Source organism: Hemiscyllium ocellatum, chromosome 29, assembly GCF_020745735.1.
Source record: "Hemiscyllium ocellatum isolate sHemOce1 chromosome 29, sHemOce1.pat.X.cur, whole genome shotgun sequence".
In the NCBI taxonomy this organism is placed as follows: Eukaryota; Metazoa; Chordata; class Chondrichthyes; order Orectolobiformes; family Hemiscylliidae; genus Hemiscyllium; species Hemiscyllium ocellatum.
Genome location: NC_083429.1, coordinates 17,584,148 through 17,728,326, shown reverse-complemented (window position 1 = coordinate 17,728,326; position 144,179 = coordinate 17,584,148). Strand labels below are relative to the sequence as shown.

At 43.3% G+C, this 144,179-nt stretch overlaps 1 long non-coding RNA gene across 1 annotated transcript; it reads left to right on the top strand.

Moving 5' to 3' along the window:
* Positions 1-77,106: 77,106 nt before the first annotated feature.
* LOC132829700 (uncharacterized) lies at positions 77,107-140,473 on the top strand. The gene is made up of 3 exons (XR_009646260.1): positions 77,107-77,249; positions 107,386-107,473; positions 140,029-140,473. It is a non-coding gene; the product is annotated as an uncharacterized LOC132829700 (long non-coding RNA).
* Positions 140,474-144,179: the final 3,706 nt, after the last annotated feature.

Here is a 144,179-nt window from a genome sequence, read left to right as displayed (position 1 = left end):
TCACTCTCCCCCTCCACTGGGCTCACTGTCCCCCTGCACTGGGCTCACTGTCCCCCCGCACTGGGCTCTCGCTTCCTCACACTGGGCTCACTTTCCCCGTGCACTGGGCTTACTGTCCCCCCATACTGGTCTCACTCTCCCCTCCAAACTGGGCTCACTCTCCCCATACAATGGGCTCACTCTCCCCTGCACTTGGCTTACTCTCCCTCCACACTGGGCTCACTCTCCCCCACACAGGGCTCACTCTCCCTCACATTGGGCTTGCTGTCCCCCGCACTGGGCTCATTGTCCCCCCAACACTGGCCTCACTCTCCCCTGCTCTGGGCTCACTCTCCCCCACACTGGGCTCACTGCCCCCCTGCTCTGGGCTCACTCTCCCCCACACAGGGCTCACTGTCCCCCTGCACTGGGCTCACTCTCCCCCGCACTGGGCTCATGACCACCCACACTGGGCTCCCTCTCCCATCCACACTGGGCTCCCTCTCCCCCACAGTGGGCTCACTGACCCCCGCACTTGGCTCACTCTCCCCCCCACAGTGGGCTCACTTTGCACCCGCATTGGGCTCACTCTCCCCCCACAGTGAGCTCACTCTCACCCCACACTGGGCTCACTGTTCCTCCACAGTGGGTTCACTGTCCCCCTGCACTGGGCTCACTCTCCCCTGCACTGGGCTTACTCTCCCCTCCACACTGGGCTAACTCTTCCCCACAGTGGGCTCAGTCTCCCCCTGCACTGGGCTCACTCCGCACTGGGCTCACTGTCCCCCCACACTGGGCTCACTGACCCCCCGCACTGGGCTCACTGTCCCTCTGCAGTAGGCTCACTCTCCCCCTCCACTGGGCTCACTGTCCCCCCACACTGGACTCACTCTCCCCTCCACACTGGGCTCACTCTCCCCCATGCTGGGCTCACTCACCCCCTGCACTGGGCTCACTCTCCCCCGCACTGGGCTCTCGCTCCCTCCACACTGGACTCACTTTCCCCGTGCACTGGGCTTACTGTCCCCCCATACTGGTCTCACTCTCCCCTCCAATCTGGGCTCGCTTTCCCCATGCAATGGGCTCACTCTCCCCTGCACTTGGCTTACTCTCCCTCCACACTGGGATCACTCTCCCCCTGCACTGGGCTCACTGTCCCCCCGCACTGGGCTCACTCTCCCCCCACACAGGGCTTACTCTCCCTCACATTGGGCTTGCTGTCCCCCGCACTGGGCTCACTGTCCCCTCGCACTGGTCTCACTCTCGCCCTGCATTGGGCTCATTGACCCCACACTGGGCTCACTCTCCCCCCGCACAAGGCTCACTGTCCCCCAGCACTGGGCTCACTCTTCCCTCCACACTGGGCTCACTTTCCCCCACACTGAGCTCACTCTTTCCCACACTGTGCTCACTGCCCCCTGCACTGGGCTCACTGTCCCCCAAACACTGGCCTCACTCTCCCCCCGCACTGGGCTCACTGTCCCCCCAACACTGGCCTCACTCTCCCCTGCACTGGGCTCACTGTCCCTCCAAAAGGCGGCACGGTGGCACAGTGGTTAGCACTGCTGCCTCACAGCGCCTGTAGACCCGGGTTCAATTCCCGACTCAGGCGACTGACTGTGTGGAGTTTGCACGTTCTCCCCGTGTCTGCGTGGGTTTCCTCCGGGTGCTCCGGTTTCCTCCCACAGTCACAAAGATGTGCGGGTCAGGTGAATTGGCCATGCTAAATTGCCCATAGTGTTAGGTAAGGGGTAAATGTAGGGGTATGGGTGGGTTGCGCTTCGGTGGGTCGGTGTGGACTTGTTGGGCCGAAGGGCCTGTTTCCACACTGTAAGTCTAATCTAATCTAATCTAAACACTGGGCTCACTGCCCCTGCATTGGGCTCACTGTCCTCCCAACACTGGGCTCACTGTCACATCGCACTGGGGCCCACATCCCCTGCGCTGGGATCACTAACTCCCCACAGTGGGCTCACTGTCCCTCCGCACTAGGCTCGCTCTATCCCCGCACTGGGCTCACTGTCCCCCCACACTGGGCTCACTGTCCCCCCACATTGGGCTCACTCTACCCCACACTGTGCTCACTCTCACGCCGCACTGGGCTCACTGCCCCCTGCACTGGGCTCACTTTCCCCTCTGCGGGGCCTACTCTCCCACACACTGGGCTCACTCTCCCCCTCACCGGGCTCACTGTCGCCCCTCACTGGGCTCACTGTCCCCTGCTCCGGGCTCACTGTCCCCCACATTGGGCTCACTCTGCCCCACACTGTGCTCACTCTCACGCCGCACTGGGCTCACTGCCCCCCCACACTCGGCTCACTTTCCCCTATGCTGGGCTCACTCTCCCACGCACTGGGCTCACTCTCCCCTCCACATTGGTCTCACCTTCCCCCACAGTGGGATCACTGTCCCCCCGCACTGGGCTCACTCTCCCCCCACACTGGGCTCACTGTCCCCCCACACTGGGCTCACTCTCCCCCAGCACTGAACTCACTGCCCGCCACACTGGGCTCACTTTCCCCTATGCTAGGCTCACTCTCCCCCTGCACTGAGTTCACTCTCCCCTCCACACTAGGTTCACTCTCCCCTCCACACTGGACCCACTCTCCCCCGGCACGGATCTCACTCTCCCCTGCATTGGGCTCACTCTCCCTCCACAGTGGGCTCACTCTCTCCCTGCACTGGGCTCACCCCCCCCCCCAACCCCGCACTGTGCTCACTGTCCCCCCACACTGGGCTCACTCTCCCCCTACACTAGGCTCACTCTCCCCCCAGACTGGGCTCACCCCCCCCCCCCCCCACCCCGCACTGTGCTCACTGTCCCCCAGCACTGGGCTCACTCTCCCCAACATTGGGCCCACCCCCCCCTCCCACACTGGGCCCACTCTCTCCCGCAGTGGGCCTACTCTCCCCTGCACTGGGTCCACTCTCCCCCACACTGGACCCACTCTCCCCTGCACTGGGCCCACTCTCCCCTGCATTGGGCTCACTCTCCCCCACACTGGGCCCACTCTCCCCTGCACTGGGCCCACTCTCCCCTGCATTGGACCCACTCTCCGCCACACTGGACTCACTGTCACCCCGCACTGGGCTCACTCTCCCCCGCACTGGGGTCACTCTCTCTCCCCACACTGGGCTCACTGGTCCCCCGCATTGGGCTCACTCTCCCCTCACACTGGGCTCACTGTCCCCCCACACTGCGCTCACTTTCCCCTGCACTGGGCTCACTGTCCCCCGCACTGGGCTAACTCTCCCCACGCACTGAACTCACTCTCCCCCCGCATTGGGCTCATTCTTCCCCTGCACTGGGCTCACTGTCCCCCCTCACTGGCTCACTCTCCCCCCACACTGGGCCCACTCTCCCCCATGCTGGGCTCACTCTCTTCCACACTGGGCCCACTCTCCCCCATGCTGGGCTCACTCTCTTCCACACTGGGCCCACTCTCCCCCACACTGGGCCCACTATCCCCTGCACTGGGCTCACTCTCCCCTGTATTGGACACTGGGCTAAGTCCCGCCTGGGTTCACCAGACAATACGCCTCACCGCTGACTGCGATCAGGGTTTGTGGTGGGCTCCAGTTGCTGCTGCACCCCGTTGCCGCTGTCGCCTCCATGGCCAAGCCCTCTCCAGAGGTAATTTTTTTTTAAAACACAACAACCAAAAAAAGAGGTTAAAAGAAGAAGAAAGAGAAAAAAAAAATGAGCAAAATAAGATAAAGAAGGAAAGCAGCTGGTGTGGCCTCCTCTACATTGGGGAGACAGGCCGCCTACTTGCGGAACGTTTCAGAGAACACCTCTGGGACACCCGGACCAACCAACCCAACCACCCCGTGGCTCAACACTTCAACTTCCCCCTCCCACTCCACCAAGGACATGCAGGTCCTTGGACTCCTCCATCGCCAGACCATAGCAACACGACGGCTGGAGGTAGAGCACCTCATTTTCCACCGAGGAACCCTCCAACCACAAGGGATGAACTCAGATTTCTCCAGTTTCTTCATTTCCCCTCCCCCACCTTGTCTCAGTCCCAACCCTTGAACTCAGCACCACCTTCCTAACCTGCAATCTTCTTCCTGACCTCTCCGCCCCCACCCTCACTCCAGCCCATCACCCTCACCTTAACCTCCTTCCACTTATCGCATTTCCAACGCCCCTCCCCAAAGTCCCTCCTCCCTACCTTTCGTCTTAGTCTGCTGGGCACACTTTCCTCATTCCTGAAGAAGGGCTCATGCCCGAAACGTCGATTCTCCTGCTCTTTGGATGCTGCCTGACCTGCTGCGCTTTTCCAGCAACACATTTCAGCTGGTGTGGATGAGACTGGGACTCCAGAACGTCGAAGCTGTACCAGCCAGACCAAAAGACAGCAGTACAAAAACTTGTACAGTTTACTGAGGAGCCAATGACGTCTCAGGCCATTCTGCAAGATTTCTGCCAGCACCTGGAATAGGAGAAATATGAATAATGGGAATTTGTAGAAATGGGGTGAATGAAAGTATAGATAAGTCTCTGAAGTCTGCTGTGGTGCAACTTCAACCGCAGTCGTCATGCAACAGGATTTTGCCAGACAAGATTTTGGAGTGAGTGTTGCTTCCTTATCGACATATGCTTAATGTGAATAAACACTGTTTAAAAGAAACGTATTAGTCTGGCCTCAGCTTGAATCAAAAACCATAGAATCCATATGAAAATAATAGTGAAAACTACACGCAAAATATCATTCACAAACAGCTATCAGCAGAGGTATACTCCCTGACAGAGTGACACTCAGTGTAATAGCTGTCAGTTCCTACTGCACAGAGTTCTGTCAATCACTCTGTAGTGGTTTAACTCCCCTCCTGGCTAACATCAAGTTCAACTTAACAGCTATATATTAATTATAAAGACATTATAGCAGGACATGCAGAATCGTAATCAGGCCGAGTCATCATGGTGATGTGGCCAGAATGTTAACTTTCCTGCTCCTCTGATGCTGTCTGACTTGCTGGGCTTCTCCAACTCCACATTTAGAGTCAACGTGGTACTGTGATAGGACAACAAGTCTAACTAATTTATTGTATTTCTTTGAGGAAGTGACAGGTACTGCAGTTAAAGGGGGACTCATGGAGCCATTGTAGTTCATTATCCATGAGGTGCCACATCAAAAGTTGTTGTGGAAAGTAATAGCTCATGATGTAGGTGGTAACAGATTGAAACAAATAGAAGATTGGCTAGCTAACAGGAAACAGAAACTAGTCACAAGTATTTTCTGTTTGGTAAAATATGATGAGTGGTAAGAGACAGGAATCACAATCTCACCTGGAGTACAGTATTTATGTGGAGGTACCAGTATTGGACTGGGTGGACAAAGTCAGAAGTCACACGACATCAGGTTGTAGTCCAATAGCTTTATTTGAAATCACAAGCTTTCGGAGCACTGCTCCTTCATCAGGTGAACCAAGAATGAGACTGATTCTGAAGAGTGATCCATAGTAAGTCTAATGGTGGGTTGTTGGCATCATTGTGTAGCCTTTTCAGTGATTCCTCGCCATGAGTACAAAGGAAGAAAATGTCATTGATGCATCTGATGTACAGCATTGGCTGGAGGTTCTGTGCAACAAAGACGTCTTGCTCGAACTTGTGCATGAAACTGTTGGCATAATGGGGTGCAAATTTATTGCCCACGGCTGTTCCATGGGTCTGAATGAAGAACTAGTTGTTAAATGGGAAAATGGTGTGGTCAAGGATGAAGCTAATGAGTTGTACATTGGTGTTTGGTGATTGGTAGTTATTGGTGTTGGGTACTGAGGCTTTTGTGGCGATGCTGTTGTTGTGGGGGATGCTGGTGTAGAGTGCCAGAATGTCTATTATGATGAAGAATGTTCCTGGTTCAAATGGTCGGAGGTGCTGACTTTTTGTAAGAAATCCATGGCGTCATGATAGAAAATTCTACAATGGGTTTCAAGATGTCTTCGACATAGCCAGAAATGTTCTCACACAGGGTCCCATTGTCTGCATGATGGGATGTCTGGGTGTGTTGGATTTGTGTGCCTTCAGAAGGCAGTAGATGTCTCTTATTTGAGAAGTATGCAGGGTGAGAGTGTATAGGATACCCTGAAGGTCTGGATCAGCAGGTAGTTGTCTGTAGTGTCCCTGGTTAGTCAGTTGTAGGTGCACTTCTTTGCAGTTGTCCATTCTATTCGGTATGACAATGGTTTCTTCTTTGTCTGCTGGTTTGATGATGATATTGTAATTGGTGTTGAGATCATAGATGGCTTTGTGTTCTGCTTAGGTGACATTCCGCACCAAACTGAGTGTGGTTGATTAATCTGGCATTGACACATCTCCTGATGACCTGAGCCTCGGGTCCAATTTGACTCTTTCTTGTTTGATTGCTGCACTGCAGATGTCTCTGCTGACTGTTCCAGTTTGTTCATTGTCTCACTGAGCTTGCTGCTGACATCTTGGAGTTTATGAAAGAATTCCTGGAGTCTCATTTGCCTGATGAATTCCTCTGTGTCTGCTGCGAGATCAGTGGGTCCATTTTGGTAGTGGGACAGAAATGGAGCCCTCAGCCGAGAACTTTGATTTCAACTGGTTGAAGGGTGTGGTGAGACAATCTGACAATGAACTTCCCTGTGGTGGTGCCGGTTTCAACCATGGTACCGGGAGACATTTGGTTACTGCTAGCGATTATGCCGAGTTCCTCAAGTTTCCTGTTCTTGATGTGCATGTAGATGGCATAGTTCCATAGCCTCATCTGCTTAGTAGTATCTCGTAGCTGGTCCATAGTGTCCTGAGTGCAAGCTGAGAATATACACTCTACCTCAATTTCAAGCTTGCAGTCTCTGCTGTGGAGCTGGTGTACAAGATGATTGAGGAGTGTGCGAGAGGTGTGATGGCAGATTCTCTGAGCATTGTCTGTGTTGTAGGTCAACTTTAGTGGGTTCGGGATCTATAGTCCTTTTGGGATCTTCTCTGCTTTCTTTCACCTCTGTAGAAACTTGATGTCTGTGTTGATACGCGCAATTTTCTTGGAGATCCTCTTCATTTTAAGCCAACAGTTTAGGGTGTCAATGGTCGCCATGATGTCGAGGTGCTGGTGTTGGACTGGGGTGGACAAAAGTCAAAAGTCACATGACAGCAAGTTATAGTCCAACAGGTTTATTTTAAATCACAAGTTTTCGGAGCGCTGCTCCTTCATCAGGTGGAGTGGCCTGAGCTTGAATGAAGAAACTTCACCTGACAAAGGAGCAGTGCTCTGAAAGCTTGTGATTTTGGACTATAACCTAATGTTGTCTGACAGAGTATATAGTATTAATCTCCTTTTTCAAGGAAGGAAGGAAATGGGCTGGAAACTGTTCAGAGAAGGTTTACTACACTGCTACATGGAATTAATGACTATCTAATGAGAAATGTTGAACAGTTTAGGGTTTGTATCCATTAGAATATGACACCACTAATTAAATTTAAGATCCCAATGAATGTTGACAGAATGGAAAAGATAAAAGGAGAATCTAGGACTAGGAATCACTTTTGAAATAATGGGTCATCCATTCTGAAACAGAGATAGAGCAAAAATATTTGCCTCAGAGGGTCATGAGTCTTTGAAACTCTCTCCCTCCAAAGGTTGCAGAGGCATAATCTCTGAAATAGATTCCAGGGAAAGAAAGGATGAAAGATTACTGAGTAAGGTGAGACTGTGGCGTAATCGGATCAACTCGAATGGCAGAGTAGACTCAAGGGAATGAGTGGCCGATTTCTATGACTAATTGATATATTTATGTGGATCACTTCCAATAGTCATTCCTTCCTTTTCACAGTAGTTTGCATTTTCCACAATCCTGAAGAAACTGCAGATCCCGATTTGAGAACCACAACATTAGCTGTATGATTTGTAAATCTGGAAACTGTGTCTGATTATTTAAAAAGAATTCCTCATGGAATGTGGACATTATTGCTAGGCCTGCATTTATTGCTTATGCCTATTTACCCTTGTGAAAGCTGTAGTTCAGATTGGTTCAGATCTTACTAGAATAGCATGACCTGTTTTTTCTGTATTCATTCGTGATACATGGGTATCGTTCGCTGGGCCAGTATTTATTTCCAATCCCTATTTGCCCTAGAGAAATGGTTATGAGCTGTCTTCTTGAACCGCTGCAATCCACTTTGCCATCAGAAAGGGAATTCCGGGATTTTGACCAAGCAACACGACATAAAACTGCAAGTCAGGATAGTGAGCAGCTCGGAGGGGAACTTAAAGGTGGTGGTGAGCCCATGTATCTGCTGCACTGTTCTTCTAGATGGAGGTGGTTGTGGGTTTGGAAGGTGCTTTCTCAGAATGTTTGGTGAATTTTTGCAGTGCATCTTGTAGTTGTTACACACCCTGCTGCTACTGATCATTGGTGGTGGAGGGAGCGGTTGCTTGTGAATGTAATACCAAAGAAGCAAACTGCTTTGTTCCAGATGATGTCAAGCTTCTTGAGTGTTGTTGAAGCTGAATCCATCACACTCCTGATTTGTGCCTTGCAGATGGTGGACAGACTATGGACAGTCAGGAGGTTTGTTACTTGTCACTGTATTATTAACTTCTTGTAGCCATTGTATTTCTTTGGTTAGTCTAGTTCAATTTTGGTCAATGGTAACCCCCAGAATGTTGGTAATGAGGGAGTCAGTGATGGAAATGCTGTTGAATATCAATGTGGTTAGATTGTCTCTTACTGGAAATGGTGATGGCCTGACATTTGTGAGGTGTGAATGTCACTTGCCACTTGTCAGCCCAAGTCTAACCTTCTTGCATTTGAATATGGACTCCAACAGTGTCTGAGGAGCCGTGAATGGTGTTGAACATTGTGCAATTATCAGTGAACATCCCACTTTTGACCTTATGATGAAGGAAGATCATTGATGAAGCACCTGAAGATAGTTGGGCATTGGGCACTACCCTGAGGAACTCACACAGAGATGTCCTGGAGCTGAAATGGCTGACATCCAATAACCACAGCCATCTTCCTATGTGCTAGGTATGATTCCAACCAGCAGAGTGTTTGTCCCAAATCCCACTAATTGCAGTTTTGTCAGGGCTCCTTGATGCCATACTCAGTCAAATGCAACCTTGATATCAAAGGACTGTTATTCTCATCTCACCTCTGGAACTCAGCTCTTTTGCCCATATTTGAACCAAGGCTGTAATGAGGTCAGGGGCTGAGTGGTCCTGGCAGTACCCAGCTGGGCATCATTGAGCAGGTTATTGCTGAGCAAGTGCTGTTTGATACCACTGTCGATAACACCTTTCATCACTTTAGTGGTGATCAGGAGTAGATGGTTGGGTGGTAATTGGCAGGGATGGATTTGTCCTGCTTTTTGTGTACAAGACATACCTGGACAAGTTTTCATATTGTTGGGTAGATGACAATGTTGTAACTATACTGGAGGATCTTGGCTTGGTGCATTCTGGAGCACAGATTTTAATGCTATTGCCAGAATATTGTCAGGGCCCATCGCCTTTGCAGTATCCAATATCTCCGACCATTTCTTGATATCATCTGGAGTGAATGGAATTGGCTGAAAACCTGTGATGTTGGGGACAACTGGAGGAGGCTGAATTGGATCACCCACTCAGCACTTCTGGCTGGAAATTTCTGGGAATGCTTCAGCCTTACTTTTTGCACTGATGCACTGGGCTTTTCTATCATTGATGATGGGGATATTTATAGATTGGCTTCCTCCGGTGAGTTGTTTAATTCTCTACCAACATTCATGAGTAGATGTGGCAGGACAGCTAAGTTGGATGGGCGGCACATGGTTAGCACTGCAGCCTCACAGCGCCAGGGACCCAGGCTCGATTCGTGCCTCGGGTGGCTGTCTGTATGGACTTTGTACATTCTCCCTGTGTCTGTGTGGGTTTGCTCTGGTTTCCTCCCACAATTCAAAGATGTGCAGGTTAGGTGAATTGGCCATGCTAAATTGCCCATAATGTTAGGTGCTTTAGTAAATATAGGGTAGGGGAATGGGTCTGGATGGGTTACTCTTCAGATGATTGGTATGGACTTGTTGGGTCGAAGGGCCTGTTTCCATATTGTTGGAAATCTGATCTGTTGGTTGTGGGATTGCTTAACCATGTCTATTACTTACTATTTGGCATGCAAGTAGTCCTGTTTGGTAGCTTCACCAGGTTGACACCTTATTTTCAGGTATGCCTGGTGCTGCAACTGGCATTGGTAAGGCCACATTTCGATTACTATGTGCAGTTCTGGTTACCCCAGTATAGAAAGGATATTATTAAAACGGAAAAGAGTGTTGAAAAGATTTACTAGGATGCTACTTGGACTGGAAGGTTTGAGTGATAAGGAGAGGCTGGATAGACTGGGATATTTTTCCCCAGAGCATAGGAGACTGAGGTGTGATCTTATAGAAGTCTATAAAATAATGACAGGCATTGATAAGTTAGAGAGCCAAGAGCTTTTTCCCCTGGTAGGGGAGTCTAAAACTAGAGGGCATAGGTTTAAGATGACGGGGGAGAGATACTGAGGGTGGTGAGTGTCTGGAATTGTTTGCCAGTGAAAATGAGTATAATTTTAACATTTAAGACACATTTGGTCTGGTACATGGATGGGATAGGAATGGGGGGAATATGGATCAAAAGCATGTGAATGGGAATAGATTAATTGTGAAAACTGGGGAGCATGAACAGGCTTGTTTCCATGGTGTAAGCTTCTCCGATGTCCTCCTGCACTCTCCATTGAACCTCGGTTGATTCCCTGGCTTTATGGTAATGGTAGAGTAGAGGATATGCTGGGCTATGAGGTTACAGATTGTGCTGGAGTACAGTTCTGCTGCTTTTCTTGGCCAGTGCCTAATGGATGCCCAGTCTTGAGTTGCTAGATCTGTTCAAAGTCTGTCCTATTTAGCGCGGTGGTAGTGCCACATAACACAATGGAGGGTATTGTCAATGTGAAGGTGGGACTTTGTCTCCACAAGAACTGTGTGGCAGTCACTCTTATTGATATTGTCATGGACAGATACACCTGCAACTTGCAGATTGGTGAGGATGAGGTCAAACGTGTTTTTCCCTCTTATTCCCAGTCTAGCATCCAAGTCCTTTAGGACCCAACTAGCTCAATTAATAGTGTTGCTGCTGAGCCACTCATGGTGCTGGAAAGATTACATTTTGCACCATGTTTTGCCACCTCCAAGTGTGGCACAACATCAGTCAGGCAGAATGCTTGATAATCAGCAGAAGTCTTCCTTGCCCATGTTTAACCCAAAGCCTTGATAATTCATGAAACCTGGAGTCAATGTTAAGGACTCCCAGAGTAACTCCCTCCTGAATATCTGTCACTGTGCTGCCACTTCTGCTGGGTCTGTTCTGCCAGTGAGACAAGGCATCTCCAAGGATGATGATGGTGGTATTTGGAATATTGTCCGTAAGGTATGATTCCATGTGTGACTATGTCAGGTTGTTGCTTGACTAGTCTATAAGACAGCTCTCCCAATTTTGGCACTAGCGCCTAGATGTAACATCCCAAACTTTCAAGAGAGTCGGGAGGCAGAGGTGAGTATGGTGGTCAACACCAAAAAGAAAGTGCTAGAAAAAACTGAATGGCTTGAAGCTGGATAAATGACCTGGGCCACATGGACTACACCCCAGAGTTCCGAAGGAGATAGCTGAAGAGATGGTGGAAGCATTAGTTTGATCTTTTGGAGATCACTGGAGTCAGGGAGGGTCCCAGAGGACTGAAAAATCACTAATGTAACCCCCATTTAAGAAGGGAGCAAGACAGCAGATGAGAAGTTACAGGTTAAATAGCCTGATCTCAGTCATTCATAAGAGTTCGGAGTCAATTGTGAAGGATTGGATTTCTGAATACTTGGAAATGCATGGTAAAATAGGGCAAAGTCAACATGGTTTCATCAAAAGAAGGTCAAGACTGACAAATCTGTTATAATTCTTTGAGGAGGTAATGAGCAGGTTAGATTAAGGAGAGCCAATGAAGTTATCTACTGGGACTTTCAGAAGGCCTTTGAAAGGTGCTGCACAGTAAGTTGCTGAGTAAGGGAAGGGCATGGTGTTAGAGGCAAGGTGCTAGTGTTGATAGAAGCTTGGCTGTTTGACAGAAGGCAGAGAGTGGGGATAAAAGGATCCTTCTCAGAATGGAAGACGATGACTAGTGGCATTCCACAAGGGTCAGTGTTGGGACCACAACTTTTCAAGTTTAGACATTAATGATCTAAATGAAGGAGCTGAGGGCATTCTGGCTAAATTTTCAGATGAAACAAAGATAGGTGGAGGGGCAGGTAATATTGAGGAGGCGGGGAGGCTGCAGAAGCATTTAGACAGTTGAGGAAAGTCGGCAAGGAAATGGCAGATCAAATAAAACATGGGAAAGGGTGAGGTCATGCACTTTGGTAGGAAGAATAGAGGCATGCACTATTTTCTAAATGGGGAGAAAATTCAGAAATCAGAAGTGCAAAGGGACTTGGGAGTGCTAGTCCAGGATTGTCTTAAGGTAAACCTGCAGGTTGAGTCAGTAGTTAAGAAGGCAAATACAATGTTGGCATTTATTTTGAGAGGGCTAGAATATAAAAGCAGAAATGTACTTCTGAGACTTTATAAGGTTCTGACCAGACCACATTTCGAGTATTGTGAGCAATTTTGGGCCCCATATCTCAGGAAGCATGTACTGACCCTGCAGCACGTCCATGGGACGTTCACAAGAATGATCCTAGGAATAAAATAAGGAATGTTTGAGGATTCTGGGTCTATACTCAATGAAGTTGAGAAGGATGAGGGGGGAATCTAATTGAAACTTACAGAACACTGAATGGCTTGGACAGAGTGGACATTGGGAAGATGTTTCCATTGGTAGGAGAGTCTAGGACCTGAGGGCACAACCTGAGAGTAAAGGGGAAACCTTTTAAAATGGAGATAAGGAGAAACTTCTCCAGCCAGAGGTTGGTGAATCTATGGAATTCATTGCTACAGAAGGCTGTGGAGGCCAGGTCACTGGGTGTATTTGAGACTGAGATTGATAGGCTTTTGATTGTCAGGGGGATCAAGGATTACTGGGAGAAAGTGGGAGAATGGGGTTGAAAAACCTAACAGAATAAGGACAAAGAACAAAGAAAATTACAGTACAGAAACAGGCCCTTTGGCCCTCAACCCTGTGCCAATCAGATCCTTTATTAAATCTATCACCTATTTATTAAGGATCTGTATCACTCTGCTCCCTTCCCATTCATGTATCAATCTAGGTACATCTTAAATGACATTGTCGGCCCATGTCTACCATCTCTGATGGCAATGCATTCCAGGCACCCACCACCTGCTGCGTAAAGAACTTTCCAAGCTTATCTCCCTTAAACATTTCTCCTTGAACTTGTGACGCCTCATAATTGAATCCCTCACTCTGGGAAAAAGCTTCTTGCTATCTACCCTATCTGTACCTCACATGAGTTTGTAGATCTCAATCAGGTCCCCCCTCAACCTCTGTCTTTCTAATGAAAATAATCCTAATCTACTCAACCACTCTTCATAGCTAGCACCCTCTATACCAGGCAACATCCTGGTGAACCTCCTCTGCACTCTTTCCAATGCACCCACAGCCAAATGGTAATGTGATGGAGCAGATTCAATAGGCCAAATAGCCTAATTTCTGCTCCTATATCTTATGGTCTTATATTAATAAGGAGGACTTTGCAGGATCGACAGCCCCCTTCTACTGTTGCCATTTCTGGAGACTACATTGATGCCAGGTAGCCCATCCAGTTTCATTTCTTTGTAGTGACTTCGTTGTGATTGATACAACGGAGTAGCAGGCTAGACTCTGGATTCACGTGTTCACTAGATCAGGTGTAGATAGCAAATTCATTAGTGAATCAAATAGGCTTTTCCCACCTATTGGCAATGGTTTTATGGGCATCATCAGACAATTAATGTCACATATTTTTATTTGATTTCAAGTCTACCAGTTGGCTCAGTAGATAACACTGCTGCCTCACAAATCCAAGGACCTGGGTTCAATCCCAGGTCACTGTCTGTGTCGAGTTTGCACATTCTCCCTGTGTCTGCATGGGTTTCCTCTGGGTGCTCTAGTTGCCTTCCACAGTCCAAAGTTGTGTGGGTACATGGATTGGCTATACTAAATTGCCCATAGTGTGCAACAAAGGTGGATTAGCCATGGGAAATGCAGGGTTACAGGGATGGGATAGATCTGGGTGGGATGCTCTTTGAAGGGTTAGTATGGACTCCTTGGGCTGAATGGCCTGGTTTCACGCTGTACGGATTCTATGATCTGCTGATTTGAACCCAGGTCTCCAAACCATTGGTTAAGTTTCTGGATCCATAGTCTAGCAATATTGCCACAAGGCCATCACCTCCCTGTACATTCCTTTTCTCTCAATCTTCAACTTGTAAAACATGTAGTAACTTGCAGGAGGTTTGAGGTGGTAGAGTGAAGATCTGAGAGTAGCATTTGGGACATTGGTGAAGGACATTTGCTGAACCAATGGAACTTTAGGACTGTGAAAGGAACAGGACTGAGTAGGGAATAAAGTGAATTGGATAGGGAATTAAACACACACAGAGAAATAATTAATTAAAAGAGAGAGAGAGAAAAAGACAAAAAGTAGAAGTAAGAGAAAAACATAAAATTGAAGGGAAAATTGAGTTTTGGAACAGTTTGGTACTGTCAGCACTGAGGCTCCATAGTTTCAATTGTAACTCTGGGAGAGAGAGAGAGATTGCCTTCTCAGTGAAAAGTATTTACATTATAAAGTATTATTATTGATACCGTGCAGGGAATATCATGATTAAAGCAGCAAATGTGTATCAATCATGAGGGGATTGAGAGCGAGGAGGCATTTTTCACCAGACTTGCCACTCCAGGCTGCCGAATGGTTAACTCATGAATATCAGTGACAGTATGAAACTCACCATCACTTTGTAAACAAATTCTGGTCTTTTGTCAGACATTAAACCTGATCATGGCCATGCAGATAGACACACTAAGGAAGAGAAGGACAGTCAGGGCATTGAGTCCATGACAGATCACTCCAGAATAAGTCAAACAGCCTTGTTCCTATGCTTCAATGCCAAAAGACTAGGAAGCTTCTTTTGCTCCAGTTCCCATCCAGCATTCTTTCAAAATTATTCTTTGTTGCTGACTCCACTATCCTTGGGAGTAGAAAATTCCAGGAAATTAGTAAATTAAAAAGGTCTCAAATGTGCAGCAATTTCAAAACTTTCCAGTCAATTTCCTGAATCCTTGTATGTATGAGTAATTATTTATCAGTTTACTTTATCTGAACCTGTCACAATCTTGTACACCTGTGTCATTGTGCATCAGAGAGTCCAGGATACGCCTGGCTCACTGTGGTTTAGACAGACTGTGCTCCCCTTGGATTACTGTGAATCAGACAGTGCAGGATCTCATGATGCATTGTGGATCATTCCTTTCAGGGTTTCCCTCTCTTACTGTGGGTCAGATGGTGGGGGATCTTCCTGTGTAACTGTATGCCAGAGAGTGTGGGATCTCCCTGTGTAACTGTGTGTCAGAGAATGTGGGAGCTCCCTGTATTATTGTGGGTCAGACAGTGTGGGATCTCCCTGTGCTACTGTGGGTCAGACAGCGTGTGGTTCCCCCTGTGTTACTGTGGGTCAGACAGTGTGGGATCTCCCTGTGTAACTGTGTGTCAGAGAATGTGGGAGCTCCCTGTATTATTGTGGGTCAGACAGTGTGGGAACTCCCTGTGCTACTGTGGGTCAGACAGTGTGGGATCTCCCTGTGCTACTGTGGGTCAGACAACGTGTGGTTTCCCCTGTGTTACTGTGGGTCAGACAGTATGGGATCCCCCTGTGTTAGTGTTCATCAGACTATGTGGGAGCTTTCTCTGCACTTTGAGTCTGGCAGTGTGGGATGTCCCTATGCTAACGTGAGCCAGACGGTGTTTAATTTCCCTGTGCACAATGGGTCAGTCTACTTGTGATGTTTCTGCATGACTAGAGTCAGACAATGTGGGCTCTCCCTGTGCAGTGTGGTTCAGACAACACTGCATCTCCTTGTCTCACTGTGGATTGGATGGCGTGGGATCTCCCTGCATTATTGTCGGTTAGACTGTGTGGCTGTCAAAGTAACATTACAACATTGGTAATATCATCACACCAAGGCTTGGTTTATTGGTAGGATCTACTTTTAACTTGATGGGAACATGACGTATAAGCAATTTGAAAAGGAATTGTGCTGCTAACAGTCAATAAAAATGATGTGATGAGCTGATAACGCAGCAGAAACAAATCCAATCATCGAGTATGACTCAAATGCAGAATGATGTCAAAAAGTCAAAGTTAAGTGCACTTTAGCTGAATTGTATGCACCATTCACAGCAAGATAGATTATCTAAAGGTTTAAATGAAGATACAGCCTGATGAAGTATGATCTAATTTTTTTTTACCTAATCCCTGTAATCCTGAATTTCCCATGGCTAACCCACCAAGCCTGCACATCTCTGGACACGATGGGCTATTTAACATGGTCAATCCAACATGGTCAATCCATCTAACCCCCACATGTCTGGACCAGGGGAGGAAACTGGGACTCCTGAAGGAAACCAATGCAGACGTAATGAAATAACTGCATCAAGCCAGTATCCCATCACCAAGTCACCGTTTATTTACTTGTGCACAAAGCCAGCCAGCTCAGAGTTAGTCCCCTCAACTGAGGAGATTCTCAATCTCCTGGTTATATATTTATTTTAGTACACTGGCCAGGGCCAGCCAGCTCAGAGTCAGTCCTCCACTGACGAGATACTGATATATATATATATTGGAAATCCCCTACACTACTGCCAAACAGCAGTAGTACTTATTTATTCCCCTGCAACCATATCGTGTGCGTGTAAGTGTAGGACACAGTGAATGAACGAGTGCAGAAAACCTTATTCACATTCCACCACCAAGAAGAAAAAATACCTCAGTGGCCCGTAACAAGTACAGTCCTTCCCATCACAGGGTAATGCCTACATGATTGAAAACGTGAAGGGGGTGGTAGGGATTAAATCAAAATAAAATCAGAGGGGGAAATAAGACACTTCACATCCTGTGGTTCCCACTTCTGCCTGAAAACCTCAAGGGTATTACAAGACACCGTCTGCTCCTTCTCCAGGGACATCACCTGGTTATATCTTACTTAAACAAAACCACAAAGAGGGAAGGTAATGTCTCCTAGTCACGAGGACTTTGGCTGACAGTAACACTGAACTGAGGAGATTCAAAATCCCATGTTTTTATATTTTTCCATTAAACCCCCACACTACCACCAAACAGCAGTAGTACTTATTTATTCCCCAGTACCCATGTCATGTGTGTGTAGGTGTAGGACACAGTGAAAAACAACGAGTGTAGAAAGTTTTATTCATAAACCAGGAAGAAAAGACACACCCAAGTGGCCAGTGACAAGCAGGGCCCTTCACATCACAGGGCAATGCCATCTCCTGGTTTTGTTTTATTTTACTAGACAGTACAAAATGCAGAAAACAATAAACAAAAACAGCAGTTCACAAAATGACTATTTACAGGGGAAGGGGACAGCAAAGCCAAATCCCAAACCCCACCTTTCAATTAGTTTTCAGGGAAATGTAGACAAATCTCAAATCCCACATTTATCACAAACGTAACAATGAAAAATACAGACAGGACAGTCCAATCAAATGAGAAACAATGCATACAACACAGATCCGCCCCCCCAAAACCAGCAACCCAGGAAGCTTCCCGTACCTCCCACTGTCCTGCTATCTCAAAGGCAGCCCACCCCCTATGTCCCTTCCGGCTCTCGGTCCACCTCTACCCACCTTCCAGCTTCTTGGTCCACCCCTAAGTACCATCGGGCTCTTGCCCATCCCGATGCACCATCCAGCCTGTGGATCACCATGAGACGCCTTCCAGCAACCTCTAGGACAGCCTGTCCCCTCCCTGGGACAACAGAGTACAGGGCAGACCCACCCCTTCCGATCTCCACCTGCTGCTACACACACGCCATCTGGCTCTCAGCCACCCTGACACACTTTCCGGCCATCTCTAAGACAGCCCATCCCATCCTTTCTTCGAGACATCAGTGCTTAGAATGGCCTACCCACACTCCGGCTCTCGGGGAAGCCTACCCACCTACCGGTTCACAGGACGGCGTACCCACCCTCCGGCTTTTGGGGTGACAGCTTTCAGGATGACGTATGAGTCTCCCAGCTCACAGTAAGGCCTGCCAGACCCTGGACACAAGGCAGTGCAGGTGATAAACCCAACAAGTAACATGACAGAGTCGATTACCAACAAATAGAGTCCCTTCTGGTACACAGAGTCCATTACCATAAACAGCTCTCTTCAGAATGCAGAGTCAGGAACAGAGACCACTCCAGTATGCTAAAAATATTGTCAGAAATAGAGTCCACTCCTGTATGCCGAGCCCACTCTTAAAGGCAGCAAATGCACACCCCACAGCACACACACAAGTGTTCAGGCTCCATGGAGGCTGGTCTATCCACAGAGGAACAGGCCCACTCGCAGGAATACAGTTAATTATAAAAGGTGCATTTAACTCACGTCCACAGAGGACCAGGCCCACTCGTCCACTCCAACAGGCAGCAAATGCTCACCTCCCAGCACACACATGGCGTTCAGTCTTTCCAGAGGCCTAGTCCACCCACAGAAGGCCAGGCCCACCCTCAGATGAATAGTTCATCTGGAAAGGTGCATTTTTTCACAGGTGCTCAGTCTAAACACCAAAAAAAGTGAAAACACATGCAAAACGGAAAGAACACCAGAGTGCAAGGACTAAGCCCTCCCACCAAATCAACATAGGCCTTTTCTCAAAGTAAAAGGGAAGAGTAACACACAGGCTGTAACCAACCAGTGAAACAACTGTTCCCTCCTGAGAACTGAAATACACCTGTCACACATTGACTGTGAACACCAGCCAGTTTGGAAGTCAGTCCTCAATAAAAAGAAATATAAGTAAACAAAATGGATACATAGATCAGCCAATTCAGGAATCAAGTTCTCCAAAAACAAAAACCAATTGCAGTACACACTGGCTGTGGCCAGACAGCTAGGAATCAGTCCCCTGAACTGAGGAGATTCTAAATCCCATGCTTTTATATTATTTTTCCATTGAACTCCCACACTACCGCCAAACAGCAGCAGTGCTTATTTATTCCCCAGCACCCAGTTTGGGTAGTGTGCAGGTGTAGGACTCAGTGAAGAACAACGGGTGCAGAAAACTTTATTCATATTCCACCACCAGGAAGAAAAAATCACATCTGGGTGACCAGTGATAAGCAGAGCCCTTCTCATCACAGGGCAATGCCATCTCCTCATTATTTTTAAAATTTTGTTAGACAGTACAAAAGACAATTAGCAATAAACAAAATACATGACAACCTTGACAGGTCCACACCCCCTCAACAACCACTCTCCCTTCCTGGCACCTTCCCCTGTCACCGCAGGAATTGCAAAACCTGCACCCACACCTCCTTCCTCACCTCCATCCAAGGCCCCAAAGGAGCCTTCCACATCCATCAAGGTTTTACCTGCACATCCACCAATGTCATTTATTGTGTCCGTTGCTCCCGATGCTGTCTCCTCTTCATTGGGAAGACTGGACGCCTCCTAGCAGAGTGCTTTAGGGAACACCTCCGGGACACCCGCACCAATCAACCCTACTGCCCGGTGGGCCAAGATTTGAACTCCCCCTCCCACTCTGCCGAGGACACACAGGTCCTGGGCCTCCTCCACTGCCGCTCCGTCACCACCCGACGCCTGGAGGAAGAACGCCTCATCTTCCACCACAGAACACTTTAACCCCAGGGCATCAATATGGATTTTACCAATTTCCTCATTTCCTCTTCCCCCACCTCACCCCAGCTCCAGCCTTCCAGCTCAGTACCACCCTCATGATCTGTCCTACCTGCCTATCTTCCTTTCCACCTATCCACTCCACCTTCCTCTCTGACCTATCACCTCCATTCCCACTCCCATTCACCTATTGTATTCTATGCTACTTTCTCCCCACCCCCACCCCCCTCTCACTTATCTCTCCAATCTGCAGGCATTCTGCCTCTATTCCTGATTAAGGGCTTTTGCTCGAAATATCGATTTTCCTGCTCCTCGGATGCTGTCTGACCTGCTGTGCTTTTCTAGCACCACTCTAAAATAACCAAAAAGCAGCAGTTCACAAAAACCATTACTTACAGGGGAAGGGGAAATGCCATCTCCTGGTAACATTGTTTTTCCCGTTATCCCTGCATTACTGCCTAACTGCGGTAGTGCTTATATTTTCGTCAACACTCATGTTGTGTGTGTGCAGCTGTGAGTCACAGTGAAAGACAAGAGGTGTACAAATCTTTATTCATTTTCCACCACCAGGAAGAAAGGAAACATTCGAGTGACCAGTGACAAGCAGTATCCTTCTCCTCAAAGAGCAATGCTGCATGTTCAAAAAGGGGAGGGGAGGGGAGGGCAGGGATTAAATCAAAATAGAGTTGGAGGGGGAAATAAAGCACTCCACTCCCTGTGGTGCCCACCTCTCCCTGAACAGCTCGAGGGTGTTGGTGAACACTGTGTCCTCCCTCTCCAGGGACACCTGGGCATCGAAGTAACCACGGAAGAGGGGCAGGCAAACGGCCATATTGTCCCTCTCCACGGCCCACTGCCTGGACCTGTTTGTGGCCAGTTTGGCCAGGCCCAGGAGCAGACCCACAAGGAGGATTTTTTTTTTTTCTTTTTTTATGTATCATACCCCCGCACTACCATCTAACTACGGTAGTGCATATTTTTCCCCAGGTGGAGGACACAGTGAAGAACAACAGATATTTAATCCTTTATTTATATTCCACCACTAGGAAGAAAGGAAACACCCGAGTGGCCAGTGACAAGCCCACTCAGAGGGTAATGCTGCATGATCAAACAGTGAAGGGGATGGCAGGGATTAACTCAAAAATAGAGTCACAGGGGGAAATAAAACACTCCACTCCCTCTGGTGCCCACCTCTCCCTGAACAGCTCAAGGCTGTAGATAGACACCACATGCTCCTTTTCCAGAGACACCCTGGCTCGGACGTAGCTGTGGAAGAGGGGCAGGCAATCGGTCATAATGACCCCCTTCACGGCCCGCTGCCTGTGACCAGTGACAAGCAGTATCCTTCTCCTCAAAGGGCAATGCTGCATGTTCAAAAAGGGGAGGGGAGGGGAGGGGAGGGCAGGGATTAAATCAAAATAGAGTTTATGGACAGTTTGGCCAGGCCCAGGAGCAGACCATGAGGAGGATCTCCTGGTTAAATTGGTCAGCCAGGGTTTCCTGACTGGTCCAGTTCACAACTCCAATCAAGTATCTCATAGACAACAAGGTCCAACTGGTTCCAAATACTATGGACAGGGGGAATGTGCAAACTCCACACAGACAGTAGCTCAAGGCTGGATAGAACCTAACTGGTGACACAGTGGCTCAGTAGTTAACATTGTTGGGTTTGATTCCACTCTTGGGCAACTAAGTGAAGTTTGCACATTCTCCCATGTCTGCAACGGTTTCCTAAAGGTGCTCCAGAGTCCATGATGTGCACATTAGGTGGAATTGCCATGCTAAATTGTCCACGCATGTGCAGGCTAGGTGGATTTACTATGGAAAATGCAGGGTTAGAGGAAATGGGGAGTGGGGTAAGTCTGAGTGGGATGCTCTTTGGAGGGTTGGTGTGGATTAAAGGGCTGAATGGTCAGTTTCCATACTGTTGGGATTCTGTTATTATAATTGCCTTTACAGAAACATAGCATCAGAGAATCATAGAGATGTACAGCACATACACAGACCCTTCAGCATGATGGATTGGGAACTGAATTTTAAAGAGTGTTCAACATTTCGCAAGAACAGGCAGACAGGAACGAAGGTAGACTCTCATTGATAATATGTAATGGGATCTTGACATTGACAAGGAGAATCGCTGAACCAATGGATAATGTTCAGAATCTGTTTACCTTAACAGAAACATAAAAGAAACAAGAAACATAAAAGAGCAGCAGACATTGGTTGGAGTTACTTGTAAGTCACCAAATAGTAGTGGTAGTGTGGCGCATGGTATTGATGAAGAGACGGGCAACATATGTGTCCTGGGTGACTTCAATCTGCATATAAACTAGGTAAACCAAATGAGATCTAAAGCTGTGGAGGGCTTGAGGATGGTTTTCCAGAGCAGAATGTTGAAGACCCAACTAGACAACAGGCTATTTTGAATCATGTATTCTACCATGAAAAGGATTGATTCATAACCTTGTTGTGAAAGAACCCTCAGACATGAGTGACTGCAATATGGTAAAATTATGTTTGAGATAGTTTAATCTAAAACAAGAGTGTTAATTTGAATAATGGAAATGATGAAAACATGAGACACAACTTGGGTGAAGTAGATTAAGGAAATACATTAAAAGGTGTGAATGTACAGAGGTAATAGTTTTTAAAGAACTATTACATATATATTCTTCCAAGATTAAAAATCCAAAGAGGGTCAATTAACTGGTTACCTGAGAAAGTTAAAGATTGTGTAGGAGTAAAAGAAGAAGTTTATAAAGTGGTCAGAAATAGTAATAAACCTGAGGATTGGTGAGTTTGCTTAGAATACAGCAAAGGAGACAAAGAAACTTTTAAGGAGAGGAAGAATGGAATATAAATCAATATTTGCAGCTATGATGCTGTGGCCATTACAAAGACTTGGATATCTCAGAGGCAGGATTGGTTGTTGGATGTTCCGGGGTTTAGATGTTTCAAAAGGAACAGGGAGGGAGGTAAAAGTGGGTGGGGGTGTGGCTAATCAGGGATAGAATCACAGCTGCAGAAAAAGTGGTCGTCAAGGAGCGTTTGTCAACTGAGTCAGTATGGGCAGAAGTCAGAAACAGGAAGCGAGCAGTCACTTTATTGGGAGTTTCCTACAGACCGTTTCCCACCCATCCCCCTCCCCGGCGGCCCCACCCTGCCAATAGCAACAGTGACACAAACAAGTGTTGGGATCCATTATTAAGGTTAGGTAGTGTAAGAAACTTTATTGTTAGGTAGTGCTCACGTAAGGTAGTATTAGCAAGTCTGGAACTTGTTAGCTTCACTAGACAACAGTAAGCCATTATATTACACTAAGAACAGACTGAAAAGCTGATGGCATAGCCTGAAGAGGCCCCAGGGAGGGTGAGAGATAACAGGACATTGGAGCCGTGTCTAAATGCACGTAGCTCAAACTGAGGTAATAGAATGTTATCAGATGAGAACCAATGACATACTAAAATTCTGCATTTTACCAAATAAGGATGTAACTCTGGAATGTGAGAGAACAAAAGGATAGACAAATTTAAAAAATAGTCAGAACGCGCCTTCTCCAATGAGCTAGACACCTCACTGTACTGTGTACGATTCTCTCTCATTAAACCTGTTTATACTTTTAATCAGACCCGGTGTCTCTCTCCTCCAAACGAACACGGGGACAGAACTCAAGCAAACTGGGAGGCAGGGTTTGGAAAGGTGCAGAAGTAACAGGGTTGTTGTCATGGGTGATTTCAACTTCCTTAAGGTTGATGGGAAACTCCTTAGTGCAAATAGTTTGGATTGAGCAGATTTGGTGTGTCCAGGAAAGATTCCTGACTCAACTACTGGGGAGGCCATACTGGATTTGGTGCTTGGCAATGAACCAGATCAGATATCAGATCTCTTAGTGGGAAAGCATTTCAGTGATAGTTTTCACAACTTCCTGACCTATACAATAGTCATGGAGCTGGTTAGGAACAGATGGTATGGGAAGGTATTTAATTGAGGAGAGGCGATTATAATGCTATTAAGCAGGAACTGTAGACAATAAATTAGGAGCAGATATTCTCAGGGAAATGTATGACAGAAATGTGGAGATTGTTTTGGAAGCATTCCTGTGACTACTAAACAGATTTGTCCCACTGAGGTAAGGAAGGAATGGGAGGGTGAAGGAACCTTGGGTGACAAGAGATGTGGAACATCGAGCCAACAGGAAGAAGGATGCTTATTTAAGGTTGAGGAGGCAAGGATCAGATAGGGCTCTAAATGTTTACAAGGTAACCAGGGGGGAACTGAAGAATAGACTCAGGAGAGCAAGAAGGGGGCATGAAAAAGCTTTAGTGGGTAGGATTAAGGAAAAGCCTAATATGTTCTACACTTATGTAAGTAACAAGAGAATGTCCAGAGTTAGGCTTGGGCTGATCAGGATTAGTGGAGACAACTTGAGTCGGAGGAGGTAATGGAGGTTCTTAATGAATTCTTTGTTTCAGAAGTAATTTGTTATTAGTAAGGACAGCATGAAACAGGCTGATACATTCAAACAGGTTGATGTTAAGAAGGAAGATGGCTGAAAATTTTGAAAAACATGAGTTTAGATAAGTCCCCTGGGCCAGACGGGATATATCCAAGGTGCTGCAGGTAGCAAGGCAAGAGATTGATGCACCTTTGATGATGAATGATGATGACAAATGTTATTCCCTTTCTCAAGACTGAATAGAGATAGCTACAAGGCCCCTTTCCACATCATGTTCCACATCTTATATTAGAAAGCTGCCTACAGTTCAGTCATAGCAACTTTAAAACAAAAAAAAATCATGTGGTCAGATCCTAACATTCAGGTAAAAAATGCAAAAACTTTATTTCCTTGAACCTTAATTATACAGAAATAACTGTGAAATACATAAATGATTTGAAGGAAGGTGTAGGTTGCCTCTTTAGCAAGTTTGCCGATGATGCTAAGATTGGTGGATTAGCAGATAGTGAAGGAGACTGTCGGAGAATACAGCAGAAGAGAGGTAGATTGGAGAGTTGGGCAGACAAAGGGCAGATGGAGTTCAATCCAGGAAAATGCAAGGTGATGCATTTTGGAAGATGCAATTCAAGAGCGAACTATACAGTAAATGGAAAGGTCCTGGGGAAAATTGATATATAGAGAGATATGGATGTTCAGGTCCATTGTTCCCTGAAGGTGACAACACAGAGTGGTCAAGAACGCAAACAGCATGCTTTCCTTCATCAGACGGGGTATTGAGTACAAGGGTTGGCAGGTCATGTTACAGTTGTATAAGTTTTTGGTTCGGCCACATTACCAAAAGAATGTGGATGTTTTGGAGAGGATGCAGAGGAGGTTCATTAGGATGTTGCCTGGTATGGAGGGTGCTAGCAATGAAGAAAGGTTGAGTAGATTAGGATTATTTTTATTAGAAACACATGATTCAGGTCTACAAAATCATGAGAGGTGTAGACAGAGTGGATAGCAAGAACCTTCTTTCCAGAATAGAGGACTCAATTCCTCGGGGTCATGAGTTCAAAGAGAGAAGCGAAAAGTTTAGGGGAGATATGCATGGAAAGTTCTTCACACAGAGGGGGTGGGTGCCTGGAAAGCGTTGCCAGCGGAGGTGGTAGGGGAGGCAACAATAGAGTCATTTAAAATGTATCTAGGCAGATACATGAATGGGCAGGGAGCAAAGGGATACAAATACTTAAAAAGTAGGTGGCAGGTTCAGATAGGGGACCTAGATCGGCGCAGGTTTGGAGAGCCGTAGAGCTTTTTCCTGTGCTATAATTTTCTTTATTCCTTGTTCTATGTGCCAGATCCATGACAGTGTAATGCTGGACCAACAGAATATTTTTAACTGGTTAATTGAAAAAATAATCTCACAAATTTGGGCGGCACGGTGGCACAGTGGTTAGCACTGCTGCCTCACAGCGCCTGTCGACCTGGGTTCAATTCCCGACTCAGGTGACTGACTGTGTGGAGTTTGCATGTTCTCCCCGTGTCTGCGTGGGTTTCCTCCGGGTGCTCCGGTTTCCTCCCACAGTCACAAAGATGTGCGGGTCAGGTGAATTGGTCAAGCTAAATTGCCCGTAGTGTTAGGTAAGGGGTAAATGTGGGGGTATGGGTGGGTTGCGCTTCGGCGGGTCGGTGTGGGCTTGTTGGGCCGAAGGGCCTGTTTCCACACTGTAAGTCTAATCTAATCTAAAAAAAAAATTTAAGAATATTTCATGACCTTTTCAGTGACTGTTTAGGGTAATAATGTAGGCTGGTTTAAGCGCATACGGTTCAGTTTTACAATAACCATGTTAAAACAATTGGTTGAAGTAATAGAATTTCAGATGAGGTAGAGCTAGCAGCATTTATAATTAACCAAGTCAGCCTTCGTCTTTCCAATTAAAACAATCCTTTCAAAGTCAGCTTATAAATATGTTCTTCATCAATTTTCGCTTTGAGGCAGATACAATATAAAATATTGATTTCCTGGATTTGGTTCAGTTTCATTGTTCTCTCGACTGTATGAATGCACATTGTTTAGTTTCAAAGCAAATTTGCAACTTCAATCTCCCACCAGGAGTCACTTATGTATGCACTGAGATAAAAGGATTTGGGAGTTTAATCTGATAACTCTATAACTCCAATGCTGTTTGGAAACAAAGAATGATTGTATCCTATATCCAGAAACTCAGTGTAAGTTGCAGATTTCAAGGACTGAAAGAATTTTCAAAGCAGTGAAACCCCCTAGTGGCTCATAGAGTGGTCAAGAAGGCATGTAGTATGCTTGCCTTCATTGGGCAGGGTATTGAGTATAAGAGCTGGCAAGTCATGTTAAAATTGTACAAGACATTGGTTCAGCCACAATCAGAATACTGTGTACAGCTCTGGTCGCCATTACCAAAAGGATGTGGACGCTTTGGAGAGGGTGCAGAGAAGTTTACGAGGATGTTGCCTGGTATGGAAGGTGCTAGCTATGAAGAAAGGTTGAGTAGGTTAGGTTTATTTTCATTAGAAAAAAGGAGATTGAGAGGGGACCTGATTGAAGTGTACAAAATCATGAAAGGTGTAGACAGGGTGGATAAAGTCAAGCTTTTTCCCAGGGTGAAGGATTCAATAACCAGAGGTCATGCTCTCAATGTGAGAGGTGGAAAGTTTAAGGGAGAGACACATGGTAAGTACTTCACACAGAGGGTGGTAGGAATTTGGAACACATTGCCAGCAGAGGTAGCAGAGGCAGGCATGGTAGATTCATTTAGGATGTGTCTGGACAAATGCACAAGTAGGTAGGGAGCAGAGGGATACAGATGCTTAGGAAATGGGTGACAGGTTTAGGCAGTAGATTTGGATTGACTCAGGCTTGGAGGGACGAAGGGCCTGTTCCTGGGCTGTAATTTTCTTTGTTCTTTGTTCATTCCTAAACGATTGTGCTAGCTAGCCATTACAGGAATGTGTTTTTACCTTTAAATTCTCTTCCTCCAAATGACAAAAGAATTTTGTCTTGGAAAACAACCTACAGAGTTCCTTATATACTTCATTGACCCAATATGAAATGTCAGAAGTTATAATATTTGGATGAACTCTATCATCAAGTAGTCCCAGACACTGAGTGACACTCACTTGGCCCATTTGTAGTTCTTCATATTTCACTCCTTGAAAGTACTGACTCCCAGAATCAGTCCCATACTGCTGATGGATCTGTCATAACATTGTGAATGCTTATATGTAACCCCAAAACTCATCAATTTATTGAGTTGAATTTCCTACTGTTGATGTGTTGCTGAAAATGCCACCAAGTGAATTGACAGTTAAGCAACTCTGTTTCTTCCCTGGTCCCTTATTTTATCTCATAAAACTCAGAGACTAATTGGTCAGGTCCTAGACAGGCCATTACATTGGGATTCAATAACTGAGGCCCAGGGCTCTAACAAACCTATTGTGCTTTCTTCAGGAGCAGAGCTGGGAGCCAGAGCCAGGAACAGTGCCAGGTGTCGGACTTTTGTCCTTGCCTTTGCTATTTGCTGCTTGATAGGGCTTAGCCAATGTATCCATCATGTTCTGCATTAAAGCTGCACTGAGCCATACTGAACTCGAACCATTCACTCTGTTTCTCTCACCACAGATACTGCCAGACTTGCTAGGTTTTTTTTCTCTCTCATTCTCTGTGTTTATTTCAGATTTCAAGCTTCCACAGTACTTTGCTTTCAGCGCACCGAAGACTGAGTCTGTTTGTAAAACAAGGCTGTCAGCAAGGACAAACTGAAACCTTAATCTGACCAGAGGATATGGAACCAATGATCAACATTTGCAACCAAAAAATATTTGAACTGTTGCCAATGCCTTGGGTTGAAATTCTGAGAATGGCTGTAATATAATGGCTGTGTGGAATGATCAATGGATGAAATGTCTTCCTCACCCAGTGTGGTGGTTTTATTTTGATAAATCTTGTGTCTACACTGAGTAACAAACATGAGTAGAATTAAGCAATATTGTTACACCTGATAGGTTTAGAGTCATGAATGAAGGGGGACGATGATAACATTCTGAGAGGCATTAAAACCATTACTCAGAAAAATGGGAGGTGTTCTCTGGATCTCAGTTATTGAACCAAAATTTACCTTTTATCCAGGACTCCACCAATCAGTGTCCGAATCTTAGGAGAGTAAGTAGGGCCCCAGGAACAAATCTACTTAAACTGTACTGTGATCATTGTCCATAGATAGATAGTATATCTAGGGCTGTGTTCAGGACTTTGAAATAACAGAGGGTGGAGTGAGGCAAAGGAAGAATTTGAAATCTAGAATGAAAAGTCAAGGCAATAGAATGGCGATGTGGGCAAAAGTGATGTGGAGGTGCCGGTGTTGGACTGGGGTGAACAAAGTTAAAATCACACCCCCTCAGGTCATAGTCCAACAGGTTTAATTGGAAATACAAGTTTTCCGAGTGCTGCTCCTTTATCAGGTAGTTAATGGAGTAGCATCATAGGACACAGAATTTATAGCAAATACACTGATGCAATTTATTGAAAAAATAGTTTGCTGTTAGGTCTTTCACCTTTAGAATGGGTAGCAGGTTTTGATTCATTAATATGTAAATTCCAACAGACATGACCCACTCTCACTAGTAACTTTATATACAGATGAGGAAGGACACTACTTTGACTGGGACAACACATCCATCCAAAAGAACAGAAAATTGTATCACCACAGAAAATTACATCACCGCAAGAAATGACATCACCAATCTAAGGAAATCTAAGCACATAAATAGAAACCAGCGCTTCATCCAGAGGCTCACTGATGATGTTACCTAGTATGGTGACAAAACATCTGAAAATGAACCTTCTAGTTCAGCAAGCAACCCTGCATCCAAATCCCAGACTTTCTTTCAAGTCACATTCCTGAGATAACTTAAGGTTTTATAAAAAAAAGTGACATTTCAGCTCAAACAATGCATTAAAGATGTGACATTAGAGTCTGTATGTATTTCAATCTTGAGTCAGACTGGTTCTATTTCTAAAGTAGGAATTTATAAAATATCATGTGGATTATAAAAAATATTGACTGCCTTCAGATTGTGTGTTTTTTGAACAAAATAGAATGCATCTGCAAATACAATTCTACAAATGCAAATTCACCCCCTAGATTTATATGTGCATGTACATGTGAGGAAGAGAGAGTGTGTGTGTGTGTGTGTGTGTGTGGGAGAGAGGGAGACAGTGTGTTGTCTGTGTGTGTGTTGGGGGACAGGGAGACAGTGTGTTGTGTGTGTGTGTGGGAGAGAGGGAGACAGTGTGTTATGTGTGTGTGTGTAAAAGAGAGAGGGAAACCGTGTGTTTTGTGTGTGTGTGTGTGTTTGTGTGTGTGTATGTGTGTGTGAGAGAGGGAGACAATGTGTTTTTTGTGTGTGTGGGAGAGAGGGAGACAGTGTGTTGTCTGTGTGTGGGGGGGAGTGAGGGAGACTGTGTGTGTGTGTGTGTGTGTGTGTGTGTGTGCCACAGAGAACATGTGCATCAGTGTATGACACAATGATCTTTTGCGACAAAATACATCTGTTGGACTATAACCTGGTGTTGTGTGATTTTTAACTTTGATAATACAATGGGACAAGAAGGAACATTGAGACTAATGGCAATTGTGTATCTGTGAGTAAGATCTGTGTAGGATAAAGTGGTAAATAATTAAAATAGAAGATTGTTTGTTTAAAAGCGCGAAATACATTAATGCAGATGAGCTAGTGGCATAAAGTTTGGAGTTAATCCATTACAGACACATAGTCAAAAGGTGACTACCTTTCAGAAATAAATATTTCAGGATGCACTAAGTTTTGAGAAATATGCAGAATGTAAAAGGATTACAGAAGTACATTACCAGGGAGGTTGAAGGGATTTGAAGAACAGCCACTAGACTCAAAATGTTAACTTTGTTTCTCTTTCCATAGATGCTGCCAAACCTGCTGAGTTTCTCCTGCACTTTCTATTTTTGACTTAAGTTAGTGTTCTGGAACCATGGATCTGAATCCCAACATGGCAAATACTGCAATTTGGATTCAAACAAATCTGAAATTAAAAGTTATGAACCACATAAAAAGTCTTCTTTGAAAGGGAAGAAAATCTGTGGCCCTTACATGGTCTGACCTTCATGTGACTCCATGGCTGTGTGGTAGACTTTCAACAGCCTTGTGAAATGACCCCTCAAACCACTCGGTTTAAGGATAAATAGGGATGGGGAATAAATACTGGTCAAGCCAATATAGTTCATGTAAATAAGTTTAAATATCATGGCTCAGAAGATCATAAAGTTAAGTACGTAAAGTTGGAAATTGGAAATAGCATGAATTAGAAAATGTTGGCAAAAATATTTGTAGACAGTATTTATGCCTGTCCTCACATTAAATCTTTAGAACATAGAACAAGGGAAGTGTGATATTTGTGAATGTCTTTTACATTGATAGAGATTAGATTAGATTACTTACAGTGTGGAAACAGGCCCTTCGGCCCAACAAGTCCACCCCGACCCGCCGAAGCGCAACCCATCCAGACCCATTCCCTTACATCTAACACTACGAGGAATTTGGCATGGCCAATTCACCTAACCTGCACATTTTGGATTGTGGGAGGAAACTGGAGCACCCGGAGGAAACCCAAGCAGAGAATGTGCAAACTCCACACAGAGAGTCGCCTGAGACAGGAATTGAACCCGGGTCTCTGGCACTGTGAGGCAGCAGTGCTAACCACTGTGCCACCATGCCACCATTAGATCGATCAAATTTGCAAAAGGGGTCTGGAAAATTGGTTTGTCGAATGCTATTATATTTCTGGAGCAATATATTGTCAAACCAACCATGGAGAATTAAATCCATTGTGTAAAGATCCAGGGCTAATTAATAACCTCTTAACAAAATATACACTGGGAAACAGTAATCACAATATAAACTACTTCCAAATTAAATTTGAAAGACATACTGAAATCACAAACACAAATCATAACATAAATAAAGCCAGTTACAAATGTATGAGGGTGAGTTTGCTGAGGAAGATTTCTTGGATGAATAGATTAAAAGGGATGAAGAAAGTAAACAGTGGGAAACATCAAAAGAACAATTACCTCAACTAAAAGATAAAGCATGTGTCTATGTCCCAGGTTTAGACTGATGCATTAACTGATATGAAAGCACAATTTGACAGTTTTGACCTATATAAACGTCTAGATATGAGAAACAATTCGATACAGAGAGCATGAGAGATTAATTTTGAAGCAGAAGCTATTTCTCAACAAGAAGATAGAAGATTAATTAATTCCAGGTCTGCTGAACTGAGCATGGTTACCAAGAGCCATAAACTGAAAAGTTAATAAAAGGCGCTCTAATTCACTCCCAGAAACTGTTCTGATTAATCCACCTGTGGATGCCACATCCATCTGTTCAAGTGCAGGAGCCATCGCCACTGCTGTATTCCCACCCCGTCACTTCAGAAAAAGAATCATCAGGGTGTGGAACAATTCTTCCACAATGTTTCAAAGTTATCTTACTTTCACCTTAGTAAGTTCTTTTTAATCCTTACTTTAAATCCTTTATGTCTGGCTAATAACTGCATCAGATTTCATTCAAATAAATTTCAGAAACAGTTAATGAACAAACCTTCTGTCTAATTTAAAATATAAAGCCGTGTTACCAGCCATTTTCAAATTGAAACTTTCAAAGACTAAAATGGGGATTATACAAATTAATGCTCAGTCTAAAGATACGCCAGGCCAATGTCACAAAAAATTAACATGCAACAAGGCATGGATAGACAACTAAATGGTGGACAAAAAGAAAGGTGTAGAGATACTTTCAAGCCAACAACGTGTGTGACGAATGGAGTACTGCAAATATCAATGCAAGGGTGTCAGCTATTTACAATCTCTATTAACGTCCCATGTCCCAGACAATAAAGACAAAGTAATTTACATTTACTTATGATACCAAGCTATGTGAGAATATAAGCTGTGAAGAGGATACAAAGACTTTAAGATGGCATAGATGGGTTAAATGAGTAGCAATCAGGTGGCAGACAGAGTAAATGTGAGGAAGTGTGAGATTATACACAAAAGTCACAATAGAAAAGCAGAATAAGATTTGAAATATATGAAGCATATATTCTGATTCCAGGATGATCTCTGGAATGGTAGGTTTAACATACGAGGAACGGCTAAGGATCCTGGGATTGTATTCATTGGAGTTTAGAAGATTAAGGGGAGATCTAATAGAAACTTACAAGATAATACATGGCTTGGAAAGGGTGGACGCTAGGAAATTGTTTCCATTAGGCGAGGAGACTAGGACCCGTGGACACAGCCTTAGAATCAGAGGGGGTCAATTCAGAACAGAAATGCAGAGACATTTCTTCAGCCAGAAAGTGGTGGGCCTGTGGAATTCATTGCCACAGAGTGCAGTGGAGACCGGGACGCTAAATGTCTTCAAGACAGAGATTGATAAATTCTTGATGTCACAAAGAATTAAGGGCTACGGGGAGAATGCGAATAAGTGGAGTTGAAATACCTATCAGTCATGATTGAATGGTGGAGTGGATTCGATAGGCCGAATGGCCTTACTTCCACTCTTATATCTTATGATCTTATGGTCTTACTATGTAAGGCACAAAAGCAGAAATTGCCAGAAAAGCTCAGCAGATCTGGCAGCATCTGTGTTCTGATTTTACTGATTTCTCTCTACAGATGCTGCCAGACCTGCTGAGCTTTTCCAGAAATTTCTGTTTTTGTTTCTGTTTTACAGCACCTGCAGTTCTTTAAGTTTTTATTTTATGTTCCGAGGGACCTAGATGCACATTTTCAAGGAACACAAAGACAGCGAGCAGTTATCGCACAAAAGAAACAGAAGCGAAAAGATAAGAGCAAAACACTACAGACACTGGAAACCTGAAAGAAGCACAGAAAAAACAATTGATTCGATTGAATTGATGAAGCTATCGATGACACTTACTGAGGTTGACTAGAGAGGTAGATAATTCAGAATAAATCTATATTTTGTAGCAGGAACCTATGGGAAGTCAGAAATGTGTGCTCATGGAAGAAGAGTTCAAAAAGGCTATTGTTGATCTCCAATCATCTCCACTGTCTTTGACAAAGCAATGATCTAAAGAATAAATGGAGACAATAAATCTGGTGTTAAGTTTGGAAAGCAAATGATAACATCAGTTAGGTTTGAAAATAACAAAAACAGTAAGTGCTTCACAAGAAGACTACTAACAGCAGGCATGGACCCTGGATTGAAAGTAAATATGACAAAAGGATGTGGAGGCTCTTGAGAGGATGCAGAAGAAGCTTACGAGGATGCTGCTGGGATTACAGGGTATGAGTCATGAGGAGAGCCTAGAAAAACCTAAGTTACTTTCTCTTGAGTAGCGGAGACTGAGGGGAGACTTGACAGAAATCTACAAAATTATGAGATGCATAGACTGGGTTGATAGAATCTTTTTCCCAGAGTTGAAATGTCTAATACCTGGGGTCTGCATTTAAAGTGAGAGGGAAAAGTTCAAAGAAGATATAAGGGGAAAGATTTTTTTTTCACAGGGAGTGGTAGGTATCAGGAACACTTTGCAGGGATGGTGGTAGAGGCATGTACATTAGGGGCATTTAACAGGGTTTTAGATGAACACATAAATATGCAAAGAGTGGAGAGGTATGGGCCAAGGGTAGGTAGAATGGATTAGTTTCATTCGGATCATGTTCAGCACCACATCATGTGCCAAAGGACCTGTTCCTGTGTTGTACTGGTGTACTGGTCTATGTTCTATTGGCAAAACCAACATAATGGATATCTTAAAATTACGAAGCATGATTCCTATCTTTACAGAAGAAACATAATTAGAATAGATGCAAAATACAAGTAAATATATAAGAAATGTAATATTTACAGATGCAAGAAATAAGAACAAAAGTAGAGAAATTTATTGAGAAGAGAAGACCTGCTAACTGGAAAGCTAAAACACAGCAGGAACAATGACTTGGGAAAAGAATGATTTGAAGCATTGTTTTGTCTGGATGTGAGACACAAATCTTATGGAAATAGGAAGCAAAATCACTAAATTTAGAAATGTTGGTTGGAGGGGAATTGAAATGACTGGTTGCACAGACAATGTAATGAATTATGAGGTACAGAGGATTGAGATTGAACAAAGAAATTACTTCATGTTTGCAATCAGAAAGACTGGGCTGCACACACCTTGCAAAGAAACAAAGATTTAAAAGAATCATTATTGATGGGAGATTTCCAAAGTAAACAAGAAGAAGAAGGAAGAAAATATTAATGCTGAATGGTTTAAACAATGAACAAGAGTATTAGCAAATGAAAAAAAATGGCACAGATAGAGTTAAAAATCACACAATATCAGCTTATAATCCAACAGGTTTATTTGGAAGAACTAGCTTTCAGAGTGCCACTCCTTCATCAGGTAACTAATAGGGCAGGATCATAAGACACAGGATGTATCATAAAAGATCACAATGTCATGCATTTAAAACAATATACTGAACAAGAGAGAGTGAGAGTGCATGTGAGTGTGTGTGTGTGAGTATGAGTGAATGAGACAGAGTGTGCGTTTGCATTTGTGCACATTTGGTAGAGTGTGTGCATGAGTGTGATGGAACATAAGCTGTGAGAGGGGGTGTGTGTGTGTGTGTGTGTGTGTGTGTGTGTGTGTGTGTGTGTGTGTGTGTGTGTGTGTGTGTGTGTGTGTGTGTGTCTGAGAGAGACCGTGTGTATGAGAGAGGGTCTGCATGAGTGTGTGAGTATGTAAGAGTGTGCGTGTATGTGTGTGTGTGAGTGAGAGAGAGAGAGAGAGTGTGTATAGTGTAGTGGGGTCACCTGTAGTGTGACATGAACCCAAGGTCCCAGTTGTGGTCATCCTCATGGGTATCGAACTTGGTATCAGCCCCTGGTCGGCCATTCTTAGTTGTTACCCTGTCCCGAAGTCTGCCTTGGAGAATGGTCACCTGAAAATCCAAGGCTGAATGTCCTTGACCATTGAAGTGTTCCCTGACTGGGAGGCAACATCTCTGTCTGGTGATTGTTGCGCAGTGTCCATTCATCTATTTTCGTAGCTTCTGCTTGGTTTCACCACTGTACCATGCCTCTGGGTTTCCTTGCCTGCATCATATGAGATAGACAATGTTGGCCGAGTCACATGCGTACTTGCCATGTAGCTGGATATGCCACAATGCAGAGTGGCTGAGCAGAGGCTGGTAGCCATGTTCGATACCCATGAGATAGCCTCAACTGGGATCTTGGGTTCATGTCACACTGCAGGTGACCCCACTAACTATACACTCTCTCATGCACACACACACACACACACACACACACACACACACTCTTACATACTCACACACTCACGCAGACTCTCTCACATATACACACTCTCTCTCAGATACACACATTTACACTGGATAAAAGCAAATTACTGCAGATGCTGGGATCTAAAAACAAAAGAATAAATGCTGAAAAATCTCAGCAGGTCTGGCAGTATCTGTCAGGAGAGAAAAGAGCTGATGTTTCGAGTCTAACTGACCCTTTGTCAAAGCAGTGTATGAGAGAGGGTCTGCATGAGTGTGTGAGTATGTAAGAGTGTGCATGTATGTATGTTTGTGTGTGTGTGTTTGTGCGTGTGTGTGAGAGAGAGTGTATAGTGTAATGGGGTCACCTGCAGTGTGACATGAACCCAAGGTCCCAGTTGTGGCTATACAACTGGGACACTACACTATACACTCTCTCTCTCTCACACGCACAAACATGCACACACAAGCATACATACATGCACACTCTTACATACTCACACACTCGTGCAGACCCTCTCTCATACACAGCTTTGACAAAGGGTCAGTTAAATTCGAAATGTCAGCTCTTTTCTCTCCTTACAGATGCTGCCAGACTTGCTGAGATTTTCCAGCATTTTCTGTTTTGGACACACATATGCACACCCTTCACTCACATTCATGCACACAACCTCTCACAGGCTTATACTTCATCGCACTCATGCATGCACTATACCAAGCATGCACACACGCAAACAGCCACTTTCTCACACACACTTACATTCGCAAGCAGACACTCACATGCACACTCTCTCTCTCTCTCTCTCTCTCTCTCTGTCTCTCTCTGTTTCTGTCTCTCTCTCTCTCCCTTGCACACACTACACATATAAATCTATGGGGTGAATTTACATTTGCAGAATTGCCCACATTTTTCAGGAAGGAGACACTTGCATTGGAGGCAATACTGAGAAGGTTTACTGGAATAATTGCTGGGATGAGACGGTTGCCCTGCATTGAGAGACTGAGTACATTACGAATGAATAATTTTATTATCATGTGTATTTTACAATGAGAAATACAACAAAATACAGCGCAAAACTTCATACATTGTCTCAGTATGACATAATTTTGATTGTTTAAGAGAAAGAGTAAAACAAAATGTATAGCTTCAAGAGAAGTCCATTTAGATTTGAATTCTGAGCTGTTCAGAACCACCAATCTCCCACTATGCCAGATCCAACTAACATTGAAATTGCCGCTCCTCAAGCCCAGTCTTTCACCATTGGGCTGATTCTCCTCCACCACCACCTTGCTGGACCAGCAAACGTTTGAGTCTCATGCTGTGTCTCAACTCATCAATGTTGTCATGATACCCTTGAGACACTGATTCGCTGCCTCCAGCACCGGATCCAACCAATAACAATGTTACTGATCCACAGGCGCCATCTTTCACCACTTGGCCTAACTTGCTGACATCACCTCAGGGCCTTGTGTTGGGCTTGTTCTCCCACGCTATGGGTCTGCACCAGGATAATTCACTGCCGCTAATGCCATCTGTAAACTTCATGGTAAGTAATTAGAGTTAGAGATAAGTAAAAGAGAGAGAGAAAAAAGGAAAAAACCACAACAAAACAGGAAAAAGAGAAAAGGAATGAAAAGAAAAGTGGACAGTGCAGATAGAGTGAATGTAGTGGACAGAGTAGACAGAGTGCACAGAGTGGATAGAGCTGATGAGCCCCAAACTCATGAGCCATACTCCGCTGCCATCTTGAACACCCAAATTGACTAACTTGATTAACTTAACTAGGTCCAAATGCCCTGGAGTTTAGACAAATAAGAGTTGATTCAGAATCTATAGCACAAGGAGCACAGTCAGGATAAGGGGTCAACCATTTAGGATTGAGATGAGGAGAATGATCTTCACTTCAAAGGGTTGTGAATCTTTGGAAGTCTAAATCAAAGTGAGATGTTTTTTATGTTGAATATATTTGAAGGTGGAACACTATTGAATATTAGTAAGGCTATAATAGACAGATAATTGGGATTGCAGAGAATTTACAGAAAATTGGAAACAAGAAGGAAAGTGAAATGAAACTGAAGATGAGAGTGAATGGCAGTAAAGCCCATTTGGTCTGCTGCTGCCTCCATTTCTTATTTCTTACCAAACGTTCCTGCACACTGAAGGTGACATAGCTGCACAAGTGTATGTCGTTTCTTGTTCACTCTTGGGATGAGGCTGGAATTTATGATGTCCCATTCGTGGTTGGTTTGTGAAGATGCTGGTGTCTCCTCCTCTTAAACTGCTCCAGTCTTCGTGAAGAAGTGACTTCCACAGCACTGTTAATAGGGAGTTCCAGGAGTTAGATGTAACTGCAACAAAGGAATGGATTAATTAATAAATTATTTATTGTCACATACATCTGGAGAGATACAGTGAAAATCTGGATTCTTTGAGATGCAAAAGAATAAAAAGAAAGTACATCAATCGAGTTAAAAATCCCACAACATTGGGTTATAGTCGAACAGGTATATTTGGAAGTGCTCACATTTGGAAAGCTGCTCCTTCATCAGGTAGACACAGAATCTATAGCACAAGATCATAGTGTCATGCAACTGAAACAATATGTTGAACAAACCTAGATTGTTGTTGAGTCTTTCATCTTTTAGAATGGGTTGCAGGTTTTGATTCATTAATATGCAAATCACAGAACTTCTTTCAAGTCACATTCCTGAAATAACTTGAGGTTTTATAAATAAAAGTGACATCTCAGCTCAGACAATTCATTAAAGGTGTGAAGTCAGAGTCTGTCTGTATTCCAATCTTGAGTCAGACTGGTTTTATTTCCAAAGTAGGAATTTATGAAATGTCACATGATTAACTGCCTGTAGATTATGTGCTTTTTGAGCAAAATAGAATATATCTGCAAATACAATTTTGCAAATGCAAATTCATCCTATAGATTTATGTGTGTGTGTGTGTGCATACATGAGAGAGAGAGAGAGTTTGCGTGTGTGTGTGTGTGCATGTGTGTGGGGAGGGGTGGGGAAGAGAGTTTGAGTGTGAGTGTGCATGTGCGTGTGAGTTGTGTGTTTGTGTGTGTGCATGCTTGGTCCAGTGTGTGCATGAGTGTGACAGAGTATAAGCCTGTGATAGGGTGTGCATGTGGGTGTGACTGTGGAGGGTGTATATGTGTGTATGTCTGACAGAGAATGTGTGTATGAGAAACGGTCTACATGAGTGAGTTTGTGTGTCTGTCTGTCTGTCTGTGTGTAGTGCAGTGGGGTCACCTGCAGAGTGACATGAACCTCAGGTTCCAGTTGTGGCCATCCCCATGGGTATCGATCTTGACTATTAGCCTCTGCTCAGTGATTCTGCGTTGTTGCATATTCCAAATTCCGCCTTGGAGGACGGTCATCCGAAGATCCAAGGCCAAATGTCCCTGCCCATTGAAGTGTTCCCCAACTGGGAGAGAACATCCCTGTGTAGCAATTGCTGCATGGTGTCCATTCACCCATTGTTGCAGCATCTGCTTGATCTTGCCAATGTACCATGCCTCAGGACATCCTTGCCTGCGATATATGAGGTAGACAATGTTGGCCGAGTCATATGTGCTCCTGCTGCATAACTGGTGGGTGGTAGCCCCATGTGCAATGGTAGTATCCATGTCGACACTCTGACTTGTCTTGTAGTGGTATCCATAACAGGGTTGTACAATGTGTCGTCCATGTTGTCCTGTAGGCTGGGCAGTTTGCTGCAAACAATGGTCTATTAGGCGGCACGGTGGCACAGTGGTTAGCACTGCTGCCTCACAGCGCCTGTAGACCTGGGTTCAATTCCCGACTCAGGCGACTGACTGTGTGGAGTTTGCACGTTCTCCCCGTGTCTGCGTGGGTTTCCTCCGGGTGCTCCGGTTTCCTCCCACAGTCACAAAGATGTGCGGGTCAGGTGAATTGGCCAAGCTAAATTGCCCGTAGTGTTAGGTTAGGGGTATGGGTGGGTTGCGCTTCGGCGGGTCGGTGTGGACTTGTTGGGCCGAAGGGCCTGTTTCCACACTGTAAGTCTAATCTAAAAAAAAATCTAAAATCTAATCTATTTGATGTTTGGTGATTGCTTAAAGGCAAGAAGTGGAGGTGTAGGGAAGGTGTTGGCGAGTTGCTCATCCTCATTGATAATATGTTGCAGGCTGTGAAGAACTTGGCGTAGTTTCTCCACTCCCGGGAAGTACTGGACAGTGAAGGGTACCTTATTGGACGTATCCTGTGTCTGTCTCCTGAGGAGGTCATTACAGTTCTTTGCCGTGGCACATCAGAAATGGCAATTGATGAGTTGAGCATCATACCCTGTTATTATGAGGATGTCCTTCAGCACCTTCAGGTGTCCGGCATGTTCCTCCTCATCTGAACAGATCCTGTATATATGTAGGGCTTGTCTATAGGTGATGGCTGTTTTAATATGTTTAGGATAGAAGCTGGAGAAGTGCACCATTGTGAGGTTATCTGTGGGCTTGAGGTAGTGTGATGTACTGAGGTGCCTGTCCTTGATGGAGATGCGTGTGTCCAAGAATGAGACAGATGAGTAGTCCATGGTAAGTCTGATGCTGGGATAAATCTCTTTGATACCACTGTGTAGTTGTTTCAATGACTCCTCACCATGGGTCCAGAGGAAGAAAATGTCAATATATCTTCGATTGAGTTCATCTTCATCAGTTGGAATCTCAAACATGGCTGGCCAGGTCCCCACTCTGGGCTGACTGCAGCTAGGAGCCCTCACTCTAGTTAACATCGACATTGCTCTGGCCTCCCTGCAACATGAGAAAGGTGAAGAAAAGAAGAAGAAAAAGAAAAAGATGAAAAGGAGAGAGAGAGAATGGCTGTGTAATTTCAGCTGAGGGTGGAATGTGACTTGAAGATTAATTTGGTAATTGTGTTCCCATTTTGCTGATCATCTCCTTCTCAGTCTGATTTGGAAAGTGCTGTTGATGGAGACTTGCTGAATTACAGAAATGGATCTTGTAGACGATGTGTACTGCTACCATTGTGTGAGGTGGAGGAGATGGATATGTAGACAAACGTCACTTATATCAGCAAAGCAGACTACCGGTACCTTGTTATGTGAACCTTACTTGTTACTTAAGACATGATGTTCTCTAGGGTTTGGTTGATGTGACTACAGACTGTGTCACCATCTGTGGAGTTGTAACTGGGATTGAACATTTTATAATCGACAGTGACTGTTGTCATCTCTGACCTAATGATAGGCCAGAGGTCATTGATGAAATAACTGAAGATCACTGGACTTGGGATTCTACCATGAGGACATCCAAAAGCAATATCTTGGTAAAACTGCTTGGACTTTGTCCACAACAATCACTTCCCTTTTTGCAAGGTAAAAACTAGAATAAAAATCCAAAACATTATTGACATAGATAGAGGGAGACGGAGATACAAAAAGCTGCAGTCCAGAGGGATCGTCTTCTCTTCACGGAAGAATCACAAAACATTCACAAGCAGACGCAGCAAGTCATAAATAGACAAGTGGAATTTTGGCCTTTATTGCAGAGCTCATAATTAGGGAAATCTTGCTACAAATATAAGGGGGATTGGTGAAGAATAATCTTGAAATTGTTTCAGTACAGTTTTTGTCTTATTTAATGATGAGTATACTTACATTGGAGGCAGTTCAGAAAAGATTCACAGGTTGGTTGAAGAGATGAAGGGGCTGCTGTATAAGATAACGTCGAGTAGGTTCAACTGAAGCTGATTGGAGCTTAAAAGAATTAGAGCTAGTCTTACTGAAACCTATACAATGATGGGAGTGTGGGGAAGTGGGATACTTGATAGGGTAAATGCTGACAGGACATTTCCTCTTGTGGAATTAGAGGTCACATTTTCAGAATTAGGGGTCTAATATGTTTGACAGCAATGTGATTGAATTTCTTGTCTCTAAGATTCATTTTTGGGATTTTCTTCGCCAAAGAGTATTGGAGACTGAGTTAGCGAATATATTCAAAGCTGAACCTGAAAGGGCAGCAAGCTAGGAAATGGAGGTGAGGTTAAGGTATTGTGAAGATACTGTAAAGGCTGTGGACCCTTACAACATTCCAGCAATAGTACTGAATACTTGTGCTCCAGAACTTGCCACTCCCCTAGCCAAGCTGTTCCAGTACAGTTACAATACTGGCACTACCCAACAATGTGGAAAGTTACTGAGGAATGTCCAATACACACAAAGCAGGACAAATCCAACCCAGAAAGTTACTGTCCCATCAGCCTAATCTCAATCATCAGCAAAGTGATAGAAGGGGTCATCAACGGTGCTTACAAGCAGCAATAACCTACCCTGTGACACACAGCTGGGGATCCATGAAGGCCACTCAGCTCCTGCCTTCTTTGCAGCCTTGGTTCAAACATGGAGAAAAGAGCTGTATTCCAAAGGTGAAGCGAGAGTGACAGCCCTTTATCACATGGCTACATTTAACTGAGGGGGTTTCAAGGAGCCCCAGCAAAACTGGAGTCTATGGGAATCGAGGGCAAACTCTGCTGGTTGGAGTCACACTTGGCACATTGGAAGATGTTTTTGGTTTTTGGAGATCAGTCATCTCAGCTCCAGGACACCCCTGCAGGAGTTCCTCAGGATAGTGTCCTCGACTCAACCATTTTCAACTGCTTCATCAATGACTTTCCCTTCATAATAAGTGCTGAATAGATTTGTCCCACTGAGGCAAGAAAGGGATGGGAGGGTAAAGGAACCTTGGGTGACAAGTAATGTGGAACGCCCAATCAAAAGGAAGAAGGAAATTTACTTAAGGTTGAGGAAGCAAGGATTACACTGGAGTGTAGAGGGTTACAAGGGCCAGGAAGGAACTGAAGAATGAACATATGAGAGCTAGAAGGGGGCATCAAAAATCTTTAGCAGCTAAGATTAAGGAAAAACCTAAGGCATTATACATTTACATGAGGAATAAGAGGATGGCCAGAGTGAGGGTAGGGCCAATCAGGAATAATGGAGAGAACTTGTGCCTGGAGTTGGAGAAGGTAAGGAAGGACCTCAATGACTTTAGCAATGAGCTTTGTGTCCTCACTGTCCACCTGATTAGTGTCAGATGATTCCCTTTAATGAGAAAGTATAAGGGTGGGCAAGTAAGACTGCCTATGGCATGAAGGTTTGTGGAGTTGCTGATAATGTGGAGGGCTGTTGTAGGTTGTAATGGGACATTGACAGAATGAAGAGCTGGGCTGATAAGTGACAGATGGAGTTCAACCTGAAAAAGTGTGAAGTAATTCACTTTGGAAGCTTGAATTTAAATACAGAATGTAGGGTGAAAGGCAGTGTTCTTGGCACTGTGGAAGAACAGAAGGATCTTGGGGTCGATGTCTATAGATCCCTCAAAGTTGCCACCCAGGTTGGCAGGATTGCTAAGAAAGCTTATGGTATGTTGGCTTTCATTAGCAGGGGGATTGAGTTTAAAAGCCGCGAGATTTTGTTGCAGCTCTATAAAGTCCTGGTTAGACCACACTTGGAATATTGTGTTCCGTTCTGGTCGCCTCATTATAGGAAAGATGTGGAAGCTTTAGTGAGGGTGCAGAGGAGATTTACCAGGATGCTGTCTGGACTGGAGGGCATGTCTTATGAAGAAAGGTTGAGGAGATGGACTTTTCTCACTGGAGCGAAGAAGGATGAGAGATGATTTGATGTACAAGATGCTGAGAGTCATGGATAGAGTGGATGGCCAGAGACTTTTTCCCATGGCGGAAATGTCTATCATGAGGGGGCATAATTTTAAGGTGATTGCAGGAAGGTTTGGGGGGTGTGATGTCAGAGGTTGGTTCTTTACATAGGTAGTGGTGGGTGTGTGGAATTTACTGCCAGCAGTGGTAATACAGTCAGCTATATTAGGGACATTTAAGCAACTCTTTGACAGGCATATGGATGATCGTGCAATAAAGGATATGTAGATTAGTCTGACCTTAGAGTATTATAACAGCTCGAAACAACATTGACAGGTGAAAGGCCTATTCTGTTTTGTATTGTTCTATGTCTGTTATCTAATCAGATGAGAATTGGGGATGTTCACTGATGATCCTCAGGTATAAATTGAAATGCAATAAAATGAGGACAATATCCAAGTTCAGATTTGACAACTGTCACACAAATACCAGGCAATGACCACCTTCAAAAAAAGACAATCTATCTATCACCCTTGACATTCAATGACACTACTATCACTAATGACCCACTTACAGCTACCATTGGCTAGAAACTCAATTCCTCTTGCCATGTAAACACAAGAACATGTTGAAGATTAGGTATACTGTGGTGAGTAACCCACCTCCTGACTTCTCAAGGGAGAAAGTGAGGCCTGCAGATGCTGGAGATTAGAGTCGAGAGTGTGTGGTGCTGGAAAAGTACAGCAGGCCTCATTTCTGATGAAAGGCTCCTGCCTGAAACGTCGATTCTCTTGCTTCTCGGATGATGCATGACCTGATGTGCTTTTCCAGCACCACACTCTCGACTCCTGACTCCCCAAGTCTGTTCACCATCTAGAAAACAGAAACAAGACGAATGGAATCCTCACCACTTGCCTGAATAAGTAAAGTTCCAACAACATTCAAGAAGTTTAACACCATCCTGAACAGAGCAGCCCACTTGATTAACACCCTATCCACAACCATCCATTCATTCCACCACTGATGCTTAATAGCAGCAGCATATAGTATTGACAAAATGCACTACAGAAATTCACCTTAGACAGCACTGTCCAATCCCACGATCACTTCCACCTTGAAGGGCAAGGACAGAAGATACATGGAAACACTGCCACCTGCGGAATCCTTTCTAAGCCACTGACCATCCAGTCTTTGAAATGTATCCTTCACCATTGGAGGTTACAATCCTGGAATTCCCCCCTTAATGGCATTGTGGGTCAACCTATAGCATATGGACTGGATAGGTTCAAGAAGGTAGCTCACCACCACATTTACAGGAGCAAATTGGTCCAAGCAATAAATGCTGACCAGTCAGCAATGCCCATGTCCCATGAGTGAATAAAGGAAACCTACATCATACATCCTCCCAGACCATTATATCCTTCCATAGGTATGGTGCCCACATTTACACACAGTATTCCAGTGGGGTTTAGATAGGGTTTTATATAACAGCAGCACAACTTTTGCATCTTTGTATTCCAGTCGTCTAGATAGCAGGCCAGTATTCCATTGGCTTTCTTGATTAGCTTCTGCACCTGTTCATCAAATTTTACAGATTATGCACCTGAACCCTCAAGTCTCTTTGGATATACATTATATTTAACTTTGTACCCTCTGGAAAGTACTCAGATCTTCAAAGATTGTGAGAAGATTTGTAGCTCGGGTGCTCGTGGTTGTGGTGGTTCTGTTCGCCGAGCTGGGAGTTTGTGTTGCAGACGTTTCGTCCCCTGTCTAGGTGACATCCTTAGTGCTTGGAAGCCTCCTGTGAAGCGCTTCTGTGATGTTTCCTCCAGCATTTATAGTGGTTTGTCTCTGCCGCTTCTGGTTGTCAGTTCCAGCTGTCCGCTGCAATGGCTGATATATTGGGTTCAGGTTGATGTGTTTGTTAATAAAATCTGAGGATGAGTGCCATGCCTCTAGGAATTCCCTGGCTGTTCTCTGTTTGGCTTGTCCTATAATAGTAGTGTTGTCTCAGTCAAACTCATGTTGCTGGTCATCTGTGTGTGTGGCTACTAAGGATAGCTGATCAAAGAACAAAGGACCCAATACAGGGGACGAAACATCTTCAACACAAATTCCCAACTCGGCAAACAGAACCACCGCAAGTACCCAGATCTATCCTTTCTCAGTCCAAAATGGATCCCCTCACATTTGCTTCCATTGAATTTCATCTGCCAAGTTTTGTCCATTCACCAAGTCTATCAATATCTCTTTACAATTTGATGCTGTCATCCACACTTTGTGTAATCAAAAAATTTGGATATATAACTTTCTGTGCCATTATCCAAGTTGGTAATAAATAAAGTGAATAATTAAGGTCCTGACACAGATCCTTGTGGGACACTACTGGTCATCTCCTGCCAATTTGAGCCCCTACTCATTATCCATGCTCATTCCCATCTGTCCTTCAAACAATTTCCCTGCCATATCTGTAATTTGCCCTCAATCCTGTGGCTTCTACCTTACTTAACAGTGTCTTATATGGGATTTTATCAAATATTTTCTGCAAGTCCATATAAATAACATCCTTAGATATTCCTCTGTCTATTACCTCAGACACCTCTTCAAAGAAATTCAATGAGGTTTGTCAAGCATATCAAAATCTACGCTGGCTCTCCCTGATGAACTGACAATTTTTAAGGAGTTCAAGTTACCACATCTTGTATTATAGACTCCCACCATGGATGTTAGGCTGACTGATCTAAAATTCCTCAGTTTCCCTCTTTTGCCCTTCTTAAAAAGCAGGAACAGATATACAATTTGCAAACACAGAAGCATAATTCCTGTATCCAGGGAACGCTGGAAGATTATAGTTGAGCATGTACAATGTATTCCTCTACTTCCTTTAATTTCCTCAGATGGAAACCATCGGGTCATGGGGATTTGTCACTGTTCCATTCCATTAATGTTCTTATTATTGATGTTTTACTGACATTAATTGTATTTCATCCCTGTCTCCAATCCGTTATTAATTTCTTAGGAAAGTTTCCAGCTAGTTATCCTTTTTTTCCAGTAAATACTGAGGCAAAGTAATTATTAAACATTTCTACCATGTCCTATACACACCAATAATATCTGCCCTTTTAGTCTTTAGTGGGCCACCATTACTCCTGTCCACCTGCTTTCCCTCTCTGTCACTGTAAAATTTCCAAGTTTGACTGTGGTATGTGTCTATATCATGTCCAACTGAATGCCTAGGTCATGGCTATGTGTTCTATTCAATAATAAACTTTTTACTCTTTCTAACAGAGTTTACAAAGAGTTACTCACTCAATCATTTTAAATGGCTAGTTGCGATCTAACGACAGTGGAGTGGTGTTTTCGTCACAGACAGAGCAGACCAGGTAAAGTGGATTGGCTTCAATCTTTAAAGAACTTTAACAAATCTGTTTATAAGTAACAGCACGTATGTGATGTGTGCTAAGCAGTGAAAGTAAGTGTAGTGAGTATATCAGTGAGTGACTGTGTGTAGTGAGAGTCAGTCAATGATCATGTGTCGTGAGTGTATCACTGCATGATCATGTGTAGTGAGTGTCAATGAGTGATCATGTGTAGTGAGTGTGTCACTGAGTGACTGTATGTAGTGTGTGTCAGTGAGTAATTGTGTGTAGTGAGTGTGTTGCTGAGTGAATGTATATAGTGAATGTATGTGCTCAATTATTCATTGAGTAATTGTGTGCAGTGATTGTATCAGTGAGTGATTGTCTGCAATGAGTGTGTCATTGAGCAACATTCTAATGAGTGTATAACTGAGTGATATTCTGTCCAGTTAGATTGAGGTGCAGGGCAGGCAGGGTAAGATTGGGCATCTAATCTCCCATTGACTCTGATGGGATTTGTGTTTGTTTGGCTGTTGGCGCAATCAAAAATTGGTGCAGAGGCAGAGCGGAAGAATCGGACATCGCACAGAGCCGTGGTAATAGAGGACTCCATCGTGAGAGGAACTGACCGGGGTTTTTGTGGAAGCAGGCGGGATTCAAGGATGGTGTGTTGCCTGCCTGGTGCCAGGGTTAAAGACATCACAGACAGAGTGCAGGAAATACTCAAGGACAAAGATGAAGAGTCAGAGGAGTTGGTACATATTGGTGCAAATGATGTCGGGAAGAAGAGGAGGAACATACTACAGCGGGACTTCGGAAAACTAGGAAGAAAGCTGAAAAGCAGGACGTCCAGAGTGGTTATCTCTGGTTTGCTTCCAGTTCCTTGGGCTGGTGAGGCCAGAAACAGGGAGATAATGGACTTGAACGTGTGGCTGGGGAACTGGTGCAGGAAGCAAGGATTTAAATTCTTGGATCACTGGGGTATGTTTTGCGGTAAGCATAAATTCTACAAGAGAGACAGTTTGCACCTTAATGGGTTAGGGACCAGCATTCAGGCAGGCAAGTTTGCTACTGCAACACAGCTACGTTTAAACTAAGTAGCGGGGGGAGGGGACAAACTGAATGTTTAAGAAGGAAATTGAAGGGAAAGTTAGAATAAGGGAAGTCAAGAAAGACAACTGTATCAATGAGGCAGAAAACTCAGAAAGGGATCATGCTGTAAGGTTAAGTGAAATAGGAGTTGATGGGAAGGGTGAGGGCAGTAACAAATTAAAAGTACTATAATGAATGCACAAAGCATTAGAAATAAGTTGGATGAGCTTGAAGCTCTTTTGGAAATTGGCAGATACGATATTGTGGGGATAACTGAGACGTGGCTTAAAGTGGACAGGGCCTGGGAAATGAATATTCAAGGCTATACGTGTCACCCCACCCTCTCTGCCCGTCAGTCTGTCCTTACGATAGCACGTGTATCAGGGGATGTAGAGTCAGTATGGATAGAGCTAGAAATACTAAGGGTAAAAAGACCCTCTTGGGAGTCATCTATAGGCCCCCAAACAGTAGCCTGGATGTTGGATCTAAGTTGAATCAGGAGCTGAAATTGGCCTGTCACAAAGATGTTACTACAGTTGTTATGGGGGATTTCACCATGCAGGTAGACTGGGAGAATCAGGATGGTATTGGACCTCAAGAAAGAGACTTTGTGGAGTGCTTCAGAGATGGATTTTTAGAACAGCTGGTGCTAGAGCCAACCAGGGAGAAGGCAATGCTGGATCTGGTATTGTGCAATGAACCAGAATTGGTCAGAGACCTCGAAGTGAAGGAGCCATTAAGAAGTAATGACCGTAATACAATAAGCTTCAATCTGCAATTTGAGAGGGAGAGGGTACAATCGGAAGTGACAATATTTCAGTTTAATAAAGGGAACTATGGAGCTATGAGGGAGGAGCTGGCCAAAGTTCAATGGTGCAATACCTTAGCAGAGATGACAGTGGAGGAAAAATGGCGGATATTTCTGTGTATAATGCAGAAGTTGCCGGATCAATTCTTCCAAAAAAGAAAAAAAGATCCTAGGAGGACGCATGGGCGGCCGTGGCTGACAAGGAAAGTTAAGAAACATATAAAGTTAAAAGAGAAAAAGTATAACATAGCAAAGATAAGTGGGAAAAGGAGGAAGCTTTTAAAGAACAACAGAGGATTACTAAGAAGGAAATACACAGAGAAAAAAATGAGGTACAAAGGTACACTGGCCAATAATATAAAGGAGGATAGTAAAAGGTATGTGAAAAGCAAAAAAAATGGTGAAGACTAAAATTGGGCCCTTGAAGACAGAAACAGGGGAATATATTATGGGGAACAAAGAAATGGCAGAAGAATTGAATTGGTACTTCAGATCTGTGTTCACTGGGGAAGACACAAGCAATCTCCCTGAGGTAACATTGCCTGAAGGACCCTGAACTTGAGGGAATTTATATTTGCCAGGAATTAGTATTGGAGAGACTGTTAGGTCTGAAGGTTGATAAGTCCCTGGGGCCTGATGGTCTATATCCCAGGGTACTGAAGGAGGTGGCTCGAGAAATCGTGGATGCGTTGGTGATCATTTTCCAGAGTTCGATAGATTCGGGATCAGTTCCTGCAGATTGGAGGGTGGCTAATGTTATACCACTTTTTAAGAAAGGTGGGAGAGAGAAAACAGGAAATTAAAGACCAGTTAGTCTGACCTCAGTGGTGGGAAAGATGCTGGAGTCTATTATAAAGGCTGAAATTACGACACATCTGGATAGTAGTAACAGGATAGGACAGAGTCAGCATGGATTTATGAAGGGGAAATTATGCTTGACTAATCTTCTGGAATTTTTTAAGGATATAACTCTGAAGATGGACTAGGGAGATCCAGTAGATGTAGTGTACCTGGACTTTCAGAAAGCTTTTGATAAAGTCCCACATAGGAGGTTAGTGAGCAAAATTAGGGCGAATGGTATTGGGGGCAAAGTACTAACTTGGATTGAAAGTTGGTTGGCTGATAGGAAACAAAGAGTAGTGATAAATGGCTCCATTTCAGAATGGCAGACAGTGACCAGTGGGGTACCGCAGGGATCAGTACTGGGACTGCAGCTTTTTACAATATATGTTAGTGATATAGAAGATGGTATTAGCCATAGTATTAGCAAATTTGCTGATGATACTAAGCTGAGTGGGCAGGGTGAAATGTGATGTGGATATTAGGAGATTAAAGAGTGACCTGGACAAGTTAGGTGAGTGGTCAGATGCATGGCAGATGCAGTTTAATGAGGATAAATGTATGGTTATCCACTTTGCTGGCAAGAACAGGAAGGCAGATTACTACCTAAATGGAATCAATTTAGGTAAAGGGGCAGTACAGAGAGATCTGGGTGTTCTTGTACACCAGTCAATGAAGGTAAGCATGCAGGTACAGCAGGTAGTGAAGAAGGCTAATAGCATGCTGGCCTTCATAACAAGAGGGATTGAGTATAGAAGCAAAGAGGTTCTTCTGCAGCTGTACAGGGCCCTGGAGAGACCACACCTGGAGTACTGTGTGCAGTTCTGGTCTCCAAATTTGAGGAAAGACATTCTGGCTATTGAGGGAGTGCAGTGTAGGTTCACGAGGTCAATTCCTGGAATGGCGGGATTACCTTACACTGAAAGACTGGAGCGACTGGGCTCCAGTTTAGAAGACTGAGAGGGGATCTCATTGAGACATATAAGATTATTAAAGGATTGGACACACTGGTGGCAGGAAACATGTTTCCGCTGATGGGTGAGTGCCGAGCCAGAGGTCACAGCTTAAAAATACGGGGTAGACCATTTAGAACAGAGATGAGGAGAAACTTCTTCACCCAGAGAGTGGTGGCTGTGTGGAATGCTCTGCCCCAGAGGGCAGTGGAGGCCCAGTCTCTGTATTCATTTAAGAAAGAGTTGGATAGAGCTCTCAAGGACAGTGGAATCAAGGGTTATGGAGATAAGGCAGGAACAGGATACTGATTAAGGATGATCAGCCATGATCTTATTGAATGGTGGTGCAGGCTCGAAGGGCAGAATGGCCTACTCCTACAGCTATCGTCTATTGTCTCCCTGCTTTGTGAGAAAATACACAAGAATCACTTTCTTAGACAGGCTGGTTGCATTGTCTATCAGAGTTCATACGTAGTAAATTTCAAACCCATGAAGCTGTGCACTCCATGCAGCTACAGTGATCCCCCAGGTTTCTGATTTGTAATAGTTGAAGTTCATTGCCACTGTACATACACCTGTGCTGTCAGCAGATCACTGCGCACATTGATTGACAGACCTGCTTTACGTCCACAACAGTTCCATCTTTCAACACGTTAGTTCCCTGTGGTGTCCAAGACAAAATGCAGAAATCTTACTGTAATCTTTTAAAGATTCTTTTCTCTTTTACACATGCTATTTCACAGTTAGAACCCAGCTGCTCTCTGTTATTGTAAAATGAAATGACGTTTACAGTGATATGATGCAGGCTTAGGGAGGACTTACTGGTAGGTAATAGCTGATGATTACCAGAGAACAAAATAGTGTGCTTTTCAGACCCTTCAGCTTTTAGATGTGCTTTAAGGAGAAAGCATCCGAGATGCAACAACTGAAACATGAATGGTGCTACTTTTGAACTCACTGGATATTGTGCAAGCCTGGATATTGTACAATTCTCTTTCATTTTAACATGGGCTACTTCAGAATCTGAGGAAACATGAATGGTGCTGAACATTGTGCAATCACTGGCGAACATCATCGCTTCTGACCTTATGATGGAAGGAAAGTCATTGATGAAGCAGCTGAATATGATTGGGCCTAGGACACTATCCTGAGGAACTCCAACAGAGATGTCCTGGAGCTGAGATGAATGATCTGCAATAATCTCAACCATCTTCCTATGTGCCAGGTATGACTTCCAACAGCAGAGAGTTTGTCCTTGATATCATTTTATTGACATTTTGATGCCACACTCAGTGGAGTGCAGCCTTGATATAGAAGCTATCATTCTCACCTCAACTCTGGAATTCAACCCCTTTGTCCATGTTTGAACCAAGGCTATAATGAGGTCAGGGAGCTGACTCTGGTGGAACCCAAATTGGATGTGTGTGAGCAGGTTATTGCTGAGCAGGTCCTGCTTTTAGCACTGTTGATGTCACCGTCCATCACTTGATATAGTGGAGAGTGGTGGAGTGGTAATTGGAGGAGAAAGTGAGGACTGCAGATGCTGGAGATCAGAGCTGAAAATGTGTTGCTGGAAAAGTGCAGCAGGTCAGGCAGCATCCAAAGAGCAGGCGAATCGACGTTTCGGGCATGAGCCCTTCCTGAAGAAGAGCTCACGCCCGAAACGTCGATTCTCCTGCTCTTTGGATGCTGCCTGACCTACTGCACTTTTCCAGCAACACATTTTCGGCTCTGGAGTGGTAATTGGTTGGGTTGGATTTGTCCTGCTTTGTGCATACAGGACATACCTGGGCAGTTTTCATATTATTGGGTTAATGCCAGTGCTGAATTGTATGGGAACATCTTGGCTCAGGGATTGGAAACTGCTGAAGCACAAGTCTTCAGTACTATTTCCCCAGTGTTCTCAGGGCTCACTGCTTAATAGTAACCCAGTACCTTCAACCACCAATGTGACTGAGTGGATAGCACTGCTACCTCACAGCTCAGGGCCCGGGGTTTGATTTCAGCATTGGGTGGCTGTCTGTGTGGATGCGTGTGGGGTGCTCTTCAGAGGGTCAGACTTAATGGGCAAATGATAACTTTCTGCACTATAAGGATTCTATGATGATGTGGAATAAATGCAACTGGACAAAGACTGGCAACTCTGATGCTGGTGACAACTGGAGGAGGTTGGGATAGATCATCCATTCAACACTTCCAGTTGAAGAATGATTCAGCAAGAGCTTTTGCACTGATGTGCTGTCCTCTTCCATCATTGAGGATGGGGATATTTGTGAAGCCTCCTCCTCCAGTGAGTTGTTTAATTGCCCACCACCATTCACGACTGGATGTGGCAAGACTACAATACTTATATCTGATCCATTGGTCGTGGGATCATTTAACTCTATCTATCACTTGCTCCTCACATCCTGTTTGACATGCAAGCAGTCCTGTTTGGTAGCTTCACGAGGTGAACACCTTCTTTTTAAGTACTTCTGCGGCTGCTTCTGGCATGCCCCCAATCCACTTTCTATTGAACAAGGGTTGATCCCCTGGCTCGATGAGTGGGCCATGATGTTGTAAATTGTGCTGGAGTATAATGCTGCTGCTACTGATGACCAAGGTGCCTCATGGGAGCCCAAATCTGAGTTAATAGATCTGTTCAAAATCTGTCCCATTAATCAATTCAGTGATAATGCCACACAGCACAATGGAGGATATTCTGAATATGAATATATCTCGATTCTGTCTCTCCCAAATTTAGATAAAATATTCGAGTATGTGAGAAATAGTGATATTCTGAGGAAATCCTGTGACTTGGACCTATAACAATTTCCTTTTGTCTCTCAGACATTTTAAAGCCCATCTCCATACTACTGTAAAGCACATAGGCTTCCAATCCATCTTAAAAATGGTAGTTTCATACCCTTAAACTCCCAGTCCTATTCTACCTTGACATTAATCGAACAACATAATGCATATCTGTTTATAAAACCTGACTTTCCTGACACTTAAATTGGAAAAGGGCTAATTTTGACAGTATTAGGCAAGAACTTTCAAACATTTAGATCAGAGTGGTGCTGGAAAAGCACAGCAGGTCAGGCAGCATCCGAAAAGCAGGAAAATCTATGTTTCGGACAAAAGCCCTTCATCAGGAATCAAATTTCAAAAGCTGATTGGGGCAGATGTTTGCAGGCAAAGGGACGACCAGAAAATGGGAAGCCTTCAGGAATGAGGTAATAAGAATCCAGAGAAAGTATACTCCTGTTAGGGTGAAGGGAAAGGCTGGTAGGTATAGTGAATGCTGGACTAAAGAAGTTGAGGTCAACTAGGAGAAAGTGAGGACTGCAGATGCGGGAGACCAGAGTTGAAAAATGTGGTGCTGGAAAAACACAGCAGGCCAGGCAGCATCCGAGGAGCAGGAGCAGGAGCAGGAGAATCGACGTTTCAGGAATGAGGCTGGTATGCCAAGCAGGTTGAGGTAAAAGGTAGGGGGGAGGGAATTTGGAAGAGGGGAACTGGGAATACGATAGGTGGAGGGAGGTGAGGGTGAGGGTGAGGGTGGTAGGCCGGAGAGGGGGTGGGGTGAAGAGGTCGGGAAGAAGCTAGCAGGTCAAGAGGGCGGTGCTGAATCCGGGGGTTGGGACTGAGATAAGGTGGGGAGAGGGGAAATGAGGAAGCTGGAGAAATCTATATTCATCCCGTGTGGTTGGAGGGTTCATAGGCGGAAGATGAGTTGGCAGAAATGATGGAAAATGATACAATGTATCCAGAGGTTGGTGTGGTGGAAGGTGAAGACCAGTGGGGTTCTGTCCTGGTGGCGATTGGAGGGGTGGGGTTCAAGGGCAGAGGTGCGGGAAGTGGAGGAGATGCGGTGGAGAGCATCGTCGACCACATCGGAGGGGAAATTGCGGTCTTTGAAGGAGGAGGCCATTTGGGTTGTTCGGTAGTGGAATTGGTCCTCCTGGGAGCAGATTTGGTGAAGGCGAAGGAAATGGGAACATGGGATGGCATTTTCACAGGGGGCAGGGTGGGAGGAGGTGTAATCTAGGTAGCTGTGGGAGTCGGTCAGTTTGTAGTAAATGTCTGTGTTGAGTCGGTCGCCCGAGATAGAAATGGAGAGGTCCAGGAAGGGGAGGGAGGAGATATTGGCGCTATTGTATTGGCGCTACCTCGTGCTCCCATGAGGAGGTTAAACAGTTCATCCACTTTACTAACACCTTCCACCCCGACCTCAAATTTACCTGGACCACCTCAGACTGCTCCCTCCCCTTCCTAGACCTCTTGTGTACTTCCTAGCCTACTTGCGGAATGTTTCAGGGAACATCTCTGGGACACCCGCACCAACCAACCCAATTTCCCCGTGGCTGAACACTTTAACTCCCCCTCCCACTCCGCCAAGGACATGCAGGTCCTTGACCTCCTCCATCGCCAGACCCTGACCACATGATGCCTGGAGGAAGAGCACCTCATCTTCCACCTAGGAACCCTCCAACCACACAGGATGAATGTAGATTTCTCCAGCTTCCTCATTTCCCCTCCACCCACCTTATCTCAGTCCCAACCCCCAGATTCAGCACCACCCTCTTGACCTGCAATCTTCTTCCCGACCTCTCCGCGCCAACCTCCCTCTCCGGCCTATCACCTTCACCCTCACCTCCTTCCACCTATCATATTCCCAGCGCCCCTCCCCCAAATTCCCTCCCCATCTACCTTTTATTTCAGCCCGCTTGGCACACCAGCCACATTCCTGAAGAAGGGCTTATGCCCGAAACGTCAATTCTCCTGCTCCTCGGATGCTGCCTGACCTGCTGTGTTTTTCCAGCACCACATTATTCAACTAAAGAAGTTGAGGGTTTGGTTAAGAAAGAGAAGGAAGCATATGTCAGGTATAGACAGGATAGACAGGGTGAATCCTTAGAAGAATATGAAGGCAGTAGGAGTACACTTAACAGGGAAATCAGGAGGGCAAAAAGGGAACATGAGATAGCTTTGGCAAATAGAATTAAAGAGAATCCAAAGGGATTTTACAAATATATTAAGGACAAAAGGGTAACTAGGGAGAGAAAAGAGCCCCTCAAAGATCACCAAGGCGGCCTTTGTGTGGAACCACAGAAAATGGAGGAGATACTAAATGAGTATTTTGCATCAGTATATACTGTGGAAAAGGATATGGAAGATATAGACTGTAGGAAAATAGATGATGACACCTTGCAAAAGGTCCATATTACAGAGGAGGAAGTGCTGGATGTCTTGATATGCATAAAAGTGGATAAATGCCCAGGACCTGATCAGGTGTACCCGAGAACTCTGTGGGAAGTGAGAGAAGTGATTGCTGGGTCTCTTGTTGAGATATTTGTATCATCGATAGTCACAGGTGAGGTGCCGGAAGATTGGAGGTTGGCTAACGTGGTGACACTATTTAAGAAAGGTAGTAAGGACAAACCAGGGAACTATAGACCAGTGAGCCTGATGTCGGTGGTGGCCAAGTGGTTGGAGGGAATCCTGAGGGACAGGATGTACATATATTTGGAATGGCAAGGACTGATTAGAGAGAGTCAACATGGCTTTGTGCATGGGAAATCATGTCTCACAAACTTGATTGAGTTTTTTGAAGAAGTAGCAAAGAGGATTGATGAGGGCAGAGTGGTAGCTGTGATCTATATAGACTTAGGTAAGGCGTTCGACAAGGTTCCCCATGGGAGACTGGTTAGCAAGGTTAGATCTCATGAAATACAGGGAGAACTGACCATTTGGATACAGAACTGGTTCAAAGATAAAAGATAGAGTGTGGTGGTGGAGGGTCATTTACACAAATAATTTGGATGTGAGCATAAGAGGTACAGTTGGTAAGTTTGTAGATGACACCAAAATTGGAGGTGTAGTAGACAGCGAAGAAGGATACCTCAGATTACAACAGGATCTTGTCCAGATGGGCCAATGGACTGAGAAGTGGCAGATGGAGTTTAATTCAGATAAATGTGAGGTGCTGCATTTTGGGAAAGCAAATTTTAGCAGGACTTATACACTTAATGGTAAGGTCCTGGGAGTGTTGCTGAACAAAGAGACCTTGGAGTGCAGATTCGTAGCTCCTTGAAAGTGGAGTCGCAGGTAGATAGGATAGTGAAGAAGGCGTTTAGTATGCTTTCTTTTATTGGTCAGAATATTGTGTACATGAGTTGGGAAGTCGTGTTGCATCTGTACAGGACATTAGTTAGGCCACTGTTGGAATATTGCGTGCAATTCTGGTCTCCTTCACATCCAAAGGATGTTGTAAAACTTGAAAGGGTTCAGAAAAGGTTTACAAGGATGTTGCCAGGGTTGGAGGAGTTGAGCTATAGGAAGAGGCTGAACAGGTTGGAGCTGTTTTCCCTGGAGCGTCGGAGGCTAAGAGGTGACCTTATAGAGGTTTACAAAATCGTGAGGAGCAAGGATAGGGTAAATAGACAAAGTCTTTTCCCTGAGGTCGATGAGTCCAGAATTAGAGGGCATAGATTTAAGGTGAGAGGGAAAAGATATAAAAGAGGCCTAAGAGGCAACTTTTTCATTCAGAGGGTCGTACGTCTATGGACTGAGCTGCAGAGAAAGTGGTACTGGCTGGTACAATTGCAACATTTACAAGGCATTTGCATGGGTATATGATAGGAAAGGATTGGAGAGATATGGGCCGGGTGCTGTCAGGTGGGACTAGATTGGGTTGGGATATCCAGTTGGAATGGATGGGTTGGACCGAAGGGTCTGTTTCCATACCATATATCTCTATGACTCTATGACTCTATCCTCTGGAATTTCAAAACTAACGTTTAAATTATGGCTTCAGGGACAGATATAAAGTTTGAGGCATCATTGGTTGGTGCAGCTTTACAAGCCTATGGTGCACATGGAGGCCATTTGGCCCATGAAGTCTGCACTGACTCTCCCAAGAGCAACTCCCTGACCCTATCCTCATACTCCCACATTTACCATAGTAAATCCACACAGCCTGCACATCCTGACTATTACAGGACAATTTAGCATGGCCAATCCATCTAACCTGCTCATCTTTGGACTATGGGGGGAAACCAGAGTAGCCAGTGAAAACCACACAGACAGAAGGGGAATGTGCAAACTCGACTCAGGATTCGAGCCCAGATTCCTGATACTGTAAGGCAGCAGTGATAACCACTGAACTACCACGTGGGGTAAGTGTCTTGGTGGTAAAAGGGTGTGAGGGTGAGCGTCGGAGAGATCATTTATGTTCCACATTTTATTTTCAAAGTTTGGAGGTGGCGCTGGAAATCCAAGCAGTTAACCAACCCAGCTCTGCACCCTGCAACCACCTCTCTCATTCTGGGATCACCTACTCCGACTACTCATTCGGTCAGCAACATTTCAGGAATTATTTGAAAAAACATATTGTTCTCATTCCGAAAATGAAATGTCAAAATAAACACCTGTGTAGTTATTCCTCAATTAAGATGACTATTACTGGAACAATGTGTGTACCAAATCTATCTAAGGAACAGAATATACTGTTGGGTAACCCATCAAAGACCTCACTCATTTTACATGTAGTTTTTCAAGAATTTCTAGGAGAAATAGAGTTCTAGGGCTGCACAGCATGGACACAGATCCTTCAGTCCAACTCGTCCATGCCAACCAGATGTCCTAAACTAACCTAGTCCCATTTAAGATCATGAGACGATAAGAAATAGGAGTGGAAGTAGGCCATTCGGCCCATCAAGTCCACTCCACCATTTAATCATAGCTAATGGGCATTTCAATTCCATTTACCCACACTCTACCCTTAGCTCTTAATTCCTTGTGAGATTAAAAATGTATCAATCTCTGCCTTGAAGACATTTAACATGACATCCTCCACTGTGCCCCGTGGCAGTGAATTCCACAGGCCCACCACTCTCTGGCTGAAGAAGTGGCTCCTCATTTCCATTCTAAATTGGCCCCCTCTAATTCTAAGGCTGTGCCCACCAGTCCTAGTATCCCCACCAGATGGAAGTAATTTCCCAGTGTCCACCCTTTCTAAGCCATGCAGTATCTTGTAAGTTTCTATTAGATCTCCCCTCAACTTTCTAAACTCCAATGAGTACAATCCCAGGATCCTCAGCCGTTTATCATATATTCAGCCTACCATTCCCGGGATCATCCGTGTGAATCTCCGCTGGACACGCTCCAGTACCAGTGTGTCCTTTCTGAGGTGTGGGGCCCAAAACTGGACGCATTATTCTGAAGGGGCCTAACAAGAGCTTTATAAAGTCTCAGTAGCACATCACTGCTTTTACATTCTAACCGTCTTGAAATAAATGACATCACATTCGCTTTCTTAAACACGGAATCAGTCTGCAAGTCAACCTTTAGAGAATCCTGCACTCCCAGATCTCTTTGTACTTTGGCTTTATGAATTTTCTCACCATTTGTAAAGTAGTCCATGCTTGTGTTCTTTTTCCAAAGTGCAAGACCTTGCATTTGCTCACATTGAATTTCATCAGCCATTTCTTGAGCCATTCTTCCAAACTGTCTAAATCTTACTGTAGCCTCCCCACCTCCTCCGTACTATCTGCCTGTCCACCTAACTTTGTATCATCGGCAAACTTCGCCAGAATGCCCCCATGATCTTCATCTAGATCATTTATATATAAAGTGAACATTTGGCCCATTTCCCTCGAAATCTTTCTTATTCATATACTCATTCAGATGCCTTTTGAATTGTATTTGTACCAGCCTCCACCACTTCTTCTGGTAGTTCATTCTGTACACATACCACTTAGGTCCCTTTTACATCTTTCCCTTCGCACCTTAAACCTATGCCCTCTCATTTTGGACTCCCCTATCCTGGAAAAAGATCTTGGCTATTTATCTTATCCATCTCCCTCATGATTTTATAAACCTCTATAAGGTCACCCCTCACCCCTCAGCCTCCAAAGGGAGGGGAACATAGCCCCAGCCTATTCAGCCTCTCCCACCCTGGCAACATCGTTGCACATCTTTTCTCAACACTTTGAAGTTTAATATCATCTTTCCTGTAACAGGGAGACCAGAATTGAATGCAATATCCTAAAAGTGGCCTAAACAATGTCCTGTATAACCTTAACATGACATCCCAACTCCTATACTCAATCCACTGAACAATGAAGGCAAGCGTGCCAAACTCTTTCTTCACTACCCTGTCTACCCGAAGCTCAACTTTCAAGGAACTATGCACCTGCATCCCCAGTCTCTCTGTTCAGCAACACTCCCCAAGACTCTACCTTTTGTATTCATGTTGGTGATATGTTGACAAAGTGCCCAGGGAAATCTTAAATGAGTCAATTTTAATTGATAGTGAAGGGGCTCAGCCATAGCCGCTCCTGCCCTATGCTTCATTCCCTTTACCAAGATGGCTTCTTAACTCAAAGGCAAATGAAATAGCATTCCATCTCAGTCAAATCCTAAGACCCTAGGTTATGCAGGAAAAATGAGAAGACTGCCTGCTACATACTCTGCTGCAACAGCAGAGTGATTAGTCTGTGCTACCACTTATCCTCTGGGTCTCAAATTCTCTGCCAGATGTTATCAGAATGGGGAATCTTGCAGTGACAAGTTCTCTCATTAAAAAAAGCAACCTTCAGAAAAGGAGAATGTTAAGCCTCAATTGTCTCCACTCTCAGTAACAGTTTAATATCTACCCTGGAGTCCGCAGTGCGGCTGGAGATGTGAGTTTTACTTTTCTAATCCAGATTCATCAGAAAAGACAAAATCAGAAGCTGTTTTCTGATGATATCAGCTGGAGTGTTTTTATGGATAAGGATTGGACATGTCTGGAGAGAGTGAAATCAGGTTCCAAGTTAAAATTCGAGTGAGAACAGCTGAACTGAGCTGCCTTTGTGTATGACCGAAGTTTGATCCCCTGCTGTGCTAATAAACCAGTCAGCAAGCATCCAAAACCCTCGGGAAAAAGACACCAGTTAAAAACAGTGAAGACTTTACTGTCCTCAGTTTGGCAAAAAAAAAATCCAAAGTGATTCTGAGAAGTGTGACTACGTTTTCTTCCATTCTGGTCATTTTTGACCACATTTGTATGTCTTCAACATTGATTCGTCAGGATAAAAAGGAATTTCTAACACTGTGCTACAGGTTAATTAATAAAGGCATGTTCATGTCCCTTCAACTAGCCTTCATAATTCAGCAGTTCAGGAATCTAATCCAACACAACTTTTTGGATGTGGTGCTTGGAACGCCTTGTTCTGCAATCGCGGTTATAAAATAAGAGTAACTCCAAAACATTTTCAGGCAAATGTTCAAAGACAGCATTGGAAATTCCCAGGATACAGCTTCCTGAGGTGTTTCTCCACTGGCCACAGTCTCCTCCTGTTTTCAGATGTCTCCGTCTAATATGAACCTTCACCTTCCCTGACCACTTTAGATTAGATTAGATTGGATTACTTACAGTGTGGAAACAGGCCCTTCGGCCCAACAAGTCCACACCGACCCGCCGAAGCGCAACCCACCCATACCCCTACATTTACCCCTTACCTAACACATGATTTCATAGAGGGACTCAGCAATTTATCAAAATATCTTTGCCAGTAACCAGCAAACTTCAAACATATAGAAGGGCAAGGAAAATAGGTAAATGTGTCCACTATTCACTCCAAATTCCCCTAGAATCACACACTTCACTGTTGCCATTCAGAAATATCTTTGCAGAGGGCAACAATTCAAGAAGAATGTTCCTCATCACTTCCGGGAGATGAGTGACAATGCTGGCCTTGCCAGTGCAACAACATCCCAAGAATTAAAACAAACTAATCACTAAATGTGTAATCTTCATGACTGTGTTGGACTGTGCTGTGTTGTATTAATGCTGTCAGAGTGATGTCCCTTAAAACCCAACATAAGAATGAGCCTGTACTTGGAAGACAACACAACCAGGAGCTTCAGTCTCTCGCATTGTGGAACCCTGGACACAGACTACATCTGGAATACCCCATGATGTCTGTGCTCATTTAGGTGTAAATAAACCCACCAGAGTTCTTTAAGTAAATAGAAGCCATGTGCCTAATGTGTATTACATTTAGATATCAGAAAAATGTTATTACATTGTTACATGTGGGTCCAGCAGTGATGTGTGACCTCTGTTTATGTATGTGAGCCATTGCTTGTGAGTCTGTGTGCCAGTTATGTTGAAACCTCGTAGCTGTTTCTCACATGCATTCATTTTTGTCTGGCGACCTGAGCCCTCTGGCACCAGTGTGTCTTGTTCAGATTGTTAATGAGTAGGTAATTTGGACGAAGTCCCCTATAATGGAGAGTATATATATTTCTGTGTTTGAATCTGTGTGTGTGTATGTGAACCTATGTCTGTGTATACCTATGTGTGATTGAATGTGTGTGTTTGTATGGGAGACAGTGAAGTTTAGTATATGTGTGTGTGGGTGTGTGGGTGTCTGTATTTATGTTTAATTGTCATTGTGTGTTTGTTCTCTCCATCTGTAAATGTTCTGTTTAATCTGTTCCTAAGTACTCTAAAGCTATTCATCCTTCAGCTTCAACAAAGACTTCACACACAATGTTAATTTTCAAATCTTTTTCCTGATGTCCATGATCTGCTGGCTGATTCATGGAATGGAATCTTCCAGTTCCAGAGGCAGTGAGCCTAGAAGCAGGAAGCCAAATTAATTTGACAGGGTGGTAGTGTCCCAGAGCTTCACCTTGTAACTGCCCATCTCCACCTGCATTCAATTTGGGCAGGGTGGGGGGTGGTGGGGAAATTCCAGAGGGTGGCGGGTCCTGCTACCAAGTGAGGCTACTCAGTTGTGAAGTTATTAATGGACTATTTATTGACTAATTAAGGGCCGTTCCCACTGGCATACATTTACCTGACGTTTACCCAACTGGTAAACAAGAGTAGTGGTCAGCATTGAATCATTCAAACTTCTGTTTGCCTCTAATAATTGATAATTCAATTAAAAAGCTATGCCTGAATGTTGGATCATACAGCATTCAAAATGAAACAAGACCTTTGACCTGACTGAATAGCTAGACGTGCAGTGAAGGGTATCATAAGGGTACCCTTGCACTTTGTTCACAAGAAGGCTGACGAGTTGCTCAATATTGTGCAATGGACAAAACTGACCAGCTGATGTGGTTTCCCATATAAACATTCACTTCCTCCACTGTCAGTTCATAATAGCAGCAATGTGTACCATTGATAAAATGCACTGAAATAACTCAGCAAGACTCCTCTGACACACCCTTCCAAAACTACAACTTCTTCAATACATTCCTGAATGTGGGCATTACTGACAAGGTTAGTATTTATTGCCCATCGCTACATGTCCTTGAGAAGGGGGTGGTGAGCAGCCTTCTTGAACTGCTGCTATCTATATCCCATAGGTAGATCCACAATGCTGTTAACGAGAGAGGCCCACAAATTTAAATATGCTGTCAAAGAAGGCTTGGTAACCTATCCTGCCTGGAATAAGAGGTGCAATGGATAAGTGGGAATGCAACCCCTTCAAAGTTCTCTTCCAATTTACACACCATCCTGAATTGGAACTATATATCCATTTCTGGTTAAAATCTTGGAACTTCCTCCTGAGCAGCACTTTGGGTGTTTTGCAGAAGTTCAAAAAGCTAACTCATCACCACCTTCTCAAGTGTAATTATGGAGGGACAGCTAATGCTACCACCTTGATAATGTGTCACATTCCGTGAACAAACAGCAAAATTGTCAATATGGATGAGTTGGATCAAAGAGTCTGTTAGCTTGCTGTATAACTTTTGGGCAGCACAGTGTCTCAGTAGTTAGCACTGCTGCCTCTTAGTGCCAAAGATGCAGGCTTGGGCGACTATCTGTGTGGAATTTGCACGTTCTCCCCGTCTATGCATGGGTTTTCTCCAGGTGTTCCGGTTTCCTCCCATAATTCAAAGTATGCAGGTTAGGTGAATTGACCATGCTAAATTGCCCATGGTGTTCAGGTATATGTAGGTTAGGTGCATTAGTCAGGGAAATGTAGAGCAGCAGGGTAAGTGAATGGGTCTGGGTGGGGTATTCTTCTGAGGGTCGATGTGGACTTGTTAGGCCAAATGGCCTGTTTCCACACTGTAGGGATTCTATGATTGTATGATAACTCTATGACTGTAATATCAAAAATATATCCAGTCCTGACCAGAGGAAACCTCCATTTGACAGTTTCTGTTTTTCAGAAGACATTGATGAAAAAATCTCAGCAAATCCAGATCCGATCCAAATCAATTAGATTAATAAATCATGTGGATAATCATAGCAAAGTTGAATTCAGTTCTGATCTGGATGCTGATACCAAGAAATTGCAATCAGAGTGGGCATGCTTTCTGGCTTTTCTCCCTGTTCCTGGCATGCAACATATTTGCTGTACGGCATAACTAACAGGAAGAGTTGGAATTCATATTGTTTCTAATATGACTGTAGGGCATCTCACAGTGCTTTATATTAATTCACTATTTGCGAGGTGTTTTGAGGTGTTGCAGTATTCACTTTTTAATGGAATATTGAACTGGTAGATTCTGCTGCCCAATATCCAAGGACCATGAATTTGGTGAATTCAGTTGCAGTGAATTGATCTTGTTCACAATGAAATATTGGTGCAATGGGAACTTCTGATTTGAATAGACCTGAGCCTCAGTCCAAATACAAAACTGATATGGGTGAAATCGTGAAGCTCAGTCTGCTCCTGTTCCCTAACTATTTTTCTCCTTTGTTACTCTTCAAAAAACCATTAGCGTATCTCTCGGTGTTCACAAAACAATTTTGTATGTTATAGGTAAATGTTTAAGTCTCCCAGAATCTCGTTTCAGCTAAAAAAAACCCTCAACAGTAATTAAACGATGTCTTTTACCATAGCTTGAGTTTGCATCAAGAGCAAATTCTGCAGGTTGGAAAATCAACAAGGATTTAGTCTGTGAGCAATTAAAAAATGTATCAAATCTTAGACAATGCAATGCAGTCCTGCTATTACTAAATGCTGATCATTTTTATTTTAAGAAACTATTAGTCGATCTTTTGAAAATCCCGGTTCAGATGGTGGCCAGTTGTTAACTGTAGTCAGAATCAAGGGATCAATAGACTTTGCTTTCTAATTGATCACAGCAGTTTGAAACGTTTGACTTGTGCCAATTTTCAGCTGCCAACAGCTGCTTCTCATGCGGTGCCTTCGGCTTTTCAGTTGCTGTTCATTCATATTACTCATTTTTGTCAGATACAGAGCTAATGGAAGATTAACAATGTCCATTATGTTATTGAAAAAAGACACATTTTGACCAAGTTTTTACCTTGTATGCATCAGGACCTGTCACAAGAATACCAACTGAATGAGAGACGAGTGCTGATTTGTCGACAAGGAGACTGGTTAGTAAAGGTGTTGCTTGGAGGATACACATATTAATACAGATCGACAGTTAACTGCCTTGCATTGTTTAAATTTTAAAACAGGAAGGCTGACTGAGAGCAAGATGAAAAACTTCTACAAAATGTATCTTTTTTTTCAACAATACTCAAGTTCTGTGCAACCAAATGACGAGATATTCATTGTTACGACTGCTTGCTGGTGTTTGGTATCAGCAATGATGAAAAGTCTGTAAGCGCTAAGCAACTTAACTTTTCTCTCTGAGACCGGCTCAATAACCATTCCTAAAACATAATGTTTCAGAAAACGGACATCTTCAGCCTTCTTTCAAATCTCGCGAGTATTTTTAAATGTCTCCAGTCTTCCTTTAGATAAAAATCCATTCTTATTGTCATGAAAAATGAGAATTTAACATAATTCTTCCCTTTGAACTTCCCAATGAGTTCAATATTTGTTTTTCAAACCTCCCCCATAGTTTTATTGTATTCTCATTCCTCTCTGTATCTGTAAATCATGCTGTGCATCGTCTATAAGGATTGTTGTCAACTTTGGTGAATCACTGGAGTGTTCGTAGTTTCTGTGCAATAAACAGTGGTGGGAAATCTATTAAAAATGTTCACAATGCAAAAGCATGTATATTGGAAAAGAGTGGATCCCATGCAAATGGGCCTTTGAGATAGAGTCAGGATCCCAGAGGCATGAATCTCAATGTCAGAATCAGGATCACATAAAGATGAGTTGCAGTAGCATTTTCACATCATTATCTTTCTTTGTGTATTTTTATTTTTTTTTAAATAATGATCTCCAATCAGGAAACACTCTGCAAAATGTAATTTTGATTATGTTTTCTCATGCCTCCCAATTCGGTCTAAGCTGTAACTACCCTAAGAATGATTGCTAGTAATGGAAGGAGGTAACATCTGTACTGATGCTGCAGGTGTACTGCTCTCTGCTATGACATAGGAATTCAGGCCTGTTCAATCAGATTGAATTTCCATTTTGGCTAGAGTTTCAATCAAATGTACTTTTATAAAGAAGTCTCTAATCTTCCATTAAAAATTTTCACGAGGAGAATATTCCCATAAAGTTAGTATAAAGTCAAAAATACTTAGCTTCCAGATGCTGTGTATCAACCTAAATGTACCAAAGATCAATAAGACCATATTCTATATGGTACCTCTGCTGACTCTTCCAGTCCCATTAGCTCAATGAAAATTAATGAGATAATAGCACGTCCAGATTTAATTTGTTTCCCCCTTCAAAACTAGTGTGACCTCTTTGAGTACCTGAACTAAACGGCAACAAAGGGACATCTACAGAGCTCATTGTCAGATAAAAATCCACATTAAAGATCAATATCTGTCTGTCTGAAGCATTAACATCAGTCATGCACTGCCATGCTCACTGTCCCTGTATATCTCTAGATCTCCATGACATTGTTAATATGTCAGCACTGCTAAAATGGAATCTCAAAAGCTAACGTTCGCATTTATCCTCAGAGTTACCAAGTGTCACAGAATCACAGAAGTAATGAAGTGTAGAAGGAGCTATTTGGCCCATCATGTCTGCACTGGCTTTCTGAGAATTTTACAATGTCAATTTATCTTTTCAGCTCAAAGTTTGTGCGAAGATTTGTAGCTCGGGTGCTTGTTGTAGTGGTTCTGTTCTGTTCAGGACCTGGACCCCGTATACAAACAACTACAGCTGAAACTTACACCCGGAAGCGGCAAGAACAAACCACTATAAATACCGGAAAAAACATCAAAGCAGCGCTTCACAGGAGGCTCCAATAGCACTGATGATGTTCCCTAGCCAGGGAACAAAACGTTTGCAACAAAATCTATCTTTTCAGCATAACCCTGCTCAATATTTTTATTTAAATAATTATCCAATATCTTCTTGAATGCCTCTTACAATCTTGCCCTTTTTTGTGAAATCTAGGTTACTCTATGCCTTATTAATAGCTGTCGCTACATGTCCTACCACCACTAACAATTTAAGTACTTACATGGACAGTTCTCTCTGATCCTGCACACCTGATAGAATGGCACACTATATTTTACACTGCCTCTCCATGTTCTTTGTGCATCATCTCACATTTTGCCATGTTGAACCCCGTCTGCGAAGTATGCATCCACTCCAACAAACTGCTAAATGTCCTTTTGAATTTCCACATTGTCCTCCTCATAGCCAACAGCTCTCCCAGGCTTTGTGTCAACTGCAAACTCTGCAATTTTCTCCTTTGTGCCAAGAGCTAGATGGTCTCTATATAATCAGGAGCCTCTCAAGTCTGTTCTGCCATTCAATAAGATTATGACTGACCTGTCACCTAACTCCATCTACTTGCATTTGGCCCATATCTCTTGCTACCTATGCTTGTTAACTTTGCTTTCCTTCCACAGAGGCTGCCAGATCTGCTGGGTGTGTACAGCAATATCTGTTGTTATGGATCTCACATTTGATACCCACTTGACAGAGACTATACCAGATTTCAGACTAAGTGGTTCAGGCTATGTGGGCAGTTTTGGTTGCATGAGGTCAAGGATTACTTGGAGTGTGGGATAAAGTGGTGCAAGAAGTGGGTAACTAGATTGGAGCCACACTGCCCTGATAATTTGCTTTTTTTAAAAAATGAAAATTAATGCATGGGAGATTCTAAAAATGTTTGGCTTAAGTGCTGGTTTTAGGCTAAGAATTTAGCTGACCTTGTATTCGAGTCAATAATCCACCCCTATCTGACACCTTTTGATACAGTTACCTGTGGGTTACTGGGTCAGGTTTTGACCCCCAGAGGTCCAAAGGAATTTTTTTTTTGAATTAGAGCTCTTACTTGTGAAGATTAATCTTCAAGATTCAGTGATAATGACTTCAGTAAAGCTCAATTGTAGCAGGAATACAGTTGAGCATTTTTGAATATTCTAAGAATTGAATTATATGAGATGGATAAAGGTTTGGAAAGACTTTTCTAGGTTATTTTTCATTTTACCACTTTCTTAAGCCTCCACAATCACAACTCTTTCCAGAAGTACACATAACTACCTCATACTCTTTGCTTCAATGTTTTTCCTCAAAGTTATTCCACATTTTTGTGTGAAAAGTTATCTCCTTATACCAAATTATTCATTTCTGCTTGTGTCTGTGCTATTTGCGTTCTCCTTCCTAATGCTGAGATTCCCTGTTTCTACTTTACAAACCCCCTTGAAAATTTAAAATGGTTAAACCTTATTTAAGCCTTATTTAAGAGTGAGCTGCGTATAACCTCCAGTGTCTGTCTACCAATACAGATAAACAGATCCCAAAGCAAGGGCCAATGCTGGGTGTAAATTAATCCTGCCATGGGTGAAATCATACTATAAATAACAGACTAGGGCATCAAACAAACCTCTTTTCTATGGTCTCCTGGGGTGAAGTTCTCCTCATTGGTCCTGTGTGCCTCACATGGCTAACTCTATGTTTTCCAGTCATAAGGGTGAAACTTTCATTTAAATTATACTGCGTGATTCATTTTTCTGTTTTCATAAAGTAAGCCTCATTAAAAGTGTGACAAATTGTCCTCTCCAGAGAGAGCAGTTTGTTTTAAGTAGATTTTTTTAAAAACATTCCTTTCAAATTCCTGGCAGCACATCAAGACCCTTAAAGAAATAATTCACTAGTTAAGCAAGGGTCATTAGTCACACTGGCCACTGTCACCCAAGGCAATGGTAAGCTTACACTTTCTGCAATTCACAATGTGACTCAATTCACAGAAAGTGATTTTTAATGTATCTAATGACAAGTTTATAGCGTGACACCCAAAATAGAAAATTCAAGAACTTGTTCTGCTGAAATTGATCATGTTTAAGTGGTTACAATCTCCTTTCTGAATGGAGTGAGAGATAGTTTTCCACAGTACTGTGTTCAGATGAACAACAGGAACTGGACCTTAATTGAAGTCAGTTTCAATGTTGAAATTTTGTGGCAACCTTCTGAAAAAAGGTGCTATTTGCTCTCTTTCTTTAATTCATTCACGGGATTTTGGTTTTGCTGTCAATGATTTGTTGCTCATTCCTCATTGCTCAAAAGCTGACGAACTTGCTGGGCTATTTCAGAGGATGTTAAAAGTTACTGTGGGTCTGGAGTCACACGTAGGCCAGACCAGTTAAGAATGGCAGATTTCCTTCCATGAAAGCTATTAGTAAACCAAATGGATTTTTACAAGAGCTTGGCGAAAGTGTTCTACTGAGACTGTATTTCAGTTTGAGAATCAGTTTACTGAAATTGAATTCTGGATTGTGTTGGCTTGCGATTTGTGCCTCTGGATTCTATACTGCATTTTGGAGAGTTGGCTCATGTTGACTCTGTGGACAGTCTGAGGTCTGTCATGATTTCCCATTACTGATGAGTGACTGATATTGGACTATTTGAGGATTCAGCAAGCCTTGTGCCAAGTGAAGCTCCCTGTAACTATCTCTCAGACATACAGACTGTTTAATCCTTTCTTCACATTTTTTGCACACTACTAATGCCACTGTTACATCAAGATGTCCAACTATCATATCTATTCTCAGTACGCTTCAAATTCACTGTTGTCGGATTTGGAGCCATGTCTTCAGAGTTTAGCTTGGTATTTAGCGTACTGGTCCCAGGAATCACTGATCAGCCTGAGATTATTCATGAGAGTGCCATTATTTTCTGTTTTTCTTTAATTAAGCTTTTATTCAAATGTAGTTCACAGACACTGGCTCTGTGTTATCTATTTCTTTAAATGGATCTTCATGACAAAAGTTGTGCTAAAAACTGCATTTTTTTTTTCTGTTTGCCGATTCTTAAGCAAGCTGCTGTCAGTATATATGAATAACAATTAGATAAACTGAAACTTCAGAATGCAAGAAAATATGTAAGGTGTGATTTTGTATAGTTCAGTGAATTGGCATCTTAATTGAAAACTCTGTGTAGTATATTAATTTACTACATTCAAAGTTTTAATTCAGACCTAAGCAAAAGAAAAAGCCATTTTATTTCAGCTATCCATTGGGATTAGCCTGTCATTGACCATTATAGTTGGAGGATAATCATTGGCTTTTCAAATCAATGATGATGCTTTAAATTACTTCAGATTTTGGTTTCCTTGAGCTGGTATGTTTTAATATTAACTCGTTGAACCTCTGAAGTTTCATTTTGAAGTTTCCTGTTCAAATTTAGGCTTTGATTCACTGTGCCAGAGGAAAACATTGATATTTGTAACATATCACCTTGAAGGCCAGTTCAATGTTGTAATTCTCTTAAAATCAACCTGCTCAGAAATGTTATGACACAACTTTGAGGCAGGTGAGATTTAAGCCTGAACTTCTTTGGTCTAGAGGTAGGGACACTACCATTGTGCCAACCTTCCCACATCCACATCTGTCTTTGTTGGACATTTGCTCACTAAGCTAGGCCTTCAATTAAATCCTTGGTCCATGAGGAAATGTAAATGATCCAATGAAGGAAAATAAATTTGTTTTGTCAGTAAAATGTACTGCTTCATTCTGTGATTGATGGCACATCTTTACCTTATAATGCAGCCAATAGCATTCCACATCTTTATAAAGCATCTATCATCACCATGCTGTAGCCCCAGGATATGAAAATAGTTCTGTAGACATTAATGACCTCTAAGGTCATATACGAGTTAACCTTCCATCACAGGGCTCCCAGTTCCCACATCTGTTTTTGTAGGTTTTGTCCAGATGACAACTTCTAACCAGTAGTGGAAGCCACTGAGCTTATTTCTCCATTCAATCATCTATGTTGATCCACCTTCATACACATGAACATATTTCCCCCAAACCTATTAACCGATTAAGTCATTCTAGGCTTCTCGCTGGTTTTGTTACACATTTTATTCTGTGTTTAGTCTTGATGCAGTTGCATGTCTGGCATTATTCTCTGTCTGGTCTGAAAATCTAAATTGTCACATTAAAACATTCTGTGATTGCTCACAGTTCACTGAGATTGGACATGGCCAGCATTAGACAAGTCACACAGATTCTCCACCTCAAATTTCTGTTTTATTCGCATGGCCCATATCTCTCTCTTTAATTCCAAAAACAAAAGTTTGCATTTGTATAGCACTTTTCACTACTTCAGGACATCCTAAACTGTTTTAAAGACATTTAGGGACTTTTTGAGATGGAGCACATGACTGTCTCCTTCCCAAAAATATCAGTGAACACAATGATGTAAATCCGGTGTGTGTCCAAAAAGCCACAATATTCATCATCTTACAAAACTGTCAGTATTACAATCTGACTAAAATGGTGAGTCATGTGATGGGAATTATGTTGTCATCCAATTAATTTGGATAAGTATTTGATTTGAATAGGAAAGGTTTGGAGGGTGTGGGACAAACATAGATAAGTGGGATTAATTTAGTTTGGGAATATAATCAGTATCAACAAGTTGGATTGAAGGGTCTACTTTCATGCTGTATGACTCCTTGACTCCATGACTCTAATTAGCCAACTCACCATCATATTATTAGCCCTTCCCAACTGAAAAACTTAACATGTCAAAAACTTAGCATCAAACATTGAGTGAATATGTGTTGACTTGGATCCTCTGTTAAGACGATCCTGTTAGGGAGGCATTGGCTGATAAGCAAAGATTAAATAGGTTGGAACTCTACTCATTGGAGTTTTGAAGAATGAGAGGTGATCTCATAGTAACATATAGGATCCTTAAGGGATTTGACAGGGGAAATGCTGAGAGGATGTTTCCCATCATGAGAGAGTCTAGGATCAGAGGGCATAATCTCAGAACAAAGGGGCAACAATTTAATGAGGAGGAATTTTTTCTTTCAGATGGTTGTGAATCTTTGGAATTTCTTGCCACAGAGAGTAGTCAGGGCGGAGTCCTTGTGTATATTTAAGGCTGAAGTAGATAGATTGTTGATCAGGAAGTGAAGCAAGGGTAATGGGGAAAATGCAGGAAAGTAGGTGGGAGGAATGTGGGATCAGCCATGACCCTATTGAATATTGGAGCAGGCAGAAGGGTCAAATGGCCTGCTCCTACTCCTATTCCTTGTGACCTTTTGGTTTTCTGCACTAAGTCCAGGAGAATTCATGGTTGTGTTGCCAATTTTATTCTCTCCACTTGAGATGAAACCAGCACAACTGCAGCAGTTGCCTCTGTAGTCACTGGGCATGGTACCTCCCTGGACCCTGCATCCATGCAACTGGGCAATAGCAACTTACCAACCTCACCAGATCAGCATTCATGTTCATGGGTACAGCTTTTTATTTCAGAGACAACAGTGTAATAGATAGGGATAGCTAACACCTGAACAGAAAACATCTGTACAGAAGGAAAAGTAAGTAGCTACTGTTTTTCCAGTTGATGGTACTACTGGACTGAAATCTGACTTGATAGATCATACTTTTCTTTGTTTTAATTCGAAGGTGGTCTCTCACTAAAATACAAGCACATAATGTTTTAGATTTTTTAACAATAACACAAAGGTATTTCACACAAAATAAATTAATGTAAAATGGAACAAGCTATTTATATGTAGATCGCATGATTTGAAAGATTTTGAAACACAAGGAAAAATATAATCCCATCTATCCCAAAACTATCATTTCACAATATTCATAGAGATGTACAGAATGGAAACAGACCTTTCGGTCTAACCCGTCTATGCTGACCAGATATCCCAACCTAATCTAGTCCCACCTGCCAGCACCCGGCCCGTATCCCTCCAAACCCTTCCTATTCATATACCCAGCCAGATGCCTCTTAAATGTTGCAATTGTACCAGCCTCCACCACATCCTCTGGCAGCTCATTCCATGCACATACCACCCTCTGCGTGAAAAGGTTGTCCCTTATGTGTCTTTTATATCTTTCCCCTCTCACCCTAAACCTATGCCCTCTAGTTCTGGACTCCTCCACCCCAGGGAAAAGACTTTGTCTATTTATCCTATCCATGCCCCTCATAGTTTTGGAAACCTCTATAAGATCACCCCTCAGCCTTCGACGCTGCAGGGAAAACAGACCCAGCCTGTTCAGCCTCTCTTTATAGCTCAAATCCTCCAACCCTGGCAACCAATCCTTGTAAATCTTTCCTGAACCCTTTCAAGTTTCACAACATCTTTTAGATAGGAAGAAGACCAGAAATGCGTGCAATATTCCAACAGTGGCCTAACTAATGTCCTGTACAGATGCAACATGACCTCCCAACTCCTGTACTCAATATTCTGACCAATAAAGGAAAGTATACCAAACGCCTTCTTTACAATTCTATCTACCTGTGACTCCACTTTCAAGGAGCTATGAATCTGCACTGCAAGGTGTCTTTGTTCAGTAACACTCCCTAGGACCTTACCATTAGGTGTATAAGTCCTGCTAAGATTTGCTCTCCCAAAATGCAGCACCTCGCATTTATCTGAATTAAACTCCATCTGCCACTTCTCAGCCCATTGGCCCATCTGGTCCAGATCCTGTTGTAATCTGAGGAAACCCTCTTCGCTGTCCACTACACCTCCAATTTTGGTATCATCTGCAAACTTACTAACTGTACCTGTTATGCTTGCATCCAAATCATTTATGTTAATGACAAAAAGTAGAGGACCCAGCACCGATCCTTGTGGCATTCCACTGGTCACAGGCCTCCAGTCTGAAAAACAACCCTCCACCACCACCCTCTGTCTTCTACCTTTGAGTCAGTTCTGTATCCAAATGGCTAGTTCTCCCTTTATTCCATGAGATCTAACCTTGCTAATCAGTCTCCCATGGGGAACCTTGTCGAATGCCTTACTGAAGTCCATATAGATCACAGTTACTGCTCTGCCCTCATCAATCTTCTTTGCTACTTCTTCAAAAAACTCAATCAAATTAGTGACACATGATTCCCCAAGCACTAAGCCATGTTAACTATCCCTAATCAGTCCTTGCCTTTGCAAGTTCATGTACATCCTGTCCCTCAGGATTCCCTCCAACAACTTGCCCACCGCTGAGGTCAGGCTCACTGGTCTATAGTTCCCTGGCTTGTCTTTACCGCCTTTCTTAAACAGTGGCACCACGTTTGCCAACCTCCAGCCTTCTGGCACCTCACCTGTGACTATCGATGATACAAATATCTCAGCAAGGGGCCCAGCAATCACTTCTCTCGTTTCCCACAGAGTTCTCCGTACACCTGATCAGGTCCTGGGGATTTATCCACGTTTAACTATTTCAAGACATCCAGCACTTCCTCCTCTGTAATCTGGACAATTTGCAAGATGTCACCATCTATTTCCCTCCAGTCTGTATCTTCTATATCCTTGTCCACAATAAATAATGATGCAAAAAATTCATTTAGTATCTCCCCCATTTTCTGTGGCTCCACACAAAGGCCGCCTTGCTGATCTTTGAGGGGCCCTATTCTCTCCCTAGTTACCCTTTTGTCCTTACTATATTTGTAAAAACCCTTTGGATTCTCCTTAATTCTATTTGCCAATGCTATGTCATGTCCCCTTTTTGCCCTCGGGATTTCCCTCTTAAGTATACTCCTACTTCCTTTATACTCTTCTAAGGATTCTCTCGATCTATCCTGTCTATACCTGACATATGCTTCCTTCTTTTTCTTAACCAACCCCTCAATTTCTTCAGTCATCCAGCATTCCCTATACCTACCAGTCTTCCCTTTCACCCTGACAGGAATATACTTTCTCTGGATTCTTGTTATCTCATTTCTGAAGGCTTCCCATTTTCCAGCCATCCCTTTACGTGCGAACATCTGCCTCCAATCAGCTTTCGAAAGTTCTTGCCTAATACCATCAAAATTGGCCTTTCTCCAATTTTGAACTTCAACTTATAGATCTGATCTATCCCCTTCCATCATGATTTTAAAACAAATAGAATTATTGTCGCTGGCCTCAAAGCGCTCCCCCACTGATACCTCAGTCACCTGCCCTGCCTTAATTCCCAAGAGTAGGTCAAGTTTTGCACCTTCTCTAGTAGGTACATCCACATACTGAATCAGAAAATTGTCTTGCACACATTTAAGAAATTCCTCTCCATCTAAACCTTTAACACTATGACAGTCCCAGTCGATGTTTGGAAAGTTAGATTCCCCTACCATAACTACCCTATTATTCTTACAGATAGCAGAGATTTCCTTACAAGTTTGTTTCTTAATTTCCCTCTGACTATTGGGGGGTCTATAATACAATCCCAATAAGGTGATCATCCCTTTCTTATTTCTCAGTTCCACCCAAATAACTTCCCTGGATGTATTTCTGGGAATATCCTCCCTCAGCACAGCTGTAATGCTATCCCTTATCAAAAATGCCACTCCCCCTCCTCTTTTACCTCCGTTTCTATCCTTCCTGCAGCATTTGTATCCTGGAACACTCTGCTCCAGTCCTGCCCATCCCTGAGCCATGTTTCTGTAATTGCTATGATATCCCAGTCCCATGTTCCTAACCATGCATCCTTGAGTTCATCTGCCTTCCCTGTTAGGCCCCTTGCATTGAAATAAATGCAGTTTAATTTATTAGTCCTACCTTGTCCCTGCCTGCCCTGACTGTTTGATTCACTTCTGTTCTCAACTGTACCAGTCTCAGATTGATCTCTTTCTTCACTATCTCCCTGGGTCCCACCAGCCCACTTAATAGTTTAAATCCTCCCAAGCAATTCTAGCAAATTTCCCTTGCCAGTATATTAGTCCCCTTCCAATTTAGGTGAAATCGTCCTTCTTGTACAAATCACTTCTACCCCAAAAGAGATTCCAATGATCCAAAAATGTGAATCCTTCTCCCATACACCAGCTCCTCAGCCATGCATTCATCTGCTCTATCCTCCTATTCCTGCCCTCACTAGATCATAGCACTGAGTGTAATCCAGATATTACTACCCTTGAGGACCTCCTTTTCAAATTTCTGCCTAACTCTCTGTAATCCCCCTTCAGAATCTCAACCTTTTCCCTTCCTATATCGTTAGCTCCATTGTGGACAATGACCTCTTGCTGGCCCCTCTCCCCCGTGAGAACTTTCTGCACCCTTTCTGAGACATCTTTGATTCTGGCACCAGGGAAGCAACACACCATTCTGCTTTTTCTCTGCTGGCCACAGACATGTCTGTCTGTACCTCGGACTACAGAATCCCCTAACACAATTGATCTTTTGGAAGCCGACGTACCCCTCGTTGCTTTAGAGCCAGTCTCAGTACCAGAAACCTGGCTTTTTGTGAGACTTGATAGTTTATCAGAGGGAACTGCAAACTGAAGCAGTGGTGAAGGCAAGTCAAGTCATGATCACTCTGTTCTTGGTACGGGGAGGGTGTGGGATCAGCCTGGGCATAAGAATCGCAAGAGTGATGTGCGGTTGGGCACATCCATGTTCGTGTAAAGGGACTCAACTGAAACTGGCAGAAAGCTGAAGGGTCACTATAGGCACAGGTATTGCATAACAACAGAGAAGATAAAGAACAATAGGGCAAAGAGGATGGGGATAATTTGGAGGAATTATAGACCACAGACAGAGCTTGCAAATCAGTGCTGAAAATGCAAAAATTAAAACCTTATCATACCACAACCAAAAATCATGATGTTTCAATATCAAAAAGATAGCATCCAAAACAAGAGGAATAAGTTACAATTAGTTTGAAAGGAGTGGAGTTGAGCACTGGAACGAGGCTGAAGAAAGAAACCACTGCAGTCATTAGAAGTCTACTTATGATCCAATGCAGCACATCAGCCTTCAGTTCACACTGACACAGAATCTCAAACTTTGTCACACCATCTAACTGAGCCTTTGAGGAGTCCCTATTTCACGCGTACATGAAGGATGATCAATTGGCTATTTCACTTTCTGACAGGGTTGCTTCTTAAATTTTTCTTGTGCCTTATCTGTACTCTCTTGCTCTTTGGCCAGCCAGTGTGACTGGAGGGGTCACAGATCAAAGGACTTCCTCATGAGTCTGCTCCTGGTCAAGTCAACCTAATCACGTCCAGGTAGCGGGCAGTTGAAAGAGTCAGATTCAAAAAGTGTGATGCTGGAAAAGCACAGCCAGGCAGGCAGCTTCCGAGGTGCAGGAGAATCAATGTTTCAAGTGTAAGCCGAGACAGTCATTCAGCCTGACTGCCTGCTCCTGCTCTAGGGTTATGTCTGTACCCAAGAGAGAGGGTATGTAGTGTCCCAAACACACCAGAGGCCTCTGGGTACCACTGGAGCTGGAACACAGTATTAACCTCCGACATGATGTGGGAGAAAGAGGGTACTCTCTCCAATACTGGCATGATGCCACCTCTACGAAATCCTCAGATTGATAATGAGGAGAGATAAAATCTTACCTATGCTTTGACCATTGTAGAACAGACCACTTGCCTCCTGACAATTTCTTTAAAAATGTAATATTCATTCACAGGATGTGGGCACTGCTGACCAAGCCAGCATTTATTCCCCAGAGACAAAACAAAAACACAAATGCTGGAATCCAAAACAGACAAGCAGGAGGCTGGAAGAACAGAGCAAGTCAGGCAATATCAGGAAGTGGAGAAGTCGATGTTTCAGACTGTGATTCTTCATCAGCATTTATTGCCATTCTAATTACTAGTGGGCTGCTAAGTGTCAACTATATTGTTGTGAGTCTGGAGTCTAGAACAAGGTAAGGATAGCTGATTTCTTCTCAAATGGACATAAGTGAACAAGATAGGTTTTTACAAACTGGTTATATGTTTGTTATGAGGCCACATGTTTAAAATTCAACTCAAATTTCATCATCTGCTGTGGTGGTATTCAATTTCACATTCTCAAAACATAGTTTGGGGTCCTGGATTACTAATCCAGTGATACTGCCATTACATTACGCCTCCTTTGTTGTTCCAAATCCTGGCCTGATCATTACTGTTTTAATATCAGAAGCTTGAAAACCAACTCATGTCAATTCTCTCCAGAGAGCATGAAGAGAAATCTCAAAGATCGCTTTTATATTTCCTGGTTAACTTGTGTTTCTTTTAAGAACGGGCAACATTGGTGGCTCATAAAATGGCTGAGGCTGATCACATGTTCACAATTACGAATGATTCTGAGACCCATGCTCTGTATATGCTTTGAAACTTCAGCTAAGAAGGCATTTAGTGCAGTTGCCTTCATTGCTCAGACTTTTGAGTATAGGAGTGCAGCATCATATTGAGGTTATACAGGATGTTGGTGAGGCCTCTTCTGGAGTACTGTGTGCAGTTCTGGTCACCTTGTTATAGAAAGGATATTACTAAACCAGAGAGAGTTCAGAAAAGATTTATCAGAATGTTGCCAGGAATGGAGGGTTTGACTGGAAAGGCTGGGACATTTTACTTTGGAGCAAAGGAGGTTGAGGGGGTGACCTTATTGAGGTTTGTGAAATCATGAAGTAAATTGATAAGATGAATGGCAAATGTCTTGTCCCTTGGGCAGGAGAGTTCAAAACTAGGGGGCCATGTTTTTCACAGAAACAAAAACAGAAGTTGCTGGAAAAGATCAGCAAGTCTAACAGCATCTGTGAAGAGAACTCAAAATTAACATTCGGGTCCGGTGACCCTTCCTCAGAATGCATATTTTTAACTCAAAGATCACACAATATCAGATTAAAATCCAATGGTTTACTTGAAACCACAAGCTTTCAGGCCCCGCTCCTTCCTCAGGCAGCTAGTGAAACAGAATAAACATAAACATAGAACATAGAACATAGAACATTACCGTGCAGTACAGGCCCTTTAACCTTCGATGTTGCATCGACCAGTGAAACCAGTCTGAAGCCCTTCTATCCTGCACTATTCCATTTTCATCCATGTTTATCTAATGACTATTTAAATGCCCTTAAAGTTGGCAAGTCTAATACTGTGGCAGGCAGTTCCATGGATCTACTACACTCTAAGTAAAGAAACTATCTCTGACATCCGTCCCATATCTATCACCCATCAATTTAAAGCTATGTCCCCTCGTACTAGCCATCACCATCCAAGGAAAAAGGCTCTCACTGTCCATCCTATCTAACCCTCTGATTATCTTATATGTCTCAATTAAGTCACCTCTCAACCCCCTTCTCTCTAACAAAAATATCCTCAAGTCCCTCAGTCTTTCCTCATAAGATCTTCCCTCCATAACATCCTACTAAATCTCTTCTGAACCCTTTACAAAGATTCCACATTCTTCTTATAATGCAGTGACCAAAACTGTACACAATACGCCATGTGCAGCCACGCCAGAGTTTTGTACAGCTGCAGTATGACCTCATGGCTCCAAAACTCATCTCCTCTACTAATAAAAACTAACACACCGTATGTCTTCTTAACAAACCTATCAACCTGGGCGGCAACTTTCAGAGATCTATATACATGGACACTGAGATCTCTGTGTTCATCTACACTACCAAGAATCTTACCATGAGCCCAATACTCTGCATTCCTTTTGCTCCTTCCAAAGTGAATCACCTCACACTTTTCCACATTTAACTCAATTTGCCACCTCTCAGCCCAGCCTGCAGCTTATTTATGTTCCTATGTAACCCACAACATCCTTCAGCACTATCCACGACTCTACCAACCTTAGTGTCATCCGCAAATTTACTAACGCATCCTTCTACGCCCTCATCCAGGTCAACTTAAAAAATGACAAACAGAAGTGGCCTCAAAACAGATCCATGCGGTACACCACTAGTAACTGAACTCCAGGATGAACATTTCCCATGAACCACCACTCTCTGTCTTCTTTCAGCTAGCCAATTCCTGATCCAAACCACTAAATCATCCTCAATCCCGTGCCTCCGTATTTTGTGCAATAACCTACCGTGGGGAACCTTATCAAATGTTGTACTGAAGTCCAACAGGTTTATTTGAAACCAAAAAACTTTCAGAGCCCCCACTCCTTCCTCAGGCAGCTGGTGAGAGAGGTACATCACACATAGAATTTATAAGTAAAAGATCAAAGGGTTATACACCTAATACAAATATATTGAACACACCTAGATGGCTATTAAATCTTTAATCAGTAAGAATACAAATGTAGGTGTTCATTGATTAATATGCAAATCTCAGAATTTTTTTCAAGTTACTGCCCTGAGATAACTTAAGGTTTTATCAGTAAAAGGTATTAAATCTCAGGTCAGACAATGCATTTAAAGTGTCAGGCCTTGTTTTGAGTCTATTTGTGTCTCAATCTGGAGTCAGACTGGTTTTATTTCCTAAGTAGGAATTTCTAAAATGTCACATGAACTGACTGTCTACAGGTTGTGTGCTTTTTGAACAAAATAGAATGCATCTACAAACACAAATCCGCAATCACACCACATCAACAGCTTTACCCTCATCCACCTGTTTGGTCATCTTCTCAAAGAATTCAGTAAGATTTATGAGGCACAACCTGCCCTTCATGATACTGTATTGACTATCCCTAATCAACTTATTTCTATTGAGGTGAATATAAGTCCTATTATCTTATAATCTTTTCCAACACTTTACCCACAACCAAAGTAGGGCTCACTGTGTTATAATTAAAATGGTTGTCTCTACTCCCCTTCTTGGAAAGGGGAACAACATTTGTGTCCTCCAGTCTTCTGGCAGTATTCCTGTTGACAATAATGACATAAAGATCAAAGCCAAAAGCTCTGCAATCTCCTCCCTGGCTTCTCAGAGAATCCTCGGATAATTCCTATCTGGCCCAGGGGACTTATCTATTTTCACACTTTTCAGAATTGCGAACACGTCCTTCTTGTGAACCTCAATCCCATCTAGTCTCGTATACATCAGCCATCTAGAACACACCAGGCACAGAATTTATAAGTAAAATATCAAAAGGTCACTTATGGTTATTTAATGTTTAATCAGTTAGAACAGAGACACAGGTCTCGATTGATTAATGTGTAAATCCCAAAATTTCTTTCAAGTGACTGCCCCAAGGTAACTTAATTTTGTCAACATAACAGTGACGTCTCATGCATTTTAAACGTGAGGCCTTGTTTCGAATCTGTTTGTGTCTCAACCTGGAGTCATGCACACAGACACACACACCCAGAGACACACACACACACAGACACACACACACCCAGGGAGTGGGGGTTCTGAAAGCTTGTGGTTTTAAATAAACCTTTGGACTTTAACCCAGTGTTGTGCGATTTTTGACTTTGTGCACCCCAGTCCAATGTCGTCACCTCCACATCATATTTTAAAGTCAGAGGAAAAAGGTTTAAAAAGGACATGATGGGGCAACGTTTTTACACAGAGAGTGGTGTGTGTGGAATGAACTGCCAGGGAAAGTGAAGGATGTAGGTACAGTTACAATGTTTAAAAGACATTCAGGTAAGTTCATGGACAAGAAAGGTTTTGAGGGATATAAGCCAAGCGCAGGTAGATGGGACTAGTTTAGTTTAGGAACAAGGTCATATAGCTGGTCGGTTTCTGTGCAGTATGACTCTGTGACTCTGAGAGACTTGGAGGTGTGCCAGTCAGTTTCGGACAAAGGAAAATATCAGAACCTGTGAAGTTAAAATAGGTGCTAATGCTGTTACAGTTACCTCATCATTTTGCCATGGAAACTCTGATGGGAAGGGTCAAACTATACATACATGTTGTGTGTATTTAAAAATCACACAACACCAGGTTATAGGCCAAAAGTTAAGATCTGATGAAGAAGTGGAGCTCTGAAAGCTAGTGCATCCAAGTAAACCTGTTGGACTATAACCTGATGTTGTGTAATTTTTAAAGTTGTAGTATGTTTAGATTTATCTTCCCCATCCGAATTTCCATTGTGAGATGGTGTGCCTGGCTGTGCATTGACAAACAGATACTTACCTCCCAATTACGATCAGCACAGCTGCGATGGCCCAGATAGGTGTGGGGCCCAATTCATACAGCCTGATTTATCCCTCCTCTTTGCATCGTTCTGTTCTCGTGCCCAAAACTACCAGCAAAGAGAACTTTTAATTGGTTTCAGAGGAATAAAGTTTGTTCCTCCCCATTGAACCTAGCTGAAGAGTAGCACAATTTTGGCAAAAAAGTGAGACATTAATCAACCACTTTATTGCCCAAACAGACTTCAATCCCCTCAGCACCACCATTAAGTTCACTACAACTTGCTGATCCTTGCTCACTGCTTACAAAGAATCATCAATATTCTTGATAGATTTTTCTGGTGACAATTCTGCTAATGCTGCAACCACAAGTCCACATTGTGGAAGATGCAATTCCAGCCCACAGGATTCGCAATGGGGTTAATGGCTTCTGCCCCTTTCAATCTGCACCCTGTTTTTCATAAATTCATTGAGTGTGGAACCAGTCCATCCAGCCCATCAACTCCACACTGACCTTCCAAAGATCACACCCCCACCCTATAACCCTGCATTTCCTAATCTACCTAACCTGTACATCTTTGGACTGTGGGAGGAAACTAGAGCACCTGTGGAGTATGTGCAAACTCTACACAGACAGTTGCCCGAGGGTGGGATCAAACCTGGGACCATGGTGCTGTGAGGCAACAATGTTAACTACTGAGCCACGGTGCCACCCTGAATTTTGCCAGTGCATTTATACAGCGCCTTCACAAGGTCAAGATCACATCCAAATTAGCATTCTAGATGATAACTACTTTTCAAAGTGTAGCTGCTTGTTGTCATCACAAAATCACAGAAATGTTACAGCATGGAAGGATGCTATTTGGCCCATCATGCCTGCCTTTGACAAAGACATTTTGTGCACAGCAAGGTCCCACACCCTGATATGATTATGAGTGATGATCAGCTGTTTTCTGCTGGATTGGAGTTGGTCAGGATACTTTAATCATGACTTCACCTGGAAGGAGTGCTTTAGGCTATGGGACCTTGAGAAAAGAGGAGGTAAAATTCCCCAAGGTTACAGTGCTGGAAGAAACTGGGTGCATATCTGCATAAATTATAAATGAGGAAGCAGTTAATAATGGAAAGCAGTATCTGAGGCCTCATTAACACAAGCATAGAGTTCAAAATCAAGGAGTGATGTTGAACTGATGTAAGGCATTGATTTGGCCTCAACTGGAGTATTGTGTCCATGAAGGCATCAAAAAGGATATACATAAGATTGACAAAAAGGGGTCTAAGGATAAGGACTTTCTGTTATAAAGGTAGGTTGGAAAATTTGGAGAAATTTCCTTGGGGAAGAGGTGATCTGAATGGGGGTAAGTTTAAATAATGTATTAAGAAGGGAGTTAGATATTTATTTGTAAAGGAACATTGTACAGTGTTACAGACAAAAGGCCAGAGAATGGTATTAAGTGGAGTGCTCTTTCAGGGAGCTAGAGTAGACGTGATGGGCTGAATGACCTCCTTTTGTGCTTTAACAATTCATTGATTCCATAAATGGACAGGTATTGTACCTCTTGTGTTGGCATTGGAGAGTTCTGTGGAGAGGTAATGAGATGTCATGGATGATGGTGTGATGAAACTGTTCCTTTAACAAGGTTAGGTTGTCCTTGGTTTTTTTCAGAGAGGTTGTAAACGACACATGTTCCAAAATGTCTGAGGTTGGATGTGTTCTAGGGACAATTTCTTTACAGCTAACAGATACTGCCTCAGGCAGATGGGCTTTCAAATTAAAAAAAAGCTTGCATTATAAAAGGGGAGTGGCCAGTTCTCCAAGCTCAGCTATTCTCTGGTCGGGTTTAATTACAGCAGTATATGTGCGTGTAAAGAAAGGCTGCCAGACTCTCTCTCTCTCTCTCTCTCTCTTTCTCGGACTTCACTCCTATAAGAACTTGTGTTTCATTTTACCTTTTGTGCCAAGGGGTTTTATGGGGATTGTTGCAAATATTTTGAAACAGCATCACTAAGTTGGGATAGTCTGTTGGGTTTTCGGATAGGGTAGGTTATTCAGTATTCTGTTTTCTGTTCTTTGTTTTTCAGTAATCTTGTAAATAAGTTCTGTTTTGTTTAAAACCAAGTAGTCTGATCAGCGATTCTCTCCTGGAACATCCACTGTACACCTGCTTAAAATGAAATGGCAAAGTTAGGATCTGGGATACCTACTTAACATGTTTTGAGAGGGTCTGGCTGGTCCATAACAATGGGGACAGAAACCCTCTCCTCCTTCTACTTTGCCCAAATGTGGACAATACTGTAGGAATGTCCAGAACAGTGTCCACCTATCAGCCTCCACATTCAGGGGTGTTTGCTATTTCTGTACATTTGTATTTTGGGTTTTGAAGTTACTGAGCTTGGGCACTTTCTTATTGAGGGGCTTTGATGGTTATTAATTCTGTGCTACTACAATATGCGCTGATTGGCTTTTCAGCTATGATACGCATGGTCTTACAACTCACCTGCATCACATACAACTGTGTTAAAATTGAGTAAGAACATGAGGGAGGAGCTGGCCAGAGTTGATTGGAAGGGGAACATAGCTAGGAAGATAATGAAACAGCAACGGCAAGGATTTCTGGAGGTAAACAGCAGAAATTCATTCCAAAGAAAAGAAACATGCTAATGGTGGGTGAAGCAATCATGGCTGATGAGGGAAGTCCAAGACAGCATAAAAGCAAACTGAAAAGCAGACAATGTGGTAGAGATTAATAGGAAGCCAGAAGATTAGGAAGCCTTTAAAAACCAGCAGACAACAGCTAAAAAAACAGTACATGGGGTGAAGATGAAATGTGAGAGTAAGCTAGTGAATGCTAGAAAAGAAGATTGCAAGAATTTTCTTTATATATCTCCAAAGTAAGAGAGAGACAAGGGTGAACATTGGACCACTGGAAAATGAAGCTGGAGAAGCAGTAATGAGGAACTAGAAATGGTGAAGAAAACTTTGCATCAGTTTTCACAATGGAAGACACCAGCACCGCTTCATCAAGGGGAGGTCGTACCTGACTGGTTTGTTAGAATTCTCTGAGGGGGTAACAAACAGATTAGTCAAAGGAGAGCCTGTGGACATGATCTATTTAGATTTTCAGAAAATCTTTGACAAGGTGCAACACAGGATAAATAAAAGCCCATGTGCTAGAGTCAATGTTTTGGCATGAGTAGAGGTTTGGCTGACTGGCAGAAGCAGAGATTGGAGATAAAGCATTCCTTTTAGCCAGTAACTAGTGTAGTTCCGCAGGGGTTAGTTTTGGGACCATGACTATTCAAGTTGTACATTAATGATCTGGATGATGAAACTGAGGGAAGTGTTGCAAAGTTTGCAAATGCCACAAAGATAGATTAGATTTAGATTACTTACAGTGTGGAAACAGGCCCTTCGGCCCAACAAGTCCACACCGACCCGCCGAAGCGCAACCCACCCATACCCCTACATATACCCCTTACCTAACACTACGGGCAATTTAGCATGGCCAATTCACCTGACCCGCACATCTTTAGACTGTGGGAGGAAACCGGAACACCTGGAGGAAACCCACGCAGACACGGGGAGAACGTGCAAACTCCACACAGTCAGTCGCCTGAGGCGGGAATTGAACCCAGGTCCCTGGCGCTGTGAGGCAGCAGTGCTAACCACTGTGCCACCGTGCCGGAGGGACAGGTAGTGTTGAGGAGGCAGGAGATTGCAGAAGGGATTGGACAGGCTGGGAGAGCGGGCAAAGAAGTTGCAGATGGAATACAATGTGGGAAAGTGCAGCGTTATGCACCATGTTGAGAAGAATAGAGGCATAGAATATTTTCTGAATTGGGAAAAATGTTGGATATCTCAAACACTAAAGGACTTGGAAGTTCTCTTGGCATCATGGCAGCCTTCAAACTCACCAACACACTAAAACAGTAGCTAATGAACTTGAAAGACCCTATACAGACAACAAGCAAAACTAATGTCATTTACTAGATACCTTGCAAGAACAGAAATAAACACTACATTGGACAGACAGGCAGAAAATTAGCCCCTAGGATACATTAACATCACTAGCCACAAAAGGACATGACCCACTCTCACTGGTATCCTTACATACAGATGAAGCAAGACACCACTTTGACTGGGACAATACATCCATCTTGGGACAAGTCAAACAGAGACACACACATGAGAATTCCTAGAAGCATGTCAAACCAACCGGAACTTGATCAATAAACACATTGACTTGGATCCCATTTAACACCACCTGGAAAAAGAACACAAAATTGCATCACGACAGGAAAAGATGCCACCACATGAAATGACATCACCAACCCAAGGAAGCCTAAACACATAAATAGGAAGTGGGCATACCACCGGTGCTTCATCTTGAGGTTCACTGATGATGTTGCCTAGTTTAGTGACAAAATGTCTGAAAACAAGCCTTCTAGCTCAGTGAGCAAACCTATATCCAGGATATCTGCAGTTCTGTGGCTCTGCTTAAGTTTGAGACAATGCTCCATCTTAGGGAATGTAGCATCCAAATTGTGTACTGTATGGTTTTTTTCTTTAAATATACCAGGAAGTAATAAATCTCTGACCATTTCTTCTTAATGGAATAATTAACCTTACTACTTTAAAGATATTTTAAATTTCTATCATTTCAATGTTACTTATAACCTACTGTTTCTTAAACTTTAAACTTATTAAAGTTGTATTCATAAATGCTGTTTTAAATTTAACTACTATAGAGTTCACCATAGTCTGTGCAGCACTCTTCATTTGTCAATCTTTTATAACCTCTTTATTAACATATTTAGTTCTTCAATAGAGCTTTGCAGTTTATTACTGCCAGGTCTGTTGTGATTTGCTACTTTCAAATGTTTTCAGAAAATTGTTCCTTTCTAATAATGTATTTCAGTACGGCTTACTGGTTTGTTGAGTTGCGAAAAGCACACCAGGTCAGGCATCACCTGAGGAGCAGGATAATTGATGTTTCGGGCAAAAGCCCTTCATCAAGAATGACGCTTGTGGGTCGAGGTGGGGAAGAGATAAATGAGAGGGAGGTGAGGCTGGGAGAATGTAGCTGCGAGTGCGATAGGTAGGTGGAGGTGGGGTAATGGTGGAGGTGGGGGCAATGCTAATACTTCAGAGAGGAAGGTGGAGTGGATAGGTGGGAAGGAAGATGGATAGGTAGGACAGGTCATGAGGGCGGTGCCGAGTTGGAAGGTTGAAACTGGGGTAAGGTGGGGGGAGGGGGAATGAGAGTTTCAGAGAACATCTTCAGGACACCCGTACCAACCAACCCCATCACCCCATGGCCGAACACTTGAACTCCCCCTCCCCCTGCAGGTCCTGGGCCTCCTCCATTGCCACTCCCTAACCACCTGGTGCCTGGAGGAAGAACACATCATCTTCTGCCTTGGGACCCTCCAACCACATGGCATCAATGTAGATTTCACCAGTTTCCTCATTTTCCCTCTCCCTATCTTATCCCAGTTCCAAACTTCCTAATCAGTACCGCCATCATGACCAGTCCTACCTGTCCATCTTCCTTCCCACCTATCCGCTCCACCCTCCTCTCTGGCCTATCACCATTGCCCCACCTCCACCTACCTATTGCACTCTCTGTCATTTTCCCCTTATCCACACACCCCTCCCATTTATCTCTCCACCACCTCGGCTCACAAGCCTCATTCCTGATGAAGGGCTTTTGCCCAAAACATTGGTTCTCCTGCTCCTCGGATGCTGCCTGACCTGCTGTGCTTTTCCAGCACCACACTCTTGACTCTGATCTCCAGCATCTGCAGTCCTCACTTTCTCCTACTGCTTTGTTGAGCCATTTTCAGAATTTCCCATCTTTTGAAATGATCAAAATCATGGCAATCAGCTTTTTCAAGGGTCTTCCCATCTTCTGCAGTCAATATAGTATTTTCCCATTTCTTTTTGAGTAAAGTGGATATTTGCCTGATTTCATGCTATTTCGTTTACACAATGTTTTGATTAACAGTCTCTGGTTGCAATGAGTAAATCTTCCATTATAGTCACAACTTAGCTGAGTCTCAGTTCTTTTACTAATTTCCGAATTTTTCATCTTCTGCTAATATTTTTCATTAGATTTTTTTTTTAAATTTGTTTGTTTTCAGAGCAAATAATTTTGAAGCCTTCATTCTTTAATCAGTATAGTTTAAGTTTCCTCTCTGGTCCTTACATTGTTTCTTGTAGCTATGCCTCATAGTTCCGTTTTTGTGTGAGGTCAGAACTTTCTTTGATACTGCCTTGTTTTCCCTTTCTGGTCATTGTGCCATTTTCATAAAGTTGTTCCCTCTTTCCTTAGGCATCCCTAACTTTATGTCCTGGAATCTTTTTCTTGTTTCATAAAAGGTCTCTGTATTTTCTACGCCTTTTCTCTCTCTTATTAGCCAACCCTCCTACCTTATTGCTTTTTACAGATTCTGAATGAAGTCTTCTCTCTGAAGTGCTGACTTTTTTTGTTGCTTTCACAGCTGTGGCTATCTCGCTTGCTCTCTCTCTCTCCGTCTCTCTCTCTCTCTCTCTCTGTTGTGAATGGCATTTCAGCTGCTGAATAATTAAAACAACAATGCTCTTAAAGTGGTAACAATGATTTGGAGGTGCTGGTGTTAGACTGGAGTGGACAAAGTTTAAAAATTGTACAACAACGGGTTATAGTCCAATAGGTTTATTTGGAAAAACAAGCTTTCAGGGCACAGCCCCTTGAACAGATAGCTAGTGGGGCTGGATCATAACCTCAGGTTATCTCGGGAATGTGACTTGAAAGAGGTTTTAGGATTTGTATATTAATGAATCGAAACCTGAATCCCCATTCTACGTTATTAAAGACTTAACAGCTATCTAGGTTTGTTCAATACATCACATCAGTTGCATGACACTTTGAGCTTTTACTATAAATTCTGTGTGCTGTGATCCTGCCCTATTAGCTACCTGACAAACTGTGCTCCGAAAGCTTGTACTTCCAAATGAACCTGTTGGACTATAAGCTGGCGTTTGTGTGATTTTTAACTTTAAAGTGGTAAGGCAAATGTTTGAACTATTTTTCTTTTCTTCTGATCCTTATGGATTGCTTCTCATCGTGGTGAGAGTCAGATCACAACCTTTGCAACCACATGGTATTTTTCCTGACAGTTACACCTGATACTTTATGATATTTGTCCCCTCTAGCTATATGTGGCACTTGGCAAAGGCTGCTTGAGTCTGTTTGCCACCGTTGACGCTCCCTTGTCTTGGGCATTATCTAATGATTATTATGGGGAGTACACAATGGAAGAGTATCTATAGATGAGGGACCATTTCTAGATAATACAAAGCGTTATTACATAATAACAATAAGTACTGCTGCATTTGGTAAAGCATAATCAATGGGACTTTCAGGAAATAGTGCACATACATCTGCTCCCTTCTAAAGCTAATGTATAACTCCATGGCTCCACCAATGCATGGCATCGGCCAAATGCATGGAGTCAAAGGGAAATGAATATTAACCACTTCAGAACCATTATCTTGAACACCAGGTAGCCAATACATTTATTTCTTTGGTCATTAAGTCACAGAACACAAAGTGGAGAAAGATACACTTAACAATTATTTGAAACAATAGTCAGAGACATAAATTACAATCACAATAGATGATATTTAAGAAATTGATCTGAAAGTGTTGAAGGTTATTTCGACACAGTTACTGACCGAATATAACCTGAGACTTGAAGAAAAGTAAAGCATTGGCAATGCTCTAACTGAAAATTAAAAGGATGGTTGAGTAAGGGCAAAGTCTCAATTGTGAAAAAGTCAGATGAGGTAAATAAACATAATGAGAGGCAAAAGGTTAATCGAAAAGAAATAAATAATAAAAATCATTCTGAAGCATTAAAGATCTTACAAAATATATTTTTACATTGTGGTGGATGAAATATTCGATAACAAAGCAGAGTCGGAGTGAATAAATTTATTAAAATTTTGAGCTGAAAGAAAATTAAAGGAAGTGGAATGCAAGGAGAATGTGATTGAAGTAATTTGGATGTTAAAAATGGAGGGAATAAACTGGAAATGGGAATCGACGAAATAGGAGATTGAAAAGGTTAGGGATCAAACTGCAGATTGGAGTGTCCTTATGAAAGACCTCTGCCCAGAACATCGATTTTCCTGCTCCTCAGATGCTGCCTGACCTGCTGTGCTTTTCCAGCACCACTCTAATCCTCACATTTGGAAAAGATTGGACTTCTTAGGAGTACTCAGCATGTAGTGTAGAGGTCTTGTCTCACAAATTTGAGTTGTTTGAGGAAGATGATGACTATGATTGGTGAGGGTAAATCAGCATATATTGTCTACATGGACTTTACTAAAGCATTCCACAGGATCACTCATAGTAGGTTGATCCAGAAAACTAATTCACATGGAACCCACAGTTAGTTGGTAAGTTGGGTTCAAAAATAGCTTGGCTATAGAAGATAGACGATAGTTGAAGGGGGTGTTTTTCTGACTGGGCATTTTTGATCTCCAGCTTCTGCAGTACCCACTTTTGCCTTGCAGATTGGAGTGGGACTAGTTGAAATAATAGTGCTATTCCACTTCTGCCTATCCTTCCTAATTGCCTCATTCCCAGTTACTCATCTTCCCATTCCTCTTTTCCCTATGAGTCATCAATCTCCACTGCCTCATCCCTCTTCCCATTGCCCCATTCCCTGCTGTTCCCCACTATCCTTCTCCACAATGCATCTCTTTCCATTTGCTCCCCTTCCCTGTTCCCAACTGCCTCTTCCCCATCACTCAACTCCCAGCTATATTTGCCCCTGTCTTATAGAAAAATAATGAGTTTTGAATTAATGTATTATGATCAGATGAGAAAGAGTATAACTGGTTCCTTTCTTTTCGGCTTCCTCAATTGATCCCAGAAAAGCTTTTTAGCTCAAAGGTAAACTCCCTCCAGTTGAAAGGTAGCTGGCTAATAATAAGGAACCAATCACAAAGGTTTTCTTGAGTTAAAGAAAAGAGCAAGTTGATGACCTACTATCCAAGAAAAGCCATTCGTGTAACCTCTGTGGAGTCACTTGCCCTTCATATGAATGCAAACACATAAAGTTAAAAGAGTCCAGTATAGTGCAATAATGTCCAACACAATGTAAGATAAAATAATCTGTACACTTCAGGGTTCTTTGTGTGTCATCGAGGCGTAACCTTTTAATCTGACACCAAGGTTAGTTAATTGGTTTCTTGGCTGCAGTCAACAGTAGTGATTACTGCGGTTATTTTTAAAAAGTTCTCAAATATCTGATGTTTTTTCCAAATCGGTGCTGTCACTGGGCACTTTTCCTCTTGGTGTGGAAACTACCTTCTCAGATCTGAATGTGGAACTTTATTTATTTCAGTCACCCTGAAATAGAAGCAGTTTGTTTATTCCATGTCTGCAGTGAGTATTGCTTGCAGGCTGGTAATTGCAGTGGAGGTATCATCTCCAACATGTGAGACCTCCCTTAAATAGTTTCATCAAAAGAATTGCAGAGGACTTTTCACACTTCCCATGCAAACTGACTATCTAATTTCATTGATCTTGGGGAAAATATTCATTTCAGGTCACACTATCGCTGTTAAATCTGTGTTGATTTCATGAAATTTGCACAACCTGTGACCGTTATTAATCCACTTCCTCTGTCTCCATTCATAAATTCTCTCCTTTGCCCAGGAGTGAATCTACTCTGTCTTCTTGCTCCTAATACAGTATATGGTTATTAATTCATCCAGACCCTGATAGAAGCTCAATGAACTGGATCTAAACATTAACTTTGCTTTCTCGCCACAGATTCTGCAGGACGTACTGAGATTTTTCAGAAAGTTCTGTTTTTGTTTCAGATTTCCAGCATCTGCAGTTTTCTTGGTTTTTTTTCCCCTGGTTGAAACTGAATTGACAAAATCAACATTTCTCATATCAAAGCTTTATACTATCTTCCACTACCAAAGTATGGAACCATGATTTGCACAAGTCAGCCAGGTACTGTTTCTGTTTGAGAAAGCTTTGTATACTCTTTAGCCACAGGTGAAGGCCCAGAAAACCAGAGAATAGCAAATGTTGTTCCTTTGTTTAAGACAGACAGCAGGGATAAATCAAAAGATTATAGGTTGGTGAGTGTTCCATTAGAGGTAGGGAAATTATTGAAGAACATTCTTCAGGACAGGATTTCCTCACATTTGGAAAAGATTGGACTTCTTAGGAGTACTCAGCATGTAGTGTAGAGGTCTTGTCTCACAAATTTGAGTTATTTGAGGAAGATGATGACTATGATTGGTGAGGGTAAATCAACATATATTGTCTACATGGACTTTACTAAAGCATTCCACAGGATCACTCATGGTAGGTTGATCCAGAAACTAATTCACATGGAACCCACAGTGAGTTGGTAAGTTGGGTACAAAAATAGCTTGGCTATAGAAGATAGACGATGGTTGTAGGGGGTGTTTTTCTGACTGGGCATTTTTGACCAATGGTGTTCTGCAAAGCTCAGTGTTGGGACCTCTGATGTTTGTAATATATGTGATTTGGATGAAAATGTAGGTTATCTGATTTGTAAATTTGCAAATGACTAAAAATTGGTGGAGTTGTGGATGGTGAGGAAGATCGTCAAAGGTTACAGCATGATATAGATCATTTTGAAAGTTTTCGAGTAAAAAATGAGGTCTGCAGATGCTGGAGATCACAGCTGCAAATGTGTTGCTGGTCAAAGCACAGCAGGCCAGGCAGCATCTCAGGAATAGAGAATTCGACGTTTCGAGCATAAGCCCTTCATCAGGAATGAGAGAGAGAGAGCCAAGCAGGCTAAGATAAAAGGTAGGGAGGAGGGACTAGGGGGAGGGGCGATGGAGGTGGGATAGGTGGAAGGAGGTCAAGGTGAGGGTGATAGGCCGGAGTGGGGTGGGGGCGGAGAGGTCAGGAAGAGGATTGCAGGTTAGGAGGGCGGTGCTGAGTTGAGGGAACCGACTGAGACAAGGTGGGGGGAAGGGAAATTAGGAAGCTGGAGAAATCTGAATTTATACCTTGTGGTTGGAGGGTTCCCAGGCGGAAGATGAGGCGCTCCTCCTCCAGCCGTCGTGTAGTTGTGTTCTGCCGGTGGAGGAGTCCAAGGACCTGCATGTCCTCGGTGGAGTGGGAGGGGGAGTTAAAGTGTTGAGCCACGGGGTGATTGGGTTGGTTGGTTCGGGCGGCCCAGAGGTGTTCTCTGAAGCGTTCCGCAAGTAAGCGGCCTGTCTCACCAATATAGAGGAGGCCACATCGGGTGCAGCGGATGCAATAGATGATGTGTGTGGAGGTACAGGTGAACTTGTGGCGGATATGGAAGGATCCCTTGGGGCCTTGGAGGGAAGTGAGTGTGGAGGTGTGGGCGCAAGTTTTACATTTCCTGCGGTTGCAGGGGAAGGTGCCGGGGGTGGAGGTTGGGTTGGTGGGGGATGTGGATCTGACAAGGGAGTCACGAAGGGAGTGGTCCTTGCGGAACGCTGATAGGGGATTTTGAAAGTTGAGCAAAGAAAGGGCAGAGAGGGTTTAATCTGGGCAAGTCTGAGGTGATGCATTTTGGGCGGTCAAATGCAAGAGGAAAGCATACAGTGGCGGAACCCTGAGGAATGTTGATCTGCAGAGTGATCTTGGGCTCCATGAAAGTGGCAATATAAGTGGATAAGTAGTCACGAAGGCATGCAACATGCATGCCTTTGTCGATCACTGTAAAAGATGGCAAGTCAAGTTGCAGTGTATCAAAAATCAGCATCATTTGGAGTATTTTGCAGAATTCCAGTCAGCGCACTATCGGAAGGATTTGGTGACTTCGGAGAGGACGCAAGAGAGATTTAACAAGATGTTGTCTGGATTGAAGTACATTAGGTATAAGGAGAGGTTGGACAAACCGTGTGCGACTCACTTGAGCTCTGATGAGAATTCATCTAGACTCAAAATGTTAGCTTGCTCTATCTCCATGGATGCTGTCTGACCCACTGTGATCTCCAGCATTTGTTGTTTTTGGACAAAGTTGGATTGTTTTTGTGACAGCATTGGAGGCTAAGGAGCGACCTGATAGAAGTATATACAATTATGAAAGGCACAGAGAGGGCTGGATTGTCGGAGTCTTTTCCCCAGAGTGGAAATGTCAAATACTAGGGCCATAGGTTTAAGGTGAGGTTGGAAAGTTTAAACAAGATCCACAAGGCCAGTTTTTTTTTACCCAGGACTGGAATGAACTGCCAGGCAAGGTAGTAGAAGCAAATACATTAGCAACGATTAAGAGGCATTTAGATAAACACACATGAACAGGCAGAGAATCAAGAAATATGGACCATGTGCAGGCACATGGGATTAATTTAGAATGACATCATGGTCAGCACAGACTTGGTGGGCCAAAGGGACTGTTCCGGTGCTGTATCATTCTGCTTGTTCACAATATTGTTGAATATCTGGAATCATGTGGGAACGTTGTGCAGTCAGTAGTTTAACGGGAGTATGACTGTTTGTTAGTGAGTATGACTGTACTTTCATGAATATGACTACTTTATTGGGAGTATGACTGAGGGAGCAGGAGCTGATTCTCATGGTCAAGTGAGCCTTGAAGAAGTCATGAGGGGAGAAACTAGATCACAGTTCCAGATCAGTGGTAGGTTCAGGGGGAGCTTTCAATAATGATTGAATCAATAACTTAGGGAAAGGAAGGAAGCAGGAGGGGTAGCTGAACACATGAGCTCAATCTCAGTGATGAGGAACCTTTTCCTATACCTTGTTGGAGGTGACCATGGAGGAGATAGAGCAATGAGTTTAAGACAGTCATAAAGTAAAAGGTGGTTCATCCAGGAATTTTGAGCATTTCAGCCAAATGAAGGAATGTCTTGCTAGTGCTTTAAGTTGCCCAACCTGATCTAACAATGAATAGATTTAGCCAAATCCATTCAGATTTGCTTAAGTTGGACTGAAAGGAGTACAGATGAGACCCATGCTAGAGTGAATGTTCATGGTGAGTGAGTGAGAGAGAGAGAGAGAGAGAGAGAGAGAGAGAGACTAATTTGGGGATTAGGGCATCAAATATCTTGGTGAAAGTATGGTCAGAATCTGCTGAAATGTTGTGATGAATAGGGACCCAATGGTTTGGATTTTGAAAATGCAAGTTTAAGTGAATTGGTGGATCATTTCTTTTCATCCCCAAGGCTGATGCAGGAAGAAACCTGGTTGGTATTGGTCAGGGGTGCGGGACTGTGGATAAATAGTGAGACAAAGAACTGATCAGAGATCGTCTTATCTGTGACTGACCTGATGGGAGACAACTGAGATGATAAGGTCAAGGGAATGTTGTGAATAAAAGCGGGGGGGGGGGGAGCGGTGGGGGTGGTGGGGGGTGGGGTGGGGGGGGGGGGGTGGTAGGTTTATAGAATGAGAGAGTAAGAGAGGATAGCAAGTGAATTCAAAAGAACAGACCATAAGAGGCTGAAATAACTGTGGATAACAATGGGATTATCATCCATTTCACTGTCCACTTGGCATGGTCGGATCGTGCGAGCCAGCAGAGGTAGCCAAGCTGTGAAAGGAGCTGTGCCCTGGTGTGTGTCAACTTCAGAAGAGGAAGCAAGAAAAATTAGCTGGAGAGTGAGCAGGAGCAGCAATATAGGATTAACGCCAGTTCAAGCAGATTCATGGCTTCATTTCTATTTGATGTGACTAGCTGCTGAGCTGCCTAACACAGTGCCTTTGAATGCAGCTTGTTTTAAGCAGCTCTCTATAGCCTGACTGTTTCACATGCAGCATTCTATGTGGTGTCTGATATCAGGCAGATTCTGCAGTCTACATTCTCAACAAAAACAAAATACAGCCTTTGCCTCAGACACACATGGTTAAAATATGCCGACACTGCTTCCAAGGAAAACATGCAGAAACTTTCCGATCTCGTGATGTTTTTGAAAATGTGCTGTGCTCCCTGGCTTTAATTTGAGTTGTATAGTAGTGCTTTGTGTGCAGGAATGCTTGCTTGTGGAGACAGTCAGAATTTCCTCTTGTGCTGACACCATGTTTACTTTCAGTTTTTAAAATATATGCTGATTTTGATCTTTTCTGTGGATTGCTCTGATTCTCGGGCGTTGTGTGACCCACGCAGAAGTCAGAATGGTCCTCAACAATTGGTTGCAATGGAAAAATTTAAGTAAACTGAAGGAATGCTTAGAAGCTGAACTTGTATCAGGGTGTGATGTCTGATATCAGGCAGACATCAAAGGAAGTTAGGAGTCATTGGGTTAGTTACGGAAACTTATCAGAACCACAATCTCAAGCCGTCTCTCATTTTGTTGGGATTTCTCAATGACTCATTGAGCTCCATTACTCAATCATTTTTAAAGGGACTGTATCAAATTCATTGGTTTTCCTGCAATATCTTTTCTTTCTTTCTCTACTTTTGCCATTATGGACAATTCAGCAACTTTCTGTTGAACCCACAACAACATAGAGCCAGGAGTTAATGTCACTCCGAACCTTAAAACTGTCAGTGATGGGTGGATTGCATAGATGAACATCCACTGCACTGAGCAGGTCAAGCAGCATCCAAGAAGCAGGACAATCGACGTTTCGGGCAGGAGCCCTTCATAGGGGTCCTGCCTGAAACCTCGATTTTCCTGGTCCTCTGATGCTGCCTGACCTGCTGTGCATTTCCAGCATCACTCTAATCTTGACTCTAATCTCCAGCATCTGCAGTCCTCACTTTCGCCTATCCACTGGACAGAGTCAGTTGGATTTCCTTCTGGAAGATAGAGCAGGGAAATAGGGCAGATTGGTTGCATGACACTGAGGCATCACGTACTCAAAGGGCTAAGTGACCCCTATGCATACTGACTTTATGAATCAGTGAATATGTTTCTCTATATGACTAAATGTCTTGATTTACCATGCATCTATTAACATAAGAATTGTATATCATGTCCTGAGTCATTCTCTAACATCTGCAAAGTTAATATACATGTCTAATTAGATGTCACCAAACAATTCAATTCATCAGCTCTGCCCAGAACTCCAAACCTCTCCAAATGTCCAGAGTTCCATGAACATGCTGGAGTAGGGGTAGAACCTTTGTCACTTTAAGTCTCATCCTCCAATTGATAATATCTTGGTTGATCTGTTTATGACTTGGACTTAACTTTGCTGTCTCCTCCATACCTTTTGACTCCCTTGTCAATCAACAATCAGTTTTAAAAACATTTAATGATCCAGTCTCCATTGCTCCCCAGGGGAGTGAACTCCACAGACCCCTGACCCCCTGAGAGAAAAATAAATGCTCCTCAATGTTGCCTTTAATTAAACTTATATCAGTTAGACTTTTCAATGTTCTTTCAGAACCATTTCTCATTTTCCTCATAATTTCTAAACTCCAAAGCCATTGTGAAACACTCTCAAATCTATTAGTTGCTCATGAATTATCTCTGACTGCCTTTGATCTGAACCTGAGGTGTTTCTACGTCTCTATTGTACCACAGAACAGACATTGCTTGGACAATGCAGCACACCCTCTCTCGAGCCGCAAGTGTCAGCTCTCAATGCTCTTGAGTTTAATTTGAATCCTTTGCTTTATTTATTCTGAAGTGAGAGGGCTGCCTTTGAGCCAGAGCTGACAGAGGTGAAGTTAAACATTGATATGATATTAGCAAAACAAATGCAAGTGAACAGCCTCATTAATACATTTTTTTTTTCTAATCAACCTGCCCAGAGATCTTATTATACACCTCAAGAGCAAGTTGGACTTGAACCCAGCTCTCCTGGCTCTGATGGAGGGACATTATCACTGTGTCACAATCTTTAAAATGGTTATAGGAGGAGGATATTCAGCCCATCAACTTCATGCCACATCTCTGAAAGAGTCATATGATCAGTTATGAATTCTGCCTACAATACAATGAGAGAGTAGAGAGCCCAGGTTGGAGATTTACTATGAGCAAGGTGTGAAATGTTCACATTAAAAGGATGGGCAGGAGATGCTGGATTTGCTATGGATAGACTTTGTGTCTTAGTCTTTCTTTGGATAGAAAGAGAGGTAGAAAGTTCTACAGAGACCAATGGTACCACAGCTGTGGTCAGCAGAGGGGAAAAGGTTGGAATCCTCTGTAAGCTATCAGCCAGAATACCTGAGGAAAATGGTTCATGATCAAAGAAACTTGATAGTAACAATCTAAGGACTCTGGGAGATTTGCCCGACTGAAATTAGGACAAGAAAATCACTGGATTTGTCCTTACTGCCTAAAGTCAGCTTGGAAATTCTGTGGAGACTGAGGATGACAGTATTTGATGGTGACAGGATATTACAACCTAGAAGTGTGAACATATGTGTAGCTAGAAGTGACTGTAAACTGTGATTTATACAGATTGTACCCCTGACAAGAAGACAAAAGAGAGAGACAGAGAAATCGATAACAAGACAGTGAAATGACAGGATCACAAATGGAACCCAATCTGTGGAACCTGTAAACAGATAGAGCTGAGGATGAAAAGGTAATGCAGGGAAACAGATAATGGCTTGGATGGTACACACTTCCTATTTAAATTATGGAATTAGCAACTGACTTTTTTTCTCTTTTTAAAAGCAATTATGACTATTGTGATGTGCATTTAACATTAGTCAGATTTATTAGTGTTAATAAGCTTTATTATTGATAAGATTTAATATCAGTAACAGCAGATAAACCTACTCTAACCTCCTGACTGCATGTCCTAGGTCACATATGAAGTCCAGAAGCTCATGTCCTGAATAAGGCGTTGTCAGTCCCTGGGTTTGGGAACACGGTGTCACTGTAGTGAATCTGTGTGGTGTAGCCCAATGACAGCACATTTACAGATGGATGTCACATTGCAGCTTTGAGAGTATTCAGCTAAAAAACAAGCTGTCAAGGTGAAATCGCCAGGTAGTGCAGGACTTCCCTGATAGCATCCCACTCTCTGGACAGTATTTACTTCCAAATATGCATAATTGTGATCATTTAACTGGAAGTGTAGCACCACTTGTGGTTCAGCTTTACATTGAATCTTAGAATCCCTACAGTGTGGAAGCAGGCCATTTGGCCTATCGAAGGCATACCAACTATCTGAAGAGTGTCCCACTCAGACCCTCCATTTCAGTAACTTTGAATTTCCCATAGCCATCCACCTAATCTGCACATCTTTAAGCAGGGAGATGAGATTGATTGTGATGGGTTACCCTTTGTAACACTTGACAAGACAGACTATTTAATGCTGAGCTGTGACAACAAAGGCATTTTTCATGCATTGCATGTGGTCTGTTGATAAAAGAGTTTACAATGTGATATTTTCTTATTTCGTGAAAAATTATTATCTTCATGTCTTAGGGTTTGATATTAAGAAGATAAGGTTTAAACTGTCTGTTTAGTTTAAGGTAAAATGGACTAATGAAGAGAGTTGAATGACTGGGGATGAGTTCTAATCAACAAAAAGTCTGTGTTACCATGGAGACCTGGGTCAAGATTAAGATTTGCTGACATACCTGAAAGCAAAGGCAGGAGAAGCCGGGCTGACTGTGGACGAATGTCTGGTCTCTTAATATTTTGGACAGAAAGATAAACAGAGAAGAGGGGAGAGAGAGAGAGAGAGAGAGAGAGAGAGAGAAAGAAGTCCCACCATAACAAAAACGATGAATGGCCACCACAAGGACAAGACTGCTGGAGGCCAAGAGGCAGTATACAAGAGGGAGGACAGTCTCTGCTACAAGAAATATGTTCTGTTGTAATCTAAGGACTGTGAAAAAAAATTGCCTTGGTGAGGCCAAGAATAGAAATTAGCTGTGAGTGATTTACTGGTGAAAGTCAGTTTGGTAATTTTCAGAAGACCTTTGAGAGTCACAGGACATTGCAACTCATCAAAGAAGAGAGATATGAACTCTATGGAAATTGTGTCAATGGACTGTTTCCCATATTATTTTAATTCTTTGGTGAGTATCTTGTAATGTATAAACATATATATATATACTTATACATAAACATGTACACAGTACATGTATGTGTGTGGCAAGGGGTTATCAATCATGATAAGCACTAATAAGGGTCCTCTTTTCTATTTTATGTAGTTTAGGGCATTAATTGTTTACTAAATGATGCTTTACCAACATTGCTTTTAGTTTGCAACACTTAAAGTCTTAAAAGTTGAGACCTGCTTGTAAAATTTCTCAATGTCCACCACTGGGAAATCAAATATCTTATAAATTTATCGGTTTCTAAGGGGATCATAATGAAGCTGAAACAAAGAACATGGAGTGATTTTCAGTTGCCAGAGGGACTTTGAGTGTCCTGTTCTCTGTTAATGAAGATGGCTTTAATTTAATTGCTTTAATGATGAAATAAACAACAAGAGATGTGTTTACACAGTGGTTTTGTAACTAGTGAAGGTGATAGAAATGCTACTTACAAACAAAAAACAACTTCCATTAATATCATGAAGATGTCAAGGAGTACTTCACATTTTGTGAATGTTTGCACTGTTCTCACCAAAGGACTCAGTATTCTGTTAAACTGCATTTCACAGCATTTGTAAATCATACCAAGATCAAGCAATCCAATATTTCGCTTACAAAACATAAGTAATTGATATGATTAACTGGTGCAGAATGAGTGGGTTTGAGTACAGCACTGTATACCCAGAGACTCCAGTCCTGGCATAGTGAGATAGATAAATGTAGAAAGAGCTGACCTGAGACAGACAATGCTACACAGTGAGCTTTCATATCAACCAGAAATGAGGTGAGCAGTCAGTAGTAGCAATTTGCATTATTTAACGCCCTTATTACAGACAAACATTCCTTTTGTTTATTCATAGGATGTGTGTGGCGCAATTTATTTATTGTTCATGCGTAATTGCCCAGAGGGCAGTTAAGAATCAAACACATTGCTGTGGGTCTAGAGTTACATGTCGGTCATACCAAGTAAGGATGGCAAATTTACTTCGTTTATGAACATGAGTGAACCAGATGTGTTTTTGCAACAATTGAAAATGGTTACATGGTCATCATTAGCCTGATTTGGAGATGCCGGTGTTGGACTGGGGTGTACACAGTTAAAAATCACACAACACCAGGTTATAGTCCAACAGGTTTAATTGGAAGCACACTCGCTTTCGGAGCGACGCTCCTTCATCAGGTGATTGTCAGGTGATTCATCAGGTGACAATGTCAGGTGACATTTTTATTCAAAATTATCATTGAAATTAAATGTCATATCTGCCAGGCTGAGATTCAAACTCATATTCCAAAACATTAGCCTAGGGTTCTGGATCATGAGTCCAGAGACATTACTATTAAACTACCATCTCACAAATCTTTACCATGAATCATCAAAACAAAATAGACAATGTTCCATTGATGGATACCATTGATGGTGAGGGAGACCGGGTGGCTAAAAGTTTGTTCAAAAAGATATGTTTTAATGAGAGTTGTGGGATTGGTCTTTATTGCTAGGGCAGCATTTATTGCCCATCTCTAATTGCCCTTGAGAAGTAGTGTTGAGTCACCTTCTTGAGCCACTGCTGTCCATGTGATGTAAGTATACCCACACTACTTTTAGGAAGGCCGGTTCAAGATTGTGACCCAGCCTCAGTGAAAGAATAATGATATTGTTCCAAGTTGGGATAATGGGTATGGAGGAAAACTTACAAATGGTTGTACTGTCATGCATCTACTGCCTTTATCCTCCTAGATGTAGAGGTCATGGGTTTAGAACCTGCCATTGAAGAAATCCTGACCACTTATTGTAGTCTATTTTCTAACTGGTACATGCTGTTGCCACTGCGCATTGATATGCAGGGAGTGAATGTTGAGAGAGATAGATAGGATACTAGTCATATGGCTGCTTTGTGTTAATGGTGTCAAACTTCTTGAAACCTGTTGGAACTGCACTCATCAAGGCAAGTTGAGAATATTCCATTACACTTTGGGTTTGTAGATTCTAAGCAGAATTTTGGATGTGACACTGACCACAGAATCCCCTCCCTCCGAATTGCTCTTGTAGCCACAGTATTTATGTGGATGGTTTAGTTATATTTCTGGTCAATGGCAGGACTTTAAAGATGGGGACTTAAAATGATGGAATGTAGTTAGACTTTTGGTTGGAGGTGGTAATTTCTTACTACCTGTGTGGCATGAATGCTATTGTTGCACTTTAGATCACATGTGAATGACCTTGCTCTGTGCACAGGAACTGTTTCAGTTCCTCAAGAATCCTGAATGGAATGAGACAGTGAACAGTCGTCAATTAACATCCCTCCATCTGACCATTAAGATGGAGAGAAGGTCATTGATGAAACAGCTGAAGATGGTTGAGCCGAGGACAACTCCTGCAGAGACGTCCCTGCGGCGTTGAGGTGAATTACCTCTAACAAGCACAACCATCTTCCTATGAGCCAACATCGGGTTCCCATTTTGGTGGTGCCAGAATGCATTTTGACAGGATCAAAGATATTGACTTGAGTCTTTCCAATAATTAACCTTAAGATATTGCAGCTTCTCTGAGGCTGAAAGATGAACAAGTGGTCTGACAAGAGCTGAACATTGGTGTCACATGTGTAGTTGCTGAGCCTATATCTACTAGTAATGTATTGAGGAGAAATTCATTTCATAACTTTGATTTTTTTGATATTTTGAGTGAGAATGAGGTGACTAGAACTCCATGAACTCATAGAATGTTTCTGCTGTGCTATATCATCTTCATACATGTACAAAGCAAGTCTCATTTTAACTATTTCTATAATTCAATATTCTCATATTACTGTGCAAAAATAACAAAAACTACAAGTTTGATCCTACAATTTTCTGACTTAATACAATTCAACATCACTTTAAGGTACATTTCTTGGTCATTCAAAATTACATGTAATTAATAATAACAATGGTAAGAGAAAGAATTACCTTTTTACAGACATCTAGCTAATTGGAACTTATCAAACAAAAACTTGCACTCTGTTAAAATGATGTAAATGAGTTCCACTATTAGAGCATGACCTCATCCATATATCAAAAATAATAGTTGTTCTTACAGAAAAAGGCACAAACTAGTTAAGGAACTAATTTGTCTGGTGTCTGAGGGGTTGTACCCTTTTCCCTGAATGCATCCAACAGTAGTACTGAGACAAGGGGTAAATGACATTTCTCCTGTCACTAATTACATTTATCAAGTGTGGATTTCTTCAAGAAAGATCTGCTCAGCTAATGTATTTGTGCTGGTTCAATAATCCTAGTTTCTTTAAAGAATCTACCTTATGAAGTCAACTGCACCAGGAGAGACCAGCAAAAGATATAGAACTGTAAACTGTAACTGCATGGAATGGTTTTATTTTAATTTTAATCATTTTAATTTTTTAAGGAAATAAATCACATGTTTTGATTGACGGGGAATTCTTCTATACCGCAATGGTTGTGTTCTTGTGCAACATCGCATTACAGAAAAATCGCTCTTCCCATCCAACTCTATTTTGATTTAGTCCCTACCCTCCCCTTCATCTGTTCTTTCACATAAGCAGAGCCCAATCAGTCCTGTTACTGGTTCCTTGGCCACTTGGATTTTTTTTTCCTACTGATGGTGTATTAGTATTTTCACTGTGTTTTGCACCGATACAAACAAACTACAAAGATAAAAGAAAAATGGCACTTTAGAAACAGCGTTTAAAGTGTTGATGATGTAATCATGTTACAGGCCAACACATGTTTTAGAAGTTTGCACTTTAGAAACAGTATCTCCAATTTGTCAATTGTATTACAGCGAATTCATGTTAATGAAACATGTGTTATAGCAGAACGATCTGTATTTGATTTATTATTGTCACATATACTTAGGTCCAATGCAAAGTTTCATTTTGCATGCTGTACCGGCAGATCATACCATACAAAGTGCATTAGGGTAATAGAACAGGGCTAAGGGTACAACGTTATGGTTGCAAAGAAGGTACACAAAGAGCGAGAACAACATTTAATGTAAAATTTGAGAGGTCCATTGGGAAGTCTATTAACACCAGGGAAGAAGATGTTCTTGAATCTGTTGGTGTATGTGTTTAAGCTTTTATATCTTCCGCCTGATGAAAGAGGTTGGAAAAGATTATAACTGAGGTGGGAGAGGACTTTGATGATGTTGGCTGCCTTCCCGAGGCAGCAGAGAGTGTAAATGGAGTCAATGGATGGAAAGTTGGCTTGCGTGATTGACTGCTTGTACACTGTTCTTCCAATTCAATTTATCATCTACTTTGATATGTTATAAGAACCACACATATTTAACTTTGGGAATATAAATTGGAAAATAGGAGCTTAAACTATTACTTGCTTATTTCAGAACAGAAAAGAAAGATACAACTGTGTTGGCACTTAATGGTTATACATGGTTATGGATAACTTTACTAGAGGCTGGATTTTGGTACTTTTGTGGGACACGTTGGCACCAGGTGTCTTTAGAGAAAAGTGGAATTGCCTGGCAACAGGGTTTGCTGCAATTGGCAGTTTTGTAAGTAAGTGGTTAATTGTCGCTGGACTAAGAGGAGACAAAACAGTTGGGATTTAAATCTTTAAGCTTGTCAGCAAGTCAATCTGTGCACCATCTCTATATTCAATTCTGAAAGAAATAATAATCAAAGACTACAAAAGAAATGATACTTTGAATTCATGGGGGCAGCTTGGTGGCTCAATGGTTAGCACTGCTGCATCACAGCTCCAGGAGCCAGGGTTCGATTCCAGCCTTGGGTGACTATCTGTGTGGCGTACGAGCATTCTCTCTGTGTCTGCGTGGGTTTCCTCCAGGTGCTCCGGTTTCTTTCCATAGTCCAAAGATATAGAATCCTTGTACAATGGAATCAGGCCCTTCGGTACAACAGGTCCACACTGACCCTCCAAAGAGAAACCTACCCAGACCCATTTCTCTAGCTTTACATTTACCCCAGACTAATATATCTAATCTACATATTCCTGAACACTATGGGCAATTTAGCATGGCCAGTTCACCAACCCACACGGACACAGGTAGGATGTGCAAACTCCACACAGACAGTCGCCCGAGGCAGGAATTGAACCGAGGTCCCTGGCACTGTGAGGCACCAGTGTGAACTACACAGTCACTGTGTTGCCCCCAAAGATGTGCAGGTTAAGTGAATTGACTGTGCTAAATTGCCTATATTGTTCAGGGGAGTGTAGGTTTGGTGTATTATTTAGGGCTGAAAATGTGTTGCTGGAAAAGCGCAGCAGGTCAGGCAGCATCCAAGGAGCAGGAAAATCGACGTTTTGGGCACGAGCCCTTCTTCATGAATGCCCGAAATGTCGATTCTCCTGCTCCTTGGATGCTGCCTGACCTGCTGCGCTTTTCCAGCAACACGTTTTCAGCTGTGATCTCCAGCATCTGCAATCCTCACTTTCTCCTGTATTATTTAGGGGAAATGTAGACTAATAGGGTAGAGGAATAGATCTGGATGGGTTACCCTATAGAGGGTTGGTGTGGATTTGTTGGACCTAATGGCTTCTTTCCACACTGTAGAGATTCTATGACAAGACCCAAGTCTAACTGACTGGCTACTAAATTTGAGGACTGCTGTAGTCAACCACAATGTGATATCATTGCAAAACAAAAAACCTGAAAAAGTCACATCATTTGCACTGTGAAATAGGCTTTTCTGCCTATACATAACAAATATATCTTTGTCAAGACTGTTCATCTTGTCTATTTTATCAGTCCTTGTTTATGAATGAATATGAAAGCATTTGGATTTAAAGGATGACATAGGTTAGTTCAGATATTAGTAAGTAATAATCAGTTTTTTGCCACATTAGAGGACGCATTTGTTACAATAATTAAATTTTCAGATTCTTCTTCATTGATGAAGCCTGGCATGAGTTTTGTTTACCTTAAATGGCTGTCACTGCCAGAAGTAATTCATTCTCGAGATTAAACTGATCACATCTTCACACTTTAACTCCTGAAATAATGGGGCTTGATTTTCTGTGCACTATATCACAAGGGTCATGGCAACCTAGATACCTGCGTAGAATCATCAGATCATACAAGACAGATGAAGGTCCTTCAGCTCACCATGCCTGCACTGCCAAATATACATGACTACCTACAGAAGTCCCACATTCCCAGTACCTTGAATGTCAGTGATTTACAGATACTGAACATAGCAGTTATGGATATGAGGAGATTATGAAGGTTTTACAAGTTGAGCAAACTGGTGAGCTGAACAAAATTCTCAAAATGTTCAGGCAGCGTCTTCCAAACCCACAATCACTACCATCTAGAAGGACAAGGGCAGATGCGTTGGAAAACCACTCCCTGCAAGTCCCCATCCAAGCTATTCTTAAGCTGACTTGGAAATTTATCACCATTGTTTCAGTGTTGCTGGGTCAAAATTCTGGAATTCCCTTCTGAATGGCATTGTGGGTCTACCTGCAGAATATGGACTGCAGCAGTTCACCACCACCTTCTGCAGGGCAACTATGGACGAACAATCTTTTCAATCATCATTCTTCCAAAACTTCTCTTTTCTAAATGAAACTTTTTCAGAAGCACTATGAGAAGGTTGAGGGTTCTTGTTTCTGATCTTCAGCACAATGAGTTCTCCTGCACCATCATAGGTTGACCTGGAAGAATAATAGACAAAACAAAGGCATGGTAGCTGTTAAAATAGTAATGATTCCAGTTTAGTATATCACCTATTTTAGTTGGTTGGCTCCAGAAAAACACAAACTTGATTAATTGAATCCCTGTTAGAATTCCAATTATGCCAACTAATCTCCTGTTTGTAAAATACCACAATCAAAATAGTACCCAAATCTCCCAAAAGTATAAAATGGTTAAAACTGTACATTTAATTCCATTGTAAGGGATTCCAATGGATCAAACCAAAGTGAACATGTTTGATTCCTGAGCAAATGTATATGGACTCTCCCTTTCCAAGATTCACTTATAAATTATATATTTTTATGCGGTGTCCTATTTGCAAACAATGAGTTTCTTAAGAATAATGAAATAGGTCATATTTGGTAATGTTCAGATTAACATCACAGTCACTCTCAACCTCCACTATTGTTAATCCCAGTGTCACGTGGTCACACTTTCACTTCTGTGTGAGAAGATTGAAGGCTCCAATTGCCATTCCAGGTGATACTTGAGTGCCCTGTACTGAGGATGTGCTGCACTATTGATGAGCCTGTGATTCAAATGCTAATGTTAGAATAAGACTCTGGCTGCCCCACAGGTGAATGTCATGGCACCATTTTGAAGAACAAAAGAATGGCTTCCCAGCTATTGATTCCTTAACCATGTGAAAAACACCAACTACCTGGACAGTATCACTTGCTGTATGTTGGAAATTGCTGTGTAAAAATTGGCTGATGTGCTTCCAAGATGATAACAGTCAGCACACTTCAAAAATCTTTCATTGACTAAAGAGCATTTGGAAGGGCTGAAGTCAGGCAAAGTGTGTTACAAATGCAATTCTTTTTATTTAACCAGCCACTTGAGTAAAACATATCACAGTAAAGACAATTCTTGCCTAATTCCTGCCCCATGCACATCTGATCACCATGCCCCACTCCTACAAGGTGCCACAGCTGATATTGGGACTGCATTTAATACTCTCCCACTGATGAGTTCAATTATGGCTCCCTCCCTCTATTGGCCGTGTTGTTGAATGGCTTGCCTATCCACCTGTCAATAGACCAATTGAGGCCCTTCATTGGGCAATTAGTATTCTTTAAGGGACTCAACATCCCCACAACCAGCCTTTCACCAACAGTAGGAGAGATACATTCTCCACTTGTAAGTGAAGTAAACAATGTTCCCCCTTGGCTGTATCCCCAAGGAGTTGATCTTGGCCCAGGTTTCTATAGTCTCTTAAACCTCAGCTTCCAACTCCCTCATAAAACTGACCTCACCAACAGCCAAACATTTCAAAAATTCTGATTTTTTTTACAGATTGCCATCTCATTGCCTGAATCCAGTACCAGCCCTGGCCACAATGTCTGTGGGGTACAAGTTAATTGGGATTTGCCAGTCCCAGATGGTGAGTAGGTTTCTGAGGCAGAATGTACTGTCTCTAATGAGGCATAAAATTGCAGAAGATAGCAGCAGAGTAAGACAGTCCACCCAGAACAGTTCTGCTTCACCTGTATTTTCTATTTTTTTCTCTATTTTAAGCAGTCCTGAAGGAGCATACGGGGAAGTGAGTCACAGAACAGTACGAGAAGATGATAATCCCAGAACAGCGTGAGGGGAAGATAATCCCAGAACAGTGCAAGGGGAAGATGGTCCTGGAGCAGATGATTCCAGAACAGGGCAAGGGGAAAATAGTCAAAGAATAGGGCAAATTGGAAGGTAGCCCTGGAATAGCGTGAGGGGAAGATAGACCCGGAGCAGGGTGAGGGGGAGATAGGCCCGGAGCAGCACAACATACCTAGGTGCAGCTGAGTCCTGGAGCGGACCAGACTGGAGGCCCAGAGTGGAGCAAAACAGTTTTTGGACTGGGGTCTAGCATGGGCGGTCAGGCCATCTGCTTGCTGAGCTTCTGCAATGTATTGTCTATTTGAAATTCTTTCCTGGACCTGTATTATCAATCCTCTTACTATGTTATAACTATCTTATCTCAAACTTTTTTTTTTAGATACTGTAAGTAATGTTGCTATTTTTCTTTTATTTCACTTTTGTATCCAAAATTTAACCTCGGTACCTGTACCTAAGATGGCATCATTAGAGACAGACATTGTGAAAACTTTTCATTGTACTCTTGGTACATCTGTACTGAGTACCCATAACAATGAGGTTATTCTATTCTACTCTATTCCAATTACCAGTCAATTTGGTTGATGCATAACTGTTTGTCCCTTGATGATGTCTCAGTTGTTAGCACTGTTGCCTCACAGCTCTAAGGACCTGGGTTTGATTCCAGCCTCAGGTAACTGTTTTTGTGGTGTATATACATTCTCCCTGCATCTTGCCGAATGTCCTGGTTTCCTCCCTCAGTCCAACGATTAACCAAAGTCAATGCAACATGACGGGGATAGGGTCGGGACCTCGGTCTGGGTGGGATGTTTTTTTGTAGGGTCAGTGCAGATTCGATTGGCCAAATGACCTCTTTCCACACTGTAAGTGACTGTATGATTCCATAGACTGGCCCCCTGCCTTTGTAGTCAGGGTTTGTGGAGTCAACGGCATCCCATATCATTCAGCTCTCGAAAAAAAGATCAAACCTCAACATACGTTTGCAGAGCACTGCATGTTAGTTAAGAATATCTGAATGATGTTTCTCCCCACTTTCTCCCTGCTTTCAAAAGGATGTTAAAACTCACTGAGCTGGTGTTTCATGGGAGAATTTTACCTAAAGCACTAATCTGTATTTATCAGCCAGGCAAGTTAGAGATTTCAGCTAATTTGAACATTAGAAATGGTGCTTTGCCAAATATGAGGGAAGGTGCAGTAATTTTTGGTGCCATGTTTGACTGAATGGTCACCAACTTATGGTTATGTCTATAACCAACAAGTGTTGTCTGCTTGTAAATTGTTTCTAAATATGAATGCATGTACAGAAACATAAACACAGTTTTTACATTGATGATGCATCTCCATGTTAAGCCATAGTTGGATTAAATGCAATCATGTACAAATGTATCTCTCTCACACACATGTGCGCACACGCACGCACACAGACATTTACAGTGCGATCTAAACTGCTGCCTTCTGAGGACAGAACAAGCTATAATCGAAGAACTTCTCCTTCAGTCCTTAGACATGGCTTAAAAAAAAGAAACAAAAATTGTAAAACTTCCTTTGCAGAACTGATGTTAGACCAGTGGAACTATTAGAATGGGACGTAAAGTCTCCCTCCCTTTGAAAAGATATATTTGCCATGGAGGGAATGCTGCAAAGGGTCACCAGACTAATTGTGGCTTAGCAGGTTTGTCCATCAAGGAGAGATTGAGTTCATGAAGCCTGGATTGAGTGGAATGTAAAAGAATGAGATGGAATTTCATTGAAACATATAAAACTGAGAGGGCTGGACAGAGGATGTAGGGATAGAGTGTCCCCTGGCCTTGGAGGGGTGGTGGGATCCAGAACAAGGGGTCACAGATTCAGAATGCATGGTAGATCACTTCAGCTTGAGGTCAGGAGGAATGTCTTCACTCAGAGGTTGGTTAACCCTTGGAATTGAAAAATGTGGTGCTGGAAAAACGTAGCAGGCCAGGCAGCATCCGAGGAGCAAGAGAATCGACATTTCGGGCATAAGCCCTTCTTCAGGCTTATGTCCGAAACGTCAATTCTCCTGCTCCTCGGATGCTGCCTGGCCTGCTGTGTTTTTCCAGCACCACATTTTTCAATTCTGGTACTCCAGCATCTGTAGTCCTCACTTTCTCCTAGTTGATCTTAACCTTTGGAATTGTCTACCACAGAAGACTATGCGGGTCAAGTTGCTGAATATATTTCAGAAGGCGATAGATTTCTAGAGACGAAAGGTAGCAACAGGAATGGGATGAGAATAGGAGCATGGAGCATAGAGTTGAGATCAAGGATCAGCTATGATCATATTGAATGGTGAAGTGAGCTCAATGGGCCAAATGGTCTACTCCCTGCTCCTATGTCAAGGTTTCAATGTGAAATGGGAGAAAATATGCTTGTATAATGGGGAGCAACACAAAAACAGGCCTAGTTTGTCTATAATGATATTTACGCTGTCCAACATCCCCATCTACTTTACTCCATCTCATCGAATCAATGTGTCATTTGCATATTCTTCCCTCATTCTCTTAATTAGATACACCTATCAATGCATCTATTCATTTAATTCACCCGATGTAATTCTTAGGATGATATGCTCATAACATGCTAAATAAAGAGGTTTATCCTAAATCCACTTCTGGAATTAGCCACTGACTTACTCCTGGCTGTGTGCCTGAGAATACCACATGTTCCTGGAGTATCATTTCCAGTATATCATCTTAAAAAGATGCTGGAATAACAATCCTTCAGTCATGTATTACTAAACTGTCACTGATCATGAAATGTTGTCAATGCTCAAAGTACATGTTCTCAGATAACTGGCCAACCCTCAAGACAATATTGGGGAATGGGAGCACATTCTTGGTCACTCCTTCATTCATGTCTCTTAATTTGCTGGCCATTGATTCTTCTTGCCCAGATGAAACTTCTCTTTTATGCCATTGCAGGTGATCTCAATGATTCTTTCTTCTTTTTGGGTTCCACCATGAGACTGGGAGGCTGAGTGGATTTTTTAATTGGTTGACACTTGACAGGTTGATCGACCGTGGTTTGTTTTTTGACCCTTTGTTCAGAGAGGCAATTGAATTCCTTCAACTCTTCCTTGAATTACCAACACACTCAATTCTAATGTGGCTTGTCACCATCAGAATTGCAGATAGGGAGAAAACTAAACACACAACTTCCTATCCTAGCAAAGAGGTTGATTTTATAGTTGAGTCCATGGGACTATAAAAAATGTTTGTGGTTTGGAGCAGTTTTGCTGGGAGCAGCATATTGCTCACTGGAATGAATATTATTGTGCATGACAATGAGCCAAGTGCAACAGAAATGGATAAAGGACCTCAACAGGGACCTCAACATCATCCAAAACCATTTGAGATCATGTTTTGTCCTTCAAGCTGAGCAGGTTATGTGTTGGATCCACAGGAATCTTGTCTCATTGTTGATGTTTGCTATCCAAGAAATGTCAATATAAAATTCAAGGTCCTGAAGTCAAAAACTAGCCAACCGTTCAAATCCAAAGAGAAAGTGTAGTGGACATGTTGTGGAAGGTTGGAGCACACCTGCATTTGTGAAGTCTGAGGCTTGAGGTGATAAATAGAAATGCAGATAGATACCTGAATGGATAAATGTTAATGTAAGAGAAAGGTTTGGGAGTGAGGAATGGCAATGAGGCACCTATTAATAGTTCTGGAAGGATGTTGAAGACAGCATTAAGCTCTACCCGATTGGATGATATCACATAGTCTTGGATGGAGAATCTTGCTCAAAGTCCCAATGTGTCATCATCACTTCCTTATTATGCCTAACTAATTAATGTAACATATACCTAATGTCACCATGAAATGAATTGCACCTTTTTGTTAAGACCATTGCTCACTGTTAGACTCATTAATGGTTTATCCTCTACCACAGTTCATCAACTAAGCTCTTAGACTTGGCTTGGAAACAAGGATTGATGACAACGCTCCACCTCAGCCACAAGGTGCCTGGGGTTAGTTCTAATATTTTTTCCACTCCTTTCCATTTCCCTGATAGGCTTCCACTTGTCCTCACATTCCACATAGACCTCTGCATTTGCCAACTCTTCCCAACTCCAGTGTGATGCCACTACCAAGCACGTCTTCCTTTCCCTATCAGCATTTCAACTGAGTATTCCATCCATGACAGCCTAGCCAATTCCTCAGTCACCCTTAATACACCATCCTTTACTAACTGCACCTTCCCATGAGATGGTGTACCTCCTCCTTACCTTCTCCCTTCTTACAGTCCAAGGCCACACATACTTTTTTAGATTAGATTAGATTCCCTATAGTGTGGAAACAGACCCTTCGGCCCAACAAGTCCACAACAACCCTCCGAAGAGCAACCCACCCAGATCCACTTCCCTCTGACTCGGGCACCTAACACTATGGGTAATTTAGAATGGCTAATTCACCTAACCTGCACATCTTTGGAGTGTGGGAGGAAACCGGAGCACCCGGAGGAAACTCATGCAGGCACAGGGAGAATGTGCAAACTCCACACAGACAGTCACCAAGGCTGGAATCGAACCTGGGTCCCTGGTGCTGTGCTCCCAATGCAGTCTCCTCTACATTGGGGAGACTGGACGTTTCCTCACAGAGCACTTTAGGGAACATCTCAGGGATACCCACATGAATCAACTCCACCACCCTGTGGCCCAACATTTCAACTCCCCCTCCCACTCTGCCGAGGACATGCTGGTCCTGGGTCTCCTCCACCATCGCTCCCTCACCACCCGACACCAGGAGGAAGAACGCTTCATCATCTGCCTCGGAACACTTCAACCCATGGGCATCAATGTGGACTTCACCAGTTTCCGCATTTCCCCTCCCTTCACCGTACCCCAGTTCCAACCTTCCAGCTCAGCACCATCCTCATGACCTATCCTACCTGCCAATCTCCCTTCTCACCTATCCACTCCACCTTCCCCTCTGACCTATCACCTTCATCCCCACCCCCATTCCACTATTGTAGTCTTTGCTACGTCCTCCCCAGCACCCCCCCAACCCAGGTCGATATTTCTACTCCTCAGATGCTGCCTGACCTGCTGTGCTTTTCCAGCACCATTCCAATCTAAACTCTGATTTCCAGCATCTGCAGTCCTCACTTTTGCCTTGCTGTGAGACAGCAGTGCTAACCACTGAGCCATCGTGTCACCCACTTTATCTAGATGAAGCACCTATTGACTTGTATGCTTTCAATTCTTTCTATTGTATTCTCTGACCAGAATGTGGGTTCCTCTACACTGGGATCACATGCAGACTGACTAACTGCTTTGCAGAACACCTCGTTCTGTCTGCAGTCATGACACCAAGCTTCCTATCACTTGTTCTCCACTTGTTTGCATCTCACCTTTTGAATAGCAACTTCGCAGCTTTTTAAACTCAACAATGAGCTCAATAATTTCAGATTGTAACTATGGCCCGAATTTTATTTTCTTTTGTTCTGCAGATTTTATTTTAACTCTGCTTTTTTCCCTAATCCTTGTGGATGGCAGTTATTGATTATTCTACCAATCTGTTCTTCTAGGCATTTATTTTGTCTTTATCAGTCTCATTATCCCTTCCATCGACTCAATGCCATGCTATTCATCTCTTAATTTTTCCTCGCTTCACTCATTTCCTCCCTTATGCATTTTCCCACCATCCCTCCTTTCACCTGCTTAAAAACTGTTGCTTCTCCAATTTTCCCCAATTATGAGCAAAGATCATTTCTTGAAATGTTGACGTTATTTCATTCTGCAGATGCAAATAGACCTGCTGAATGTTCCTGATATTTTGTTTTCATTTGGAGGTCCAAAATTTGTACTTTGCTTTATTGTCAAAATGTGTTGACCGTTCTTCAATATATACAATGAGTAACTGGATTTATTTTTCTATTGCAACAGTACAACAGCAACCCAGGAAATGTTTTACTATTGTGGTCAAAACTATAATGTTTCTGGAAAATGAAAAATAGAATTTAAAAGTTGCTATCACAGAATTAACACCATGGGAATTTTAAACAATTGTTATGAAGCCAGTTGATGGTATCACTGAACAAGTTAGATCTCAGAACGAAACCTGGGTTAATGAGTTTTGAGAAGATTCATAGCTCAGTTTGAGATTCTGGATGTAGGTTTGCTCACTGAGCTGGAAGGTTCGTTTTTCAGATGTTTTGTCACCATACTACTTAACATCTTCAGTGAGCCTCACCTCAGGAAGTGACATCACCAACGAAGGAAACCTAAACATATAAAAGGAAAGCGGGCCAGTACCACCAGTGCTTCATCCGAAGACTCACTGAAGATGTTACCTAGTATGGTGATGAAACAAACCTTCCAGCTCAGCGAGCAAGCCTATATCCAAAACCTAGGTTGATGGACCATATGTTTAACTTTTGCAGTTGCTGGCTCATCACTGAAATACATTCACTGGAGACTGCAAATGTTCTTTAACCAAAGAACAAGAAAAAAAATTAAACAAAGTTATTTACCTTTGAAAAGATCATGACACAAACAGCGAAACAAGGTTTCAATCTGTTCCTGAACAGGTTTTACAGGTATTCAGGTTCAAAGAAATTTCACCTTATCATGACTTATAAATTTATACTTAACTGACTCCAAAATCCTTTTCTTGGATTGTGGAAGCTATCTTACAATTCCTTTCTAAATCTAATGTCATGAACTTTCTCAATTCAGATGGTCTAAACTTTCTCATTCTAACAAGTGAAGCTCTCATGGTCTAATAGGTCTACAAACTAACAACCATTTGGTTGGGGTATCAGGCCCTTTGAAGTAAACCTGTCTTGTCTTGCTAGAAGAAACCTCTCTCCATTCTGAACTGAAATATTAGTTCTTCTGAATTGAGACATTCAACATTTTGTTCTGAAAGGAAAACTAAACTAATGGTTTACTGGTTTGTTGTAATCTTAGCAATGTAAACATTACATCCATTAATAGTAATGGGGTTATCCTAGGCACTTGACTATATCCACATGCTTGATTGGTGTTGACATATTTAGGTCCCTGTTCCAAATGACTTTCTGACCAGTTGCAAGTAAAATTATTCAGACAAGACTAATCCACATCCATCTATCTCTATACTAAAATCCAAATGCCAAAATTTGATATATAATTTGTATTTTGTCACAACATATGATCTATAAGTTACAATGGGTTAGCTACAGCTAAACTAATTGCAAAGTATACTTCTACACTGGGACTGAAGAGAGATGCTCAATATATTTGCAGTTAGTGATGCCTTATTTGGAAGCTCTTTGCATTTGTATGACATGTTTAATATGCTAAATGTCTCAGAGTGATTGAATAAATATAAACAAAACATTTGTAATAAAGTTAGGGGAGGTGAATCAAATGTTTTCAGGAGGGATGAGGTGTAAACTGAAGAATTGGACGAAGGCAAGTGCAGATAAATTCTTGGTAAGCAAACGGCTAAAGGTTTTCAAAATATAGGAATGTGGATTTGAGGTTATTGTCAGGTCAGCTCTGATCTTATTAAATGGTGAAGTGGATCAAATAGCCTACTTCAGCTCTTTGCTTTTAAATTTGGAAGAGGTTAAGTTGTGGGAGTAGAAATAAGGCCACATTTATCATCCACTGCTCAGAGGGTGTGAATAGGAAATCTGGTTTGTTCTTGTATTGCTTTTCTCACAATCTCTGGATGTTTCAAATCCTTTTACATTTGATGTGCTTTTCTCATTATGATGAGGAAAATGCTGCAGCAAATTTGTGCACAGCATTTCCCAAAGACCACAATATGATAATGACTAGATCATCTGCTTTTAGCGATGTTGATCTAGGGATAAATACTAACATGAATAATTCTCCAGCTCTTCTTCAAAGTGTTACTTTGGGGATTTGTAGATCCATCCAGTTAGACAGAGCAATGGTTATCATCTCAGCTGAAAGACAGCATGTCCAACAGTTGAGAACATGTTACTGGAAAAGCTCAGCAGGTCAGGCAGCATCCAAGGACCAGGAAAATAGATGTTTTGGGCAGAAGCCCTTCATCAGGCTTATGCCTGAAACGTCGATTCTCCTGCTCCTCAGATGATACATGAGCTACTGTGCTTTTCTAGCACCGCACTTTTGACTCTGATCTCCAGCGTCTGCAGTCCTCACTTTCTCCTGGCAACTCCAGCAGTGCAGCACACCCTCAGTACAGCAATGACGTGTTTAATTCTCAGAGTAAAGATGTAACCTTGAGACCCAGAAGCAAGAATGTTACCAACTGGGGTTGGTTAGCTTAATTGGACAGATAGTGAGAGTATAACACAGAATGATGCCAGCAGAACAAATTCCAACCTCATTCTACATGGAGGCCTGTCTTCTTGACTTGCCTCATACTTCATGTGGATTAGAGCTCCTCAGGCTTTAGAAGGCATTGTTTCTTTCTAATAGAGAGAGATGTTGATGGTCCTTCATAGACAATGGCTACTTGCTGATGTAATACAATGTGATAGCTGACCATCTTCTCTATCACTATGTGATACTTATATTACCCCCAAACATGTAAATGAGATGATGTATCCTGCAGTATAGAAAAATTCAATAAAAAGTAATTACTGGTATCTAGATATGTGCACTCCAATCACAGGCACTTGTATATCTGAGCTCAAACTAAATAAATCAGACATCCAGTAGCAAGCTTCCCCTGAGTCATGCTGCAGGAAGACTCAGTAAGATGGAAACTGAGAGTTTTATATCATTAGGCCACATCCATGAAGCAATGATGACATCATGACCATGTCCCTTACAGGTACATTAGATGCCTGCTGAAGGCAAAACATAACATGCCCATTTTCCAAAGAGAATAAATCCCGAACATCGCACATTCAACATATTTAATATACAGACATATGAAGCAACATTAACAAGGTTAAAAATTGAAATTTTGATATCACTTTTGAAGATTTGTCAATTAATATTTATCTGATGATTATGTACCCATCTAGCCAGGCATGTGTTAATCTTGGTTGCTCTGAAACATTGGTGTTGTGTTGCTGTCACGAAGCATCATGACACAGGAAATGTTGGAGTTTACTTCCTGATTCGCTGCATCTTTGATTGATGTGTCACATGTGGGTCTGAGCTAGCTTCTGGTTCTTCACAATACAGCACCACGATCAGTAGTGACTTCATATATCCTGGGCTTGTGCCGAATCTTATAAGCCTTTGCTGGTGCCCAGCTAATTGGACTTCTGCCTTCAACCCATGGTCTTGTGGTAGTTCTCTCTACCTGCGCACTGGAGGTCTATCTGCTTCATTCTCCTTTCTCTTTGAAGAGGAAAGTTCCATGACTCCTTAGTTTGTAAATCTGTGTTTGCAGATGGCATAGCCATGTGATTGTACCACTACAAGAGTTAAAACCATGAAACAGACTCTTGCAGGTTGAATATTGGGAGCCACTTTTTGGAGTCCATGTCTTTTAGGATACGGTGTGGTAATATGTTGGCAATAATTCATGCGACAAATTTGGGAATACACGATGTTGATGGAAGTAGAAACTTCTTCATTTCTTGAGCCATTAATATGGTGTGAGATTGACAACATGAAAAGCTTGGTTATTTTCTAAAGATTACTTTTTTTTTTGTTCCCTTGATAAGCTTGTGTGTACTTGGGTGACTTTCCGTGCTGTCAACATTGTAGTGTTGTACTGCCTTATTGGTCACTTGGATCTTGTTCTGGCGTGTGATTGGCTTTTCAAATAAGATTTTTGTCACATGTGACCAATGTCCTTTGGTGCCACATGCTTTGCAGGTGTGAGGAAATGCCATACAATGTCTGAGTAGGTGTAACAGACCAGATCCATGATAGATCTGGCTGGTATTGTGCACTTTGCTGACCAAGTTGAAAGTAGATGTATTTAACCTTAGTCTGCCACTCTGGCTTCATACTGTTGTCCATCTTCCATCAAGGCATCAATGGTGTGATCCTTTCAGTTGCCCAGAAGATCTTTCCGAAATGCCTTGATCATTAGAGACAATTAGCAAATTGATTAGCCTGTCTCTGAACTCTTCCTCTGAGAAAGCACAACTATTCAGCTTTGCTGCATTATCTGGTGACAAAGTTATTGATATCGTTGAATTTTCTATCTGCACGACTGGAGTTGGAGTTCATTAATCCAGAGTTGATTTTATACTTTGAACTGCTCCTTATGAACTCACCAAATATGGTTGGCATGGTGGCTCACAGTGCCAGGGACCTGGGATCAATTCCAGCCTTAAGCAACTGTCTGTGTGGAGCTTGCACATTCTCCCTGTGTCTGCGTGGGTTTCCCCTGTGTGCTCCGATTTCCTCCCACAGCAAAAGATGTGCAGGTTCGGTGGATTAGCCATGCTAAATTGTCCATCGTTTTCAGAGATGTGCAGGCAAGATTGGTTAGCCATGGGAAATGCAGGGTTACGGGGATGGGGTGGGTCTGCATGGGCCTTTGCAGGGTCATTGTGAACTGATGGGCTGAATGGCCTGTTTCTACACAATAGGTATTCTATGATTCTCTGGATTTTTTAACATCATCTTCAAAAGGCTGAATATATTTATTTCCTGACGCCCCTTCTTACCAATAGCAAGTCAGATTTTCAGTGATCTGCTGCTGGGTTACGTTTTGGATTAATTTGCAACATAGAGCTGCATTTGTGGCTCAAGATAGCTGTAATTTAGTGAAGTCATCATTTGTTCTCCGATCCATAATCAAATGTTTGTTTTGATTTTCTTGCTGAACATCTTGTCTTTTCATTTTTTTGAAGTGGAAAGCTCTGAAATGGCCAAGCAAACCACAAGGACAAATATGGATAGATAACAAATGCTGGCTTTTCCAGAAATATCCCCATCCCATTGAAGAAAGACAGTCACAGCTGGCAACATCTGCACACACCTCTGACCAGGAGCTCAACTTCACTCTGACCTGGATGAGAAGAAGCTGGTGATTAGTTAATGGGGAGAAGTGGGGACTTTGGCAGTGAGTGCTGCTGTTGTGAACTCCTGGTCTCAGTTAACAGAACATATCAAAGTTTCCTGGCTTCCCTGTTTTCCCAAGCCTGGCTGTTCCTGAGCCCAGTTCCCTGTTGCCAGTTACAGAAACAAGTGAAATTAGAGAATTGATTCCCAGATAACACACCCTGCTTTCTGACACGGGTTGAGAAAAAAACGAACTCCAAATCTCGCCAATTACCACCCCCTCCTCCCCCACTCCTCCACTCAATGCTAATGGGCACTGGATTGGTGGAAGTGGCCAACTGATGGAGGTAGAACTAGGAATGGCAAGTATTTAGACCAGTTTGATGTTTCATTCTCTAAAAACAGAGCTATAATCTTTGTTACCACTTCAAAGCATTCAGTTGATCATTTTGTAATAAACAAGTGCAATGACAGAAAATTGTGTGTGGACAGGGTGGTGCTGCATTAGTACAAGATAAAATGACAAAGTCCTTTTATCATTAAGGAGTGCAGAGTCCATTTATCTTCTGTTGTGGCTGGAGGGCATGGTCGAGGGGGGGGTTTGGTACAATTAAAGGCTCCACAAGTATTTAAAATATGTATTAAATTCTAAACATGATTGTGTGTGTTTATACAGCCTCATTGAGTGGAGGCCAGCAAGAAATGTTTACTTTTCTGCCTCTTTAGCATTCCACTGTTAGCTGAATCAGGTTAAAAAAAAATCTCATTTGCTTTGTTTTGTTGACGGGAGAGAGATGGAGTCTTACTTTCAAGTTGTGGCTGAAATTAAAGACTGTCTCACTCTCCACCCACTTGCTGTTTACACTGAATCTTGTGAGGCTCTATTCTGCCCAGATGCTTGTGCTGATGGACTTGTTATGACCCTGTCTGCTCCGATGATTGCTGCTTCCTTGACGTACAGGAAACCTATATCTGTTTTCACCCGTGTGGCTGCCCAGCCACCTTATTGTTGAGTGTTGGCAGAAAGTACCATCAGTTTCCAGCTGCAGTGTTTTTTCTCTGGAGCACAGAACATTAATCTAGGAACCTGGCTCACATTGGCCCACAGGTCAGCCAGCTGATGCTTCCGAAGGTGTCCCACCAACAGAGGCACACAGGAGCTCTTCTCACAGTATCAAATGAAATCATAAGTGTTCGACTGTAACAGATTTACAATGTCACTGAAAATGTTGAACAGAGGAAATCTCTCCTTTTCTGAACATTCCAGTTGTCATTAATGGAGAGAATTTCACACACGCCAGTCAGATTGATAGCAGTCACAGACACTCTGCCATTATTGTGCAAAATATCCTTCTGAATCATCCCGGAGGAGAGGTTTTGGTTTAGGTGCCGTCAGTGAACTTTATGCTCAAAATTAAGCTAGTACTAATCAAGAATTTTTTTTAGACCATAGAGAACATAGAACATAGAACAGTACAGCACAGAACAGGTCCTTCAGCCCACGATGTTGTGCTGACCACTGATCCTCATGTATGCACCCTCAAATTTCTGTGACCATATGCATGTCCAGCAGTCTCTTAAATGTCCCCAATGACCTTGCTTCCACAACTGCTGCTGGCAACGCATTCCATGCTCTCTCAACTCTCCGTGTAAAGAACCCGCCTCTGACATCCCTCTATACTTTCCTCCAACCAGCTTAAAACTATCACCCCTCATGTTAGTCATTTCTGCCCTGGGAAATAGTCTCTGGCTATCGACTCTATCTATGCCTCTCATTATCTTGTATACCTCAATTAGGTCCCCTCTCCTCCTCTTTTTCTCCAATGAAAAAAAGTCCGAGCTCAGTCAACCTCTCTTCGTAGAATAAGCCCTCCAGTCCAGACAGCATCCTGATAAACCTCCTCTGAACCCTCTCCAAAGCATCCGCATCTTTCCTGTAATAGGGCGACCAGAACTGGATGCACTATTCCAAGTGCGGTCTAACCAAAGTTTTATAGAGCTGCAACAAGATCTCACTAATCTTAAACTCAATCCCCCTGTTAATGAAAGCCAAAACACCATATGCTTTCTTAACAACCCTGTCTACTTGGGTGGCCATTTTAAGGGACCTATGTACCTGCACACCAAGATCTCTCTGTTCCTCCACACTGCCAAGAATCCTATCCTTAATCCTGTACTCAGCTTTCAAATTCGACCTTCCAAAATGCATCACCTCACATTTATCCAGGTTGAACTCCATCTGCCCCTCTCAGCCCATCTCTGCATCCTGTCAATGTCCTGCTGCAGCCTACAACAGCCCTCGATACTGTCAACGACACCTCCAACCTTTGTGTCATCTGCAAACTTGCTGACCCATCCTTCAATCCTCTCATTCAAGTCATTAATAAAAATTACAAACCGTAGAGGCCCAAGGACAGAGCCCTGTGGAACAACATTCACCACAGACTTCCAGGCAGAATATTTTCCTTCTACTACCACTCGCTGTCTTCTGTTATCCAGACAGCTAAGTTCCCCTGTATCCCATTCCTCCTGACCTTCTGAATGAGCCTACCATGGGGAACCTTATCAAATGCCTTGCTGAAGTCCATATACACCACATCCACAGCTTGACCCTCATCAACTTTTCTAGTCACATCCTCAAAGAACTCAATAACATTTGTGAGGCATGACCTGCCCCTCACAAAGCCGTGTTGACTGCATTTAATCAAGCCATGCTCTTCCAGATGGTCATAAATCCTATCCCTCAATCCTTTCTAACACCTTGCAGACGACAGACGTGAGACTTACTGGTCTGTAATTGCCGAGGATTTCCCTATTTCCTTTCTTGAAGACAGGCGTCTTTCTTGGAGAGAGGCCTCTCTCCAGTCCTCTGTACGACTCCAGTGGAGAGCAAGGGTGCAAAGATCTTCCCAAGTGGCGAAGCAATTGCATTTCTCGTTTCCCAAAGCAGCCGAGGACAAATCTGGTCCAGGCCTGGCGACTTGTCAATCTTAATGTTTGCTAAGTTTAAGGTGGGTTAGAGGATGCAGTTTTGTGAATACAACTGAAATGACACAGGCAGTGTGGAAACAGGCCCTTCGGCCCAACAAGTCCACACCGACCCGCCAAAGCGCAACCCACCCATACCCCTAATTTTACCCCTTACCTAACACTATGGGCAATTTAGCATGGCCAATTCACCTGACCCGCACATCTTTGGACTGTGGGAGGAAACCAGAGCACCCGGAGGAAACCCACGCAGACACGGGGAGAACGTGCAAACTCTACACAGTCAGTCGCCTGAGGCGGGAATTGAACCCAGGTCTGTGGTGCTGTGAGGCAGCTGTGCTAACCACTGTGCCATCAGCTGTGAGCATTCTGATTTTATATTTATTTCCCATTTTCATGGAGTACAGCAGTCAGTTTCAGAGCCAAATTTAATAATGTTCAAGTTTTCAATTGTGCCTTTTAGTGTCGAAATGCCCTAAGTGTCCTCCTCAAAGGCTGCAAACAATTGGTGGAAACTCCCAATGGGATGAAGGGTGTGACCAATTGCATGGGAAGGGCCTGTTTTTCATGCAATGTTTATTAATCCTTTGCAAAAGATTGCGGAAATCTTAATTTGTGCTGAACATAGTTTGCATTTGAAATTCCTCAATCATGTGCACTGGTTTGGATAATTCCAGGGGAATTGTCAGATCAACCAAGCAAGGGGCCCACATGCCAGGGATGTAATTGTAAAAATAAAGGAAAAACCAAATTGATCTGTTACACTGACTGCTTCTCAGCGTAACTATACGATATTCATTTGGAATCTTTAATACATGGTTTCTTTAATCTGCCCTTGTATAGCCACTCATAACTTGAATTTACATGGCTGCTTTCCCAACTTTAAGTTGTCCCCAGTGAAGTGCAATTGGGTTGCAAACACAGCAGTCAGCTTGGATACCACAAGCTCCTGTACTCAGTAAAGATTGCACCTCAGTAACTCTTTGCTATACTCTGACAACATCTTCCTTTCCTCTGATCTCCACCACAAAGAAAATCAATGTCATCTTCATCCTCACCTCAGTTTGTCATTTTGATCTGAAGATTTGAAGGCACCACATCCATCTCTTAGGTGCAAAAGCCTCACTACGACAGGATGGAAGACAGAAGTCCCTCCTGAGACATGTGTCGTTAAGTGCTTTGTGTATGCAATGAGAGCCTCACTGAGAGGTTTGGCCTGTTTTTCCTAATCTACCTGTTCAGAGATGTCATTACACACTTCTGGAGCAGTTGGGACTTGAACTCAAGCCTCTCTGGTCCAGGGCAGGGATACTACCAACTGCATTACAAGAGGGCCCCACGGCGAAGCTTGTTCACCCAAAGGCAACTGGCATCAGTTGTACACTTAGTAAAACTACTTCAGCAGGTAATTCAACACAGCACCTTATCGGTCCCAACAAAAAAGTTATGATTTTTAGATTTACTTTTCAGAATGTGGAACCAGGAGGAACAGGAATGACTGTCCAAACTCAACATTGAAACCATGCACTATGATTTGCCCTTTGGCCTTGAGTCCAAGAGGTTCTGACCATTAATGTGACCCTGATCACTGCTGACATATCCAGTGTTCCCCCACATACTCATATTGTGGTGGCAAACACATACATCCATTGCAAATTACCTTATCTGTGCCCCTCATGATCTTATGAACATTTATAAGGTACCTCTCAGCCTCCTATGCACCAGGGAAAAAAGTCCCAACTCCAGTTACTCCTTTTAACTCAAATCCCCCATAGTATCACTACAAAAACATTACCTTGCATGTATGTAACACCATAAATGTACAAAAATAGCCTAAATATTTCACAGAAACGTGATCAAACATAGATATCAAATCAAGTCAAAGAAAAAAACATTTAGACTGAAGTGGGATGTCCTGTTGCGTCTGTACGGGATGTTGGTGAGGCCACTTTTGGAGTATTGCATTCAGTTCCTGTCACCCTTAGACAGGAAGGATATTATTGGATTAGAAAGGGTGAAGAAAAGGTTTACAAGGATTTACTGGGACTGGAGGCTTTTTGTGTGTACAGAATCATAGAATGGTCATAGCTTCAGTCGGAGGGCTGGTCTGTCGTGTGATACTCTACATTATTTTCTGTGCATATTTTCTTTGTGTCTGTATTTGGAGGGGAGGGGATAGTGGGTAGTGTATGTGTTTAAATGCGTGTGTGAATGTACAGTTGTGTAAGTATTGTGTGTGTGAATGTACATTTGTGGAAGTGTGAGTGTAAATGTACCTTTGTGTTACTGTGGCTGTGAGTGTATATCTGTGTCAGTAACTAACCAGGTTTGTCAACTCCTTTGTCAATCTGGGTGGGAAAATGGGACATTCACTAAATGCCTGGAAAACTAAGGTCATCTTCCAAACAGCTTCCACATCACAACTCCTCTCCCCAACCTGGCCTACACTGTGATTGCCATCAATAGAAAATCCTGGCATTGGTGCAGCATTGTCATACACTGGGAGCCTTCTCTCAATGAAGGCAGACATCAGCAATGCAATTCATTATCGTTTCTAATGTGCTAGTTCAACCTGCAACTGACTAAGTAATGGGTATTTAAATATGAGAATCTTGAAACAAAACTCATGATTTACCAGGCGACGTTGTCCCTTTTCTCCTTTCGGCTTTTGAGACTTTGTGAACCTACAGCTGACACCTCAAAGCAACAGAGAAATCCCACCAGAGGTGACTTCATAAGATCTTCCAAATAGTGTGATCCCCAAGAAAGAGATCCCAAACATCATATCCCAAGCTGACATTCCCAGCATCAAGGCACTAATCACTCAGAACCTGCTCCCTAGGATGGAATATGCGTTTGTACACTTGAAATCCGAATCTCAAGACAATTGCTGTTGTCAGACCTCACCACAGCAGCAAACTCCCAGAATGACCAAAATGATAAGGGATTTGCTCAAAGCAAATCCGATTACTCCCTGACTCATTGGAGACCCTGGCTTACGACTAACCATAATAAGGAAGGTTTATTCAGGAAAGTGTCAAACACTTTGTCAGGAATGTGCAGATATCAAAGAGCATGAACAAACTTTCAGACAACACACTTCCCTGACCCTTCATGCATCACCTACCCTGCACATGGCAGTGCCTGCAGATCATGCATTACACTGTCTAGGAATGAGAAGAGTAAGTATGTTTTAGTGAATGTGTACGTTGCTGTGTTTGTGTGTGTGTGTGTGTGTGTGTGTGTGTGTTTATGGGCATACATACTTGTTTTCTTTAAACAGTATGTGCATGTCTTTCCCTGTATGTGTCCATTTGTCTATGTATGTGGCTCAGTGTGCATCTGTGGGTGGAACCTGACAGGGGTCTGAGTGATGTGAGCTACAGTGAGATATATGGCAGAAACAGGTGACAGTGCAGAAAGGATCCATGTCAACACTAAGATCATGTGATTCCATCTTTAATACTCTTTTTGCCCTATTGTGAGCTGTTTACCTCCTGGAATGAAGGTCAGACCAGTATTAGGGGAGAGGGGTGTCCCAAGTGATTGAGTAGGGCATGTGGAGGGCAAGCAGAGTTAGTGTTGTCAGAGGTTAGGCTGGTGAGAAGGAGGACGCTGCAAAAACTAGTGAGAATGGTACAATGTGAGCCTTGGTGAGAGGTGGGTACAGTCACAGAGATAGAGTTTCAAAGGGAAGATGATGGCAAATATGAGGCAAGAAGGAAAAATGACCTCCTCCCTCCAGTGTGAGGCATTCCTCCAGATGGTTGAGATTACACTGACTAGGTTGGCAAGGTCTGGCATTGGGGCCTTCACTGCTGGCCCTGGGGGAGGAGGAAGTTTCATGTTGGCACCACCCCATCTTGCCCCTGCCCACAAAGTTGGGTACTGATTTCCCAACGTCGCCATCTCCAGAGTAAATGTCGTGAACTGTGCAGGGCAGCTCAGCCCTGAAGATGTTTGTCCCAGTGCATAATGGGCTTTTAAAGATGGCACTGATACTGGGGATGCCAGTGAATTCTGGGATATCTGCTGGGTGGTGATTTATTCTGGGAAAAGCTGGGTTCATTTTCAGATGTGAGAGATACCATTGTGACTGAGTAGGTAAGTAATGCAGTGAGTTTAAGTTTGGCTCAGCTTTACAGTGACAAACCTTCCAAAAAAACTCAGCACAATTTGGAATGAGCTAAGAAAAAGGATAATACTTAGCCCATAGTTTCTGTGTGTGCCTGTGTTTGTGCTTGCATGTGTGAGTCTATGTGAGTTTATTTGTGAACATGTACATATTTTTATTAATGGTCCCAGCATGTTGGTGTCACTGGCTAGACCACCATTTATTATCCATCCCTCAATACCCTTCATAGGCTGCCTCTAAAACTACTACAGTCTGTGCGATCTACGTACACCCACAGGACTGTTAGGGAGTTCCAGCTTCTTACCTGTTGTTCAACACTGGTGACAAATTTCCAAGTCAGGCTGGTGGGTGCCTTGGAGGGAAACTTGGATGTTCCTATGTATCTGCTGTCCTTGTCCTTGTGATAAAAGTTATGGGTTTGGAAGGTGTCGAAGGAAGTTTGACTGAGTTTCTGCAGTTCATCTCGTTGATGGTAACTGCTGCTGTTACTAAGAATTGATGGTAGACTGAGTGAATGTTAAAGGTAACAGATATGGTATCAATCAAGCAGGTTATTTTATCCTGGATAGCATTGAACTTCTTGAGAGTTAGAACATAGAACACAGAAAAGTACAGCACAGAATAGGCCCTTTGGCCCACGATGTTGTGCTGAGATTTAATCCTAATGTAAAATATAGTAACTTAACCTATGTACCCCTCAGCTCAGTGCTATCCATGTGCACGTCCAGCAGTCGCTTAAATGTCCCCAATGATTCTGCTTCCATCGCCACAACTGGCAACGCATTCCATGCATTCACAACTCTCTGCGTAAAGAACCTACCTCTGACGTCTCCTTTATACCTTCCCCCTTATATCTTCAAACTATGACTTCTCGTACCAGTCAATCTGCTCTGGGGAAAAGTCTCTGGAACTGCACTCATTCAGGCAAGGGAGAAGTATTCCATCACACTTCTGACTTGTGACTTGTCTTAGTTATAAATTTATATTACTAGCCCAGTTAGTTTTCTGATCAACAATGACCCTAGGATGTTATTGGTAGGATATTGAGTGATGATATTGAACAGGGAAGAAAGTTAGATTCCTGCTTTTTTAGGTGGTCTTTACCTGGTACTTGTGTGACATGAATGAGATATTTACCGTCTGTCAAGCCTAGCCCGGATGTTGTCCAAGTTGTCCATATGAGGGGTTCTGGGTGAAACTTAATTATGTACTCAACAGCAGACATTCCCAGTTCAGACCAATTCAGGGAGGTCATTATTGATGATGTTTGGAGACAAGACACTAAGCTGAGGAACTCCTGCACAGATGCACAAGATAATTCCACCAGCCATGACCATCTTCCTTTTTATTGGAAGTTAATCCACACAGTGCAGGGATTCCACCCAATACTCATTAACTAGTTTTGCTTCGGTCCCTTATGCCACAAAAAGGGGAGGCAACAGCCTAGTGGTATTATTGCTGGACTGTTAATCCAGCTAATGATCTAGGACTCAGGTTCAAACCTTGCCACAACCAATGGCAAAATTTAAATTCAATAAAAATCTGGAATTAAGAGACTACTCATGAGCATAAATCCATTGACAATTGTTAGGAAAAACTCCATAATGTTGTTTAGGGAAGGCAATTGCTATCCTTACCTGGTCTGGCCTACATGTGACGCCAGACCCACATCAATGTGGTTGACTCTTAACTGCTCTCTGGGCAATTAGGGATGGGGAATAAATCCTGGTCTAGCCAGCAATGCCTTCATCCTATGAGGAATTAAAAAATATTCGATCCAATGGTACTTTAATGCCAAAAGCGGTCTTGTGTTCTCCTTACCTCTTTCATCCATGTTTGAACTAAGACTGTCGTAAAATCTGAAGTTGATGGTTATGGTGGAACCCAGTGTGGTGAGCTGTTGTTCCCGAGTGATAACACTGATGACAATACTTTCCATCAGTTTGTTGATGATCAAGAGTAGACTGATTGATTGGGTGGAATGTGATCTGGAGTAGCCGGTGTTGGACTGGGGTGGACAAAGTAGAAAATCACACAACACCAGGTTATAGTCCAACAGGTTGGATTTGAAAATACAAGCTTTCGGAGCACTGCTCCTTCATCAGGTTGGAACATAGCCAGGCTGAAGAAAAAACTGGGTAATTTTCCACATTGTGTGCAGATGCAGTGCTGTGGTTGGACTGAAAAGCTTGACGGGAGAACTGGGGAGCATCCTTGTTCGGTTAGTTGTTTAGTCACACCTGACTTTTGGATGTGGCAGAGCTGTGGAGATTTGATCTAGTCCCTCAGTTGTTGGATTCCTTTGCTCTGTCTATAGTGTTCTATTTCTAATGTTTAACATGCCTGCAGCCCTGTGCACTCACGTTACCAACTTGACAGCTTATATTTAAGCATGTCCAGTGTTTTTGCTCATCTGCTCAGCCCTGAAGCTCATCAGTCACATCCTGAAGCAGACTCACCACCACAGCAACATCTCCTTCCTCAGCACCTGCTGATGGAACTGACTGATCCAACAGTGACTCCGGACTACTCTCTGACTTCTCACTTTCCTGGTGAAGGGCTTTTGGCTGAAACGTCGATTTTCCTGCTCCTTAGATTGCCCCCTCATTCCTGGTAAATAGCTTCTGCTCGAAATGTCAACTCTCCTGCTCCTCGGATGCAGCCTGATCAGCTGTGTTTTTCCAGCACTACACTCTTCAAGTCTGATCTCCAGAATCTGCAGTCCTCACTTCCTCCTAGTTGATTATTCTCTCACACTACCTACCACGACATTAATGCCCATAACAATGGGAGCAGGGTGCCTCTGTTTACCACACTGCCCAGACAGACTTTCTTGCAAAAACTGCAGTTGACTGCCTTAACAAGTCAGCACAGACACAAGGATTGAGGACCAGTCTGTGCCACTGATCGAATTGACCCGCAGCAAGAAAGTGTTGCATGAACGATTGGTGCAGTTAGCCCTAGTCTTCAATGCCTCCCACAGTTCAAGAGCCAAAGCTTTCCACAAAACAACATCCCTTCAGAGAGTAGCTTCCAGGAAACACAGTACAAGAAACAGCAAATAAAAAGAAAAGGAGAGGGTAGTGATGAAGATGAAGGATTGGATCATTTTGTTTGCTAATCCTGTCTGGACTCAACAATATCTTTGTCAAAGCCGTTATTTGTATCCCTCAAGCCTGTGCAAATGTGATCATTGTAAGTGGCTCACCAAGTAGCATTCCTCAGTGCCTCTGGAAGAGTAGTTTGCCTCTGGCACTCTTCAGTGGGTCAGTACATACTCGATGGGTTGAATGGCCTCCTACCAGCTTATATTCTGGAAGAGAAGGGGCAGAAAAGAGAATCCAAGAGTGTTAGGGATATGTGAAAATAATTAATCTCTAATTCACCAGCCTCAGTGAACTTGTCTGTGAGCAAAGGCTGTACATGTCATCTCAAGTCACACTTAAGCGTGTGCAATTCTATAGTGTGAAGTGATTTGTAATCCTCAAAAGTGGATGCTTTTGGGTCAGGTGAGAAACTAACATTTTTAAAATCTCAATTCTGTCTCCAACTTTCCTACTTCAGAGTTTCATTTGGGCATGACAAGGGTCAGGCATTCACTCACAGCAGATGCCTTGACAATTTAAATGCTCCTTTGTTTTACAGTCTCATTTGATTTTTCCACCTCTGGCGAGTGAGCAGAGGTGAGGGGAGCAACAGGAAGAAGGTAAAGACTTTCAAAGCATTGCTTGTAAGCTAAGTGGGGATTGTATGCTCTAGGTTTATCTTTCTGCTTTGGCCAACATTTTGCCAATAGAAGATCTTCAGCTCCTCCTACAACCAATTAGATCCAAACACCTCACCTTTTCCTGAGCCAGCAACACACCTCCCACCACAATCTGACCAAGATTGGTCAGCTCTCAAGTGGGGATATCAGAATCCTTTGAGTTCTAAGAAAGGGTCACTCAACCCAAAACGTTAACTCTGATTTCTCTCCATAATTACTGTCAGACCTGCTGAGCTTTTCCTGCAATTTCTATTTATGTCTGTTTCAGAATTCCCACTAGCAGCAGCCAGTTGTAGCTGCTGAGTCCCTGCTTGCTCCTGTTGTTGATTCTCTGATTGGGAGTCACGCCTGTCAGTCAGACAAATCCCTGGGCAGGGATAACTGCCAAGATGAATAACACGTCACATTGCTCAATTCGAACTCCCCAGCACATGGCCAACTCCTGCTTTTGGGTCAGTCTCCTCCTTTTGATCCATTGCCATTGCCATTGTCCAGGTCGGAGGTCAGGCTGCAGACCCCTGCGTCAATTGTCCCCATTTTATACAATGATGACTTCTTAAACAATACACGCCACAAGCAAAGCTCTCTTCAAGCTCAACACAGCTGAACAGCTACTGAGCCTGGCATCAGGAAAAGAAGAACAACCATGGAACAGCAGGCAATGAGCAGAATGTTTCTGATTTGTAAAATATCTTTCCAATCCAGACAGTCTTCAATCCCTGCTGTCTATACGCCTTCCTAGAGGTAACTAATTAGTAGAGGATACAGCAAGTACTGCTGTAAGACACCAAACATTCTCATCAAATGTTTCCATTTACACAGTGACCAAAGGCAAACAAAATCTGAATAACTACATTTCTGTCACATTAAACAAGTTGCTGATATATTAACCTTAATATATAGGGTTACAACATCATGATACTGGTAAACACAAACTATCAATATTCAACATCCAGCGGGGGATTTTAATAGCTGAAGCCTTTGAAAAGGGTCAAATGCTGACCTGAAATGGCAGCTGGGACAAGGTTGAGCCAAGCTCAGGAACCCACTGGAAAAGAAGGATCTGCTAGTGTTGACACTCACGCCATTATCAAAGGCACTGAAACTCACATCTGTATCTCTTGGTTGATTTTGGAAATTACACATTGAGATGAAAGGTTCCTGCTGAGTATTCATCTCTGAAAAGCAATCAGCAGACTCAGGAATTTACAAATGAACCTTTGTCAAAAGTTGCTTTTGAGCAGCGGGAGAGAGACAAGAAAAACAAAGGGATGTTAAAGCAAGAATTGGAAAATCTTCTCTCCTGTCTTTCTCTCTCTTTGTCTTTCTCTCAACCTCAAAATCAGTGGCCCGTGAAAAAACAACTCAAAGCAAAAACCATTCACTGAGAGCTCAAAGATGTCTCACTCACTTTGGTGAGTGTCTGGAATGTGTTGCTAGAGGACATGGTGGATGTTGTCACAATATCAGCATTGAAGAAGCACCTGGACGAATACATGAATAGGAAGGGAGCAGAGGGATGCACATCCTGTAAGTGAAGGCACTCTAAGTATGGAAGGGACTAGCTTGGAGGGCTGAAGGGCCTTTTCCTCTGCTGCAATTTTCTTAGTTCTTGTCTGCAAACCTGATCACACCTGAAGAAATGACAAGCAGCCCAACAATGGAGACTCGGAGTTGTTGAGATTGAGAAATTCAAACTACAATTACCACAACTTCCAGCCCCTGCATCCCTTTTTTTAAGTAAAGTATATGTTTTTGACTTCTTATTTTTTGGGGGAGCATTCGGGGATAAAAAAAACTTCTTCCTTTCACTCAAGAACACTTGTCATTTGACTCCGTTATTTTGATCATTTAATTGATGCGAGTTTTTTTGAGAAAAAGAAATAAAAATTGTTTTCTTTTTATATCTCTCTCTCCCTCGGCTCCATCTCCACCTATCCACTCATGTTCCTTCACTATTTCCACATTTCATCTTCAGCTCCACCTTTCCCAATCTGTTCTGATTAAGTGTTAATGGACTCAAAATGTGCTTTCTTCCTACAAATGCTGCTAGACCTGCTAGGTTTCTCCAGCAATTTCTGATTTTGCTTCAAATATCCAACATCTGCAGTTCTTTGTTTTATTTTATGTTGTTGATGACTGAGAGGGGTTTAAAAAGAGAAGGTTAGATCAGCCCTCCGCATGCTGTATGATTATCATCTCACCAGGTGGCTCTCAGACACTGGGGTTACCATTGCAATGTCACTGCCCTGAGGTAATGACAGTAAAGGAACACAGGAAACTTGGTCTCAACTCACTTCTCACTCATTACGTGTCACAAAACCTTACCCCACTTCCCCCAGGACGTACCTGACCCTAGCTCCCAAGGACGTACCTGACCCTGGCTCCCCAGGACATACCTGACCACAGCTCCACAGTCCAAACCTTAACCTAGCTCCCCGGTCTAAACCTAACCCTCGTTCCCCGGTCTAAACCTAACCCTCGTTCCCCAGTCTAAACCTAACTCTCATTTCCCAGTCTAAACCTTACCTCTACTCCCCAGTTTAAACCTTATCCTCTTTCCCCAGTCTAAACCTTATCCCAGCTCCCCAGCACATACCTAAACCCACTAGCAGGCCAAACCTGTCCCCACATTTCCAGACCTTGCTGACCCCAGCTCCCCAGACGTGACTTACCTCCCTAAGCCAAATCGCCCCCTTGAAACCAGGATATATTGGACTCAAGATTCCCAGGGCTTCCAACCCCAATTCTATTGACCAAGCCTGCTCCCAGCTCCTCAGCCCATTCCTGAACCCAACTCCCCGAAGTAAATGTGACCCCAATTCCCCAGACCATCCCTGAAAAATCTCGCCAGACCAAATCTGACCCTAGCTCACCAGGCCAAACTTGATCCTAGTTCCTCCAGCCAATCCCAATCCTTGCTCCCCAGGTCAAGCCTGACCCCAATTTCCACAAACCATACCTGACAAATCTCCTCAGGCTGTACCTGGCCCCACCTCTCCAGGCCATTTCTGAGACCACCTCACCCTGCAATGCCTTATCCCAGCTCCCCAGGCCTTGCCTAATCCAGCTCCCCAGACCATTCCTGATCCCAGCTCCCCAGACCATTCCTGATCCCAGCTCCCCAGACCATGCCTGATCCCAGATCCTTGGCCATGCCTGATCCCAGCTCCCCAGGCCATGCTTATTCCCAGCTCCTCAGACCATTCCTGACTCCAACTCCCCAGACCATTCCTGATCCCACTCCCTAGGCCATGCCTGATCCCAGCTCCCTAGGCTATGCCTGATCCCAACTCCCCAGACCATGTCTAACCCAGCTCCCCAGGCCATTCCTGATCCCAGCTCCCAGACCATGCCTAATCCCAGCTCACCAGGCCATGACTAATCCCAGCTCCCCAGGTCATGCCTAATCCCAGCTCCCCAGGCTGTGCTTGACTTTCAGGATGTGCTAATGACCGAGTCTGTCCCTGAACAGATGCCAAACGGAGAGTCTTTTACGGATTTCTCACAGCCTCCAAAACCTTGAGGATTCCAGGAAATAGCCTGTCAATAGTTAGAGCAATGATGTGAGCAACTGTCTCTACAGTAACACGGCACCAGGGAAGATGACATAGGGCCACAATTCAATATTTTTATGGGGTGGGGTTGAGATGAATCATAGGAATGAACGATAGGGGTCAAGGTGGGCAGGTGGCTGGGCATGGGTACAGGCTCAGGGTGGGGGCGTAGGGATGGGTTATGTAAGAGGTGATGACCATTTTGTCATAGGTAATGGGGCAAGGTTCAAGGGTTTAAAAGAGGGGTAAGGAATTTTGGGTGGATCTTGCAGGTTGGGGAGAGGCTTCTGGATCAAAAGGGGAGACATGACAGTGAAAGAGGTTTGAAAAGTGTCTTTAATCATGTTTCATAATAGGTCCTTAAAATGTAAATCTTCCAAGTGGGAGGGGTGTCATTTTCAGGTGAGGTAGTTCATCTAGCTGGCTGAGGAAGGGGAGGCTATGTTAACTAAATGGATAAGAATCACCTAAATTATGCTCACATCTCAACAGCCATCTTCTAAAAACTTATTATTTATGCCTGACTCATGGGCCTAATTTACCTGAGATCGGCACCAGACCCGGAGGGAGAGGAGGAGAATAGTCCGCCCTGAGTGAGGGAACAGCAGAAAGAAAGACTGAAGTGGCAACTCGACAGTGGCTCTGACAGATAGCGAAAGATGAAGGTGGGCCATGCAGATACAGTCACTGGGTGTCATCGAGAAGAAGGATTGTGAGGAGGCCAAAGGTCATTCAGGGAACATTATTCCCAAACTCAAGAAGGATTTGAATGACAGAGGAAGGACTGAGGAATATGGATGGCAGGCTGATGGCTATGGATTGGGGGGGAGGCATGGAGATTGGGAAGGTGTCAATGTGGGAGATTGAGAATAACCGATGACCAGCTGGACTCTGACAGCTCCCAAACTCTCCCAGTCAGTGTTTGACACCCACACTGTCCAGTAATGGGAGCAATGTTGGAGGAATGGGTTAACTCCCATACATCCAGTCCAATTGCTCTATCTGCAGCTGAGGCCTGTTAAACAGTAGGGTGCACCTATGCACATAGACAACTTGAAGGCCTCAGAAGTGTAACTTTGTTCTTTGAACATGGCATTTGGACCTTTGACCCTGTGATGTTGCAGATGGCCTCTTGATTTCCCATCCAGCCCTGCGACATGATTCGCTGCCCGCAGTGGCAATGATAGCCAAATGGCTGACCATCAGCCAACCTGACCCTGGGCAGAGGTCTCAGAGATTTCCCATCCCACGCCCGGAGTCTCACATCTCAAAGTTTCTTACCTGACCTGTGAGAAAACATTGTTTTGTTACGTTTCTGCTGCTTAGTCACGTCACACAAATGTTTTTTGTTATTGTACCATTTTCCTTTTATATTTGTTCCTGGTTGCTGAGTGACAAGTCTCTTTTTGACTTTTTTTTGTGAATGCGGGAGATGAGCTGCTAGTGACCAAGACAGGGTGTTGAAGGGGAGGTTGATGGTTTGTCGAGCTGTTCCATGGCACTGAGGTTAAGTGAGGAAGAGTGGCATTTGGATCGACTTCTGACATCAGTCATTGCTCAGAGAACCCTCAGGAAAACTCACCCAAATGAAAACATTCCCTGGCATTTCACCATGCTATGCCAGTCACTGGAGTTCGCAATGCTCTCGTTGTCATCTTTTTGCTGCTCATCTCCTCCTCCTCCAGATGGTTCAAGGATGATCTGAACTCCTCACTTGATGCTCCTGCTGCTCTATTCCTGACTGTTAAACAAGGCAGAGCTGAAGGCTATAACATATGGAGACACTGGCTGGTGTGGGCTGTTGGGAGCCTCCATGTTAGACTAGGCAGCTGAAGCATGTCAATGATGTTTTCAATGGTACGTCCCGTGGTGAGATTCATTCTCGTGTTATTGGATTACAGTGTTGGGTATTCTGATGGGTGTCATGAGCAAAATATACAGTGGGTATCCCTGACTTGGAAATAGAGCAGGAATAGACCACATGCTGCTTTATTCAACTTAAACTCAATCATGACTGAGCTTCCATCTCGATTCCATTAACTCCATGCAGCCACCCACAGCCAAAAGGGAACTGGACTGTCTTAGACTAAGGAGTGATAGTGGACATGATCTATTCAGATTTCCAGAAAGCCTTTGACAAGGTGCTGCACAGGAGGCTGCTAAGTAAGATAGATTCCATGGTGTTAGGGGCAAGATACTAGCATGGATAAAAAATTGACTGTTTGGTGGAAGACAGAGAGTGGGGATAAAGGGGTCTTTTTCAGGTTGGCAGCCAGTGACAAGTAGAGTTCCCAGAGGTCAGTGTTGGGACACAACTATTCATGTTATACTTCAACAATCTGGGCAAAGGGAATTGATGCAAAGTGGAAGGCTTTGAAAATCTGAAACACAAAGGTTCTTAGGATTTCTAGTTGAAGATTTGGGGGTGACACGGTGGCTCAGTGGTTAGCACTGATGCCTCACAGCACCAGGAACCAGGGTTCGATTCCAGCCTCAGGGGACTGTCTGTGTGGAGTTTGCACATTCTCCCTGTGGTAAAAACAAGACTGCAGATGCTGGAAACCAGAGTCTGCATTAGAGTGGTGCTAGAAAAGTACAGCAGTTCAGACTGCATCTGAGGAGCAGTAAAATCGACGTTTCGGGCAAAAGTCCTTTATGGTCAGCATGGTTTTGTGAAGGGCAGGTCGTGCGTCACAAACCTTATTGAATTCTTTGAGAAGGTACTAAGGAGGTGGACGAGGGTAAAGCAGTAGATGTGGTGTATATGGATTTTAGTAAGGCGTGTGATAAGGTTCCCCATGGTAGGCTACAGAAAAAATATGGAGGTATGGCATTGAGGGTGCATTGGAGGTTTGGATTAGGAATTGGCTGGCTGGAAGAAGACAGAGAGTAGTAGTTGATGGTAAAGGTTCATCTTGGAGTGCAGTTACTAGCAGTGTTCCACAAGGATCTGTTTTGGGACCATTGCTGTTTGTCATTTTTATAAATTATCTGGAGGAGGGGCTAGAAGTTTGGGTGAGCAAGTTTGCGGATGATACGAAAGTCGGTGGAGTTGTTGACAGTGAGGAAGGATGTGGCAGGTTACAGTGGGATATATCTTCGAGTAAAAAATGAGGTCTGCAGATGCTGGAGATCACAGCTGCAAATGTGTTGCTGGTCAAAGCACAGCAGGCCAGGCAGCATCTCAGGAATAGAGAATTCGACGTTTCGAGCATAAGCCCTTCATCAGGACGTTCCTGATGAAGGGCTTATGCTCGAAACATCGAATTCTCTATTCCTGAGATGCTGCCTGGCCTGCTGTGCTTTGACCAGCAACACATTTGCTACAGTGGGATATAGATAAGCTGCAGAGCTGGGCAGAAAGGTGGCAAATGGAGTTCAATATAGGTAAGTGTGAAGTGATTCACTTTGGTAAGAGTAACAAGAAGATGGAGTACTGGGCTAATGGTCGGATACTTGGTAGTGTGGATGAGCAGAGGGGTCTTGGTGTCCATGTACACAGATCTCTGAAAGTTGCGACCCAGGTAAATAGTGCAGTGAAGAAGGCATATGGCGTACTGGCTTTTGTTGGTAGAGGAATTGAGTTCCGGAGTCCTGAGGTCATGTTGCAATTGTATAAGACTCTGGTGCGGCCGCATCTGGAGTATTGTGTGCAGTTTTGGTCGCCATACTATAGGAAGGATGTGGAGGCACTGGAACGAGTGCAGAGGAGGTTTGGTAGGAAGATCGAATGAGGAAAGGCTGAGGCACTTGGGGCTGTTTTCATTAGAGAAAAGAAGGTTTAGGGGTGACTTGATAGAGGCGTACAAGATGATTAGGGGTTTAGATAGGGTTGACCATGAGAACCTTATGAGGGGGCATAGCTTTAAATTAAGGGGAGGTTACTATAGGACTGATGTTAGGGGTAGATTCTTTACTCAGCGAGTCGTGAGTTCATGGAATGCCCTGCCAGTAACAGTGGTGGACTCTCCCTCTATATGGGCATTTAAACTGGCATTGGATAGGCATATGGAGGATAGTGGGCTAGTGTAGGTTAGGTGGGCTTGGATCGGCGCAGCTTCGAGGGCCAAAAGGCCTGTATGGTGCTGTATTTTTCTATGTTCTATGTAGAGGCAGAGTGCCTGACGGGTGGAGTGATAAATGAGAGGAGGTGGGGGGTGGGGAGAAAGTAGCATAGAGTACAGTAGGTGAGTGGGGTTGGGCATAGGTCAGGGTGGAGGTGGAGTTGATAGGTGGAAAGGAAGAGAGGCAGGTAAGACAAGTCATGGGGACAGTGCTGAGCTGGAAGTTTGGAGCTGGGGTGAGGTGGGGGAAGGGGAAATGAGGAAACTGTTGAAGTCCACATTGATGCCCTGGAGTTGAAATGTTCCGAGGCAGAAGATGAGGCGTTCTTCCTCCAGGTGTTTAGTGGTGAGGGAGCGGCAGTGAAGGAGGCCCAGGACCTCCATGTCCTCGATAGAGTGGGAGTGGGAGTTGAAATGTTGGGCCACAGCACGGTGTGGTTGATTGGTGCGAGTGTCCCGGAGATGTTCCCTAAAGCGCTCTGCTAGGAGGTGTCCAGTCTCCCCAATGTATAGGAGACCGCATCGGGAGCAACGGATACAATAAATGATATTGGTCGATGTACAGGTAAAACTTTGATGAATGTGGAAGGCTCTTTTAGGGCCTTGGATGGAGGTGAGGGAGGAGGTGTGGGCGCAGGTTTTGCAATTCCTGCGGTGGCAGGGGAAGGTGCCAGGATGGGAGGGTGGGTTGTAGGGGGCGTGGACCTGACCAGGTAGACACGGAGGGAACGGTCTTTGTGGAAGGCGGAAAGGAGTGGGGAGGGAAATATATCCCTGGTGGTGGGGTCCGTTTGGAGGTGGCAGAAATGTCAGCGGATGATTTGGTTTATGCGAAGGTTGGTAGGGTGGAAGGTGAGCACCAGGGGCGTTCTGTTCATGCTACGGTTGGAGGGGTGGAGTCTGAGGGCGGAGGTGTGGGATGTGGATGAGATGCATTGGAGGGCATCTTTAACCACGTGGGAAGGGAAATTGCAGTTTCTAAAGAAGGAGGCCATCTGTTCTGTGGTGGAACTGGTCCTCCTGGGAGCAGATACGGTGGAGGCGGAGGAATTGGGAATATGGGATGGCATTTTTGCAGGATGTAGGGTGGGAGGAGGTGTAATCTAGGTAGCTGTGGGAGTCGGTGGGTTTGTAAAAAATGTCAGTGTCAAGTCAGTCATCATTAATGGAGATGGAGAGGTCCAGGAAAGGGGAGGGAGGTGTCAGAGATGGTCCAGGTAAATTTAAGGTCAGGGTGGAATGTGTTGGTGAAGTTAATGAATTGTTCAACCTCCTCGTGGGAGCACGAGGTGGCGCCAATGCAGTCATCAATGTTGCGGAGGAAGAGGTGGGGAGTAGTGCCGGTGTAATTACAGCAGATGGACTGTTCTACGTAGGCAACAAAGAGACAGGCATAGCTGGGGCCCATGTGGGTGCCCATGGCTACCCCTTTAGTCTGGAGGAAGTGGGAGGATTCGAAGGGGAAATTGTTAAGGCTGAGGACCACTTCAGCCAAACGAATGAGAGTGTCGGTGGAAGGGTACTGTTGGGGACGTCGGGTGAGGAAGAAATGGAGGGCTCGGAGGCCCTGGTCATGGCGGATGGAGGTGTAGAGGGACTAGATATCCATGGTGAAGATGAAACGTTAGGGGCCGGGGAAACGGAAGTCTTGGAAGAGGTGGAGGGTGTGGATGTTGTCTCACAACATATGTGGGGCGTTCTTGGACTAGAGGGGATAGGACAGTGTCGAGGTAGATAGAAATTAGTTCCGTGAGGCAGGAGCATGCAGAGACAATGGGTCGGCCAGGGTGGTCAGGCTTGTGGATCTTGGGAAGGAGGTAGAATCGAGCAGTGCGGGGTTCCCGAACTATGAGGTTGGAAGCTGTGGGTGGGAGGTCTCCTGAGGTGATGAGGTTCTGTATGGTCTAGGAGATGATGGTTTGGTGATGGGGGTGGGGTCATGGTTGGGGGGGGGTGGTGGCTGTAGGAAGAGATATCCTTGAGTTGGCGTTTGGCTTCAGCGGCTTTCTCCCTGTGTATGTGTGGGTTTCCTTTGGCTACTCAGGTTTCCTCCCACAATCCAAAGATGTCTAGGTTAGGTGAGTTGGCCATGCTAAATTGCTCATAGTATTCATGGATATGTAGGTTAGTTGCATTAGTCAGGAGTCACATGTAGAGTAATGGGGTAGGGGAATGGGTCTGGGTGGGTTACTCTTTGCACCGTTGGTGTGGGCTTGTTGGGCCAATTGGCCTGTTCCCACACTCAGGATTCTATGATTCTCTTCAAGTTTCATGTAGGTTCAGTTTGAGATTAGGAAAGCAAATGCAATGTTAGCTTTAATTTCATGAGGGCTAGAATACAAGATCAAGGATGTACTGCTGAGGATGTATAAAGTGCTGACCAGACTGCATTTGAAATATTGTGAGCAGTTTGGGCCCCATATCTGAGGAAGGATATGCTGGCATTGGAGATTTGCAAGAATGAACCCAGGGCTGAAGACTTTGTCGAACGAGGAGTGGTTGAAGATTTCTGGGTCTGTACTAGTTGGAGTTTCGAAGGGTGAGGTGGATCTCATTGAAACTTACAGGATGCTGTGAGGCCATGACAGTGTGAATGAGACAAAGGTGTTTCCACTTGTCGGAGAAGCTATGACCCGAGGGATCCGCCTCAGAATGAAGGGACAACCTTTTAGAACGGAGAAGAAGAGAAATGTCTGCGGCCAGAGAATAGTTAATCTGTGGGACTCATTGCCGCAGAGGGCTGTGGAGGCCAAGTCATTGAGTGCGTTTAAGACAGAGAAATGTGGATTCAAGATTAGCAAGGCAATCAAGTGTTACGGACAGAATGGAGTTAAGAAACATATCAACTGTGATCAATTGTTGAAGCAGCCTCGCTTGGTCAAATGGCCTAATTCTGTTTCTTGCTCTTACAGAGAAAGCATCTGCCTGAGAAACCTGTACACAGCTGCAGAAAGATCTCTCGACAGACACACACTAGCTGAAAACAAATGAAGTGGAGTCCTTACCGATTAAGCAATACTTCCTCAGAATGGATCCCTTCTACTCAACCTGTTCATGGATGTTATTACACTCCTTGAGAGCAAGTGGAATTTGAACCAGGACCTCCTGGCCCAGAGGGGTGGAGATGTTGCCACTCTTACATGACCTCCAGTACCTTAGAGTTCCTCAGTGTCTTATGCCCAAACATCTTCAGCTGCTTCATCAATTAACCTCCCCATTACTAAGGTCAAATGTGACGATATTCCTTGATGATTGCACAATGTCTTGTACTGTTTATAACGTCTCTGACACTGAAGCAGTCCATGCTCATTTGCTGAAAGACCGGAACAAAATCTAGACTTGGCCTGACAATTGGCAAGTGGCATTCATTATAAATGTGCCAAGCAGTGAATCACTAACAAGAGAGAATAAACCATTTCCAGTTGACATTCAATGAGAGTACCATCATGGAATCTCCCAATATCAACATCCTGAGAATTGTATGTTGGTTAGTCTAGCTTCAGTTGGCTACTGAGTCCTTGATATGTTCAAAACACAACGGCTTAGCATATGGATGGCACAGTGGCTCAGTGGTAAGCACTGTAGCCTCACTGTGCAAGGGACCCAGGTTCGATTCCAGCCTTGGGCGATTATGTGGAGTTTACGCATTCTCTGTGTCTGCTTGGGTTTCCTATCAAAATCCAAAGATGTGCAAGTTAGGTGAATTGACCATGCTAAATTGCCAATAGTGCTCAGGGATGCATTAGTCAGGGGTAAACGTAGAGTAATAGGGTAGAGGAATGGATTTGGGTGAGTTACTCTTCAGAGGGTCAATGTGGACTTGTTGGGCCAAATGGCCTGTTTCCACACTGTAGGGATTCTAAGTCAATGAATTCTGTACAGCTCTACTTAAAAGTCTCACACTGCTGAAATAATGATTGTTGTACCTGGCTTCTCAGTCCTCCCACCTCATTATGGAAGGTGTTGTTTATACAGTCCCACATGCTAACATTTATAATTCCAAATATGACAGTTACCACTGACAAGAACCTAACTGGACTAACCACATAAATACTGTGGCTACAAGAGCAGGTCTAAAGCTAGGAATACTGCAGTGAGTAACTTTACTCCTGACTCCCCAAAGCCTATCCAACATCCACACGTTGCAAGTCGGGAGTGTGGTGGAATGCTTCCCATTTGCCTGAATGAGTGCAGCTCCAACAACAGTCAAGAAGCTTGACACCATCCAGAAGAAAGCAACCCACTTGACTAGCACCACATCTATAAGCATTCATTCCCTCTACCACCAACACTCAGCAGCAGATCGAAATGTCAGAGGTAGGAATGTGCAGTGGCAAAAATATGAGGATGTGACAGTGGGGGATTTGAAGAATTTTTAACAAGTTTATTTTATTTCAGGTTGTGGGTGTCCCTAGCTGGCTATTTATTGCTATCTACAAGATGCACTGCAGAAATTCATCAAAGATCCTCAGACAGCACCTTCCAAACCCACAACCACCCAAAGGGACAAAACACAGCAGATACTTGGGAACACTGCCAACTCCAAGTTTCCTCCAAGCCATTTAACATCCTGACTTGGAAATATATGACCGTTTCTTCACTATTGTTGGGTTAAAATCTTAGAATATCCTCCCTAAGGGCATTGTGGGTTAATATACAGCAGGTGGACTGCAACAGTTCAAGTAGGCACCTCCCCACCACCTTCTCAAGGGGCAAACAGAGCAGTAATAAATACTGTGCTGGCCACTGCCACTCACATCCTGAGACAAAATAAAGCTGGTAAAAGTTCTGCAAATCTCTCACTGGCACATCCTCATCTTTACTGGTGCAGTCCCCTTACTCCAACATTTCAATCTGTCAGCAGTGAAGAGGTGCTTAAGTGAGGATAACGACTTGAAGACACAAGTGGTAATCTGGTGAGGCAAGGCAGGTACTGAGTAATGAGCTTGTACAGTATTCATTGAAGAGATATGGTTGACCTGGGTCCTGCACGAAGGAAGTTGCTGTAAGGAGTCTGGTAAGGAGGAAGGCTCACATTAAAGTGCCTTATAGACAGGCTACATTGCTGACTTTATCATTTGGGTGAGAAAGTGAGGTCTGCAGGTGCTGGAGATCAGAGCTGAAAATGTGTTGCTGGAAAAGCGCAGCAGGTCAGGCAGCATCCGAGGAACAGGAGATTCGACGTTTCGGGCATAAGCCCTTCTTCAGGCCTATCATTTGGCCTAAACTGTTGCTTCTGAATCACTATAATATACTCATGTGTAATATACAGCAGCAAACTTCCACCATTAACAACAACTGTTTCCAGCCACAGGAACAGGATACAAAAAATAGATTGATGTATACAAGCAGGAATCTGAAATAAAGAGAGAAAATGCTGGGAGATCAGGCAGCAATCTCTTCAGGCTGATTACCCTCCAGCAGAACTGGGAAAGTCAGACACATGGCTATCCAAATTCATAGGAGAAAGTGAGGACTGCAGATGCTGGGGATCAGAGTTGAAAAATGTGTTGCTGGAAAAGTGCAGCAGGTCAGGCAGCATCCGAGGAGCAGGAGAATCGACGTTCCGGGCATAAGCCCTTCTTTCCTGAAGAAGGGCTCATGCCCAAAACATCGATTCTCCTGCTCCTCGGATGCTGCCTGACCTGCTGCACTTTTCCAACAACACATTTTCAGCTCAGTATCCAAATTCAGAGCAGGCATAAGCTTTGCAAATCCTTGAGCCAGCTCCCCCATTCAATAAGATCATCTCCAATCTGCTGAATTTTAAAATCCTTCCCCCTCCCACTGAATTCAATTCAATGTTGAATTGAATTAAATGGTTGGAAAATGTGACAGGTTATGAACAAGTGAAATAGCCCAGTGGGAAGTGAGGCATGGGGTCAAAGCATAAGAAAGACTGTGATGGGATAGGTGACAGGAGAAATTAAATGAGATAAGAATTAGTCGTGCAGAGTCAATGTTATCTTTCAATGTGATAATCACAGCCCTCCAAACTCTGTATTGAGTTCAATCCTTTCAGAATTGAACCATGGTTTGCCTTTCACTGTGCCTGATTCCCTCTCCCCACTCGTGTTTTCAGGTGACAGGATATCTGTTCTTCACACCTTTGCTTCTCAATGTAGATTCTCGGCTTCATGGGGAATTCTATCATCGCCTTTTTCTAACCTTCTACTCTATTGCACACCCTCCCTTGCTTTCTTTTTCCTCATCCTTTTCTTGCGATCACCATTCTGAGTTTTCCCAGTCCTAATGAAAAGTCGAGATGAGACATTAACTCTCTCTCTCCGCAGATGCTGCCAGACCTGCTGAGAGCCACTTTCTTTTTAAAATTTCCACCGTAGCATCTTCCATACTATAGACTCATTCATTTCCATCAAATTCTCAGATTGACATCCAGATCATCTTTCTACTATCTCAGGCACAGAGGGCCTGGTGGAATGTCCATTTATTAGGTTCGGGGTTATTGTGACTGACCCCTCAATCAGGGTCCTCAGCACCACTGCTGAGGGGACAAGACCGAGGGGGAGTTGGGGGGGGGGGGGTGTTATTCTGACCATCGTTGAGCTGAGTTTCTTTGAGGCTGTTGTCACAATGAGGTTTACATATTTTTAATTAACCCTTTCAGACATGTTATGTCTTTGGAGCAGGTGGGAGATCTTCTGGTCAAGAGGTGCCACTGAAACACAAGAGCCCTTAATACATGGTCAGCTTTTGATACTTTCTAATCAACCCGTTCAGGCATGTTGAAGCAGACAGGACTTGAACCCAGGCCTTGTGGATCAGAGGTAGGGACACTACCACTGCATCATAAGACATCTCAAAGCAATGAGTTTTTATTGATTAGTTTGAAGGGCTGATGTCATCTGAGAGCTATGGCGCTATAGCGCCACCTGCTGGAAGTCCAAGTACACTACAGCCAGTCCAGCTTTGACATTAATGCTGCTCGAACTCAGAATTGCACCAATTTAGGTTTTAAAACCTCCAAGTTAGAGCAGAAAACTTTGATTGTTATATCATGTTGCAAAACAGTGGTCTCTGTATGAGAGGATTGGTTTCTTCA